The sequence below is a fragment of the Pituophis catenifer genome, unplaced genomic scaffold (genome assembly GCF_029215685.1).
Source record: "Pituophis catenifer annectens isolate HBS135680 unplaced genomic scaffold, rPitCat1.0.hap2 SCAF_5, whole genome shotgun sequence".
Classification (NCBI taxonomy): domain Eukaryota; kingdom Metazoa; phylum Chordata; class Lepidosauria; order Squamata; family Colubridae; genus Pituophis; species Pituophis catenifer.
Window position 1 is genome coordinate 22,013,831 of NW_027256885.1, and position 144,179 is coordinate 22,158,009.

The window sequence follows — 144,179 nt, forward strand, 5'->3', positions numbered from 1 at the left end:
TTGGGATGAAGGCTCTAGCCAGGAGTTACTTGTGGTGGCCAGGCCTGGACAAAGACATAGAAAAGCAAATAAGGAGTTGCCAGGTCTGCCAAGAAACCCAACCAGAGATGCCACAAGCACCAGTGCACCGCTGGGAGACCACACCCGCCCCATTGTCTCCTGTGCACATTGACTTTGTGGGCCCTTTCCAGGGGCAGGTGTTTCTGATAGTAGTGGACAGTTATTCCAAGTGGTTGGAAGTGGTACCGGTCTCATCGATGACAGGGTCATCTGAGAGTTGCACCAGCTGTTTGCTACACATGGTCTGCCAGATGTAATCATGTCCGACAATGGGGCACAATTCATGGCAGCAGAGTTTCAGTCATTCTTCAATGCCAACATGATTTGACACGTAACATCTGCTCCATTCCACCTCATGACCAACAGTCAGGTTGAATGAATGGTCAGGACCACAAAGGAGGTGCTCAAGTGGATGATGAATGGGGACTGGAATCACTGCCGGGCGAACTTCCTCCTGTGTCAACACACAACGCCCAGTACAGCAACAGGTCACAGCCCAGTGGAGCTGAGGTGGGGCTGCTAGCTCACAACGAAGCTTGACCGACTTCACCCAGAATAGCGGTGGAGACAGCTCAGCCAACCCCCCCTAGGAACTTAAAGCCAGGTGAATTGGTCAGGGCCAGGAACTATGGGAGTGGGGCACCTTGGGTGGCAGCCAGGGTAACTAAGGTAATGGGCCCATTGTCATACGAGGTTACCCTGGGGGATGATCATACAATCAGATGCCACTTTGATCAGATACGGCGTCAGCAGGACGGGCCAGTGCTGGTTGAGGATCCCAAGGCTTTATCAGACCCACTAGAGAACTGTTTTCTTCCAAGTTTGCCTACACCACCCGTGGCCGCCTCTGGAGAAACGGCGGTACCAAGGGCCGTAGAGCCGCCACCACTCATGGGCGACCAAAATGGCCATCAAGACTCTGTCCAATTGGAGATGGACAATACTCCACTTAAACAGGACTCGCCATTAACATTACCGAGGTCCACCAGGATCCGTTGGCCCCCAGCCTATCTTAAAGACTATGAATATTGAACAGACTGAGGGTAAGAACTATCATGGGGGGAGGTGTGTTATGTATTGAATACATATAGTTGTGTTAAACCCTGCTAAAGTGAAACTAACCTTTAGATGACCCTAACTGTTAACTTCAACTGTTTTGGAGGGAAACTTAGAACATTCATATTTGGGTGGGCTTTTTCAAGTATTATGATTGGTTGAGGCCCTGTGGGCCCAGAGTATAAATTACAGGAATTTGCCTATTGTTCAGTAGTTCCAGTTGAGCCAATAAATGCTGCTATACCTTATGCTGTCTGTTCTTGTCTACTGCAGCCCACAACATAATAGTTCGTGCCTCAGAGACTGCTTGCCAGAACTTAATTTACAGCCTTGTGGCTGGAAGCCTGGCAATTATCTCAAGGAACTGATAAGGTCTGTTAATTCAGTCAACCCTTTGAAGGATTATTGCCTGGACTTTTTGGTGTGTGAATGCCATTAATTCACAGTAGCTAAATAAAGAGGAGTTTTTTGGGACAAGGTGTTTGTTTATTGGTTCTGCTAAGGCTGGGTCAGAACATCTATGTTCAAACTCAGGGGTGTCAAACTCAAGGCCCGCAGGCCGCATCTGGCCCGTGGGGTGCTTAGATCTGGCCCGCGGGGCTACCCTGGAAACAGCAAATGACCGGCCCGTGGTGCCTCTGTCAGCAAAAATGGAGCTCGGGAGGGTCGCAGGTGACCCTCCTGAGCTTTGTTTTTGCTGGCAGAGGGTTGCAGGAAGCCGTCACAACCGAAAATGGAGCTTGGGTGCCTGTTTTCACTGACAGAGCACTCGGGCTCTCTTGGTAGAACAGAGGAAGCAAGATCCAGTTGTGATTGGGAGAAGGATCCCCTCATACACACACACACACACACACACACACACACACAGGCATACACACATTTCCCATGCTTTTCTGGACTGTAAAATTAAAATTTAGAGGTACTCACCTTCTTTCCAAGCAGCCTTTGAGCTCAACACTCAAAACCCCTTTAAAACCTTTGTTCCAAATGGCCAAGGTCCAGGAAAACTCACCCACACACTCAATGGGTCTGCTGCCGGCAAGGGAGGTTTACCTGGGCCAGGTCCATTGGTCAGGTTAGCTTGGAGTTCCATCTTTGGGTGCCAAATTGTTGGAAGAAATGTCCATCTGGGTTCAGTTCCAAGTGGGGAGAAAGACACTGGAAACATGGAAGCTGTTTGGAAAGATGGTTTAATGGTGGACAGGGCCACATGGTTTGAGGTCATGGGTAGTTGAACACATGGGTGGTGTCATCTGCAAACTTAATGATCACAGTGGATGGGTCAGACGATACACAATCATGTGTGTACAGTGAATTCAGGTAGGGACTGAGCACACAGCCCTGTGGAGAGCCAGTGCTAAGCTTCAGGGAGGTGAATATGACAGACCCAACCCTCACTGTTTGTGGCCGGTCCCTCAGAAAGTCTTTGATCCAGTCACAGATGGAAGAGGGAAAATCCAAGTCAGTCAGCTTTTTGATAAGGATGCTCGGCAGAATGGTGTTGAAGGCCGAGCTATAGTCTATGAAAAGCATCCTGACATAGTTCCCGGTTTCTCCAGATGGCTCGCTACAGAATGTAAAGCAGTAGCTATGACGTTGTCTGTCGAACTATTCCCCCTGTAGGCAAACTGATATTTGTCAAAGATCGGTGGGAGGCATGTCCTAAGGCAGTGATGGCGAACCTTTTCGGCACCGAGTGCCCAAACCGGAACGCTCGTGCATGCACATGCATGTGAGCGCGTCGGAGCTGTCAGGTTCCAAACAAAAAAAATGAAAGAAACACAGCCAAATACAAACCTGGTTTATTGCTGCCTGCTTTACTTCTTTTTTGGCACTCACTGACAAATGCAAAAGGAAATTCTTGTTAGGACTACTCGCCCGTGCTCTCCACCACGTTTTAAATCATAAGCACCACCCACCACCCAATCACGCGTGCAGCTCCCTCCCACGTGACCCGGAAATGTGGATGCCTGCATAGCTGGGAAGAACTCAGCATCCACCAGTCTTTGCAGCAGTTGCCTTGGAGTTCCTAAGGGAGGACTGGTCCTCAATGGATTGGCCAGTCCTCCGTGGAGTCCTTTGACGGCTGGAGATAGCGGTGGCTGTCTCCTGGTGCCCGCGCACCTTCCCCCATGACGTCATCGCCGCGCAACCGCCTCTCAGCTGTTCGGCGGCTGCACAGCTTCTCTGTTGCATGACTGGCTTCCCAGAGGGATTCTGCTGCCGTTCTGCCACCGGAAAAGGTGGGCGTTGGCGAGGCGGTGTGGCAGGCAGCTCCTGGGGTCCAGAGGGTGGCTTGGCTGGTGCTGTGGTGGCTGCTGGGCTGGTGGCGGGCCGGCGATCCCTTGAGGCAGCTTCCCCGCCGAATGGCAGCTCCAGGCCGGTCGGCACGCCGGAGCTGACACGTGGCCCCCTCTACCACGGAGATGGCATCTGTAACAGAAAGAACATGGTGAGTAGAGGGTAGTGGGGACGTAGACCCCCCTGGTTTCCCTGGATGTTTCCTGTGAAACCTAGCTACCAGCCGGGGGGCTTGTATGTCCCTTTCGGGTACCCAGGAGGCCTCGGAGAGGATTTATCCCCTCCACAGAAGAAGATACTGTAATTTTCCCCTGTGCCACCGGGTGTCCAGTACCATTTCCACTTCGTAGTGCCATTCACCTTCCACCTTGAGCAGTGGGGATGGCAGAGGGGTTGGCTCCAAGGGGGGATGAGCGGGCCGGGTGAAGTAGACTGCAGTGGAAAACAAGTGTTTTCCCCAGCAGGCGAGGTAACTGGAGCTGTACTGACACAGGGTTAATCACCCATACTATTGGGAAAGGCCCAATGTACTTAGGACCTAGCTTCTTGCATGGGAGGCATAGGTTCAGGTATTTGGTGGATAGGAATACACGTTGACCTACATGAAATGGGGCCTGGGGCCTCCGGGTTTTATCAGCCTGCTGCTTATACCTCTCAACGGCATGCTGCAACACCTCCATAATGGTCTTCCACACTTGCTGCGCTCATTCCATCCACTCATGTATGTCCGGGTCCTCTGTGGCATTCTGGGGGCACTTGGATATTGGCACGAACTCCCTTCCCGTAGCCACCCAGAACAGGGTGAAGCCTGTACTGCTGTGTACTGCGTTGTTATATGCCACCTCCGCGAAAGGGAGGAGGTCAGCCCAATCCGTTTGTTGATGGGTCACATAACAACGCAGGTACCTCTCCACCATAGAATTGGTCCGTTGGTGGCTGGATGGAAGGTGGAGCTTAGGTCCTGTTTGGTCCCCACCCTCTAATAGCTTCCACCAGAACTTGGCGGTGAACTGTACCCCTTTGTCCAAGATTATCCTTTGGGGAATACCATGGAGTCAATAGACATGTATAATAAACATCTTCACCAATTTCCTAGCAGACAGTAGGCCGGGGCAGGCAACAAAGTGTGCCTGCTTCGAGAACAGGTCTACAACCGTCCAGATGATGGTATTTCCCTGACTCTCCGGCAAATCGACTATGAAGTCCATGGCTATTTGTTGCCATGGTTGGGTCGGTTCTGCCACTGGCTGTAAGAGGCCTGGAGGTTTCCTGGGTCAGGCCTTCGTGATGCTGCACACAGCACAGCTATGCACATACTCCTCAATGTCCTTCCGCATGTGCGGCCACCAGAACTGTCGGTTTGCTAAATGCAAGGTCTTTAAGAATCCAAAATGACCAGCTGGACAGACGTCATGGCAACGCCGTAGTACATTCAACCGCACAGTTCTGGGCACATACATCTTGGACCCCTTCCAGGCAAAGCCCTCCCTCTGTGTTAACCATGTCTGATTTCTTTGGAACCACTGATCGGTGGCGAGGGCTTCCCGGATAGCCTGGGGTATGTCCTCATCCAGGCAGTTTGGTGGAGCTACGATGGGCATGTCTGGGGCTGGTTGAGCCAAACTGGCAGGAATAATTGCCTGAACTATCTCCTCCCGCCCACTGTCATATTGTGGTTTTCTGGACAATGCGTCCACTAAGCGTTTTTTTCCCCCAGGGATGTATTTCAAATGGAAGTTGAACCTCCGGAAATACAGCGCCCACCGTACCTGTTTTGGGGAGAGCCTGCATGGGGACTGGAGAGCCTCTAGGTCCGTGATGGCGAACCTATGGCACGTGTGACACAGGTGGCACACGGAGCCATATTAGTGGGCACGCAGCTCAGCTCTGGGGCGCATGTGCGCGCCAGCCAGCTGATTTTCGGGCCTTCTGGGCCCACCAGAAGTAGGGAAACAGGCTGTTTCCTGCCTCTGGAGGGCCTGGGGGGGGGAGGCCCGTTTTTCTTTCTTACCTGGCTCCAGATCCTCTCTATGCATCTGGGAAGGGCGAAAACAGCCTTTCCCACTCCCTTGGAGGCCCTACGGAGGCTGAAAGGGCCCATTTCCCGACTCCTGGTGGGACAGGAAGTGACATTTTTTCCTGTCCCCAGCCTCCAGAGACCCCTAGAGAGGCTCCTAGAGACTCCTAGAGAGGTTCTGGAGGCTGGGGACAGCAAAAAATGTCACTTCCTGTCCCACCGAGAGTTGGGAAATGGGCCCTTTCAGCCTCCGTAGGGCCTCCAAGGGAGTGGGAAAGGCTGTTTTCGCCCTTCCCAGATGCATAGAGAGGATCTGGAACCAGGTAAGAAAGAAAAACGGGCCTACCAGGCCATCATGTGCCAGGAGCGGGGGTGGGTGGGGTTACGTGCGCATGTGCGTGGGCACGTGCGTGCACACCCCTCCCCCGCCCCCCCCTCCTGGCACGCAATGGCAAAAAGGTTAGCCATCACTGCTCTAGGTTCTTGTGGTCCATCCAGACCTCGAAGGGGATACCACCCCCCTCCAACAGGTGCCTCCACATCAGCAGAGCCTACCAAACCGCAAATGCCTCCTTCTCCCAGATGGGCCAATTGCGTTCGATGTTGTTTAACTTCCTTGACGTGTATGCACATGGTTGGAGGGCCCCCTCCTCATTGACCTGTAGGAGCACCACACCCACTGCCACTTCACTGGCATCCACCTGTACTACGAAGGGTTTTGATGGGTCTGGATGCTTTAGCACTGGCTCCTTCGCAAACAGGGATTTCAACTGCTCGAACACCTTTTGACAATCGATCCTCCATGGGATTAGACACCCCGGCCGGGGTTTCTTAGTTAAGTGTTTAATTTGTAATAGGTTGGTAAGCGGAAGCGTCACTTGGGCAAAGGACGGTATAAACTGGTGGTAAAAAATTGCAAACCTAATTGGCTGAGATAACTTGTGTAGGCCCACCCCCAGGTCGGAGGCGACCGATGCACTCATGAGGCACCGGGTGCACCCGGAATCGAGGAGGGCATTGCATCTCCGATGACGACTGGCCCCCAATACTACTGGTATGACAAAAGGTTTTATGGGCATATGCACCATCAGGTCGGCCTCACCGTCACTCTCGCTGGTGTCGGTGCTATCGATGGGGGCGGTGATCTTATCCACTGGGGTTGACTAGGCCTGGACCCTCTGGTGCGTCCCACGGGACTTCTCTGGTGTAGTTCGTATGGTTTTTTGGGCGAATCCCCGCTTCGTGCTGGTAAGACCAAGGGAAGTCCTGGGAACTTCATCCATGCATTCTGCAGCTCTGTGTCACGGTCAGCCACAACGAAAGCACATCATCACTGGCCTTGCTGGTGGCGTCTTCTCAGCAATTGCCGCGGGCACATGAGCAGGCACCTGAGCAGGGTAAAGCTGGGCTGCCGGGACATGGCTAGCTGGACGGGGTGGTGGTCGTTGGCTTTGGGGATTCCACTCCCTCTTCTGCCATTCGTCCCTGAACTCGACGTCTAACACCGTCACAGCCTGAAACTAGGCCGCTAGTCTGGGGGCCAAGCCTCGACACGCACAGGCTTGTCGCAGCATCCTGTCAAGTCCTTGAAGTGATAAACTACCAGCCATTCAGGCCACACACGTACCTTACCCACCAGCCTCCTGAACTCCCTGATAAATTCCGACATGGGCCTCCCCCTTTGCTTCACCTTCAGCAGGTCCCCCCTCAGCCTGCTGGGCCCTGGTGTTGTCCTCGAATCTTTCCTGGAGGGCAGACAGGAAAAGGCCCATGTCCCCTAGTTCGGTGGCATGGTCCCCATACAAATCGGCCACCCACTCGGCGGCCTCTCTGTCCATTACAGCTGCTACCGCCATGACCATGTCCCATTGGGACGTGTACAACCAGCCATAGCGATCAAAATGATTCAGTACCTGCCCGAGAAACAGGGCCACTTTCTCGGGGCTTCCGTCGAATGACGCCCTCACTGCCGGTGGGTCCCATCATGTCACAGTGGTGGGGCCATGACTAGCTGGCAGGCCAACCGGGTCTCTCGTCACCTCCCCCCCTGCCGCTGCTCGTATGAGAACCTGGCTGTTCTGGTTGCCTCTGGGGATTTCTTCTGGGCCAACCCCCCCCCCCCCCAGGGCTCCCTGGGTTTCATATGGCCGTCCCGTGCCTGGCAGACGAAATCGACAAGGAGGTCCTTCCAACCCCTGGAGCCCAGGGGAGGGGGGTGGTCCCACCCCTGGTCTCTGCCAGACACTGCCATGGCCCTGCTCCCTAAAGGCAGCCGCCCCATACATCTCTTGTAAAACCTCATGTCAGCATTCCAGAAAGTCCCCAACTCCAAGTAAAAACTCCGAGGCAGGCATTTCTCAAAGTTCTATTTAGTAGAGAAGGTAAACTGGCACATCTGGGAAAACCCGAATCTGAGAGTTCCGGTTTTCCCTCAGTAAATCAAAACCCCAAATCCAGCCCCTGCACCCATCCGTCTGTCACATGGCCCAATCACCATCCGTCCCAACTAGAGCCATCCCTGCAACCACTCCTCCTCTAGATGCATAAACACCATGACCTTGACCGAAGGGAAGAATGCTATTATGTCTAACTACAACCACTCCTCTAAATCCCCCCTCCCACTTTCCCAAGCACAAGAAGTTGGCAGCGGGGAAGCATCTGGTGCTAATATGGCTTCCAAAGCTGACACCTCAATGGTTTGGTTTCCCACCATCATGGAATAACTCCAATTGTCGTCCTCAGAGATCCGCCGCTCCCGCCATTGAGTGAAATGCGCCCCTGAAGGGGTGAGCAGTGGACCCTGGGGTGGCAGGGCTCAAAAGTCCACAGTCCTGGCATTGCCCAGCCACCAGTCCCTTGGTTCACATAGCTCAGTCTCTGCTGCCTGCTGCTGTCCCTCCAGAGGCTTCTGCCACCCTGGCCTCTCCTTCAGACTGACATCTGCAGTGGCCTCCTCTGATGGAGTGGCTGAGGCCTCCAGCATGGTAGCTTCCATGGGGGCTACTGACTCCTCAAGGTCAGCTGCCTCCAACCCTGGGACTGTGCCTTCGGCCATGGGTGTTTGTAGGAGCCCTAACAATTCTGTCAGGTTCCAAACAAAAAGAAAACGAAAGAAACACAGCCAAACACAAACCTGGTTTGTTGCTGCTTGCTTTACTTCTTTTTTGGCACTCACTGACAAATGCAAAAGGAATTTATTGTTAGGGCTACTCGCCCGTGCTCCCCACCACCTTTTAAAACATAAGCACCACCCACCACCCAATCACATGAGCAGCTCCCTCCCACGTGACCCAGAAATGTGGATGTCTGCATAGCTGGGAAGGACCCAGCATCTGCCAGTCTTTGCAGCAGTTGCCTTGGAGTTCCTAAGGGAGGACTGGTCCTCAATGGATTGGCCAGTCCTCCGTGGAGTCCTTTGATGGCTGGAGATAGCGGTGGCTGTCTCCTGGTGCCCCTGCACCTTCCCCCATGACGTCATCGCCACGCGACCGCCTCTCAGCTATTCAGCAGCTGCGTGGCTTCTCTGTTGCATGACTGGCTTCCCGGAGGGCTTCCGCTGCCATTCTGCCACTGGACAAGGTGGGCATTGGCAAGGCGGCATGGCAGTCAGCTCCTGGGGTCCGGAGGGTGACTTGGCTGGTGCTGTGGTGGCTGCTGGGCTGGCGGCAGGCCGGCGATCCCTTGCGGCAGCTTCCCCACCGAATGGCAACTCCAGGCCGGTCGGCACGCTGGAGCTGACCTGTGGCCCGTCTACCACGGGGACAGCGTCTGTAACAGAAAGAGCTGACAGGAGCACCGAAAACCTGAAGACCAGCTGGCTGGCGCGCACATGCCTGTTTTTTGGGCCGTTTTCCGGGCCGTTTTCAGGTGCTCCGGCACCCGCGAAGATCAGCTGGCCGGCATGCATGTGCAGAAGAGCAGCTGGTGACGGTGTGCGTGCCCACAGAGAGGACTCTGCATGCCACCTCTGACACGCGTGCCATAGGTTCGCCATCACGGTCCTAAAGTGTTGGAGAACCAATCTCTTGAAGCATTTCATCACTACAGAAATTAATGCGATAGGTCTGTAGTCATTTAGGCAGTTAACTGCTGTTTTCTTCAGGACTGGGACAATAGTGGCTGCTTTCAAGCATGATGGAACACAGGCCATTTGCAGGGAGATGTTAAAGATCCTTGTCAGGACCCCTGCTAATTGATCGGCACAATTCTTTACCACTATCCCCAGCACCCCATCTGGGCCTGCAGCTTTGCAAGGATTCACAGCCTTCAATACAGCTCTCACTTGGTGTTCGTAGAGAGTGAGTGGCTGAGAATCAGAAGGCTGGCAGACAGAGACTATGGGATCTGGTCTTTCTACCTCGTAGCAGGCGAAGGAGGTGTTCAACTCCTCCACCAACAAGGTGTCAGCATTGACCGTGTTCCTCGTGTTGCCCTTATAGTTAGTTAGATGCTGCAGTCCCTGCCACACATGCTTCAGGTTGTTATCTGCCAGATGGTTCTCCACCTTATGTTTGTATTGTTGTTTAGCCATCTTAATGCCTCTTCTAAGGTTTGCCCTGGTCTCTCTGTATATATCACTGTCCCCTGCCTTAAAGGCAGAATCTCGGGCCCTCAGAAGCGTCTGTACCTCGGCAGTCATCCAGGGTTTACAATTCCCATAGACTTTGATGCACTTATCTGTTGTTACGCTGTCAGTGCATGCTTTGATGTAAGAGAGTACGGCTTCAGTGTATTCATGCAGATTGTGATGTTCAAATACACTCCAATCAGTAGTTTCAAAACAGTCCTGCAGCTGACTGAGAGCACCCTCTGGCCAGGTTTTAACCATTTTCATGGCTGTCTGAGTTCTTTTCCTGAGAGGGACATACTTCAGGCATAACAGGAGTGAAATATGGTCGGATGTACCCAGGTGGGGGAGGGGGATTGCTCTGTATGCCTGTTTCAGGTTAGAGTACGCACGGTCTAAAGTGTTCTTCCCTCTGGTGGAGAACTGCACATACTGCACAAATTTAGGGAGAACTGTCTTTAGACATGCTTGATTGAAGTCCCCAGCCATGACAAAAGCGCCCTCTGGTTGAGTTTGCTGCTGCCTGGAGATGATGTCATATAGCTTAGAAAGTGCCATGCTGACATTGGCATCAGGTGGAATATAAACAGCTATAATGATTATCACAGTGATTTCTCTAGGCAGATAAAATAGCCTATACAGTATGTGACAGTCATCAGTTCCACATCTGGGGAGCAATACGTATAAGCTACTCTGCTGTTAACACACCAGTTACTGTGTATATAGATACAGAGTCCTTCTCCCTTGCTCTTACCGGAGTTGCCATTTCTGTCGAAGCGATAAGTGACATGGCTTGTCAACCCCACTGCCGCATCGGGTACAGATGAAAGTAGCCACGTCTCCGTTACAACCATCACACAGCTTTCACGGAGAAGTCTGTTTGCTGCCATCTGCGGCTCTAATTCATCAATTTTGTGTACGAGAGATCTGGCATTTGTCAAAAAGACACTAGGCAGTGCTAGTCTGTGTGGCTGCTTTTGAAGCCGAGCCAGCAGGCAGGCTCTACAGCCACGCTTTTGTTTCCGCTCCTTTTGCTTTCATCTGCGCCACCCCGACCCGACAACAATCCATGGAAATCCTGGAGGCCTCACCATGCAGTCCAGTATGTTGTGGGACTGCTGAAAATCACTGGTAATTTCAGATTTATTTACAAGACCGATGTTTAGCAACTCTACGTGGGTGTAGGCAAATTTTGCCCCTTGCACTACACTGTGCACACACATCCATACACACATTATTCCAAGCACCACACACCAATATCGGGAGCCCAGGGCCGTTGTGTGTGAACGCGCCACCATCTTTGTAGGTTGTCTTGAGTCCCAGGCTTGGTTGAATCTTGCTGGGTGATGCAATCTTCCCAGGTGCCATGTGGTGAGATGGGTAGAGGGCTAATCCTATCATGTCCTGAGGACCATGTTTTAATCCCATCACCTTGGAGCTGAAGTGGGAGGCAGGGAGCTGCTTTGTTTTTAAAAACATGTTTCTCCTTTTCTCATCTAGGGAAATATAATATTCTGCTTTTTTAATATTACCTAGAATATTTAATTCTTGTAGATGGGTGGGTGCTAACTTTCTTACACTGGTATAGGGCTTCCTGCCTGAGCAGGGGGTTGGACTACAAGACCTCCAAGGTCCCTTCCATTATTTATGTTGCATTTCTGAGTATTGATTTTAGAGTTGTATTGATCATTTGCCTGCTTTAATTAGTACTTTTCATTTTAGCAAACAATTTTTAATGTGTTTTATTTGCTATAAACTGCTCAAAGTGTTGGGGTACATTTTTTTTGTAATAAATAATAAATTATGTGTTGGAAGAAATATCCATCTGGTTCAGTTCCAAGCTGGGGGAAAGACACCGGAAACATGGAGGCTGATTGGAAAGATGGTTTTAATATGGAAAACCAAAACCAAATGGAATAATGAAATTAGATATAAAAGTGATATAATACTTGGGTCAGTCTAGAGGATCTCTGGAGGACCCCCTTTCTTTGGTACTAGGTTCAAAAAGTGGAACCACAAAGTTAACGAAACCCTCCTCAGCTGGAAAGTTCAGGAAACACCATCATGAGCAAGATATCACATCTAGCTGAGGTAAATAGCAAATAAAGAATAATGTAGATAAAAGAAATAATGTGAATAAAATAGGAATCATACAGAGTCAGATATATGGGCTCTGGGGGACCCTCTCTATTCACATTATTATAAGAGAGGAAAGTGCTTGTTGGAAATTACATTAACAAACAGTTAATGTAACAGGGCCTTGGTAGTACAGGGGTTTAAGGCACCCTGTTATTAAGCTGGTTATTAAAACCAGCTGCCTGCAATTACTGCAGGGTTCGAATCTCGCCAAGGCTCAAGGTTGACTCAGCCTTCCATCCTTTCTAAGGTAGGTGAAATGAGGACCCAGTTGTGGGGGCAATAAGCTGACTTTGTATAAATATACAAAAGGATGAAGGCTATTGCTGAGCACATTGTAAGCCGCCCTGAGACTTCGGAGAAGGGCGGCATATAAATCAAATTAAAAAAAAAAAAAAACAGTTAAACCCCTTTAAGTGGTAATATATCTTCTGAGACCTAGATGTCACGGAAAGGACTGCTATATGGAAAAACATCTGAGTGACCTGACTGTGAATGACACAAAGACCTATATGTTACAAAGAGTTACTTAATCCAATGAATTTACCCAAGGACAGTAGTAACTCTCCCATTAGCAACTCCGAGCACTTAAGAAAAGTTGTGCGGCTAAGATAATTTTGTAAACTAAGATTAATGCTTTAAGTAATTAGATGAACTTATTATCCAGTGTATGTAACCATAGAAGGAAAATCGGATGTATGATCTCATGATTAACCATATATGGAAAATGTATGATCTCACTGAATCCTTTGTCTTAGAAATGTATAAAAACCATTGTATCAGAGTTCTTTCTTTGTTCAAAGCTTCAGGTACAAATCTGGCTCTGAACCTTGCGCAATAAAGTTGTCTGACTGGCCTGGAAATGTTTTTTAGTCCTTCCATTCCACTACATAGCTAAGCAAAGGTAACCACAGATATAACGGCAGGAAATTTAGATAGGTTTGCAAGAACACCTGTGACCCATTTAAGAGGGGAAACACGTTAGTAAGCTTGTAGGGTATAGCAGCAAAGGGGGGGGATTGTCGCTATGGGCTGTCAGAAATGTAACCAATCCTAAAATGTCAAAAGTATGTATAAATGTAACTGCATTAGAATCTTTTTTCGTTCAGTCTTTGCTTCTTGTGTTGCACTGAACCTTGCGCAATAAACCTCTCTGTCACCCACGGAAATCTTGTGAGTCTTAATTTCTATAACAGTTTAATGATGAACAGATCCACTAGCAGTCCTGGGTCAGTTGACCAACTGGTTTGGTCAGTACATGGATTTTTATACAATTTTTTCTACAGCATTTTGTAATTTAGAGGCTTGTTTTGTGTATTTTATTTGAATTTATTTAGTTTGTCTCGTGAAGGCCAGCAATGAGTTTAAAGTGCTGGGTTCCTTGGATTTTTAATCTTGTTTAACAAATGTAATTCATTTTAGATGCTGTCTTCCTTGGGGTTTTAATCCTGTCTTGAATGGATTACCAAATCTGCATTTTTAAAAGGTGGCCTCCTCAATTTTTGGGGGGGAGGGAGACTGAGTCTGCTTTCTGTCTTTTAAGAGCATGTTTATCTATTTCTCATTTAGGGAAATATAATATTCTGCCTTTTTAATATTGCTCAAAATATTTCATTCTTCTAGGAGGGGGGCTTCCCACATAAAGTAAGACTCCCGTCTCTCCCGTCACTTACATATCAAGGTATCCAGAGAAAATAAGAGGTGGTTACTTTAGTATTGGAAACTTTTTTCCACAAAGGCTCATGGGTACTTTAGTCCCACGCCCTGTATTGCTTAAATATGGGATGTCTTAATTGTTCCTTTGCCTACAAATACTACGGCGCCCTGTAGTTGAGCGTCCAATCACGATTTGGCTTTGGGTACTGCGTAACCGCCGCAGCCGAGGAGGCTTCCCTTTACCAAAATGGCGGACGACAGGGAGACAGCGGTGAAGGGGACGGCAGGCGAGGAGCATGGCCACCAACGTTGCAGCGATTGTGAGAAAGATGACGAGCTCAGTTACAACCAAAGGCAAGTGAGTGCTGGCTCTCACGAAGAAAAAATCCGACGAGTTGACCTCTTGTACTACTATTGTGGAAGGGAGGGAGGAAAAGAAAGCCTTGCCTACTTTCTTTTGTGTAGCACTTGAAGGGCTATGTTGTGTGCTGAATGGGTTGATTGCGTTGCCCTGTTATCAAAGAAGCACCAATGGTTAGCTACCAGAGTTGCTGACAGCAGCATGACTGGAAAAACTCAGTAGTTGTCGGGCCTGACGCTTGTCCTAAGACCGTAATGGGACCTTTCCTTAGAACTGATATTTGGTGATTTGGGCTATAAATGAGCGTATTGAATATGGCCAGGAAGGCTCGTGGTGCTTGTTTGCTTTACGGAGACAAAAAGTTCTATCTTGTCAGCTCAGACTTTACCCATTTAGCTCAGTTTTATCTGCTTTGGCAGTGACTCCTCGGAGTCTCATACAGACATGTTTCTCTTACTGTATGCTTTTAGCTGGTTATGCTAAAAGCTACCAAGAGGTTTGTGTCGAGAGCTGCTTACCGGTAGATCACGAATTTCCTTGCCTTGGCTTAGCTTCAGGACAATCAAGTGTAAAAACAAAAGAAAATCCAAACAATCGTGTCTAAGTATTGGAAAATTAAGCTTCTGTTTTAGTAAGGACAAAAACAGCATTTGAAGTCTGACACAAGGTGATTTTGTTGATGTGATGACACAATAGCCACAGCATGGCTCTGGGAGTGTTTATAGAGGAAGAGAAAGCTATCAATTTTCTTACAGTTAAAATCTCAAACAGATCCTATCAAATTTTTTTTGAAGGAATGAATGTTAAGAAAGGGAGTTCAAGTACATGCTAAGAACATAATATAGACAGTCAAGTTACTGGAAAGAAAGGTGCAGAGTAAATGGATTAGCTGAGGTACACAAAATGCCAAGCTAAAATGTTTTGGGTTAAATATATTTTTGAATCCAGGAATTAATTTGTCACTATTTGTAAAATTTATTAGCCACCCATCTTGTCACAGAATAACTCTGGACAGTTACATGAGTCCATAAACTTTGTGAATTGCACACAATGTAGAAGGTTGTGATAGTTGGTAACCCTGTATAGAACTGCTTGCTTTGCAAGTAACATTCTTCTCACCTAATACATAAACTAGGTCAAACTGCCATACAAGTAGCAAGTTTTCATGACATTGGCAAGATCCACATTCTTTACTATGTAACATCCTCCCTGTGACAAAAGGAAGATTTGAAATGTATGTCAGGATTAAAAATATTTTTTCAGGCTTTCCTGTGTTTAGCAAATAAGAGTTATACTATTCCACAGTAACACAAAGGGGTAATGTGCAAAGGGGTAATGTGCATCTCTGTCTTTGATGTCTTAATGTCTCAATGTTGTGATCTCTTTCCCAGACAAATATGTGCCCCCACTTCCAAAAAGGACACCCTGTTTTCTTGATTGTAAATTATTCAATCAATCTATGCTTCCCAGAAACGCTTTTTATTGTGGAGTTCTATTACTACTGTATAATGTGTAAATAGATTTTCCATTACGTTTTACTGCTTTGCATCATATCTGGAAGGAGCTCCTATATCTTTAACAGTTTCATGAGTAGAAATAAGCTAGGACACTTCCTACCCATAACCTACTCTTGCACAGAAGTGCAGTTATGACAGGAGCTGCATTGTTGAACATTTGCCTAGCATATTGCTGATAGAGTGAACAGAACAGAGTTGGAAGGGACCTTGGAGATCTTCTAGTCCAACCCCCTGCTCAGGTAGGAAGCCCTATACCATTTCAGACAAATGGTTGTCCAATCTCCTGTTTAAAACTTCCAATGTTGGAGCATGTCAATTGTCCCACTAGAGGCAAGAATACTTTAGACCAGCGGTTCTCAACCTGGGGGTCGCGACCCCTTTGGGGGTCGAACGGCCATTTCACAGGGGTCGCCAAAGCCCTCTCTCGCCCCCCCTCACGCCTTCACTCACCCTCTGCCTCTGTTGGATCGCCGTTCGCTTACCCCGCCCACTCCCAATCTATTGCTGCCTCCGGAGTCCCAGCTGATGGCTAGAGGGAAAAAAACTTTAAATTCTTGCCGCGGGGCTTCAAAGGGCCACCCTACAGCTGATCAGTGTTAAAAGAAAACAAATGAATAGACTGATGCCTGCAAAAATAGAAAAAACAGCCCCTTTCAGCTTCAGCATAGGTTAATTACCATAAGTTGATTTGATCGGCCTCCCGACTCTCAGCTGTTTTGGGGAGGGCTCTGTTGCTAGCTAGATGCAAAGAGGTAAATTCCTGGAGCAGATTTTTTTTCCCCTAGCTATGCTGAAAAAGCGAAACTGAAAGTAAAGCAGGGTGTTTGCTGCAACATGACAAAATGAGGCAGAGAGAGATTTCTTTTTCTTTTTTCACACCAAAAAAGGTAGGTGCAAAACTGCAAACAATGGGAAATTTAGGGCCAAAGAGGAGGTTCAAGATTTTAAAACACAAAAGAAAAAAAGCTCTATTTAACTAGGGAATTGTAATAATTGAGATACTATTAATTGTATATTGTGTTGAAAGCAGAAATGGTTAAGTTGTGGTTTGGAGGAATATATGGGGGAAATTATTTGGTTTATTATTATTGGTAAATATAATTAATTGATTTGTAACAAATTGGATTGCATGGAAATAATTGGAATATTCATGTTCATATTGATTAATATACAAAATAGATAGTTATATAACTGATTTATATTAAAATGTTGAATATGTATTAAACAACTGTATTACATAATTACATAATTAACCAATGTGAGGATGGATATAAAAATAGATGACAATGCGAAGGGATATAATATAGAATAGAAGGGAAAAATTGAATTTGATTAAGATTAGACATGAGGATGAAGGATAATATTGGTTTTTTTAAAAAATAGATGAGGAATAAATATGGTAAAAAGGAAATATATAAATTGTAAATTTAATTGAAATGACTAAACACTGTGTTGGAAGAAATATCCTTCTGGGTTCTGCTCCAAGTGGGGAAAAAGACACTGGAAACATGGAGACTGCTTGGAAAGATGGTTTAATGGTGGACAGGATCACGTGGCTTGATGGGGCCCATTGTGTTAGTTTCTGTTGCTATTGTGTTGCAAATGTCCTTTGACAAAGGATTGACTTTCTGCCTCTGGCCCATTAACAAAGGGTGGGGGGCAGGAAGGTGGGAGCTGCTTTGTCTGTAAAATATGCTTCTCCATTTCTCATCCAGGGAAATATAATATTCTGCCTTTTTAATATTTCCCAAAATATTTCATTCTTCTAGGAAAGGGGTGGGTGCTAACCTCCTACAACTGTTTAAATTTGTGAACCAGCCAAATACTCTGTTCAAAGAAAATACGTTATATGTTTGTATGTGTGTTTCTAATTATTGCTATTTATTCATATTTGTTCTCTTTTATTCTTTAAAGTTTAACAATTCATTCTTTATCTTAATATCTTTATATTTGTTTGGGGTTGGCTTTCTTCCCTTTCATCTTTTTTATTGTACAGCAATCTTTCTCCTCAAACCTACCACCTCTCTCTTTTCTTTCCTTCTTACTTTCTCTTTCCCCCCCTCTTCTTCTTCTCCCTACTTCCTCTTCCTTTCTCCTTCTCCTCCTCTCTTCCTCCCTCTCTTACCCTCATTCCTACTCTAATTTCCCTTCCCTTCCTTCATCCCTCTCTATTGCTGTATCCTTTTATGCATATAGACTACTCAGAGGGCTGAAAAAGTTATTTTTGACTGGTCCTCGCACTTTTGACCAGTCCTCGAATTTACGACTGTCCTCACATTTTACGTTTTTTGCCCTATCTTATCACCATGGTGAAGAGAAGCAGTTGTGAAATAAGTGACACGGTTGTTAAGAATGCTGCACGGGCCTAAATGTGAGGATGGTCATAAGTGTGAGGACCAGTCAAAAGTGCGAGGACCTGTCAGAAATGACTTTTTTCAGCCCTCTGAGTAGTCCCTATACACATAGCCATGGCCACCCGGTCACATGACTAGCTAGCCACGCCCACCCAGTCACATGACCTCCAAGACACACCCACAAAACAAGCCACGCCCACAGAACCGGTAGTAAAAAAATTTAGAACCCACCCCTGGTTGGGGGTCACCACAACATGAGGAACTGTATTAAAGGGTCGCGGCATTAGGAAGGTTGAGAACCACTGCTTTAGACCATTGCTACACAACACTAAAAGATGCTTATCAGTCCTTACCACGAGCAGCTGTGGGACACTTTGATCATTGCATAATTCACCTTGTACCTGCCTACAAAGACTTAAAAGCACAAACCAACAATTAAATCAGTGAGGACCTGGACTGAGGAGGCAAAGTTAAAGCTACAGGCCTGCCTTTACTGCACTGATTGCAATGTTTTCGAAAATACCTCTGCAGACTTAGATGAACTCACAGATACTGTAACATCATATGTCAGCTTCTGTGAAGACCTATGTGTACCGACCAGGAACTTGTGAATATACAGTAACAATAAACCTTGGTTCACAGCTAAACTTAAGCAGCTACGTCGTACCAAAGAGGAAGCCTACAGAAAAGGTGATAGAATGCTGTACAATCAGGCCAGAAATGTATTAACAAGGGAGATCAGAGCAGCAAAAAGAAACTACTCTGAAAAGAAATCAGTTCTCAACAAGCGAACTAGCAAACATGTGGAAAACTCTTAAAAATATCACCGGTTACGGCAAACCTCCTTCCCAGGCTGAAGGAAATCATCAACTGGCAGATGACCTGAACGTGTTTTACTGCAGGTTTGAAAGGAAACTACAGCCACCTATCTCCACAACCCCAATCCCAGACACACCAACAACAGCCAAACCTCCTACAACTGACCCCATCCCATTGGGTTCACAACCCCTGGTGATCACAGAAAAGGACGTGCAAGATCTATTTCACAGACAAAAGCCAGGAAAAGCACCAGGCCCAGACAAGATAACTCCTCCTTGCTTAAAAGTCTGTGCTGACCAACTGACCCCCATCTTCACCCGAATCTTCTATAAATCACTAGAGATGTGCTATGTTCCTTCTTGCTTCAAACACTCCACTACCATCCCAGTGCCGAAGAAGCCCTCCATCAAGGAACTGAATGACTACAGACCAGTTGCTCTAACATCTGTAGTTATGAAAACCTTTGAAAGGCTAGTGATGTCCCACCTGAAAACCATCACGGATCTGCTGTTAGACCCCCTGGCAATTTGCATACCGAGCAAATAGATCGACAGATGATGCTGTTAATATGGCTCTGCACTACATCCTACAACATCTTGAGTCTCCAAAGACTTGTAAGTGGATCACAAGCTTCCTAACAGACAGGAAGCAGCAGGTGAAGCTAAGCAAAATCACATCAGATACCTGTACCATTAGCACAGCCCCCCTCCCCCCAGGATGTGTGCTTTCTCCACTTCACTTCTCTATATACCAATGACTGCATCTCAAATGATCCATCTGTTAAACTACTGAAGTTTGCAGATGATACAACATTGATGGGTCTCATTCGAGACAATGATGAATCCACATACAGACAGGAGGTTGAACAACTAGCCTCGTAGTGCGACCGGAACAATCTGGAACTGAACACACTCAAAAACGTAGAAATGGTGGTAGACTTTAGGAGAAACCCTCCCATACTACCACCTCTCACAATACTAGTCAACACAGTATCAACAGTAGAGACCTTCAAATTTCTAGGTTCTACCATATCTCACGACCTAAAATGGACATCTAACATCAAAAACATCATCAAAAAAGCACAACAAAGAATGTTCTTTCTGCGCTAACTCAGGAAGCTCAAACTGCCCAAGGAGCTGCTGATACAGTTCTACAGAGGAACTATTGAGTCTGTCATCTGCACCTCTATAACTGTCTGGTTTGGTTCTGCAACCCAACAACAGACACAGACTTCAGAGGATAATTAGAACTGCAGAAAAAACAATTACTACCAACCTGCCTTCCATTGAGGACCTGTATACTGCACGAGTCAAAAAGAGGGCTGTGAAAATATTTACAGACCCCTCGCATCCTGCACATAAATTGTTTCAACTCCTACCCTCAAAACAACGCTATAGAGTACTGCACACCAGAAGAACTAGACACAAGAACAGGTTTTTCCCGAATGCCATCACTCTGCTAAACAAATAATTCCCTCAACACTGTCAAACTATTCACATTAGGCTGCATTACTATTGCTATTGGTCTTCTCATCGTTCCTGTCGCCCATCTCCTCCCACTTGTGACTGTATAACTGTAACCTTGTTGCTTATATCCTTGCGTTTTATATTGATATTGATTGTTTCCTAGTATGATTTGATTGCTTATTGTACCGTATGACTGTCACTGGGTGTTGTGACTTGTGATTTTTGACAAGTGTATCTTGTCTTTTTATGTACACTGAGAGCATATGCACCAAAGACAAATTCCTTGTGTGTCCAATCACACTTGGCCAATAAAGAATTCTATTCTATTCACAACTTCTGGAGGCAAGTTGTTCCACTGATTAATTGTTCTGTCAGGAAATTTCTCCTTAGTTCTAGGTTGCTTCTCTCCTTGATTAGTTTCCATCCATTGCTTCTTGTCCTGCCCTCAGGTGCTTTGGAGAATAGATTGACTCCCTCTTCTTTGTGGCAACCCCTGAGATACCGGAACACTGCTATCATGTCACCAAATCACTTTGTCAGCTGCCCGGTATCCCGAAGCAGCGAAAAGGAAAGTCTCCTGGAAGCCGCCATTCAGCACTTGCTGGAAATCCAGGCAATCGAGGCGGTTCCGGAGTGCCAGAGGGGTCGGGGGTTTTACTCCACCCTTTTCATGGTTCCAAAGTCTTCGGGGGGATGGAGAGCAATTTAAATCTAAAAAAATTAAATTTGTATCTGGTCTACAAAAGGTTCAAAATGAATTCCCTAACCACCATCCTAGAGGGAATTCGGGAGGGCGACTTCCTGGCATCAGTAGATCTTACGGAGGCATACCTCCATGTGCCAATCCTCCCAGCACACCGTCAGTATCTCCACTTCTGCTTCAAGCAGTCTCACTACCAATACAGGGCCTTGCCCTTCGGACTAGCATCGGTGCCCCAGGCCTTCACCAAGGTTCTGGCGGTGTTGGCGGCTTATCTTCAATCAATTCCTATTCGTCTACAATGTTACTTGGATGACATTATTGTGCAAGCGTCCTTCGAGGAGACCAGGGAGGCATTGCAGACAACAATCACCGTTTTACGACAGCACGTGTTCTCCATGAACTTTCCAAAGAGTCAGCTGGTTCTGGCCACGAGACTCTTACATTTGGGGATGAAAATCGACACCAGGCTGGGACAGGTCTTCCTTTCCCAGGACCGCAAGGACAACCTGACTTCCCTGCTCCGACAGGTAAGAGCAGAGCATCGGGTTCCCATTGCCCTATTAGTACGACTATTGGGTATGTTTGTGTCATGTATCTCGATAGTGCCTTGGGCACGGCTGCGCGCAAGGACCCTTCACTGGTTCCTGCTTCCATGCCAATGGTCAGGCAACAGCAGCTCTCGGGCCAATGTATGTGTTCCCCCAGGGGTGTTGCACTCCCTTGAGTGGTGGATGTCTCCAGCGCTGGACAAGGGCTGTCTCTTCCGGGAGCCCAGTCGCATCATGATAACATCAGATGCTAGCCTCTTCGGCTGGGGGGGCTCACCTTCAGGGGAGTAGGGCTTCCAGTGCAGTCGGGAGAACGGCTGTAAGGAGCTCTCCCAAAAGCAAATTAGGTTTTTCTTTTTAACGTTTTAAAGTATTTTTATATTTTTAACTCACTTTTAATCTATTTTTAATCTATACCGGACTCTTACAAAGCACATATAGTGTGGCTACTGTTTGTTTTAGACATATTTTAACAACACTACAACCTGCATTCCTGGCCTAGGCTACTCCTGTGACTCCTCCTTGCAAGGCCTGAAATTCGGATTACCGGACTTGTTGACAAACCTCACTGGAGGCCCCTAACTTCGGAGGGGATTTTGAGCTGTTTGTTTTTGGAACGAGTACAGTAAGAAACTGGCTGCAGACGCTCCCGGTAGGCCTGCCTTTAATGAAACCTTATCAGCTTTTTAGTCTCCTTCCCCCACATATTTCCCTGTGAAATAATTTAAACAATTTAAACATTTCTGAAAATAGATGATAGCAAAGAAGTAGGAGTAAAAGACAAGCTGTTGTTTGGAAAGGAGATTGGTTTTTACCTCTGTGGTGCCTCGGCTGAGACCATCATTAAGGCCTACCTTAACTACGATTGCCGAGGGAGGATAAATTATTGCGATATTTAATTTCGCTGGGAGATACTGGATCAACTATCTACCAGAATGGGAAAGAAAAGTAAGAGGCAGAGAGCTTGCTCTCTCTCCCCAAAATCTATGACAGAACTTAATTACTCCAAGCCTCTTAAACAGCTTAAATTGGATGACTTTATGGAGAGGTGTAATCCAGAGCCCCAATCTGAACTTCGAACTTTGTCTCTGTCGACTGTATCATTGGGAGAGGGAGATACAGAAGGGGAGTTTTCTTCCCGGATTTCAGATTCAAACTCGCCTGCTAGAATGGGTGATTTTTCAAGCTCTATCCCCTCTCCTACTTCTAGCTGCTTAAAAGAAGTTCTGACATATTCAGACCTCAGAGAGATGGTCTGTACTCAGAGTATGTTAACTGCGCACACAGTAGATTCAATATATGACTTACTGACATCGATCAAAAGAGACATCGAGAGGATCTTCCAATTTTTAAATGGCCCTCACTCCGCAGCTAAGGAGGGTGAGATTCCACACCGTCCTGACGCGCGGAGAGAGTGGGAGGGTGTAAGACCTCAACCCAAACAACAAAGCATTGCAAGTACTGATGCTAACCCTCATCAAGGAAGAAGGTTGTTAAAGAAACAAATCGCTTTAAGGATAAGGAAAATCCCATGCAATAGAGGATGATGGACTTCAAAGGAAAGGATAACCCTCTCACTTGCACAGCAAGTCACCATGGTGAAGAGAAGCAGTTGTGAAATGAGTGACACGGTTGTTAAGAATGGTACAATGGGCATAAATGATGACCAGTCATAACTGCGAAGACCGGTCAAAAGTGCGAGGACCTGTCAGAAATCACATTTTTCAGCCCTCTGGGTAGTCCTTTTGTGCACAGGGACTACTCAGAGGGCTGAAAAAGTTATTTTTGACTGGTCCTCGCACTTTTGACCAGTCCTTGAATTTACGACTGTCCTCACATTTTACATTTTTTGCCCTATCTTATACCATGTTGAAGAGAAGCAGTTGTGAAATGAGTGACATGGTTGTTAAGAATGCTGCACAGGCATAAATGTGAGGATGGTCATAAGTGTGAGGACCAGTCAAAAGTGCGAGGACCTGTCAGAAATGACTTTTTTTCAGCCCTCTGAGTAGTCCCTATACACATAGCCATGGCCACCCGGTCACATGACCAGCTAGCCACGCCCACCCGGTCACATGACCTCCAAGCCACGCCCACAGAACCGGTAGTAAAAGAAATTTAGAACCCACCCCTGGTTGGGGGTCACCACAACATGAGGAACTGTATTAAAGGGTCGCGGCATTAGGAAGGTTGAGAACCACTGATTTAGATGAAAGACACTACTATAGACACTATATGGAATACAAATATAAAGTCACTCGGGTGGTTGTTTTTTTTTTTTTTGAAGATATTTGCCATTGATGGGGGCAGATGGTAATTGAAGATACCGAACATACTGTTGGAATTAGGATGTGATGTTACCCTAACATGGGTGATGGAGTTAACAATCCAGCTGAAAGACATTACAGAAGATATCATATGGATTACAAGCTTAAAGTCATTTTAAGAGGATTTTATTTACATAAGGGAATACTTTTTAGTGGTGTGGGCAGAAGAATAAAGATATTAAGAATTATTAAGTATGGTAGTCCTGTAGGAAAGTGGGTGGAGACAGGTTAGCTTATTGATTGTTTAGTTTAAGAAAAGGGATATTATGTTTAGATATGAATATATGTAAAAGATTTGAGTTAAGAGATATATCTATGGGGGTGGAGGAAATGGGCAGACTATGAGTTGAATCAATGTTAAATTAGGAATTATTATATAGTCTTATAGTGGAAGGTTGCTTTGAAATGTTATATTAATATACATAAAAGATTTGACTTAAGAGATATATGTATGGGGGAGAGAAAAAGGGTAGATTATGAGCAGAAATTGCTAAACTGGGAGATATAATAATAATATGCTAAATTAGGAGTAGTTATATAATGTTATAGTAGAATGTTATTTTGAAATGTATAGTATAAGGGGGATATAATAATATTATTAGAAAGAAAGGGTCAGCGTATGGGGGATGGAGCAAGGGGATGGTAAAGTATTATATAATCTGTTATGAATTTGGGTTTTATTTTGAAGAAGCCACAGGGAGGGGAGGGGGAGGGGGGGTTAGGGAGGAGGGGGGGAAAAAGGGGGAAAAATTTGTATTTGAAAAACTTTTTCAATTAAAAAAAAAAAAAGAAACCTGGCTGACTACTAATGATCCACAGATCAGCTTACCGGGTTTTGCCTCATGGCATAAACCGGCAGGCAAAGTCAATTTAAGAGGGAGGGCAATTGGGGGCTTAACCATGTTGGTCGAAAGGGATACGGGATGGAAGGGTGAAGAAATTTCTTTAGATCCTCAATTCCAATATATTCTGCCTATTAGATGTACGTTCAGGGGGATGGACGTAATCTTAATTAATGTATATATCGCTCCATTTTCATTCCACCTTCTAGGAAGGGATTTGTGGGATGAATTAGATTCAGTATTAGCTACCTTAAAGGGACGCTTTCCCCAAGCAAAAATTATATTAGCTGGAGATACTAATGCAAGACTAGGTCCCTCAATGAAGAGCTATGCTAACCGAGGCCTGGTACCAACTGGTTACTTTTATAATGAGTTCACTTGGTCCTCAGTGGACAAGAGGACCAATAAATATGCCCAGAGGTTAATTTCCCTGCTGTTTATGAATGATATGCAAGTACTTAGTGGCTCGAGTGATGGGTATATATATCCCTATACTTTCTCGTCCAACAAAACCTCAACCTCTATCGATTATATCTGCACTCCCTCTAGTTTAGTACACCATTTTTCAGAAGTAAGAGCTATATTTAGAGAGGAAAGTGACCACTTTCCCATCACGGCTCTGGTTTCACTCTCTTCAGAAGTTAGGCCTCATTCAAGAGAGGAAATTGACACCTTAGCAAACGCCCGGGTTTATAACTATAAAAGGTTATATTGGCACAGACTTGATGTCAAATCTGTCACCACTTATTTGGGCTCAGACGAAGCCAGACACCTAGCAAGGGAAATCTCCCAATCTAAGCCCGGAGACAACACCCCAATGCCAGTTTATACAGAGCTAACTTCTACTCTTAGGAACTTAATGATCCAGAACGATAGAAAAGTAGATGGGATCTCTAGAAAGTGGTTTGATGATGATTGCCATAACTTGAGGTCAAATCTAAGAGCCGCAGTTAAGAAAGTTAACCGATCCAGACAGGATGGTGATTATTCAAATATGGTCCAACTCAGGAGAGCATACAAATCCCTACTGAAAAACAAGAAAAGTAGCTATAACACCAGGATGTGGAAAGAGGTAGAAATGGCAGCGAAATCCCAATTCCCTACGATCTTTTGGCATAAGATAGCCGGTATATTAAAACAACGTTCCCCATTTATGGACACTGATATATCAGCAGTAAAATGGGAGAAGCACTATCTTGCTTTATTTGATGGTAACAATACAACAAATGTCTTGCAATTGGATATCCTCCAGCAAGAATTAAGGAAATGTCCGGAATGGACACCAGTTACCCCTACTGAAGTTAAGCATATAATTTAATCCTTAAAGGCCGGGAAGGCCCCTGGAGAGGACTTGTTGCCTCCTGAACTCTTTAGGTCCAACATTGACTTTTGGGTACCGGTGCTGGTAGCACTGTTTACTTATATCGATAAAGTAGGGATAATCCCTGAAGGGTGGAGGTTAGCTATAGTTTTTCCAATTTTTAAGAAAGGTGACAGAGCTGCCCCATCCAACTACCGACCCATCAGTCTTCTTAATATAATTTCAAAAATGTATACGAAACATCTCCTAAATAAAATAGAGGACTGGTGCTTGGATAAGGAAATTCTGGCAAATGAGCAGGCAGGTTTTAGATCAGGTAGGTCTACCATAGACAAGTGTTTTGTCCTTTCCCACTTAATTAATAAATACAAGACCCAGGGGAAAAAGCTGTATACCGCCTTTATTGACCTTACTGCTGCTTTTGATTCTATAGATAGGAACCACTTGTGGAGGAAACTACAAGTTATGGGGATGGACCCCAGACTTATTTTGTTGATCAGGATTCTCTATACTAATACGGCAATTAGAGTCAGATATGCAGCAAATGGGGCCTCAACAAACAGCATACCGACAACTAGAGGAGTGAGGCAGGGCTGCCTGCTGGGCCCTACTCTTTTTAACCTTTATATAAATGATATCCCAGCGCAGCTGGATGATCTTCTGACGCACAGCCCCCAAATAGGCTCTAGATTTATTAACGTATTAATGTATGCCGATGACTTAGTGTTGTTTTCTAGAACCCAAATAGGAATGAGGAGACTTCTTGACAAGCTCACACATTACTGTACTGCAAACCACTTGACTATAAATGTAGCTAAATCAAAAGTTTTAGTCTTTGGCAATAAGAATCAAAAGCACAATTGGCAGATTAATGACACAAAAATTGAGCAAGTTACCCAATATACTTATCTTGGAATTGTTTTTTCCAGTGCAGGAGGTTGGACTCCGCACCATCAATACCTTTCTCAAAAGGTCAGAGCAGGAGCAAGCCTTGTATCCAAATTAAGTAAACGAATCCAACCAACCTCCATTTTACCTCTTCGTAAAGTCTTTCAGGCTAAACTTGTTCCGATCATGCTCTATGGTGCTGAAATTTGGGGTCTTACAGAGGCCCCCATATTAGAGAGAACTCAAAATAATTTGTTAAGGAGGATGCTTGGGGTAAACAATTCCACTTCAGCTGCATCCGTCAGAGCTGAATTGGGACATTTCTCACTGTACACCTATACAATCACTAGGGCGGTAGCCTACTGGCTAAAAATGACCCAGATGGATGCCAGCAGACTCCCTAAAATATGTCTAGAGGAACAGCAGATTTCAAATCCTCAAAGGTATTCCTGGCTAACCCGGCTGTCAGAAATATTGAACCGATATGGCGTAGGGTTCCCGTTGTGTGGCACACTGAACCAAGTTAAACAACGGATTAAAGATATACATGGGCAAATGGACATGGCAACCCTTTCAACTAATCATTCCCTTAAACTGCTGACAGCAGTTAAAACAACTTTCACTCTGGAAAAGTATTTACATTTAGACATGCCATCAGTGGAGAGACAGTTATTTGTTAAGTTTAGATTCGAACTTCTAGACACCAACGTTAGATTCGGCCGTTATCGGAAAATCCCGTATGACAAAAGAATATGCATATGTGGGGTAAACGTCGTGGAGGACACGGCGCATATAATATTCGAATGTAGTCTCTATCAAGAAGTAAGAAAGCAATATCTGTCCCCAATTATAAATAAATTTCCGCACTGGAATATAAGCCAAAAATTAGCATTTCTGTTGAGGGCTGACTCTCCTCCCCTGGTAAGAGCGATTACTCGATACCTTAAAAGAATGACGGCAATACGAGCCAGTTATATCAAAAAAAATTTATTGATTTTAAGGAAGATGAGCTCAGTTAGAGAGGAGCTATCCTATTTGGGTTATCTAGTCTTGGCAACTTAGCTATTGAAATTTGATATTGTAAAATTTTAATGTCATCTATCATATATTTTTAGATTGCTATTTTTGTAACTGTTTTATCTTTTTCCCTTTTTCTTTTCTGTTTTGTTTGAAAAGGCCTTCGGGCTATTCAATAAACTATACTATACCTTCAGGGCCACATGGCTCAGGGCCACTGGACCCCAGTGGACCTGACCCACAACTTCAATTGGCTGGAGCTTCGGGCGGCACACCTTTTCCTTTGCCACTTCAAGACTTTGGTACAGGGCCAACACATTCTCATCCTTACGGACAACGTCACGGCCAAGGCACACATAAACCGTCAAGGAGGCACTCACTCCAGGAGCTTCATGTCGGAAGTGGAGCTCCTGGGGAGGTGGGCAGAAAATTATTTGCTCTCCCTCAAAGCGGAGCATATCGCGGGGACAGCAAACACTAAGGTGGATTGCTTCAGCCGGTCCACAATAGACAACGCAGAATGGAGATTACACCCCACGCTCTGTTGTGGCCCATCAGCGGCCTGTGCAGTTAGTAGCTGATTCCAACAGCGAGGAGGCTGGTGTGGTGCTGCGCCAGCAGCCTGTGCAGCTGGTGCTTGAGTCAGACAATGAGGAGGCTGGAGAAGATGTGGTGCCAGAGGCGGGGATTCAGCCAGGGCCTTCAGAACCTCCAGAAGCTCCCATAAGTGAAGAGGAAGAAGAGGAGGAGCCTCTTCTTGATGCACGAGCGCGCAGAGCTGTTAAAAGGCAGGAGTGGCTCCTCAGGAGGAGGTCTCCTCGAGAGTAAGGCTTGGGGCTAATTGGCCACTCCCCTAGCTTATTTAAGGAAGGACGATGACTAATGCAATTTGCAGGAAACAACTTCGTTCATATTCCTTTGCGTCTTGATTCCAGAAACGTTTGATTGGGCTCTTGTTTCTCTCTTGTCAGTTTTCCTGCAAATTGCTTCTGGGCATTCTGCCAACCACAGTAAGATTACGGTTATCTGAAATACTGTTCCTCAGAATTGAGTTGTTATTCTTTGGATTCTTGTCGGCTGTTAATGAAGTTAAATTAACAGCCCTTGTTCAGAAAAGACTGATTTAAACCGTACTTGTGTTCGAACAACTACTAAGAAAGCTCATTAGTAGTCCTTAATTAGTAAACTAAGCTTTGTACGGACTTTGTGTGTGCTGCATTCTTTGGGGTCCGTAGCTGGGGCAGAACACGCTCTTCCTGGAACTGACAACCAGATTCAGTGAGCCAGTAGTGGACCTGTTTGCCTCCCAGCAAAATGCTCAGCTTCCCCAGTATTTCACCAGGTTCCCATCACAGAGGGCGGAGGGGACCAATGCCTTACACAGCCCTTGGCCAAGCGGCCTACTTTATGCCTTCCACCTCTTCCGCTAATTCCAGGAGTCATCGGGAAGGTAATTCAGGAGAGGGTGGATCTCCTCTTAGTTGCCCCTCACTGGCCCAGGCACCCATGGTTTGCGGACCTGGTGGGCCTTTCAGTTTCTCGGCCCTGGAGGATTCCTCAGGAGAGGATATCCCTCAGCCAGGGTGCCTTGAAACATCCGGAGCCTCAGTGGCTCAACTTAACCATCTGGCACTTGAGCAGGGGCTCCTGAGGAAGCATGGGTTCTCTTCCAGGGTCATTGGAACCATCCAGGCCTCACACAGATCTTCTACGAATTGTATTTACGATTCAACATGGGCAGCCTTTACCAACTGGTGTGGGGTTAGGGATCTTGACCCCACCTCTTCTACAGTTTCACATGTTTTAGATTTTTTGCAGGACGGGTTGGACAAAGGTCTGTCCCACAACACGCTCCACAGGCAGGTTGCAGCACTGTCCACGGTCTTGCGGTGTGGGAAGAGGACATCATTGGATCATGACCCCATTCTTAGGCAATTTATTAAGGGAGCAGCTAACCTCCGACCTCCGGTTGTCCATAGATACCCCACATGGGATTTATCTCGAGTTCTTCAGGCCCTGACATCGGCCCCTTTCGAACCTTTACGAACTGTGAGCTTGCGTCTCTTAACATTTAAGGTTGCGGTTTTGGTGGCTATCACCTCTGACAGGCGCATTTCCGAACTGGCAGCTCTTTCAGTCCATCAGGATTTGTGTATATTCCATCCTAATAGGGTACTCCTCCGGATGGATCCATCCTTCATACCTAAGGTGAAATCCCAAGTTTCATAGGGCCCAGGAGGTTATCTTGCCTGATTTCTGCCCAGGACCTTCCCATGTCCTGGAGCGAAGATGGCACACCTTAGATGTTTGGAGGGCTCTTAAGATTTATATTAAGAGAACATCCCACTCTCGCCGGACGGAAGCTCTTTTTGTGTCCTTCCATCCCTCATCTATAGGTGCCAAGGTGACCCCATCTTCCATAGACGGTTGGCTGCAGGCTTGCATTGCAATGGCCTATCAGGTTCAAGCATTACCAACCCTTAGGGGTGTTACGGCCCATTCCACCTGCAGTGCTGCCACATCTGCAGCATGGGCTACGCAGGCCTCTATTGAGGACATCTGCAGAGCCGCCACGTGGGCTTCCCCTTCACCCTTTATTTGTCATTACAAGATTGATGTCTATGCCTCGGCTGAGGCATCGTTTGGACGAAGGGTGTTACAACATGTTCATGGGGAGGCTTCAGGCTCTGGCCAAGCGGCTTCCCACCTGTAAATAGGGGGAGGCTTTGGTAAGTCCCATTCTTGGCCACTCCTGGGACCTTGCAGGAGAATGGGCGTTGGTCCTACCGAGATACGCCCTTTCTCTGCGTCATCCCAGGAGTGGCCAAGCCCCACCCTGCTTTCGCTTGGCCTGTGATCCGGGAACTAATGCTTGCATGGTTTGAGTTGTCTTTACAGATACGTTCTCATCGAAACTGGGGCAGGAAGGTGGAGGCAGGAGGCGTGGCTAAAAGAAACAGCTCAGTCTCAACAGGAAACAGACGATTCAACCCATTCTTGGCCACTCCTGGGACGACGCAGAGAAAGGGCATATCACAGTAGGACCAAAGCCCATTTCACACCATGCATGTATACATTTCCACACAATATACGTGTTCCACACAATATACATCACACCTAAGATCCCTTACATTCTGTGTTTATGACAAACATGATTACCCCTGCCTTGTTACAACAGGATCTATCTTATCTTGTCTTTTACCATTTGTCCAGAGCGTGGGCTTACTTCCTTGAACATTCAGATCGGGCTGACACACAGTGATTAGCTCTTTATCATTTGTGGTTTTTATTTGGCCTTGCTACTGAGGCTTGCAGTAAGAGTTATTGACTTAAAGTATTTTATAATTCTTCTGATACATTTTATAAAAGAGTAACTTTCCATCCATTTTCACATGGTGACCAGAACTGGATGCAGTATTCCAAGTGTGGTCTTACCAAGGCATTATAAAGTGGTATCAACACTTCATGTGATCTTGATTCTATCCTCTGTTAATGCAGACTGACTGTTAATTGCATTGTCTTTTTTGGCAGCTGCAACACACCGCTGGCTCATATTTGATTGTCCACTAGGACTCCAAGATCCCTCTCACAGTTACTACTATTGAGCCAGGTACCATCTATACCATACCTGTGCATTTGGTTTTTCTTACCTAAGTGTAAAAGCTTACTTTTTTCACTATTGAATTTCATTTTGTTAGATAGGCCCCAATGTTCAAGTGGGGAGAGGAAGAGGCAAAAATATTAACTCCAGGCCCATTCTCAAAAGATACTTTTGAATATGTGGTCTGTTAAAATTAATCATCTACATCTGTGATTTGAGCATTTTAGAAAATTATATTGATTCGCTCATGACAATGTATCCTCTGCTGTGCTATGCTTGACACCTTTGATTTGGACAAAAGTACAGAATTATTTTCAGTTTGCAATTCAGCTGTCAGAATCAGGTAATAATTTAGTCTTGGTAATGTGTGTAATATATACATTCCCTTGTAGAACCTTGTAGAATGTGGCCTGGTTTTTTAAAAAAATCTGGGACATGTAGAAGCAACACACCTACTTTTTGTTTATGGCCTGTTAAAGACTAAACTGAAAGAAATGGAAGGTGACTTATCATATAGAGTGGCTAAGACTGATTTTAAAAATCTGATTCCATTATGGAATTCAAGGCAGTGTACAGCTACTGTATAATGTGATTTTGGAGCATTCAAAGGAGCCAAATCAGCACAAGTACTATGATTCTACTCTTCTCTGGCTGTGCAATCTTGTATTACATATATTCATAAAAAAAGCTTATTCCAGTTCTACCTGAAAAGTTGCACAAAGCAGCTCAGAAATCAATAAAATATAGGTAATATTTTTTTAAAAAAATCAAAATGCAGGTTTAAGACCAAAGTATATAGCAGTTTTGCTCTCTTTTCCCCAATTTATCTAGCCCAGAGGTCTGCAACCTTAAACACTCAAAGAGCCATTTTGACCCGTTTCCCACAGAAAACAACAACAACAAAAAAACACCAGGAGGAACTTCCGGCGGTGATGTCAGCGTGAGTGGAGCGAGGGAACGGGGCTCTGTTCTTGAAGCTCAAATTTTCCCAGCCAGGAAGCCTAAATAGGCACTATCAATCCCAGAGAGATTGATAGAAAAAAGAGGAATCTTCGAGGACCTCGGGGGAAAAAGCAATTTCCCCGAAGGTTCAGGAGAAACCTCCTAATTCCGGCGGAGAAGAAACCAGCCATTTTGGCTGGCCCGAAGCGCTGACAGCCAAGGAGTAGGAAGCGAAGATCGAAACCAACAGAATTGCATCGATAGGAGAAAAGAACTATATTGTTGAACGGGGGAGCAGAGATACCGAGACTCCAAAACTTGAGGCAGAAATACTGCCTAATAAATGCTGCGACTAAGAGGAAGAGGAGCGGAAGAAACAATCTGACAAGCAGTGACTGCGCAAAAGGCGAGATATCAGGTGATAAGAAGAAAGAAAACTCCGGCTGGATATATCTTGAGGATTGAGCGATGTGGTGATTATAAATTAAATATATTTATTCCATTATTGTGCATGTTATTAGGACTGTGAAATCTATGGAAGGCTTTAAAGAACAAAAAAGTCTTAATTAAAGGTGGAACTGGAGTGGTGGTTCGAGATGGTGGGTTTAATGGAGGTTTAGATGAAATAGAACTGGAAAACAATAAGATCAGGGATTTCTAATTAATGTTGAAATTGGATATTTTGGGCATTTTTGGAGATTGACAATAAACTTTACAATTGAAGAGAATTGAGGTGGAGGATAAAGGACAGAAGGAAAAAAAAGAGGACTGTACAGAGAATGATGCAAGACTGGGAGAAGATTGCACGGAATTAAGGACTAAAAATAAAATAATAATAATAAATATATATAGAGAGAGACATATACAAGAGACTTTCACCCTTTGGAATATAAAAGCATTAAGAACTAAACATAATTGTGAGAAAAGAAATAAATGTTTAATCGAAAGTAATCGAGATTAAGATAAACGGTGGAATATATAAATTAAGATATAAAGTTTTGCATGATTAAGTGATTATTGATAAACACCTGATTATTATTTGAAAATTAATTATTAGTAATTGTTAATTATTGATATATGTTGGATTATTGATATTTGAAAATTGAGTAATTTATATTTATATTTGCTTATCTTTATAATTAGATATATATGTAGCTTTAATATATTACTAATAAGTGTTTAGATTTCTATTTTTTCTTAGAATTTTTTTTTTTTTTTGCTTTAATTTATATGCTGCCCTTCTCCGGAGACTCAGGGCGGCTTTACAATGCGTTAAGCAATAGCCTTCATACTTTTGTATATTTATACAAAGTCATCTTATTGCCCCCACAATCTGGGTCCTCATTTCACCTACCTTTGAAAGGATGGAAGGCTGAGTCAACCTTGAGCCTGGTGAGATTTGAACTTGCAGTAATTGCAAGCAGCAGATGTTAATAACAGTGCTTTAGTCCACTGTACTACAGGCTCTTCCTGTAGTAATTCCATATATACTTATAATTCCATATATAAGTAAAAATTTACATAGTCTTAAGTATATAGAAATATATAGAATATAGAAAATAAGGATTTGAGAAATATAGTAAAATACATATATTTGTAGACCTTAAAACTTTGTAGTTTTAACCTGAGCACAGCCAAGCCCCCACCCTATCAGAACACACCTCCACCCAATCAGAACACAGCCAAGCTCCTACCCAATCAGTTCACACCCCCACTGGCAGTTAAAAGGAGGAAACAGCTGCGATCACACATTGCTCCTGGAGGCACGAAGCCGTAAACACCAGCCTGAAGATGACGAATGAGACTTCGTCGAAACGTCGCCAAGATACTTCCAATTTTACGCGGGAGAAAACCCGAATAACCAAATATGCAAGTCTTGGTGTATTCGGGTCTTCTCCCGTGTAAGATTGAGAGCACTTTGGCAACGTTTTGGCAGAATCTCATCTGCCATCATCAGGCTTATGCAAGGGGTTTTCTGCAGCAACTGCTGTTACTGTTTCAAATCTGGTGCTGGTAGTCTGCTTTGCTGGGATGGCCCCACCTCTTTGTTCTGATTCGTTGGGAGTCCCAGTCTGTGTCTGTTGGCTTGGCTTCGGGTGGCAGGGCTTCATCTTTGTGGCTGGCTGGAATGTGATTCGGCTGGAGGTCTTGGGGTGTGTGTGTCTGGCTTCTGGGGTGTAGATTTTTCTGTCTGTGGGTGCTGGGACTCATTTGTTTTTTTTTTTTTTTAATAAAAAAGTTTTTATTTTCTGATCAAACAAGTATACAATATAAACAATCATTCATACTATCATCAGAAAAAAAGAAAAAAAAATCAATTTGGTAAACTCAATCTTCAACCCCTCCTCACCACCCCCCACCCCCGACTTCCCAGAACAAAAACAGGGCATAGATTTCACCAAACATTCGCTAAAATAAACTAGCTAACTGCAAGATTTAATAACTCCCAAGACCCCTTAACTCCCCTTTTACAATTTCATCAACCTCCCTTTATATAAACACAAAGTAACATGTAATCCAATAACTCTAAGAATTTTAAAACCATTAACAAATCTTAAACATTCAAGCCTAAAAACATTTTTCCCCCTCCTACTTTTCTCAAAGTTCAGATATTTTGAAATCTCATAACAAAAAATAAACCTTAGATATTCACTAATTAAATTTCTACATTTTTATAATTAACCATTAGTACATTAACTAGAAAACCAAAAAAGATTAATCAACCATTAATACATCATATTTAAAAATCAATATTCAACTTTATACTTTTTCCCCCTCAGTAGTTATAACACCTAAAACATAATCAATTTAAACCATGAATAGAACAACTACAAAGCCAAAAAAAAAAAAAAATTAATCTTCCATTCTTGGTTTCTTATTTTGAAATCTCATAACAAAAAATAAACCTTAGATATTCACTGATTAAATTTCTACATTTTTTAAGTTTCTAAATTTCCCCCCTTCATTATTCCTTCCTCCAATTTTTAAAATTTAAAAGATAATCAACAACATAATTAACCATTAATACATAAACTAAAAAACCAAAAAGGATTAATCAACCATTAGTACATCATATTTAAAAATCAATATTTAACTTTATACTTTTTCCCCCCTCAGTAGTTATAATACCTACAACATAATCATTTTTAACCATGAGTAGAACAACTACAAAGCCAAAAGAAAAGGTTAATCTTCCATTCTTGCTTTCTTTTTATATTTTTTCCAATCTTTCTGCATCCCTCCTACTTCTATTTTGAGGAGGTTTTTCATTTTAATTTGAGGTTGATATAACTGCAAAAATTGTCCCCTTTTTAAAAAAGTTTCCTCTGATTTAGAGCCCCCAAATCGCCTCTTCATGCTTATATAAATCAGTTCATTCCTTCGTCTGTAAAACCAAAGTTTGTCAAGAGTTTGTGAAGAAAAGTTCAATTGTTTCTTTTCTATTAAATGTATAGATGCCACTGACAAGTCTCCTTCATCTTCTGAAACTTCGAAAGTCTGGTCATTTACTGCTTTTTTCCAAACCAAGTCATAATTTTGAAGGATTCTATCAATTTTTCCGAAAAGAGCAGAGAGTAAGCTCGAAAATTCTTGAGAAAATTCTTCCACCCTCTCTGCTGCAATATCTCCTGAGTTGTCATCATGCTCCGTAGTTGTTTTGATTTCCTCAGTCATTTCTGTTGTTATCCCTTTAAGAATTGCTATTTGGTTACTTATAGCTGCAGTATGATTATTCATGGCTTCTTTTATAAATTCTGTAAGTTCTGCATCAAAATCCTTACAACTCTGTAAATCAGACAACTGTTTCGTTTCTGACACCTCCAAATAGCATCCAGCACTTTCAAGATCTCCTTTCTTAGAAGCCATTTTATTTTAAAGAAATTTTCTTTCTTCCCACAGCCATAAAATCATAAAGTCAGAGCCATCCTTTTGAGCAGCATTCAGCAATTTCTTTATAAACAATCTTTTCCCAAACAGCTCTTCAAAATCTATTCCAGCAACTTAAAGCCAGTCTCTGAGCACGAGTCTATTAGCAAAAACTTTTTCTAACTTTCCCTTTTAAAATCGCAACAAAGAAACGCCATCTTAACTTCCAGCTCAGAAAATCCAATTAGAAACATTGTATCCCCAGAGTTAAGTGTTATACTTGCAAAAAGCTTGTCCTGCTGCTTCTGTTCCGCCTGCTTTTTTGAAATCATTTAATCTTCTGTTTGACAGCAGAAATTGGACGCAACACCTAGCTCTGTAAAAAAAAACAGAGTCCCCCCAGATCCGGAGCTTCAGTGGGCTGAACGGGGAGCTCTCACCCTCCTAACCCCTGGAATTAATCCAGGGGTTTTCAGGGAGCTCTACCCTCACCCACCTGCTCTCCTCCCCTTCTTTTCCCGAAGGGGAGATTTTCAAGCCGTTTGACAGCTGATTAACACTGTCAGAACGGCTCAACGGAATCACGGGGGCGGCGGTCTAAAAAGACCGTCAATGGTGCTGCGGAGCCAACCCGGAAGTCCCTGGGACTCATTTGTTGACAAGGGCTAGTTTTCAGATGTCTGGTAGGCGGGAGGTATCATCACGCTTATTCATGTTATGGGGGCGTTTTTCTATTTCAATGGCTTCCATAATTATTTCTTGTTGAGGTGTTCAGTTTTGGAGATTAATTTGGTTCCTTCAAAATCAATTTCATGTCCTGTAGCTTTAAGGTGCTGGAAAAGAGAGGAAGTTTTTTCTTCTTTTCTGACTGCATTCTTGTGTTCTGCAATGTGTGCATTTATTCTCCTATTAGTTTGTCGAATGTATGTGGCTGGGCAGATTTTGCATGGTATTTCATAGACTCCTTGGTTTTCTAGCTGGATCTTGTCTTTGGGGTTTCTTAAGATGTTGGCTATTTTTTGGTCAGTGCAGAAGGCTGTCTTGATATTGTGTTTGTGGAGAATTTTGCTGATTTTATCTGCGGTGCCTTTGATGTAAGGGAGGAGGGCGATGTCGTTGTCCTGTTCTGTGTCTTGGTTCTTGGGGGGATGTCTCCCTTTGGATTAGGTTGGTGATAGTGTTTCTTTGGAATCCATTAGAAATTAATACGTTTGTGAGAGTGTGTAATTCAGTTTCCAGGTGGTCTTTGTCGGCTAGGTGTTTGGTTCTGGAGATGAGAGTCTTGGCTACGGAGTTGATCTGTGCAGGGTGGTGATGTGATTGTGCGTTTAAGTAGCGGTTGGTGTGTGTTTTTTTCTTGTAGATGGTGTGTCCTAGGGAGCCGTTGGGTTTTTTGTAGATTAGGAGAGAGAAAAACTGACCATACACCCGAAGCCAAGTCAATAGACACAGACTGGGACTCCCAACCAATCAGAACGAAGAGGTGGGGCCATCCCAGCAAAGCAGACTACCAGCACCAGATTTGAAATAGTAACGGCAGTTGCTGCAGAAGACCCCTTGCATAAGCCTGATGATGGCAGATGAGATTCTGCCGAAACGTTGCCAAAGTGCTCTCAATCTTACACAGAAGACCGGAATACACCAAGACTTGCATACCTGTACCAGTGAAAATCTACAAACACACACACACACACACACACACACACACACACATATATAAAATGTTTTCTTTCCTTTTCGTAGGCTTTATGTGTATTTCTCTTTAGCCAGGTTCTTCCTACGTAAACCAAGATTTTTATGCAGCCCTACTTCAGTGAAATCACAATCCATTAATCTTCTTGGTCTCCCAATGGGCATTTGCTGGGTGCCAGAAAAAAAAGCCTAGAAACTAGTGGATTGTGATTTCACTGAACTAGGGCTGCATAAAAATCTTGGTTTACGTAGGAAGAACCTTGCTAAAGAGAAATACACACACACACACACACACACACACACACACACACACACACATATAAGGAACTATATTGTTTAGAACAAATTTAAAAACTATAAAAGGGAAGAGAACTGACCACTCTCATAATTAATATGTTTAAGATCACTAGAATTAATTTATTGTATGAAAATTTGGAAGAATTTACAATGGATAGGAAAAATGACAAGTACAGGTACAACAACGATGACTAAAATAAGTAAGAAAACGGCTTCAAACCCTACATCCCTTACATCTTCAGCACAGCAGCGATCAATAGAAAGTATGCTTGGAGCAGATAAAACAGGCTCTATGTCCAATATACAAAGTATTCAATCAACGTTGTTAATGATTCAGGAGGCAATGACTAAGACACAAGAAGCCATTGCAAACAATCACAAGGAAACAAAAAGAGACCATTATGATCTCAAATCTGATATGGGAGAAATGAAGGAAAACATTAAAAAAATGGACGATAAAATAGAAAAAATCCAACAGAACATTTCCAGAAACGAACAAAGGATCCAAACAGTGGAATCAAAAATGGAACAAACAGATAAGAAAATAGAGACAATGGAACAAAAACGTGTCAATCAGTAGGGAACTAGAAGAATCGATTGTGTATTTGGAAATGGAGAAAGCATCATTCTACCTTAGATTTCAGAATATCATGGAAAATAAAGACGAAGACTTAGGAGAGATAATGGCGGAAATTTTAGCAGAAGCAACGCAAAGAGATAAAGATGATATACGAAGAGATATTGATGAGGTCTACAGAGTTCACACGAATTATGCCCGCAGGCACAAATTGCCAAAGGAAGTTCATGTTAAATTCACCAAAAAAAAAAAAAAAAACGATAAAGGATGAAATCTATAAAAAAATGAGAGATGAATCAATACTATACAAAGGAAAGAAAATAATAACCCTCAAACAAATCCCAAGATGAGTAAGAGACCAGAGAAGAAATTACAACTTCCTTACATCGCAATTAAATACATGCAAAATCATGTTTCGATGGTTGATACCGGAAGGCATCCTAATCTCCTGGCAGGAAGATTTTGCCCTGGAGGAAGATCAAGAAAGTAGGGAGGAAGCCGAGAGTAAAAGTCAGGAACAATATCTAACAGAGGAAAATGAAGGAGACCAAGAAGAAAAAAGAAGATTGGAAAAGGAACGAACAGAAAGAGAAGGAGCAAGGGAAAAAACACAAAGAGAAACAAGAAATACAAGAAGATTAAGAACAACAAACAAATATGGAGGAAGAAATAAAAATGATCTCAATAAATATAATTGGTCTAAACTCACCAGCTAAAAGAACGCAGACATTCATGAAGCTACAAAGATTAGATATGGACATTATAAATTTGCAGGAAGTACATATTAAGAAAAAGCACAGAAAATTACTAGAATACCCAAGATTAGGCAAACTGTATACATCATTAGCAGAACAAAAAAAAAAAACGAGGAATAGCAAGATACATTAAAAAACAATTAGAAACAAAACAAATATACACAGATGAGGGAAGAATTTTAATAATTGAAATAAAAACAGAACAAAAAACAATATTATTGATCTCAATCTATGCACCAAATAACAACCAAAATGAATTCTATAGAAAGATACACAATAAAGCAAAAGAATTAGAATATGAACATATTTGCCTAATTGGAGACTTTAATGCGATTATAGATGTGAAAAAAGACTATTGAAGCAATAAGAAAAATAAAACTAAGAAAAAGACACTACCTGTCACATTTCATGAGATGACACACAAACTATGTCTACAAGACACATGGAGGGAAATAAAGAAAAAAAATATATATATTCTATTCTAGTCCACATCAATCGTGGTCTAGGATAGATATGGTATGGATGACGACAGAACTTAGAAAGGAAATAGAAATGGAAACAATGACCAATACATGGGCGGATCATAATCCATTAAGAGTAATATGGAAAGGCCAGAAGAAAAGAAAAAGATGGATGTTGAACAAAGAAATATTAAAAGATAAAGTATATATTCAAATGATTGAAAAAGAAATGAACATATTTTTTTAGGATAAACACAAAAGAAGAAACATCCCTCCAAAACCTGTGGGACACCACAAAAGCATATATATAAGGCCTAACAATTGCTTACACAGCGAAGAAAAACAAAAATAAAAAACAAGAATGAGATAATTTGTTAAAAGAACTTAAAAAATGGGAGCTAGATTTACAGAAGGAACCCCAGAACAAAAGAACTAAGGAAAAAATAGATTTGATAAAACATAAGATTAATTATGTTAACATAAATTATGTTAAGTAGTTGGAGGGCCAGTCATGCTGAATCTGACCGGACACTGGTAAGATCTCATATTAAGAATTACCTAGTGGCGATAAAAGCAGCAAAATGTACCCATTTTGCTGCTCTTATTGCATCATCAGATAATCGCCCAGCCGCCCTGTTTAGGGTCACCCGCTCCCTGCTCCACCAGGAAGTGTGGGAGGACCCCTTGGAGGGAAGAGCCGAGGATTTTGTTCAGTATCTGTATGACAAAATCACTCAGATTCGGGAAGATCTGGATTCCGACTGGGTAGATCCAGCGGGGATGACGGAGGCAGGTCCTGAGAATGTCATCTGGGATGAATTTGATCCTGTGACCCCTGAGGACGTGGACAGGGTTCTGGGTAGACTGAACGTGACCACATGTTTGTTGGACCCGTGTCCCTCCTGGTTAGTGCTGGCTTCCCGGAAGGTGACGCGAGGCTGGCTCCAGGGGATTATAAATGCTTCATTGGGCGAGGGTGTCTTTCCCACTGCCTTGAAAGAGGCGGTGGTGAGACCTCTCCTCAAGAAGCCTTCCCTGGACCCGGCAGTATTGGCTAATTATCGTCCAGTCTCCAACCTTCGCTTTGTGGCGAAGGTTGTTGAGAGTGTGGTTGCGCGACAGCTCCCCCAGTACCTGGATGAAACGACATATCTAGATCCGTTCCAGTCGGGCTTCAGACCTGGGTACAGCACGGAAACGGCATTGGTCGCGTTGGTGGATGATCTCTGGAGGGCTCGGGACAGGGGGTACTCCTCTGTCCTGGTCCTGTTAGATCTCTCAGCGGCTTTTGATACCATCAACCATGGTATCATGCTGCACTGGTTGGAAGAGTTGGGGGTGGGAGGCACCGTACTACGGTGGTTCTCCTCCTTTCTCCCCGACCGGTCGCAGTCTGTGTTGACGGGAGGCAGAGGTCGACCCCGAGGCCCCTTATATGTGGGGTGCCACAAGGATCGGTCCTCTCGCCCCTTTTGTTCAACATTTATGTAAAGCCGCTGGGCGAGATCATCCGTGGTTTTGGGGTGAAGTACCACCAGTACGCTGAAGACACCCAGCTGTACATCTCCACCCCAGACCACCCCAACAATGCCCTTTAAGTGATGTCCCGGTGCCTGGAGGCCGTACGGATCTGGATGGGGAGAAACAGGCTCAGGCTCAACCCATCCAAGACCGAGTTGCTGTGGTTTCCGATGTCAGCTGGTGCCATCGCTGACTATTGGGGGCGAATCATTGGCCCCCACGGAAAGGGCTCGCAACTTGGGTGTCCTCCTGGATTCATGGCTGCCTTTAGAAGAGCACTTGACGGCCGTGACCAGGAGGATTTTTCATCAGGTTCGCCTGATCCGCCAGTTGCGTCCCTTTCTAAATCGGGACTCCTTACGCATGGTCACTCATGCCCTCGTCACCTCCCGTCTGGACTATTGTAACGCTCTCTACATGGGGCTCCCCTTGAGGAGCACTCGGAGGCTTCAACTGGCGCAGAGTGCGGCCGCGCGGGTGGTGATGGGAGCGACGTGGCGCTCCCATGTAACACCTCTCCTGCGCGAGCTGCACTGGCTCCTGGTGGTCTTCCGAGTGAGCTTCAAGGTTTTGGTTATCACCTTTAGAGCGCTCCATGGCTTAGGACCTGGTTATCTACGGGACCGCCTGCTACCACCAATAGCTTCCCACCGACCAGTATGCTTCCATAGAGAGGGGCTCCTCTGGGTGCCGTCGGCCAAACAATGTCGACTGGCGGCCCCCAGGGGGAGAGCCTTCTTTGTGGGGTCACCTACTATCTGGAACGAGCTTCCCCCGGAGATACGGAGGATCCCGGATCTGCATACCTTCCATCGCGCGCTCAAGACTTTCTTATTTCATCAAGCTGGCCTGTCCTAAGTCTTTCCCCTTTTTAAATGGAAATTTTAAATTTGTTTTTAAATTATTGGGGTTTTAAATTTGTTCAGCCAAATTATTTAATTCCTTTTATTTTATTTTAAATTTTGTATTTATATGTTTTATTCTATGGCTGTTCACCGCCCTGAGACCTTTGGGAGTAGGGCGGTATATAAATTCAATAAAAACAAAACAAAAAAACCAAATTTGACTACACAAGCAGAGATGGCACAGAAAATTAAATCAGCAAAGCAAAATTACTTTGAACATGCCAATAAAACGGGTCGATGGTTTGCATACAAATTGAAAAAAGATAAAGAGAAAAAAACGATACACCAGTTACAGGATGAGAAAGGGGAGATACACTTCAAAAAAGAGGAATATATATATACATATATAGCAAAAAACTATTTTCAAAACCTATATACACAAGAGAATATATCCGAAGAAGATATTAAACGATATTTAGAAAAGATGAATTTAGTCAAATTGGAGGAGACACAGAGGGAGATATTAAACGGGACAATTAGTATGACAGAATTAATGGAGGCAAGAAAAAAATAGAAGAACAACAAAACACCAGGTCCAGACGAACTTCCGGCAGAATTATATATGATATGTCAACAACCATTAGATGAAATACTGCTAGAAATTTTTAATGAAGCGCTCCTGAAAGCCAGACTACCTAACTCATGGATGGAAGCCACCATAACACTTATCCCAAAAGAAGATACAAACAACAAATTAAAAACTATAGACCCATTTCATTTTTAAATGCAGACTACAAACTATTTACATTGATAATTTCAGAAAGATTAAAAAAAGTAATAAATGAATACATCCACCCTGATCAAAACGGCTTTATGCCAAAAAGGCAAATAAAAAACAATATGAGAATTATAATTGATGTATTAGAATATTATGAAACAAATCCAGATAAACAATTGGCATTAATATTTTTGGACGCACAAAAAGCCTTCGATAACTTAAATTGGAGATTCCTTATTTTACAATTAGAAAATATGAAATTTGGCGATAAATTTGTAAAGATGGTAGAAAATATATATTCAACTCAAATGGCAAGGATAGCAATAAATGGAGACACTACCGAACAATTCACAATAGCAAAAGGAGTGAGACAGGGTTGTCCTCTATCCCCCTTACGATTTATCTTAACACTAGTGATACTGTTAAACAAAATTAGAAGTGAAAACAAAATAAAAGGTTTGAAAATAAAAAAAGAGGAATATAAAGTCCAAGCCTTTGCTGACGACCTGGTCTTCATCTTAGAACAACCAATACTGTCAGGACCCAAATTAATAATGCAAATAGAGGAATATGGAAAAGTAGCAGGACTTAAAATTAATAAACTCAAAACAAAGGCACTAACAAAAAACCTTACCAAGCAGCAGGAGAAAGAATTAGAAGACAAAATGGGTATCCAAACAACAACAAAAAATAATTTAGGAATATGGTTAACAAATAAAGGTTCATGGATCAAAGAAGACAACTATAATAATACTACAGATAAAGAAAGACTTGGAAATTTGGAGCAAATTACAATTATCCTTTTTAGGAAAAATAGCATCGATTAAAATGAACGTGCTACCACGATTACTAGTCTTATTCCAAGTAATTCCCATAAAATTAGGAAAAAACTTTTTTAAAGATCTAAATAAATTAATAGGGAACTATATTTGGCAGGGAAAAAAATCAAGAATCAAAATACAATCACTGCAAGATAGTAGAGAAAGAGGAGGATTTGGACTCCCAGATTGGGAAACCTACTATAAAGCAACATCACTTATATGTATCAAAGACTGGATGGAATTACGAAATATAAAGAATTTTAACATTAGAGGGATATGATTTGCAGAGAGGGTGGCACGCCTTTTTATGGGAAGGAAAAAATAGCATAACTATTTTCAATGACACTTAATTAGAGATGCACTACTACAAACATGGCAAGGGATAAAAAAGAATCATCATGATAAAATTCCAGAATGGTTATCCACAATGGAGGCACAAATCTACCCAGATGCATTAGACATTGACAAAATGAAAAGATATAAAGATTTGTTAAATAGTCAAGGGGAATTGAAAACAAGGCAGGAATTAAAAGAACAGGGTACAGACATTGATTGGTGGCCTTACATGCAAATAAAATCTAGATATAAGACAGATTTGACACAATATGGATTCCAAAGAGAAGTACATGAATTAGACAAAATCCTCCAAGGCACAGAAGATAAATTAATAAAAAAAAATGACATTTATTAAGATACAAATTGGAAGAGGAAGTAGTTAAGGAAAATATAATTTGGGCGAAAAATTTTGGGTATAACATTGAACTGGATAAATGGGAGAAATTATGGAACAAAAATTATAAACTGACAATGTCTGTATCCTATAAAGAATATCTGTATAAAATGTTTTACATTGTTTCCCAATGACTCACCAACGTGTTGGAAATGCAAATAGCAAAAGGGAATGTATTACCACATGTGGTGGTCCTGCCATAAAGCGAAACAATATTGGAGTAGAATCAGATCACAATTAGAAGAAATAACCAAAGAACAGATAGAGATGAAGCCAGAAACTTTTTTACTAGGAATACTCCCAGGGCCGTATGAAAAAGAAAGACAATATTTAATTATCCATATTATCACAGCAGCAAGAATAATCTACGCTCAGAGTTGGAAAAATAATAATATGCCATCAGAAGATAATTTGATCAGAAAAGTTTTGGAATGTGCGGAGATGGACAAATTAACAAAGGAGATACAAGAAAAAGAGGAAACAGAATATTACTTAGTGTGGGAGAAATGGTATGAATGGCTGGAGGAAGAGAGATAAAAGGCAAGGAAAAATTAAATAATGGTCAAAATAGGAGTAGAAGTATAATTGCAAATATGAGGAAAGAAAAACTGTAGAAATGAAAGTGTGTACATGGGTATTTATATGTATATATGTAAACAATATTAGAAGTATATGTACGAAAGATATAGTAGAATAAGGAAGGAAAAAATGTATAAGTATGAAATTCTTGACTGATGTGAAACTGTTGAAATGGAAAAAGTGTTAAAGCTTTCTTTTTGTTTTTAAAAAATGTTTAATAAAAAAAATTAAAAAAACACCGGGAGCCACAAAATCTGGGTGGGTGTGGCCAACTTGACGTCACTCACTCCGTCACATGAACCCCCCCTAGCCATGCCTACCCAGTGTCAGCGTTCCAGAAAAACCCCACTCCAAGTAAAGACGCGAAAGCAAGCATTTTCCAAAGTTCTCTTTACTAGAATAGGCAAACTGGCACATCTGGGAAAACCCGAATCTGAAAAGCCCAGGTTTTCCTTCAGTTAGTCAAAGCTCCCAAAACCACCCCCTTTCTCCCCAATCGATCACATGCTCCAGTCAACGTTCGTTCCATCTCGACCCAGCCCCCTGACCACTCCTTCTCCAGATGCTGGATGCCCTGACCTTGACCGACAGGAAGAATGCTATTATGTCTACTAACCCCCTCTCCTAAATCCCCCCTCCTACTTTCCCAGAGGAGGTAGCAGCATTGAAGCTTCCGGCCTAATATGGCTTCCAAAGCTGACACCCAGCTGGTCATTAAGGCAGAGAACCAGGAAGCACAAAACCCTTTTCTCTCCCCCCTCTCTCTGTATCTGTGTCTCTTTTCCCCTCTTTGTATCTCCCTCTCCCTCTCTTCCCCTCTCTTCCCCTCTCTGTATCTATGTCTCTCTCTCTCCCCCTCTCTCTGTATCTCTCTCCCCCTCTACCTCTTTCTCTGTATCTCTGTGTCTCTCTCTCTCCCCCTCTCTCTCTTCCCCCCTCTCTCCCTCTCTATCTCTGTTTCTCTCTCCCCCCTCCCTGTCTCTCTCTCTCCCCCCCTCTCCCTCTCCCCCTCTCTCTGTATCCCTCTCCCTATCTCCCCTCCCTCTCCCCCTCTATCTCTCTCTCCCATCTCTCTCTCCCCCTCTCTCTGTATCTGTGTGTGTGTGCATGCGCGCGCCTCTGTGTGTGTGTATCTCTCTGTGTCTGTGTCTCTTCTCACTCTCTCGGAAAGCCCAGCGAGCTCTCACTGAGGCTCTTCGCTACTCCTTTTCTTTCTTCTTTTTGGAAATCTGGGCTGGCTGAGGAACGAGCGCAAAGCGCAGCGGAGGCTTCCCTTTGGGTGACCCTCCTCCTCTTGCGACCCCCTGGCCAGCTGTGGCGGGGCCGGGAGTGTGCGCACTAGTGGGGAGACCCTCTTCAAGTGAGCCGGCGGGCTCAGCCAAAGCGCAGCAAATTTTCTCAAATTTCCTGATGAAACTTATGGATCTTTATAGTTAATTACCATTTGACCAAAATGAAATTTTGTGACATTTCAAAAAGCAGTTGGTTAATGTGGTTAACGTAACTTTTCTGGAATCTACAGTGGATATAAAAAGTCTACTCACCCCATTTAAAATGCCAGGTTTTTGAGATGTAAAAAAATCAAGCCAAGATAAAATCAGTTCAGAGTTTTCCCCACCTTTAATATAACGTATACACTGTACAATTCAATTGAAAAACAAAAATCTTTTAGGGGGAAAAATAATTTTAAAAACTAGAATAATGTGGCTACATAAATGTTCACACCCTGTTATAAATAGGGATGTGGCTGTGTTCCGAATTAACCTATCACTTTCAAACTGATGGTAAATATTAGTACACACCTGCCATCAATTAAACTGATCAAGTCCATTTAAATTTCAGCTGTTCTAGCAGGATTTTTCTAACATTTACTCAGTTGCCTCTTACAGCAAAAGCCATGGTCTGCAAAGAGCTTACAAAGCATCAAAAGGATCTCATTGTTGGAAGGCATCAGTCAGAAGGGTACAAAAAAATTTCCAAGGCATTGGATATACCATGGAACACAGTGAAGACAGTCATCAACAAGTGGAGAAAATATGGCACAACAGTGACATTACCAAGAAGTGGATGTCCCTCCAAATTTGATGAAAACTGGTCCAAGAGGTTGCCAACAGGCCTACAGCAACATTAAAGGAGTTGCAGGAAGTACTTGATGTGTACTACATGAGATGACAGTTTTCTGTACTCTTCCTATGTCTGGCCTATGGGATAGGGTGGCAACACAGAAGTCATTTTGTAGAAAGAAAAACATCCAAGCCTTGGCTACATTTTGCAAAACCCTACATCAGGTCTGACAGAAGCATGTGGGAAAATGGTCTGATAAGACCAAGGTTGAACTACATCCCCAAAAGTATGGTGCAAAAACAGCACTGCACATCACCAAAAGTACACCATACGCTCCATAGTGAAGCATGGTGGTGGCAGCATCATTATGCTTTGGGGCTGCTTTTCTTTAGCTGGAACTGGGGCTTTAGTCAAAGTGGAGGAAATTATGAACAGTTCCAAATATCAGTCAATTTTGGCACAAAACCTTCAGGCGTCTGCTAAAATGTTGCAGATGAAGAGGAATTTAACCTTTCAACATGACACAGACCCAAAGCATACCTCCAAATCAAAAGGATGGCTTCACCAGAAGATCAAAATTTTGGAATGGCCCAGCCAGAGCCCACAGCTGAATCCAATTGAAAATCTGTGGGGTCAGCTTCAAGAGGGCTATGCACAGGAGATCCCCTCATAACCTGACAGATTTGGAGCATTTTTACAAGGAAGTGTGGGCAAAGATTCCCAAGGCAAGATGTGCTATGCTGATAGGCTTCTACTCCAAAGGACTGAATGCTGTCATAAAATCAAAAGGTGCTTCAACAAAAGTATTAGTTTAAGGGTGTGCGCCAGAGGTGGGTTGCTACCGGTTCAGACGAACCATTAGTGGAAATTTGACGTTCCCTGAACTGTTAGTGACCTTTGTCTGGCCACGCCCCTGAACTGGTCCCTGCTCGCTCACCCCACTCGCCCGATGCCTGCCCCGCCCTGCCACTACTTGCAGAATCTAGCCCCGTACTTCTGCTCACCACTGCTGGCAAAGGTAAGGCTGAAGGGCACGGGTGGGCGGGGGAGGGAGAGCTGGTGGAGGGGTGATACCAGCAGCGCCCACAACATCTTCACCTGAGGGCATCGCTGGCAGCCACTTCCTGCACCTCCCGTCCCATGCTCTTCCCGCTGCTGCTCGGCCTCCTCGATGCACAAAGGCTGGAGGCAGCGGTTTCTTTCGCTGCCTGCGATCTGCTGGCTGCCTCTAATCTGCAGTTTACTCGTGAGCAAGTTTACTCAGCATGGTGCTCACGAATAAACTGCAGATTACAGGAAGCTGGCAGATCGTTGGTTTTCTCGCTCTGCTGCTCGCCTGGCAGAGCGCAGACTGGCAGCTCCAGGTCGTCTTTCATCCATTGTGTGCAGGGAAAAACCTTGCAAAGTAAAGAAAAACTTCTCCTGAGTGCGAGAAGTTAGTTGCCTCGCACTCCCTGCACGCAACGGCTGAGAGACGACCTGGAGCTGCCACTCTTTGGTAAAATGCACGTCTCGCAGTAGGGCGCAATTTGGGGTGGCAGGGGATAGGGGGGAGCTCGGCAAGCTTTGCAGCTGTGTGGCTACAAAGGTTGCTGTGCCGGCTCCCTTCTCCCTGCTGGCCAGCGCCTCCCGAAGCTGCTGACGTTGCATGCAGCATTGCAGCCACTGCGCAGGGACTGATAGGGGCAGCAGCAGCCCTCTCCTGTCTTTCTCCAGCTGGGCGGGGAAAAAAGGAGGGGGACTTCACAAACAAAAGAGAATTCTCTCTTTTGGCACTGGAGCCAAAGCTAAAAGAAACTGGAGAAAAAGAGGGAGGATAGGAACAGGGGAAGGGCAATTTTTTCCTTGTTTTAACTCTGTAGCAACATCTTTCCCAGCTACTGCTTTCTCTGCTCTCAGCAGCAGAGCTTTTTTTTTTAAAAAAAAAAAGGTTAGTCCCCTTCTTCCCGGGAGAGAGAAGAGCGGGGGCAGGGAGAGAAAAAGAAGGCGGCACGGGATGGTGGGGGGTGGGAGTGGGGGGCATCTTATTCCCAGCCAGTTGCTGCTTCCTTGGGTCCCCTCAACTTTTCAGTCCCAGAAAGCAGCTGAAAAATGCCCTCCTCCATGCACCATTTTCTGTCCTTGCCTCCTTCCCGTTTTTATTTGGTTTTCCCTCCCACCCTGAAAGGAGTTTCAAGCAAAAGGAAGCTGGGGGGGGGGGAGAAGGATCCTGGAGCAGGAAGGGATTGGGAAGAATGAGAATGAGGAGGGCTTCCCAGCTCAAGGAAGGCTCGGAGTCCGGAATCCAGAGTGCGCCTTTCCCCTTTTCTCTTGCTGCACTTTTATTTCCAAAGCGGGCCCCCCCTCCAGTCCACTCTCTTTCCCTAAAAACGGAGCTCTTGGTCCGAAGCGGGCGTTGTGTAACAAAAGCAAGTTTTAAAGGAAACAAAGTTGAGCTACTTTGTAAGGAAAACAAGTACTGTCAAGGTTTCAGTGCAAGCCATACTAGTATTCCAAACTAATGAGTCTTTTTTTTAAAAAAAATAATAATTATTTTTTGAGACAAACAAACTTTTAGTACATCAGTCATCCCTCCCCTGTGACATCTCGATGCTATCTTCCTCAGTTGTTTTTGTTCTTCTTCTTCCAAAAGTTTCTTCTATCTTGATCTTCATCCAAACCATTATAACAATTCATTACTATAACCATATTCTAGTCATCAAGTTTTTATACATAATTATAAAATTAATCATATCTCTTTTCTAACCAACAATAAAAATAATTCCATATCTTAAAATATTCTAACTCTTCCCTATCCTTAATCATCAAAGTTTTATCTATTCATTTCTGCACAATCTAAAACATTTTTTATTACTTCTTCCAAAGGTATTTTCTCTGCTTTCCAATTTTGAGTATAAACAATTCTTGCAGCTGTTATTACATGTATAATCAGGTAGATATTTTCCTTACTAATTTTTTCAGGCAGGATACCCAATAGGAACAACTCTGGTTTAAGTCCAATACGTAGCTGTATCATTTCTTCCAACCAGGTTTTAATTTTATTTCAATAGTTTTTTGCTTCAGGACATGTCCACCACATTCCATTGGCATCCTTCAGTCTTAAGAGACTATGGTATCGTGCTCTGGAAAGAGGTCCTAAAACAGCATCTAGTGTGACTAAAAAGGCCAATTTGAGAGTGGCAATCCCTTCCACACTGAGGGCAGATACATTCTGTCCCCTGCCCAGCCCCCAGATTTCGCTGGTTCCGGGACTGCCTCTTTGCCTCAGCCTGCCGAACAAGTGTCTCTTCGAATTGGAGAAGGCCATGCTGCGTCTTTAGCCTCCAAGCTGAACGATCGGAGGTCAAGGTTTCCCAGTTGTTAATGTCCATTCCCAGGGCCTTTAGGTCCCTCTTGCAGATATCCTTATATCGCAGCTGTGCTCTCCCTCTGAGGCGCTTTCCCTGCACTAATTCCCCATACAGGAGATCTTTCGGAATCCGACCATCAGCCATTCTCACGACATGCCCAAGCCAGCGTAGACGTCGCTGTTTCAATAGTGTATACATGCTAGAAATTCCAGCACGTTCCAAGACTGCGCTATTTGGAACTTTGTCCGGCCAGGTGATGCCAAGAATTTGTCGGAGACAGCGCATATGAAAGGTGTTCAACTTTCTCTCCTGCCGTGCGTAGAGGGTCCAAGACTCACTGCAGTACAAGAGTGTGCTCAGGACGCAGGCTCTATAGACCTGGATCCACCCAGGGCAGGGTGACGAGGAATAGTCTTGAGAATGTTATCTGGGAGGAGTTTGATGCTGTGACTCCCGATGATGTGGACAGGATTTTGGGGAGACTTAGTGCGGCCACATGTTTACTGGACCCGTGTCCCTCCTGGTTGGTACTGGCCTCCCGGGAGGTTACACGAGGCTGGCTCCAGGGTGTTATCAACGCTTCGTTGAGTGAGGGTTACTTCCCCACGGCCTTGAAAGAGGCGGTGGTGAGGCCTCTCCTCAAGAAGCCGTCCCTGGATCCGGCAATATTGGCCAACTACCGTCCTGTCTCCAACCTTCGCTTCCTGGCGAAGGTTGTTGAGAGTGTGGTCGCGCGACAGTTCCCGCAATTCCTGGAGGAAACATCCTATCTGGATCCGTTCCAGTCTGGTTTCAGGCCTGGGCACAGCACGGAAACGGCATTGGTCGCGTTGGTTGATGATCTCTGGAGGGCTCGGGACAGGGGTTGCTCCTCTGTTCTGGTCCTGTTAGACCTCTCAGCGGCTTTTGATACCATCGACCATGGTATCATGCTGCACCGGTTGGAAGAGTTGGGGATGGGGGGCACCGTGTTACGGTGGTTCTCCTCCTTTCTCTCCGACCGGTCGCAGTTCGTGTTGGCAGGGGGGCAGAGGTCGACCTCGAGGCCTCTTATATGTGGAGTGCCTCAGGGGTCGGTCCTCTCGCCCCTCCTGTTCAACATTTATGTGAAGCCGCTGGGCGAGATCATCCGTGGCTTTGGGGTGAGATATCATCAGTACGCTGATGATACTCAGCTGTACATCTCCACCCCAGGCCACCCCAACGATGCCCTTGAAGTGATGTCCCAGTGCCTGGAGGCTGTACGGACCTGGATGGGGAGGAACAGGCTCAAGCTCAACCCTTCCAAGACTGAGTGGCTGTGGTTCCCGGCATCCCGATATGGTCAGTTGACTCCATCACTGACTATTGGGGGCGAGTCTTTGGCCCCCACAGAGAGGGCTTGCAATCTGGGAGTCCTCCTGGATACGCAGCTGTCCTTGGAGGAACATCTGACGGCTGTAACCAGGGGGACCTTTTATCAGGTTCGCCTGATCCGCCAGTTGCGGCCCTTTCTTGATCGGGATTCCTTGTGCACAGTCACTCATGCCCTCGTAACCTCTCGCCTTGATTACTGCAATGCTCTCTACATGGGGCTCCCCTTGAGGAGCACCCGGAGGCTCCAACTGGTCCAGAACGCAGCAGCGCGGGTAGTGACGGGAGCAGCGTGGCGCTCCCATGTAACACCGCTCCTGCGTGAACTGCACTGGCTCCCGGTGGTCTTCCGGGTGCGCTTCAAGGTGTTGGTTATCACCTTTAAAGCGCTCCATGGCATAGGGCCTAGCTATCTTCGAGACCGCCTACTGCCACCGACGACCTCCCACCGACCCGTGCGCTCCCACAGAGAGGGCCTCCTCGGGGTGCCATCAGCCAAACAATGCAGGCTGGTGACCCCCAGGGGGAGGGCCTTCTCTGTGGGGGCACCTACCCTCTGGAATCAGTTGCCCCCTGAGATAAGGAGAATCCATGACCTCAGTGCCTTCCGCTGTGCCCTTAAAACTTTCTTTTTTCAACAAGCCGGGCTGGCTTAATTTTCTTTTTAAGTTTTTTTTAATTGTTCTGTTTTGCTTATCGTTTTAATTAATGGGGCCAAATCTATATATATTTTTAAATGTGTTTTAATATTTGTATCTGATGTTTTTATCTGGCTGTTCACCGCCCTGAGTCCTCAGGGAGAAGGGCGGTATACAAATTCAAAAATAAAATAAAATAAAATAAAATAAAATAAATAAATCTTTGTATGTTCTGTCAGCTTCTTATTAAGCCATACTCTCTTTGTAAGTCTGAAAAATGTGGTGGCCGCTTTACCAATACGTTTATTCAGCTCAGTATCTAAAGAGAGAGTGTCAGATAGTTGAGCTGAGGTACACAAAGTCATGGACGACCTCCAGTTCTTGTGCAGAGATTGTAATACAGGGAGGTGAATCCACGTCCTGACCCATGACTTGTGTTTTTTTCAGGCTGATTGTTAGTCCAAAGTCTTGACAGGCCTTGCTAAAACTGCCCATAAGTTGTTGAAGGTCTTCAGCAGAGTGAGCAGTGATGGCAGCAGCATCAGCGAAGAGGAAATCCCGTAAGCATTTCAGCTGGACTTTAGACTTTGCTCTCAATCTAGAGAGATTAAAGAGTTTTCTGTCTGATCTGGTCCGGAGGTAAATACCCTCTGTTGCAGTTCCAAAAGCATGTTTCAGCATGACAGCAAAAAAGATCCCGAATAAAGTTGGCGCGAGGACACAGCCCTGCTTCACTCCACTTCGAATATCAAAGGAATCTGATGTTAAGCCATCAAAAACTACAGTGCCCTTCATTTCCTCATGAAAGGACCTGATGATGTTGAGGAGCTGAGGTGGACATCCAATCTTGGGGAGAATTTTATAAAGGCCGTCCCTGCTAACCAAGTCAAAAGCCTTTGTAAGATCTATGAAGGTTACGAAAAGTGGCTGTCTTTGTTCCCTGCATTTCTCCTGCAACTGTCTAAGGGAAAATACCATGTCAGTAGTGGACCTGTTGGCTGGAAATCCACACTGATTTTGGATAGACTCTCTCTGCAAGCACCTGTAGCCTCTTCAGTATGACACGGGCAAGCAGCTTCCCTACAACACTAAGAAGAGAGATGCCACGGTAGTTGTTACAGTCACCCCTCTCACCTTTGTTCTTGTACAGTGTGACGATATTTGCATCCTTCATGTCCTGTGGTACTCCACCTTCCTTCCAACAAAGACAGAAGATTTCATGCAGTTCAGTGGAGATGTTCTTTTTGCAGCACTTCAGAACTTCGGCAGGAATGTTATCTTTCCCGGGTGCCTTGCCAGAGGCAAAGGAGTCCAGGGCTGCATTTAGTTCTTCTAAAGTTGGTTCACTGTCAAGCTCCTCCAAGACAGGCAGGCACTCAAAGTTATTTAATGCTTCTTCAGTTACCACATTTTCTCTGGAATACAACTCAGAGTAGTGCTGCATGTTCTGCCCCAGCTACGGATCCCAAAGAATGTAGCACACACAAACTCCGAAGAAAACTCCGTTTACTTCAAAACACAGTCTTTTGCAAATGCAGGCTGTTAATAAAACGTTCTTAACAACCTGCCAGAAATTCCACAGATAAGATAGAGTCTTACTAGAGTTGGCAGAAAGCCCAGAAGCCAGGTTTGCAGAGAAAATTCAAACTCAATGATGAACGAATGAACACACGTTGTTTCCTGCAGCTTTTTACAAGCTGTGTGCAAACTTAAATAGGCTAAGGGAGTGGCCAATTAGCCCCAAGCCTTACTCTCGAGGAGACCTCCTCCTGAGTAACCACTCCTGCCTTTTGGCAGCTCTGCGTGCTCGTGCATTGAGAAGAGGCTCCTCCACTTCATCCTCTTCACTTAAAGGAGCCTCTGGAGGTTCTGAAGGCCCTGGCTGAATTCCTGCCTCTGGCACCACATCATCTTCAGCCTCCTCGCTGTCCAACTCAAACGCCGGCTGCACAGGCTCCTGGCGCGACACCACACCAGCCTCCTCGTTGTCGGGATCAGCAACAATCCGCGCAGGCCGCTGGCGGGCCACAACACTGCACCCAGCGTGCCATCTGCTGTGCTCGGTCCTGGATAACCTCACCTGTAGCAGACTTCAGAGGGGCAGATTTCTTCTGTGTTGGACCTAAGGCCTGCTTGATGCCATCATACATCCCCTTGATGTTGCCTGTGTCAGCTGCTATCTGGATCCGAGAGCAAAGCTGCAGCCAACAATCGTTAGCACATCTGGCGGTCTGTTGGACTTTGCTACGAGCAGCTCGCAGAACCTGTAGGTTGCGCTCACTGGAACAGGCTTTATATGCAATTAGAGCTCTCCTTTTTTCCTCGATGGCTGGCGTCAACTCCTCCGAATGGGCTTCAAACCAATCTGCTCTCTTTCTGATCTCCTTACCAAATACTGACAAGGCGGTGTTATAAACAGCATTCTTGAAATATTCCCATCGTTCAGATGCATTTACTTCAGCCGGGCCTGGGAGAGTTTCCTTGAGTGCTTGTGCAAATTCCTCCACTTTGCCCTGATTGTGGGTCTTGTTGATGTCAATTCATGGTCTTCCTTCTTCGAGTGAACTTCTTGCAGTTTTATTCTGCTGCACACCAAGGAGTGGTCCGTATCGCAATCAGCACCCTGATAGCTGCGTGTGATTGTAATATTGGGGAGGTTGGAGCGCCTGATAAGAATCAAGTCGAGCTGGTGCCAATACTTCGATCTTGGATGTCTCCAAGAGACTCTGTGTTGAGGCTTTGTTTTAAAGTATGTATTGCTAACGCAAAGACCATAGTAGCAACAAAACTCCAGCAGTCGTTGGCCATTTTCATTCATCTTTCCGACGCCAAACTGACCTAAACAAGTGGGCCAAGAACTATAATCAGCTCCAACTCTGGCATTAAAATCACCAAGGATAAACAGTGGTTCTTTTTCAGGTATTTTCTTGATAGTAGCAGCCAGATCGTTGTAGAATTTTTTTTTCTTTTAATTTATATGCCGCCCATCTCCGGAGACTCAGGGTGGCTTACAATGCATTAAGCAATAGCCTTCATACTTTTGTATATTTATACAAATTCAGCTTATTGCCCCCACAATCTGGGTCCTCATTTTACCTACCTTTGAAAGGATGGAAGAATTTGTCTTTGGATTCTATTGAAGATGATAATGTCGGAGCATATGCGCTAATAAGAGTAACCAGCCCTGCTGATGAATGGAGCTGCAAGGACAGAATTATTTCACTTCCTGCAGCAGGTGGAGTAATGGATCCTAGTAGGGTGTTTCTGACCGCGAAGCCAACCCCATATTCCCTAGACTCGTTTGATGGTTTTCCCTGCCAGAAGAACACGAAGTTTTTCTCCTTAATAGATCCCGAGTCTAACAGTCTTGTCTCTTTAAGGGCAATAATGTCCATCTGCAGTCTGCTGAACTCCATGTCAATGGCAGCTGTCTTACGTACGTCATCTATCTCTTGTAAATCGTCAGAAAGGCCGGGGGTCATTGTCCGAACATTCCAGGTGCCCAACTTTAGGGTAAAATTTTCTTATACTTGTTGCATGGTGCAAAGTTATTGATCTGCTTGTTGGCTTTGACCTTAAACCCCACGCACCCTGTGATGTTAACAGACCGTGACGGGGCAGGACCTTACTAGCTGGGGGCTTCCCAGCTTAAGGCGGGTGGTAGCTGTCCAATGAGGTACAATGACCTCTCCCACCGACGAAAGTGGCCCCTGGCGTCACGCTCTACGCCAATCAAGCAAAGACTTATAACTGGTAACTGCCACTTCCCGTGTTGTTTCAATGCTGTATGCAAAGCTGGAGTGTCCTCTCCAGAGCACAAGGCCTGGGTAGATTAATATGGAGGATAGACTGTTACCCAAGCAGCAGATCCCCCCCTCTCCATGTTGCTAAAATAGTCCAATGGAACAGCAAAGCCAATACGATTAGTTCCAGCTGCGTCTCAGGAGTTACCAGAATGTGATTGTACACAGTCACAAACTGCTTCCGGGACTCCTGCTCCGGATTTTGCCTCGAGGTTGACTCCTGAAGACTTTCCCATAGATGGGTATGGCCACAAGGCAGTGGAGGTTTGAGATCGGAGTTTTTCTTCTCCTATATGAGTTGCCTTCCAAGGCTAACGGACGCCATCGAACCGGTTTTTCCCACGCACACAGCTAACAAGACTTCCCACTTACACTCAATCAAACAGCCACTCTCCCCTCCCCCTAGAAACAAGCAGATTCATTCATGAGGTGAACTGGAGCACCTTCCTCCCTGCAGTCACATGATTCAATCACTCAAACAGACACTCCCCTTCCCACCCCCCCCAGTGCGAGCTGCACTGGCTCCCGGTGGTCTTCCGGGTGCACTTCAAGGTGCTAGTTATCACCTTTAAAGCGCTCCATGGCATAGGGCCTAGCTATCTTTGAGACTGCCTGCTGCTACCGACGACCTCCCATCGACCCGTGCGCTCCCACAGAGAGGGCCTCCTCGGGGTGCCATCAGCCAAACAGTGCAGGCTGGTGACCCCCAGGGGGAGGGCCTTCTCTGTGGGGGCACCTACCCTCTGGAATCAGCTGCCCCCAGAGATAAGGAGAATCCAAGACCTCAGTGCCTTCCGTCGTGCCCTTAAAACCTATTTTTTCAAGCAAGCCGGGCTGGCTTAAGAAGAAATTTTTAAATGTTTTAAATGTTTTAATTGGTAGTGAGTTTTAATTGGGCCAAATTTATATATCTTTTAAGTGTTTTTTAATATTTGTACTGCATGTTTTTTAATTCTGGCTGTACACCGCCCTGAGTCCTCAGGGAGAAGGGCGGTATAGAAATTCAATAATAATAAATAAAATAAATAAAACAAGTAGATTTACCCATGAAGAGAGCTGGAGAACTTTCCCCCGTGCAGTCACATGATTCACTCTCAAACAGATACTCCCCTTCCCCCTAAAACAAGCAGCTCTCCTCATGGGTAAAACTGCTTCTTGTTGTCCACCACATATGATAATAAGATCCTGGTAGTTGGTGACATTTCCAACATTTTGGCTGATTTATCTTTAAACATTTTTGCTAATTTCTCCGGTGGCATATGCCATCTATAAAACATTTTGTATTGATTTTCCTTATATGTAGTGGACATCATTAATTTATAGTTCCTTTCCCATAATTGTTGCCATTTTTCAAGGTCAATTGAATATCCAAAATTTCTTCCCCAAGCTATCATGGTTTCTTTTACTTGCTCCTCCTCCAATTCAATATACAGCAAAAAGTTATAAAAAATTTTTATTAGATTTTCCTCCGTTCCTGTGAGTATCCTATCCAACTCAGTCTTTTCCAAATAAAAACCATATAACTTAGCATCTTTTTCATATCTTGTTCTTATCTGCATATACATATACCAATCTGTCTCAATCCCCTGTTCTTCCAGTTCTCGTTTCTCTTTCAATTCCCCCTTATCCGTTAGTAAATCCTTATATCTAACAATATTTCCAAAGTTAAAAACATTTGGGTGTATTAAAGCTTCCATTGTTGATAACCTATATTGGTATTTTCACATAGTATTTATCTCTAACCTTCTCCCATACCAGTAACAATGCATTTCTTATATAATGTCTATGAAAGTATGTATGTATCTTATTTCTACCATACTACAAAAAAGCATGCCAACCCAGTTGTAAATCATGTCCTTCCAATGTTAACAACCTTGTATTTCTTAATTCAATCCATTCCTTCAACCATGTCAATCTTGCTGCTTGATAATATAATTCCCAATTTGGTAGACCAAATCCCCCTCGTAGTCTCGTGTCTTGCAGCATTTTCATACTTATTCTTGCTTTTTTCCCTTGCGATATAAATCTCCTCATTATCTTAAGATACTGAAAATATGTCTTTTCAATTTTTATTGGCACAGTTTGGAATAGAAATAACAATCTTGGTAATAGGTTCATCTTTATCAATGCAATCCATCCTATAAGTGATAGTTGAAGATTCTTCCATTTTTCCAAGTCTTTTTTGATTTGTTGTTTTAATTTGTAATAATTTTCTTCTTTTATTGTTGCACATCTTGGGGTTAAATATACTCCCAGGTATTTAACTTTCTTCACCACTTGTATGTCTAAATTTTCTTTTATCTCTCTATTTTGTTTTTCTGTTGTATTTTTCACCAAAATTTTTGTTTTATCTTTATTTTCAAGCCAGAAACTTTTCCATATCCTTCTATCTGTTCTAGTAATTTAGGGCCTGTTGTTTGTGGTTCCTCTATAATAAATACCAAATCATCTGCAAACGCTTGCAATTTGTACTCCTCTTTTTTAATTTTCATCCCTTTTATCTCATCATTTTGTCTAATATTTCTATTTAAAACTTCTAGAGTCAGGATAAACAGTAGTGGTGATAACAGACAACCTTGTTTAGTACCTTTCATTATATTAATATTTTCCATCATTTCTCCATTCATCATTATCTTGGCAAATTGTCTGTCATATGTTGTTTTTATAGTATTTATAAATCTCTCCCCAAAATCCATTTTCTGTAATTGTTTTATCATAAACTGCCAGTTCACATTATCAAAAGCTTTCTGTGCATCTAAAAACATCAGCACAATTTGTTTTTCTGGGTGAGTCTCATAATATTCCAAAGTGTTCAAAATCATCCTCATATTGTCTCTAATTTGTCTTTTTGGTAAGAATCCATTTTGAACAATATGGATATATTCATTTAGTGGTTTTTTCAACCTATTTGCCATTATCGAGGCAAAAATCTTATAATCTACATTTAATAACGAGATCAGTCTATAGTTTTTAATCAATTGTAAATCTGTATCTTCTTTAGGTATGAGTGTCACATATGCCTCTTTCCATGAATCTGGCATCTTAGCCTTCAATAATAAGTCATTAAATAAGTCCAACATTACATTACTAATTGCTTCTTGTAGTGTTTTGTACAATTCAGCTGGTAAACCATCTGGTCCTGGTGCTTTTCCACTTTTTTGTCTTTTTATAGCTTCTGTTAGTTCCATCATTGTTATTCTTTCTTCTAGCATTTCTTTATATTGTTCTGATATTTTAATTAAGTCTGATTTTTCCAGATAACTTTGTATCTCTTCCTCTGAAATCTTCTCTTGAGAGTAGTTTTTCATAATATTCTTGGATTGTCTTTTTTTCTTCAGTTCTGTATTGTAATTTCCCTTCTCTCCATCTTGTAAATATTTTATAGTTTTTTTCTCCTTCTCTTTTCTTAATTTGTATGCTAGCCATCTCCCTGGTTTATTTGCATTTTCAAAGAAATTCTGCTTCGATGCTCTCAATTGGTTTGCTAGTGATTCTTGTTCATTTAGAGTTATTTCATGCTGCTTTAATTCCATAAATTTCTTAATTTTTTATTTTGAACATCTTTCTGGAACTTTTTCCAGGATTTTATACTCTTCTTCCAATCTTGCTTGTTTCTGCCATTTCTTTTTGTTCCTTTTCCCCAAATATGTTATTGCCAGACCTCTAATATATGCTTTCATTGTGTCCCATACATTTTGAAGTGATGTATCCTCCTTTTTGTTAATTTTAAAGATTTCCAATTCTTTTTTTTTTCCTGGAATCCTTTTTCATTTAATATTGTTGTATTCAAAGTCCATCTTGTCTTTTTCTTTTGCCCTTTCCATATTATTGTCATTGGGCTATGATCTGCCCATATATTTGAGCCAATATTTACTTCTTGCACCACTTCTATAAGTCCAATTGACATCCATATCATATCCGCCTTGAGTCTTCGGAGAAAGGCGGCATACAAGTTGAACAAATAAATATCTATCCTCGACCATGATAAATGTCTATTTGAATAAAAAGTATATTGGCTCTCTTTCAAATGTTTTTGTCTCCAGATGTCTTGAATACTTAGTTCTTCTGTTATTGTAGAGAAGGCTTTTGGCAGTGTTCTTCTAGATATTTTATTTGTCTTCACTGTTTTGTAATCTAGATCTGCATCTGTTACAGCATTGAAATCACCCATTATACATACATTTTCATAGTCCAGTTCTACAATTTTCCTGTGTAATCGCTGATAAAATTCTTCCTGTGTTTCTGTTTCCCTCTGTTTCTGTGTTCCTTTTTTTCATTTGGTGCGTATAACGCTATCAAAAGTATTTGTTTAAAGTTCATTTTTATTTCCACCATCAAGATCCTGCCTTCCTCATCTTCAAAAATTAATTTAGGTTCTAGTTTTTCTTTGATATACAACACCACTCCTCTTTTACTTTGTTGTATCAATGATGTAAATAGAACTCCTAATTTTGGGTATTGTAATAATTTTAAATGTTGTTTTCTAATATGCACTTCCTGTAGACATATAAGGTCCATCTTCAAGCTGTTTAATTTAGTCAGTATTCTATTTCTTTTTATCGCCGCATTCAGTACATTTACATTTAGGAATATTGCTTTTACTTCCTCTTCCATATTTACTTGTTACTAGTTTTTAATTTCATCGCCCTAGTGTCTCTTTGTTCCAATGGATCTCGCCCCTTCTCTGAGGGCCCTTTCCTCTTTAGCTTTATCCTTTTCTTCATCTTTCTCTTTTGCAGCATCTCCAGCTCCCAAGTCTCCATCCAATGGTCCACAAAATTGTTGATAGAATAATTTCACTTTCTCAATCGAATCAAGTCTGTGTCTTTGTTCTTGCCATGTCACCATAATCTCTTTGGGTATTAACCATCTAAAACTCACTCCTTTGGATATTAGAAATCTCGTTAAAAATTGGTATTCTCTCCTCAAATCGCTAACTCTTCTAGGTATTTGTCGTAAAACCACAAGTTCTTTATCCTTATGTTTCAGTGCTGTAATCCTTGCTGCTTGTAATATCTCTGTTTTCATTGCCCTCTTTGTGATCTTACATATACTTCTCTTGGCAGTTTATTCCTTATTGCATATCTAGTATATATTCTGAACGCTTCGTCAATCTCATTTAAAATATTTTCCTTGGGTTGTTCCAGAACTTCAGCCAAAATCTCTGCAATTACCTCTGGTAGATTTTCTCCTTTTTCTTCTTCTATGTTTTGGAATCTTAAATAAAATTCAGAGCATTCCATTTGGAACAGGATAATTGTTCTTTATTGTGATTTGTCTGTTAAAACCAATTTTTCTTCTAATTTCTCAACTTTTTTCTCTGTCCTTTCTGCTTTTTCTTCTACTTTCTGGATTCTCTCCTCGTTCTTCCCCATCATTTCTTTCATTTCTTTTAATTCCTGTTTTATATCTTCATGAAGTGATTGCATCAGATTTCGTAATTCCATTATCTCTGAAGTTTTCTGCGTTTCTGCTGCTGAGGGACTTGGTGCTGGCTGTGTGAATTTCTTCATTTTCACTTTTCCAAATAATTATAATCCACTTGTGGTTTGATTATGATTCAAATATCTAATTCAACCGATGATTGAATTAGTGATAATAAAGTAAAATAGCATATAATAAAATAAGAGTCTCAGACCCTCCCTACCCTTCAAAAATATAAAAAGTAAAAAGTAATTAAAAAAAAGTAGCAAGCTAGAAGGGGGGAGAAAAAAATTTATAATCCAACTGTCTCAAAAAAAAAAAAAAGTAAAGTTTTAAAATCAAAATCAAAAAAATCCATGAAAAAATCAGTTTAACAAAAGAAGAAAGGGATGAAAAGGTTAAAAAAAGGAAAAAGAAAAAAAGAAATTCTTCTGACTCTTCAAGTCTTAATCCATGGGAAGACAATACTTTTGCTCCTATATTCTGTTGTTTAGGTATAAATTTTGTTAATGTAGAAATTTTACTTACAGCCTATTAAACAATGAAGCTAGCTGTCTGCCTGCAATCATGTGTTATCTATTAGGAGTAAATCCCACTGAAAGAGAGTAGCCTTACTGCCAAGTAAACATGCATAGATAGGGTATCGATTAGTATCAGGTGTATTATAGAGAGAAATGAGAACTTCTGTAACAACAGATACTTTGTGCCCAGACCAGGTGTGTGTGTGTGTGTGAGAGAGAGAGAGACAGAACGAGAGAAAGAAAGAAAGAAAGGGAAGGAGAGAGAGATAGAAGAGAAAGAAAGAGGAAGGAAGGGAGAGAGAGAGAACTGTGCTATTATTTTTAATTGTTCCATTATTTATCATGTGTAAATATTTTACACTGTCCCTACACCTAGAGTGATTTTACTGCCTTTCTTTTGCCCAGGGCTACCACATATTTTTCAGGGATTTACATGCATTCAATGTCTATAGTCCAGAGCATAAATATGTGTGTGTTTATTTTGTACATCAGGTTGTATAAATCCATCTTAATATGCTATTCCTGGTATCTGATGTTTTGTATACATCACATACATACATACATACATACATACATACATACATACATTTCATGGTCCATGAAAGTACAGCTATAGTATGTAGATAATAAAGTTGAAAAAAGGTGAACAACATTTTTACAGAACTATAGATACGTTGAGGCTGGGTGTGACAAGGAATGGCTGGGAAGGTAGGGGCCAGGCGAGGCACCTCTTGATGTGAGTGACATTGAGTTGGCCACGCCCACCCAGTCACATGACCATCAAGCCATACCCACAAAATAAGTCACGCCCACAGAACCGGTAGTAAAAAAATTTAGAACCTACCCCTGGTGTGCGCACTTATGCAACCATGGTATTGTACCTTTTTAATTGTTATTTTTCTGCCTAAAAGATTCCATTTTTAAAATTGAATTGTACAACTTATATGTTAAAGGTAGAAAGAATTCTGAAGTGATTTATCTTGGTCTGGTCTTTTTACATTGCAAAAACCTGGTGTTTTAACAGGGGTGGGTAGACTTTATATCCAATGTAAATAAATGTCAACTTGCAAAGTTTTCAAGTTGCCATGAGCAGGAGGGAGGGAGAACTGATAGAGCTAATTGATTTCCCTAACGGAAGCTACATTCCATACATGCTTTCTTCCGCAATCAAAAGAAGGGTGTTGGATTTCACAGCTAGAAAAAGTGGGTAATTGGAGAATGTGATTTATGACATGGCCAGGGAGGAGGGGAGAGACAGGGTCATAGGGGAATGTAAATCTAAGTGGGATTAGTTCTAACTGCATCCGAATATTGCCGAAATGGTGCTCCTAATAAATGACTGTATTTCTTTTGAAGTTTGGCTCATGAATTAATTAGGGCATCTTTCGGAAACTTCACAATAAGTTCACCCTGCCAGAAGTTGACTAAATGGCTTCTCGGTCAGACTGGCTATATAGGATTTGGTTATACAAATATATCAGTTTTTACGACATTTTGAAATTGGGGAATTTCCATTCAGGCTTTGCTTTTTGCATTCAGCAAGAATTTTTGCATTCAGTGTGAGTATTCACAGCTTTTATCTATGTACATTATGTATGACTTTAACATGGGGCAGATACAGATTAGCATTTCTTGAAATATGTATTGTACAGGTAGTCCTCATTTTACCGACCTCAGAAGGATGGAAGGCTGACTCAACCTTGAGCCAGTGAGATTCGATCTGCTGAACTGCAGATAGCAGTCAGCTGAAGTAGCTTGCAGTACTGCACTTTAACCACTGTGCGACCTCGGCTGTTTTTAGAGTTGGTTTTCCTTTGAAGCTGTGCAGATATGATGTACTCAATAAAGAGCTTTGAGGAGGATCCTTGTCTCAGAGTTCTGATTTGCTTGGGTTCATTAGTCGGAACCTTGACAGTTGGATTGGAAAATGTACTGTAGTACTTCTCTACCATGATTGCTGTTCTACAGTGTTGCAGAAGCACATGTACCTTTGGAAAACAATTCCTAATAGTTCATAATTTAAAGGTATAGGTCAAAGGGTAGACAAAAGCTTGTGTTAGATATGATGCCTTCAAACTCTTCATATCTCTCCCCCTTGTTATGCCACTGAATACATGTCATATCACCAAAACATCCTGTGTTGCCTTAGCAACCAAATTATTTAATAAGTCTCCAGCACAAAAAGTTTGTGCACTCTATGCAAGATTATTTTATTGCTTTTATAAATTATTATATGCTATGTTGTTAAAGTAATATTTAAGATTATCACTATCCAAATAGTTGAATCTTTTAATGCTAAGCAGAATAATGCTAAATTCAGCAATAGGACTAGTGTGTGCTGTGGTTGATTTTATAGAACTGTATTATAAATTGCTATATTTTGAAGTATTTTACATTATTGTCATGGCTTTTGACTCAAAAAAATGTATCATTAAGAAAGGAAAATGTGCTGAGGCAGGGTAACAGTCAAGCAAGTAGCTCTACATTACCCATGCAAACAAGCCATAACATCTGCCATGATCAACCTGTTTTCATTTTGTAAGGTTTGGCGATGCGTTTAAATCAACGATAGGCCAAAAGAAGAGCTTAAGCGGAGGCTTGAAAAAGAAACAGCTTTTATTTTGATCAAAGCAAAGAGCTGGGTAGACCATTCCATGAACATACAGACAAGATGCACGTAAGGAAGGCCACACCTTGGGGAAAGTATGGCGACCTTTTATACCTTCAGAAACATCAGCTTGGTCCCCACTTCCAGTCTCCTGGTTTAGGCTTTCGCATTCCTTATAGCCCTGCATAAGATGGATGCCTCCCCATCAATCTTATCTCGTCCTTGAGTATCCCTTTGTTCTCTTCTCCCCATTTGCTACTGGCCCCCTGGTGCTTCAGGGAACGGAGTTGGGTGCCTAGCAACACAGGTCAAAAGTGTAAGCCAGAGCTGAGGTTAAAAGTGTAACAGGGTAGCCCCATATGTGCCCGCTGCATGAACACTGACGATGATGTATGCGGCTTCCATCCTGAGATAGATACAAGGCCTTGGATGGCACAGAAAAACAAGATTCAGATTGATGGGGTCCAGATTGATGGCAGGAGCATATGTTTGGCAGATACCAAATATTTTACAGAGGCCAACTACAGGTTAACATGTGTTACAGGAGGCAAATGTATAGCTGAAGCAAATGTTTACAGAAGCCAAATGCAGCTTCGATTAATTTGTACAGCTACAAGCAATTGTAACAAAAACATAAGTTTCTACTGATTCTACTATTATATCCCACTAATTCTACTTATTATGAGTGGTGGCTCAGTGGGTAAGACGCTGAGCTTGTCGATCGAAAGGTCAGCAGTTCAGCAGTTTGAATCCCTAGTGCCATGTAACAGGGTGATCTCCCGTTACTTGTCCCAGCTTCTGCCAACCTAGCAGTTCGAAAGCACATAAAAAATGCAAGTAGAAAAATAGGGACCACCTTTGGTGGGAAGGTAACAGCGTTCCGTGCACCTTTGGCGTTTAGTCATGCTGGCCACATGACCACAGAGATGTCTTCGGCTTTGAAACAGAGATGAGCACCGCCCCCTAGAGTCGGGAAAACTAGCACATATGTGTGAGGGGAACCTTTACCTTTATTATTATTCCCCTTCATTTCTCCCTTTACTTTAAGGACAGGATGATTCCTGTCAATGGTGTACTATTGTACACCATTGTGTACCAAGGGTACCGTCGGCCAAACAATGTCGACTGGCGACACCCAGGGGGAGAGCCTTCTCTGTGGGGGCACCAGCTCTCTGGAATGAGCTCCCCCTAGAGCTTCGTCTTAGCCCCGATCTGCATACCTTTCGCCGCGCCCTGAAGACCCTTCTGTTCCAGCAAGCCGGACTGGCCTAATAGGAATTTTATAAGGGGTGTAGGTGTGTTTTAATTTTTGAGCCAAATTTTATATATTTGATTTTAATTGGTTTTAAATTTTGTAAATCTATGTGTTTTAATATGGCTGTACACCGCCCTGAGTCCTTCGGGAGAAGGGCGGTATAGAAGTCTTAATTATAAATTAAATAAATAAATAAATAAATACTAGGGGTGCATATTTTGTGGGGATAGTCTTGAGGACCATGATATTTGCCAGTTTAGCAGAACGAGTAGCAGACACAGATGATGCTATAACTGTCATCCCAGAGATAGTTGATGTAACTACTCGTTGGATCAAAGGGATGAAACGGGAGGAGAAGGGGACCTCCTGCTCCGACACTAGTTCTTCAATCCATTTTGTCACAGGCGTTTGCCAGTATTTTTCAAGCTGGGTTGCACCAACAGGCCCACTTGGGCACCTATCCGAGCACATCTGGCTCTATTCCAGTGGCGCCCAAGGTTCAGCCCTCCACTAGTTATTCTTATAACCAATCTGAGGTTTCTGTTCAGGACGAGGATTACCTCGAGGACTTTGAACTGTCCGAGGATGAGGAGGAGTTCCAGGACAAACCTACAATTCCTGGTCTCTTCAGACCTGCACTCTTTAAATTGCTCTTGGATAAGGCAAAGGCGGCAACCAAGATGGGCAAAGTGCTTGACTCTGCCACCTCCTCCCAGGATCAGGACAATCCTAATGAGTCCTTATTCAAGTTACCTCACCCTGACATTGACTTTGTACCATGCCCTGATTTGTTCTCTCAAGTAATTCAGTGGCCATGGGAACGCCCTGGCTCTCTTTCTGGACCATCTGGTCATGACAAAAAGATGTATTGCACTGCCCCAGAACTGGATGCCTTATTGAACTTACCTGTGGTGGATGAGCCTGTTTCCAGTCTTATATCTCCCTCAGTTCTGGCAGGGGATGTAGGGGATGGTCTTAAGATGGAGGATAAAAGAGCAGAGGTGTCATTTAGGAAGACTCACCAGGCAGCCGCTTGGGCCATCCGGGCTGCCACATCTGCCTCGTTTTTTAATAGGGCGTCTCTTATTTGGCTTCGCCAGCTTCGAGACAGGCTGCCTCCAGAAGAGGCCTGTATACATCAGGATGTGACTAAGTTAATTGCTGCGGCCGAGTATTCTGCCGATGCCTCCTTAGACGCGGCTAAGTTCGCATCCAGGGCCCTGGCCTCCACGGTGGTTTCTCGCCGCCTTTTATGGCTTCGTCATTGGAGGGCTGACTTAAAGTCGAAATGGAGGCTTACCACTGCCCCTTATAAGGGATCAGCTCTCTTTGGACAGGCTTTGGAGCCCGTTTTGGTCGAAGGGCGTGATAAAAGAAAAGTTCTCTCTATTTCATACAGGTGTCCGGACCGTCGCTTTACTCCTTATACAAGGCCGCCCTTTCATGCAGACCCAGGACCCAGTGGGTACTATTTTCAAAGACCTTCCGCCCAAGGGCAGTATTCCTCATCTGATCGCTCTTCCTTTTGGGACAGGGGCAGGCGCCAGCCAACTTTCAAGAGGCGTTTCCGGGGCTCTAGATTTCGCTCTTTCAGGCGCGGCAGGTGACTCACTGGCCCCTCTCCCCATAGGCAGCCGGCTCCAATCATTTTACCATCAATGGGACACTGCTTCTACGGACGCCTGGCTCCTTCGCACTATCACAACAGGTCTTACCCTAGAATTCACCTCCACCCCTCTGAATCAATTCCTTCAGTGCCCTCTGTCGGCCTCTCCTCAGATGAGGCATCTCGTGGCTCTAGAGATCCAACACCTGTTGGACATAGAGGCCATTGAGCCAGTTCCGGAGGATCAGGTACGGACCGGATTTTATTCAATATTGTTTCTGGTTCCAAAGAGCTCGGGGGGCTGGAGGGGAATTCTCAACCTCAAACAACTCAACCTGTTTGTGTTGTATCGGCGCTTCAAGATGCATTCGCTCCGGTCCATCCTCGGATGCATCCGGCATGGGGATCTCATGTAATCGGTCGACATCAAGGAGGCCTATCTCCACGTGCCGATACACCCAAGTCACAGACGCTTCCTCCGATTCGCTTACGGCGAGCGCCATTTTCAATACAAGGCCATGCCATTTGGACTGTCGTCGGCACCGAGGACTTTCACAAAGATTCTGGCGCCCTTGGCAGCGTCGTTGAGGGAGCGCTCCATCCGCATAGTTTGTTACCTGGACGACATTCTGCTTCTATCGACCTCTCTACCCCAGGCTCATCGGGACAGACGGACAGTTATTCATGCTCTGCAGAGTCACGGGTTTGTCCTCAATTTGGACAAGAGCCAACGACTACCATTCTGCACCTGGGGGCGATAATAGATTCATTGCAAGGCCGTGTATTTCTCTCCCCAGACTGCCAGTCCAGTATCAGGGACATTGTACACCAAGTGCTATCGCTGACCTCTGTGCCACTCCTATTGTTGTCCCAGCTGTTGGGAAAGTTGATTTCTTGTATTCACATCGTGCCGTGGTTTCTACTTCCTTTTCAACAGACAGGTCAGTCAGAGTCATCAACCAAGGTTCGTGTTCCCCGTCGGGTGCGGGACTCTCTTCGCTGGTGGGTCTCTCCGGCTCTTCTATCCGGGACTCTGTTTTTCGAGCTGCAACGGATTACGATTACCACGGACGCCAGCCTATATGGCTGGGGCGCACACCTGGACTCGACACTTGCGCAAGGGACTTGGTCCCCTCTGGAATGACAAGACAGTATCAACTGGTTAGAGCTCCAGGCGGTACGGTTGGCACTGGTCCAGTTTTTGTCTCAGATAAGGAACACACATGTTCTCATATTAACAGACAATATGACTACAAAGGCCCATCTCAATCGCCAGGGGGGCACGAGGTCCAAGGAATTGATGAAGGAGATGGAGAGATTGATGTCGTGGGCAGAACAACATCTCCTTTCGCTGAAGGCGGAGCACATTTCCGGCAAGTCCAATCTCCAGGCAGACTACCTGAGCAGGGGTCGCCTGGATCCATCGGAGCGGCACCTGAGTCCCCAATTGTTCCAAGAAATTGCGACCAGATTTGGCACACCAACCGTCGATCTATTTGCAACGTCTCAAAACGCGCATCTTCCTCGATACTTCACCCGTTTTCCGTCGCCAGGCGCAGAAGGACATGACGCCCTCAGGTCCGAGTGGCCCAAAGGTCTATATGCATTTCCCCCGATTCCAGTCATTCCAGGAGTGATCTGGAAGCTGCTCCTGGAACATGCGGACCTTCTTCTGGTGGCGCCCCATTGGCCTCGGAGAGCGTGGTTCGCCGATCTGCGGGATCCTTCTGTGGAGACACCATGGCGCATTCCTCTCGACCGATTGTCTCTGAGTCAGGGCACCATTCAGCACCCGAATCCAGGTTGGCTCCAGTTGACCATCTGGCGCTTGAAAGGATAATGTTAAGTAAGGACAACATCCCTTCTGACGTCATATCTACCATTCAAGCTGCCAGGCGGGCATCCACCGTACACATTTACAACGCGTCCTGGAGAATATTTGCGCAGTGGTCTGCCTCCAACCTTGTGGACCCTACTTCAGCTTCCATTTCGGACGTTCTCCGTTTTCTACAGTCGGGATTTGACAAGGGATTGGCTCCGTCTACTTTGCGACGACAGGTGGCAGCATTAGCCACAGTCTTGCCGGGTGAGGGTCACCAGCTGCTGTCTCACGATCGGAGAATTCGATCCTTTCTTCAAGGGGCGGCGAATTTACGCCCAGCTGTAATACACCGCTATCCTACCTGGGATCTTCACCTGGTATTACAAGCTCTCACATCAGCACCGTTTGAGCCTCTTGGTTCAACTTCCTTACGTTACCTGTCGTTGAAGGTGGCTTTTCTTCTGGCAGTGACTTCAGCTCGTAGACTATCTGAACTAGCGGCCCTCTCCATTCGTCCGGACCTTTGTGTCTTCTTTCCAGACCGTGTGGTCCTTAGACTGGACCCTGCCTTTATCCCTAAAATCAATTCTACCTTTCATTGGTCGCAAGAGATTGTCCTCCCAAATCTTTGTCCAGACCCGCGCCATCCACTTGAAAAGATGTGGCATACCTTAGACGTTCGCAGGGCTCTGCGACGGTACATCCGACGTACGTCATCATTTAGAAAAACGGAAGCCTTACTAGTGTCCTTTTTGCCTTCTTCGATGAGACAGAAGGTCTCTTCTGCCACTGTGGGTAGATGGCTTAAGGCCTGTATATCTAAAGCTTATGAATTACAAGGGGGCTCTATTCCTGGGGGCATTTTACCTCATTCGACTAGAAGCGCAGCCACTTCAGCGGCTTGGGCTACACAGGCTTCAATAGATGAAATTTGCCGGGCTGCCACCTGGTCCTCCCTTTCCTCCTTTGTTCGTCATTATTGTTTAGATACATTTGCTTCTGTAGACGCCTCTTTCGGCAGACGTGTATTACAATCAATAATTTCCCCTCCGATCCAGGGGATGGCTGCTGCTCCCTCCCAGAATTTGTAAGCTTGGGCATGTCAGAGACTTGGGCGAATCACTGGCCCCCACGGAAAGGGCCCGCAACTTGGGCGTCCTCCTGGACGCACGGCTGTCTTTAGAAGGGCATATGACGGCCGTGGCCAGGGGGGCTTTTTATCAGGTTCGCCTGATACGCCAGTTGCGCCCCTTTCTGGATCGGGACTCCCTATGCACAGTCACTCAAGCACTCGTCACCTCTCGTCTGGACTATTGTAACACTCTCTACATGGGGCTCCCCTTGGGGTACACCCGGAGGCTCCAACTGGTGCAGAATGTGGCCGCGCAGGGAATTATGGGAGCGACGGGGCGCTCCCATGTGACTCCTCTCCTACGCGAGCTGCATTGGCTTCCGGTGGACTTCCGGGTGCGCTTCAAGGTGTTGGTGATCACCTTTAAAGCGCTCCATGGCTTAGGGCCAGGGTACTTACGGGACCGCCTTCTGCCACCAATAGCCTCCCACCGGCCAGTTCTCTCCCACAGAGAGGGCCTCCTTAGGGTGCCGTCGACCAGACAATGTCGGCTGGCGACCCCCAGGAGGAGAGCCTTCTCTGTGGTGGCACCTACCCTTTGGAACAATCTACCCCCAGAGATATGAGTGATCTCCGACCTCCGGACTTTTCGTCGGGCCCTAAAAACTTATTTTTTTCAGTTAGCCGGTCTGTCTTGATTTTATGGTTGGTTTTAAAATTTGATACGGATTTTAAATTGATAAATTTTTAAACTATGGGACAAATTTATCTAATTATTTTAAATCTATTTTTAATTGTACTTTATGTATAAATGTTTTTTATTTTGGCTGTTCACTGCCCTGAGTCCGAAAGGAGAAGGGCAGTATAGAAGTTCGAAAAATAAATAAATAAATAAATAAAATGTCCCATCTGTAGGATTGTCGGAGCAGCGAGACAGGAAAATGGACGTTGTCCTACCTGAACGTCCCTTTTATGCTCGCTGCAACGACAATCCGGCCCGCCCGTTAGCTAGCCATCCCCTGCCATAGGGGTTTTTTTTTTCCCTTTTTATTCCTCTGCAGGAGATGTGGGTCCCGTTTCCAGTCTGCTTCGATTGCCACATGGTTCGTGAAAAAGACTGACAGGAGCAAGCAAGGGGCGGGACAAGGACTGCAGAGGAAATTATTATGAGCACTCAGTACATCCAATCACAACCGAAGAACCCCTCTGTAGGATTGTTGTCGCAGCGAGCATAAAAGGGACGTTCAGGTAGGACAACGTCCATTCTCCGAACTATTCAAAATTTCCGCTACCAGTTCTCCGAACTGCTCAAAATTTCTGCTACTGGTTCTCCAGAACCTGCTGGATTTCACCCCTGGGTGTGCTTGTAGTGTTGGTAACGATCTCAACAACAGCTTGAAGATGAATCAAGCGATTGAGGAGATAAATCGGGGTTTGATAGCCCCACATCCCAACCTCTGCCCATGTTGCCGGGCCATATACCTGGATTATTCTTTCTGTAGGCCACTCTTCATCGTGCCATGGTTTTTGATCCATGATCTTCAGATCCCTGATCATGAGGGATCTTTTTTCCATGTGACCTACCTCATCATAAACTGGGACACCCAAGTTTCTCACCCTGAACAAGACGTAAAAGGAAGAAACTAGGTTTAACGGTGCCCAAACCACAAGTACCACTCCATCTGCGTGGAAGGGACACATAGGCCTTTTTCCCACAAATCCAGAAGAGTCCATCTGGGGCTGACCAGGACAAGGAGGCATCGTGGAGGCAGTCCCAGATGGAGGATAGCTGCTTATAATCAGAGAAAGGGTTATCAGGTTGGGTTGCATTAGACCCGGACCACCAGGTGGTACTTGCATTAGTGGCTATGATAAGATTTTGACAGACTTAAGTCCCCTAAGGAGATTCTGAAAAGTCGGGAGGTAGGCCTTTGGAAACATGTATTACCGATGATGGAAGTTTTAAAAATCCATTCTCTGGGTTGGTCCATGGACCTTTGGGGAAGGGTGGGCAGGTTTCCCTGGACTCCCATGGCCATTGTTTCCCCCATATTAGTTCCCCCAAAGACGTAGCAGTTAGTTACATTGAGGGAAGATGCAATCCTCTCAGCTAAATCTATGAAGAGATTTTTTTATTATTGAAGGGATTTCCACCTTCTTTTCTATTTCCTCATAAAATGAATGGAAAACCGTGAAACGCTGAGGCTGGTATACTGTTCTAATTTCAATCTGTCCATAGGGGTCAGTCCCATGTCCGTTTATTCCAAGACCCACATTCAGTGTGCCTGGAGGGGGAGCGTTGAAAAGGAGGGTTACATCTGAAAGGCCGACAGTCTGATGTGGCTTCCCCTCGAGAAATGTTAAAAAAACTGGAACCATGACATCCGCTTAGGGGTGGTCCTGGCTGTGGTTGAGACTTCTGAGTGTACCAGTATGTATACCCTTGATAAGGAGTACCATAGGAGAGTGCTGGGGGGTTGTAACAAAAGTCAAAGAAATATTTTTTCAAGGTGCGATATGACTGTTGCCAATCTATAGAACCACACAAAACACCATTCCCACCTTGTCCCTGTGTGATGGCATAACAAGCATCGAAACAAATCTGGACCTTGGGAGCATGAGAAACACTCTGGTTTTTCCCAAGATAGATACCAATTTTTTTTTTTTATTGAAAAAGTTTTCAAATACAAATTTTTCCCCCTTTTTTCTCCCCCCTCCTCCCTAACCCCCCCTCACCACCCATCCCCCCCTGTGACTTCTTCACGACAAAAACCTAATTCATAACAGATTACATAATATTTTACCATCCCCTTACTCCCTCCTCTAAATACTGACCCTTACTTACTAAAAATATTATTAATATTGTTACTTCCCCCTTTTACCATACATTTCAAAAAAAAGCATTCTACTATAACATTGTATGATAACTTCTAATTTAGCATAATATTATTATAACTCCCAATTTAGCAATAATCTGCCCTTTTTCTCCTCCCCCAAACTTATATCTATATATTATTACAACATTTCAAAACAACCTTCCACTTTAAAACTATATAATAAATCCTACTTTAACATTTATTCTTTTGTGTATATTAATATAACATTTCAAAGCAGCCTTCCCCATAAATCCTAATTTAACATTTATTCAACTCTATCCATTTCCTCCACTCCCCTAAATATATCACTTAAACATCCCTTTTCTTAAACTAATCAATCAGTAAACTAACATATTTCCACCCACTTTCTTACAAAATTGCCATGCACAACAATTCTTAATATCTTTAATCCACTGCCCACTCTGCTAAATATATATATATGTATGTATGTATGTATGTATGTATGTATGTATGTATGTATGTATGTATATATTCCGTTATAAAAAAAAAAAAGACAATAACTTTAAATTTATAATCCATATAATATCTTCTTTGATGTCTTTCCACTGGATTGTTGAGTCCATCATCCATAATTGGGTAACATAGCATCCTGGTGCAACAGTTTGTTCAAAATCTTCAGTCATCATCTGCCCCCATCAGTAATGAATATCCTCATATATATATAAAAGTAAAAACAACCATCCGAGTGACATTATGATTATATTCCATATAGTTGTAATTGTGGCTTTCATCAGGATTATTAATTCCCATCATCCTAATGGGTAACAACCAGATCTTCTGCATGCCCCAGCGTAGCTCTCTTGCCTTATAGCTCAGAATAGTTATAATATATTTATCGATACAAGAAAGAAATCCAAAGTAGATAATTCAAATCCAACAATTTAAGGCTCTTTTCACATCCCAAAATTACGGCATTGCAGAGGTCTGTCACTGTCCTCAGGATAATATTGACCAATACTTCGCCTCCACTATCTTTTCACATATTCATTCATTTTTTTTTTTAAATCACTGGCTTCACTGTTGCTTAATTTAGAAATTTCTATTTTTATGAGACCTATTTCTTTTTTTCTTTTCTTTTTGTGGGTTTAATTTCCATCCTGTTTTCCTTTCTACTAGTTGTATATCAACTGATCGGTTTTCATTCTGCTTTATAAGTTGATCTTGTTGGTTTTGTTTTTGTATCTCATATTTCTTTTTTGCCAATTGTATGTCAGCTAATTGGTTTCCATACTTGTCTTTGACTTGATGAATCATCACATTGAAGTCAGATGCCACTTCTCTCATATTTGTAGATAATCCAGCTGGGGTATCTAAAGAATCCATAGGCAATTTGTCTACTGCAACCTCTGTAATTCGATGTTTTCCCTTTATTTCCAACTCCTTCTGCTTATCCTGTATTGTGCCTAAAGATGTTAAGTTCATTTTCAACATTTTTTGATAAAATTCTTCCGCTTTTTCAACAGTGTTTAGTTGGTATCTTTCTCCTTGATATCTCAATATTATACCAACTGGGGCATCCCACCTAAATGGAATATTTCTTTTTTTTAACTCAGTCACCAGAAAACCAAATTTCTTCCTTTCCGTTAACATCTTGGGGGGGAGCTCTTTGTAGATCCATATCTTTCTTCCATACAATTGCAAAGTAGAATTGAAGGAATTTTGCACAATATTATTCCTAATTTCTTTATCTGTAAAATAAATCACCACATCTCTAGGCAATTGCCTTTGCTTTGCAATCCAGGAGTTTATTCTATATACTCTGTCAATCCTACAAAACACTTCCTCAGGTTGAACCTTTAAAATCCCAGCCAGAATTTCAGAAGATATTTTCCTTAAATCATCTCTGTTATTTTCCTGCAAACCTCTCAGTCTAATCGCATATTCAGTAAAATTATATTGCATCTTTAAAACCTCTCTTTCAATCCGTTGTTGTATATTTTCTGCATTACAGGTCTTTTGTTCAGCCTCCATTTTAGGTTTTTCTTCTGAGCTATTGTCTTGAATGTTTGTCAAATCATTTTCAATTTTTTGTATTCTATTGTCCAAATTGTCCTCAATTTCTTCCACTTTAGACTCTAATAAGTTAGTATTTTCATCCAGCTTGATCATAAATTCTGCAAAGCCATTAGCCATTTTTATAATCTTTCGATCCAGAGTATCAAACTTTAATTGCACTAATTCTTTAATTTCCTGCTTAAATTTTTCAAAGTTCTGATTCACAATCTCATCCCTTCTTACAATCTCCTCCAAAAGAAATTCAATTATATTAAAATCAGTTTTCTGAGACTGGAGCTTTAAAACTTGTTCACGTAATTTATTAATGGGGGAATCCCCCCCCACTGCTTGTTTGTCCGGCTTTGCAAGCTTTAATGCCATATTTCCACACAGACAAACTATTTTAAAAAAAAGAAAAGAGAGGCAAAAGAGAAAAAAAAAAACTTCTTTCCAACCAAGATCAATATCAGATCTCCAGGAAGAGAAAAACACAAAAGTAGAGCTTTATTTTCAAGTGTAGCCAAAAGTATTTATTCCGCTACTTTGTATCTCAATAGGAAACGGAAGGACTCTCCCTTTCAGCCCCTTTTCAAGCCTCGGCAGTCGCCATTTTTAAAGATTCTTTTTTTTCCTTTTCCTTTTCCTTCTTCATTAACTATTGTAAAATAAGTAAAATACTTGCGCTTCAGGGTCACAGGTCCAGCTCATATCCTTTTTGATTGTTCTGTTAATTTTTGTAGGCTTGATCTTGTCGCCTAGCTCTGCATAAGCAGAGGTCTCCCAAAGCCCGGAGCAGCGGCAAGGAAAAAAGGGAACGTCATCTGCTTCGTCCCCAAAAGTAAAAGAAAAACTTTTGGGGCTATGCAGAGAGCTCTACCTGCCCCCGCCGGCTCTGTCTCCATTTCCACATGGAAATGGAGTTTTTTCGAGCCGCCTTTCAGATGTAAAGGCGGCTCTTTACAGACAATGGGGCGGCGATCCCAAGGGATCGTCTAGCGGCGGCAAGAAGCCAGATACCAATTTTTTTGTTACCTTGATATCCAGTGACCTCAATGTCCAGAATGAACTGGGACCCCTGGGTGTTAAAATATACGGGGCTTCTGTTATTGGGACAGATCTCATTAGGTAGTGGTGTTGTGGACACAGTGTGGTGTTTTTCTTACAATCATAATGGGAGTGATAGACCAGGGTATTTGTAACCTTGTTGCCATGGCGGGTGGTGACCAAACACTGCTCACACTGGGACTGGGAGAGTTTGGCTGTGGGTGTAAAAGTCCCTAGGATCAAAAACGTTAAGACAAGAGGTAGAGCCAAAATAGAGGTCAGAGCCATCTCTACCTTTTCCGAAGAATGTGCGGGGGAACCAGCAGCAGCAAAGCAGAAAAATAGCAAATATGACGAAAACAGCAAACCAAGTGTATTCAACGGGTGTCCAGTCTATCCAGTTCATTTAGGAGAGCAGGTTGACAGGGGAAGCTGGGGACCGGCAAAGTTTTAGCTTGGGTCCATCCAACTGTTAGAATTGCCAACTCTCAGCGGGCTTGTTGACATGCTTGACGCCAGATGTGTGAACCCATGCTTTGACACCTTCCACCTTTATGGCCGTTGGTGTGCTTAGAAGAACCTGACGGGGCGTGGACCACTTGGGTTCGGTGCAGGCAGGAGATAGTTCTTTAATTCTTACCCACTGCCCTGGTTCAGCCAGTGGTGGCACATCAGCAGCTGGAGGCAAAGTGGACTGGACCCGTTTATTGATAGAGGACAACACCTGTGCCAGATTATGTAAATATAGGGAGATATTTCTTTCCGCTGGAGTCTGGCAAGGCAGTGGCAACAAAGGATCTCCTGTACATCATTTCAAAAGGTGACAAACCCAATTTCCCTGAAGGCAAAGCCCTAATTCTGGCTGAGGCTAATAGTAGAACCTTAGGCCATGGGAGTTGGGTTTCCTGGCAGAGTTTGGACAACTGTGTTTTTAGAGTTCTATTCATTCTCCACTTTGGCTGAGGCCTGCGGCCTGTAACTCGAGTGAAGGTGCCAAGGGATGCCCAAGAACTTACTGACATTCTGGGTAACCTGTGAGGTGAAGTGCCTACCATTGTCAGACTCAAGGCCTCTTGGGACTTCAAATCTCAGAATGATTTCATCAACTAAGGCACCAGTGATGGCTAACCTTTTTGCCATAGTGTGCCAAAAGTGGGGGGGGGGGGTTTGCGCATGCCCATACCCATAATTCAATGCTCCCTGCCCCCCCACGCATGCACATGCGACCCCCCCCCACGACCCCCGCTTTTGGCACATGATGGCACGGTGGGACCAGAAGGCCTGTTTTTCGCCCTTCCCAGGCTCCAGAGGTTTTCTAGGAGCCTGGGGAGGGTGAAAACGGCCTCCCCCCCCCCGGAGGCCCTCCAGAAGCCGGAAACAGCCTGTTTCCTGACTTCCTGTGGGCCCCGAAGACCCAAAAATCAGTTGGCCAAGGCGCGCATGCACGCATACGCTAAGCTAGAGCAAAGCGTGCCATAGATTCGCCATCACGGAACTAAGGCATTCACCACCACTCCGGCTTTTTGGGTGGAAGTAGGGATGGCCTCTGGCCATCCAGTAAATAAATCCACAAATACAAGAAGGTTAGATTTGGCTCCCCATTTGGGGAGTTCAGTGAAATCTAATTGCCAGGCCTCCCCCGGGTATTGGGCAGTTCAGAGACAGCCAAGCGGAACCGGACTGCCCCCTCGGGGGTTATTCCTCTGGCAGAGTTCACATTGAGAAACAACAGTTTTACAAAGGCTACACAAGTTTGGATTGCAATAACGGGATGTTAGCCACTTCTGGAGAGGACGAAGACCACTGTGAGAGATACAATGAGGTCGGGCAAGTTTCCACGCCATTTGTTGAGGGAGTTGAATCCTGTTTTGGATGACCAACCACCCATCACACCACTTGCCTTCAGGGTCTAACTTATCCTTATCATCATATAGGGCGGGCAGGTGCTGTGTAAGGTCACAGGGAAGAAGAGCTAAGAGATTGAACTTTTCCAAACGGGTAGCTGGGCCCCACTCAGCAGCTTGGCGGGCCCAATGGTCAGCAGCCTGGTTTCCGCGAAAGATCTCACTGTGGTCTGTCTGGTGTCCTCGGCAGTGAGTGATAGCTAACTGAGATGGTTTTCTGACAGCCTTGACGAGTTCTTCTAGCAAAGGCTTCATTTTTAAACTTTTCCCATCAGCCCCTGTAAATCCTTCGGCCTTCCACAAAGCCCCATGGGCGTGCATGGCCAGAAAGGCATAGCAACTATCGGTGTAAATGTTAGTAGTCCAGTTGACAGGTGGCATGCTTCAATCAAGGCTAAAAGCTCAGCCGCTTGAGCGGACCAATGGGAGGGGAGTTGTCACAGAAGGAGGGGTCTGTCCTTAGAAACCACGGCCAGTCCTGTGTATCTTCCCATCTGTAACGAAAGAAGAGCCATCAGTCCAGAGTTGGGACTCAGGATTCTCAAAAGACTCAGTCCTAAGGTCCACACGGATGCCCACCACGGATTCTAAGACAGTTAAACAATCTGTCAAGCTTCAATGCTGTCTCAAAATAAATGACTTTCCAAACTGCCAATCTTTAAGGAAATTTTCTCTTTATTCGAGTACGGCAACCGGATCATGACTCTGCGCGGTCAGTACTGACCTTTGCCCCCCAATCCCTCCCTTTCCGATCCCCAATTCTCTGCTTCTCATTGGCTATCTTCCAAGTCACTCTCCTGATTTCTTTTCCTGTCAGTTCACAGGAATGTTCCCCCTCCCCTCTTCATCTCCAAGGAGATCGAAACTTCAAAGGGATTTAGCAGGCAAAAGTTCAAACTTCATCCTCCCTTTTCTATGTCAGCGCTGAGACGCTGACATCCGGCCCCTCTCCCTTCACTCTCCCGGTGAGGCCTGCGTGAGACAAACAACAAGTTTAGTACCTTACCCCGTCCGAGGGTGTGTCCCACCCCCTCCCGGCTTGTCCGGGTGATCTGCATGGAATTTAGCTATGAGGCGGTCAGCTTGAATGTTTGTGCTCTTCACCCAGGAAGCTTCTGACAAGGGGTAACCCTTCCACTTAATTAAGTATTGGAGGCGTCCTCTGTGCCACCTCGAATCAAGAATTTGCTGTACTTCATAGTGGGTTTGGCCTCCAACAATCAAGGGCCCTGAGGGATCACGTGGCACCGGCCTTAAAGTTGACCCTACCATAGGCTTCAGGAGGCTACTGTGAAAAACGGGGTGTATCCTCCCTAGTAACCGGGGCAACTGCAATTGTACTGTAACCGGGTTGATTATTTTTACTATTGGAAATGGTCCTATGAATTTCGGGCCCAGCTTTCTAGTCGGGAGTCTGAGTCTTAAATACTTGGTGGAGAGGTAGACCTTCTCCCCTACTTGGAACGGCCTCTGGGGGGCTCGGTGCTTATCTGCTTGTTTCTTATAAGACCGTGCCGCCTTGTCTAATGCCTTCTTGACGTTCTCCCAGGTTTCTTTCAGCATTGCCATCCATTCGGTCAAGCTAACTGAGGAAGGAGGCTCCCTTGGGTACTCTGGCATGGGGACGAAATCCATGCCGCTCACTATCTTAAATGGGGTTAGTCCTGTACTACTGTGGACAGCATTGTTATATGCGACCTCCGCAAACGATAAGAGGTCCACCCAGTTCGATTGTTGGTAGTCAACGTAGCACCTCAAGTACTGCTCTATCATGGCATTCAATCTCTCCGCCCCCCCATTGGTGCTTGGGTGAAACGCTGAGCTGAGGCCTTGGGATGATCCTATGGATCGAAGGAATTCCCTCCAGAACTTCGCGGTAAACTGGACACCTCGATCGGAGATAATTTTTCTGGGTACTCCGTGCAGGCGGTAGATGTGTTTTACGAACAGTTTGGCCAATTGGCAGGCTGAGGGTAGTCTGCTGCAGGGTATGAAATGTGCCTGTTTGGAGAATAAGTCTATTACAGTCCAGATCACTGTGTTTCTGCTGCTCCTCGGCAGTTCGACTATGAAGTCCATAGCAATCTCCTCCCATGGCCTTGACGGTTCAGCTACTGGCTGTAGCAGCCCCGGGGGCCTTCCTGGTCGGGTTTTCATCGTGGCACAGATGGTACAACTTTTTACATAGCTGTCTACGTCTTTTCTCATGTGGGGCCACCAGAACTGTCTCCGTGCTAAATGCAGAGTCTTTAGGAAACCAAAATGTCCCACTGGTTTGACGTCCTGGCTCCTCTTGAGGACCAAGGTGCGTAAGGTCTCTGGGACATAAAGTTTCGTCCCTCTCCATGCTAGGCCATCTCTCTTGGTCAGGAGATGTTGATTGTCTCAGAACCAGGGGTCCGCCAACGTTTCTGCCTTGAGCCTTGTCGTTAGGTCACTTGCTGGTTGCCCCTGCTGGTCTCGATGCTGCCATCTGGTGGTTACTGTTCTGATTCTGTGTTTGAAAAGGTGCTAGGATAATATATGAAAAAATAATATATGAAAACCAGCATGGTTTGGATTCTAGCAATGGTTTGTCTGAGGAGCTTGAGTCTACCCAAAGATATGCAGCGATCAACCTAAGGGAAGGAGCTCTTGAATCTTCTCTCCTCCTGCAATATCAAAATCCTGTTCTTAGCAGTGAAAATCTTATGTTTGTTCCTTTGTTCTTCAGTGGCTTAAGCCCAACAGATGGCAATGTGTGTAAAAAGAAGAAGAAACAGAAATGGAAGAAAGAAAAGGGGGAGCAATTTGATGTGGTCCAAGATCAATCCGCAAAGGTAAAAACACTTTTTCAGTAGGTTAGTATATTGAGCGCCCCTAAACTGCCATACACACATATGTGCATAGTGGAGCTTAATGCCTGTTGTATTTTATTTTGGGATGCATAACTAGGAGTGCTGAGAATCCAAGTTGAAGCTGCTTCTTTCAATTGGAGTGATCTTTTATCTGACTTGTCATGGCCTACCAACAGTGATATAAGTTCTTGGGAGAGAGTGTGATTCAATATGCTACATTTTTTGCTCTTGCTCAGCACAGGTAGATGTGGAAAGGGAGATCATACACATTTTATGTAATCTTTAAAGGAGAAAAGAAACAGGATATATCCCCCCCCCCAAAAAAAAGTTTAAAGTTCCTTAAAGGAGGAAAGGACAAATAATCAAGGTTGATGAGTCTATTAATTTTTCTGCTTTTGGTTCATATGGAGGTGAATTCATTGCCAGCAGAAAGGATGCAGGAAATTCAAAAAGCCATTGAGCTCTTCTCTGTCGGACAAGGGCCTGCCAAGACCATGGAAGAAGCCACCAAACGCAGTTATCAGTTCTGGGATACACAGCCAGTGCCCAAGTTAGGTATGTATGAAAAGAGAGTCTTTTCCCCTTTTTTCTGTTTTAAAGAAAAATGAAGCACATGTAAACTTGTGCAGGTAGTCCTCAACTTACAACTGGTTGGTTAATGACCATTCAAAATTACAATGGGCCCAAAACGGCCCATAAAGCACTTCTGGCCATCGTAAAATGTGCCATGCACATACCCCCTCCCTGGTCACATGACTGCATTTCAGGTCTTTGGCAACCGGCTTGCCTTAATGATCAGTTGCAGTGTCCTGCAGTCACATGACCACAATTTGCAACATTTTTTGCCAGTTTCCTGCATTTTTTGCTGGTTTTTGTCAAAAAATGCCCATTCAGAAGAATGGGTTTGCACTAAGGACCACAGCGTTTGCTTAACAACTGCAGTGATTCATTTAATGACCACCACAAAAATGGGTAAAACATGGGTGCCTTGACTTACAACCTTTAACAACTTGCAGTCATAAGTTGAGGACTTCCAGTACATCTCATGCCTTTTATTGCTGCCAGAGCACTGTCTATATTGAGAGGCAGGAGAGAAATCAAATTAGATGACAAGGGATACTGATCCAAGACCAGGAACTGATTAGAAGTAGACTGAAAACAAGAACAAAATGTGGGGACAAGGCTGTTTTAGCAATTTTTAGATCGGAGTTGCCCAAACAAAATGTAACAAAGAAAATTGTGAGCTTGGACAGAAGGACTATCTAGGCAAGTGTTGTGGCCCACCAGCAGCCAGCAGAGCTGGCAGCAGATTCAGACAGTGAGGAGGTTGGGGAGGAATGTGGGCCAGTCCTGGACTCTGGGGAAGGCTCAGATGAGGGCTCTGCATCAGAGGCAGAGAGGGGGCCAGGACCATCTGGTAGTTATGTGCTGCCTCCGGAGCCTCCGGAATCTGACATTAGCGAGGCAGAAGAACAGTGTGAGCCTGTTCCCAGTGCGCACATGTGCAGAGCTGCCAGAAGGCAAGAACAATTAAGAAAAAAAGGGCAACTCAGGAGTAAGGCTTGGAGATGATTGGCCCCTCCCATAAGACATAAAAGAGGAGCAAATGGACATGAGCCTTTGCAGGAAGCAATTAGTTCATATAGTCAATTCAAGCTCTGAGAAGTCTGTTTGACTCTGTGCTCCGTTTGGCCTTGCAAAACTAATTGACAATTAGGTCTCTGGCAGTGTTTCAAGGGAGATAAAGGTGGGTGCTTATCAACTTTACCCTGAAAGACTGTGTCAACTCAAGCAGACATCTGTCGGAATCTTCACAGACTGTTTGTGAATCATTACGGGCTGTGAATGACCATAATTTACAGCCGTCTCAATAAAAGAGGTTTTTTGGGACTAAGATTGTGATTTATGCTTTCTCAGGAAGCCTAGGTCAGAACAGCAAGGCTAGGAATGTTTCTGGGCAGTGAATTCTCACGTATGGAGGTAGCTTGCTCTCACATTTCTTTCCCTTCTCTCAGGTGAGGTAGTAAATGTTCATGGACCTGTTGAACCAGACAAGGACAACATCCGTCAGGAGCCCTACACCTTGCCTCTGGGCTTTATGTGGGATGCCCTGGACTTGGGGGATCGAGGTGCGGTGAGTATGGATGAGGCAGAACTAACCATCCTGAAAGTTGAACTTTCAAGCACTTTATTGATGATCCTATACAGGTAATCCTCGATTTACGACCACAACTAAGCCCAAAGTTTCTGTTGGTAAGCGAGACAGTTAAGTGAGCTTTGCCTCATTTTACAACCTTTTTTTGCCACAGTTGTTAAGTGAATCACTGCAGTTATGTTGGTAACACAGTTGTTAAGTGAATCTGGCTTCCCCATTGACTGCTTGTCAGATCACAAAAGGTGATCACATGACCCCGGGACACTGCAACTGTCATAAATATGAGTCAGTTGCCAAGCATCTGAACTTTGATCACGTGACCATGAGCATGCTGCAACCATAAGTGTGGAAAGCAGACAGACTTCTGGTTGACGTCGCAGCGAGAACGGCTGGAAAATAGCGGAGCTCCGCCGGGCTCTGTGAAATGCAGCCGTCAACTGCTTGCTGGGAGACCCTACGGGGTTAAGCCTCCCTGGAGGGGAGGTGAAGAAAGGAGAGGCGCTTCGTTGATCGCGAGGAAACCGCAATTTCCTCGCTGATCCGAAGAAAGATCTCCTGAACGGCAACAGGGACGATGGCCAATTTTGGTCAGTCACAAGCTGGGACACTAAGATCTTGTGCTGGAGCTGTGTGTGGACAGAGCAGTGAAACTGGGTGAGAAAATTTCCAACTGTTACCATAGAAAGTTACAATACCCTAAGAGCTTATAACAGAATAGAGAAGGAAAAAAAAGGAACATCTTTGAAAAATAATGAAAGGGTCATGGATGGATATTGAAAAGATGCAGCAGAAGGAGATAAAGGGTAAGACAGAGGGAACAATTAGTCTGTGCAAAAATGCTAGAAAGATATATAGGATTCCAAGAGAGAAACATAAAAGAATCACTAAAAAAATCAATAAATGATGAAATTCTAAAAAGGCTGATGTCAGGTTCCAGAACAACGCGAGACAAAACACTTCAAACAGGTTTGCTGTGAGAGTTCTTTATTCTGTGATCCGGCACGCTCTTGACAATCACCCGTGAAAGTGAAACATTGTCAGCGCTATTTGCGCTGTGCTCCCCACCACCTTTTGAAATCTCCCGCCTCCATTCCCAGCTCCACCCCGTGGCTCCGCCTTTAGTCCAACTTCCGCCTACCACCCCCCCTCCAGCTGACAATCAGTCTTGGTTTGTCAGTCCCGACAGCCTGTGATGTCGGTGACTCTGCTCTAAATGAGCACCCAGCCCTGAACATCAGCTGTCTGCTTCTCAGCTGTGAGGCAGCATCGAAAATGATGGCACCTGCAGCAGCAGCTCTGGTGCCAGTCCCTGGAATTCGCCGTGGAGAAAGTGGCAGGCAGCAGCCCAGAGAAATGGTTTCGGGCCCCAGGGAAGCACGCCGGTCTCACTGGTGGCCAGGATAGCAGCCATGTCGACGGCGGGTTCTGGGTGGCTAGGTGGGCGGGCTGGCAGTTTCCCCCTCCGGAATGGCAGCCCGGCGGATCGGAGCTGACATGCAGCCCCCCTACTACTATGCTGGCATCTGGAATGACAGAATGTGAGATTAAGTCGGTTATGGTGCTAATGTTCCAACCCCCGCTGGTTTGGCTGGGTGTTTCCTATGGAACCAGGCGATGAGCCATTCAGCGTTTACGTCCTGGCACGGTACCCAGGACGCTTCTGCAAGTGGGTATCCCTCCCATAGGACAAGGTATTGCAGACGGCCCCTATGCCAATGGGAATCCAATATCTCTGCTACCAGGAAATGACGTTGGTTCCCCACTATGATAGGAGGAGGGGGTTTAGGTGGTTTGACCCTTAATGGGGATGTCTTGACTGGACAGAGAAGGCTGCTGTGGAAAACGGGATGCGTCTTCCCCAATAAAGGCGGGAGCTGCAACCGTATCGCAACAGGATTTATGACCTTCACTACCGTAAACGGCCTTATATATTTGGGTGCAAATTTTTTGCAGGGCACCTTCAGGTTGAGATATTTAGTTGATAGGTATACCTTTTGGCCCACATGGAAAGGGGTCTGTGGCTGTCTCTTTTTGTCGGCTTGGGCTTTGTATTTTTGTTCTGTTTTCTTTAATGCCTCCCTGATTGTCTCCCAAACCCGCTTCAATTGAGATATCCATCCTTGCAATCCCAGGTCCTGCGCCTCAGGCTGGGGACACTCGGGTGTGGGAACAAACTCACGTCCTATAGCTACCTGGAAGGGAGTAAACCCGGTGCTGCTGTGGAGGGCGTTGTTATAGTCCACCTCAGCTAAGGGGAGCAAATCCGCCCAGTCGGTCTGCTGGTATTTAACATAGCACCGGAGGTATTGCTCCACCATCGCGTTAGTCCTCTCAGCCACTCCATTGGTAGCCGGGTGAAATGCTGAGCTGAGTCCCTGTGTTCAGCCTATCATGGTCAGGAATTTGCGCCAGACTCTGGTGGTGAATTTGACTCCTCTGTCCGATACAATTCTTTGCGGCACCCCGTGTAACCTGTACATATACGTGATAAGCATCTTAGCCAATTTGCGAGCGGACGGTAACCCCTCACAGGCCACAAAGTGGGCTTGTTTGGAGAATAGGTCGATGACAGTCCAAATCACCGTCCTTCTCTGGCTGGCTGGCAGATCCACAATGAAATCCATGGCTATCTCCTCCCATGGCCTGAGAGGAGATGCCACGGACTGGAGCAAGCCGGGGTTTTTTCCTGGTTGCTTCTTCATTCTGGTATATGTTACGCAACTGCGTACGTATTCCTCTACATCCTTTTTTCGTCGAGGCCACCAGAACTGATGATTGGTTAGATGTAATGTTTTTAGAAAACCAAAGTGGCCAGCAGACTGGATGTCATGACATCGTCGCAGTACCTCCACCCGGAGGCCGCTGGGTACATATACCTTTGAACCTTTCCAGGCCAACCCAGCCCTCTGACTAAGGGTGTTCCAATTGGCCTGGAACCACTCATCAGTCCGAAGAGCTCTTTGTATGTCTCGGGTTATCTCGGTCGTTTGACTTCTCACCCAGGTGGTGCCCGCCACCTGTTCGGCTGGACGACCTGCGACTGCTGATGCCAGGATGATGGCCTGTACAACCTCCTCACGGTCGCTGTCGTACTAGGGCATATGGGATAGGGCATCTGCCAGGAAGTTCCTTCCACCAGGTATATATTTCATCCGAAAATTAAATTGTCTGAAATATAACACCCACCTAACCTGCTTAGGCGACAGTTTACGGGGGTTTGGAGGGCCTCCATATTTTTATGATCCGTCCATACCTCGAAGGGCAAACCCCCCCCCCCCCCAAGCAGGTGTCTCCACGTCAGCAAAGCCCACCGAACCGCAAATGCCTTCTTCTCCCAGATGGCCCATTTGTGTATGGTTTTGTTCAACATGCGGGAGGTGTAGGCACATGGTTGCAAGTTTCCTTTTTCATTTGTTTGCAAGTGAACCGCCACCACAGATACGTTGCTGGCTCCGGTGCCAGTCCCTGGGATTCGCCACAGAGAAAGTGGCAGGCAGCAGCCCAGAGAAACGGTATCAGGCCCCAGGGAAGCATGCCGGTCTCACTGGTGGCCAGGATAGCAGCGGCCATGTTGGCGGCGGGTTCTGGGTGGCTAGGCTGGTGGGCTGGTGGTCTCCCCCTCCAGAATGGTAGCCTGGCGGATTGGAGCTGACAGCTGAGAGATGATGGATAGAGATATAATATTTTGTAATATAATAACAATAGAAATAAGTGGAAAGTTTAAACTGGGAAAATCGTAGTACCATGTTTCCCCGAAAATAAGACATCCCCTGATAATAAGCCTAATTGGGCTTTTCAGCACATGCGCTAAAATAACCCCGCCCGAAAATAAGCCCCCCCCCCAAACTACTTAAACGCATGCACAGCTGGTCCCCGCCATTTCCTCTGGTTGCTTGCCACGCAAAAAACACGAGGTGAGGCGAGGCTGGAGGGGGAGGAAAGGGAGGGGGGAACATGCCCCACGCACCCCACACGCCCTTACCGTACCTACCACTAACGCTGATGGCCACCACAAAAAGAGCGGTAGGCCCAGCGACATGCCTCGCGCCCCACTCCTTACCTACCGCCGCCTCCAGCAAAAATGAGAGAGAGAATGAGGAGAGAGAAAGGAAAGAAGAGAGGGAGAGGAAAAAGAGAGAAACATAAATGAGAGGTAGGGAGGGAGAGAGAAAGGAAAGAAAAAGAGAGAAAGGAAAAGAGAGACAGAGAGAGGAAAAAGAGAATCAAATGAGAGAGAGAATGGGGAGAGAGGAAACGAAAGAAAAGAAAAAGAAAAGAGGGAGAGGAAAAAGAGAAACAAATGAGAGGGAGGGAGGGAGAGAGGAAAGAAAGAAGGAAAAGGAAGAGAAAGAAAGGAAGAAAAAGAGGGAGAGGAAAAAGAAGTTCAATCAAACTTCTCGAACTCGCACGGTTTTTTTTACAGTACAACATGTTTCCCTGCACACAATGGCAAGACACATGACGGAGCTGGAAGGCAGGTAAGACGCACGTCTCGTGTCTCCCCGGCCCCACCCTTCCCCACCTGCCACCCCCAAATTGCATCTAATTTGGGCAGGGGCAGGAAGCCCTACCATGCCCGGCGAAGGGGGGAGAAGAGATGGCAAGAGGACCCCCGTCTCACTCCATGCATCTCGCTTCTCCCCCGCCCACCTGCCACCTCCCTCAATAAAGAGCCAGGCGCTGTGAAAAAGGGAGCTGGGTGCGCGTGGGATTTGGGTGTCTGGGGCTGCCGGGGGCTGCCTGGTGGAGAAGCGGGAGCGGGGCAGGAGTTTGCAGGCGAGGGGGATGGATGGATGGACAGATGGGAGGTGGGCGAGCACCAAGAACACCGGGGAGATTCCCACCTTTGGTTGCCCTGGTGAACATCTGACAAGTGGCTGTGTTGCTCTGCCGCAGTAGCCATGAGGTGACCACGCTCGCTGCCTCCTGCACCTTCCAAATAATAAGATCCCCTCCAAAATAATAAGATAATAAGGCCAAGCCCTTATTTCGGGGTTCAAAAAAATATAAGACAGGGTCTTTTTTGGGGGGAAACACGGTATATATATATAGACATATAATGGAATTTATTATAAATACAGATATGTTAAGATTAGGAGGTGGAAGACTAGGATTAGGTATATCTTAAAGGTATTATTATGATCAACCAGATGTAAAAAATATATTGGAAAATATAGTTTTTAAGGACTATAAATTCAGGGGACTTAGAGAGATAATCTTGGGACTGATTAAATTTTGACAACTGGTTTTATTGGTATTTATAAAAAGATGAGATATTGAAAATGTGGTGGAACACTGAATGATAAATTGGGAAAATATTAGTGTAATATCGATCGATACATAAAAATATATTATAATGACATTAAGGCTAGAAGTTGGAAGATAAAAATTCTGTATATGTAATTGTATTATTACTGTGAGCACTGTGAAAAATATGTCAACCCAGTCATTACACTGTCCACAAATGTTGGTTGTTAAAAAAAACTGTAAATAAAACATACAAAAAAAAAGTGTGAAAAACAGTGATGTCACTTTTTTCAGTGTAACTTCAAATTGTCACTAAATGAACTGTTGTAAATTGAGGACTACCTGTGCTGTGCTGCGGCCTAGCTAGCTGCCACCACCACCACCGTCCCCATCTTCCAGCTTGCCTGGCTTGCTTCACCGCCATGACTCCATCCCACGCGGTGCTGCGGCCTAGCTAGCTTCCCCCCCATCCTCGTCCCTGGAGCTTGCCTGGCTTGTTTCGCCGTTCACCTCGGCCGGTCAGGGAACGCACCATTCCCTGGCTCTGGCCTTGCCCTGTAGCCTCCGCCCACTCGCTGTTCCCCTTGGCCGGGTTGGGGAATGCACCAGTTCCCTGCTCTGGCCTTGCCCCGGGCCTCCGCCTGCATGCTGCCGCCCCCCCCCCCGGCCTCAAACTACGCCCCCCTGGGCCGAAGCAATTTATTCAGCCTGCGGCCTGCCGCGCTAAGCCGAAGGGCCGCGGGGAGGTGGCGTGGGTGCAGGAGGGCCGAAGCGGTTTGGGAATGGACCAGATGGTTCTTCTTACCTGTAAGAAGTCCCATCCAGAAAGCGCTGCAGCAGAGATCTTGCAGCCGCTTCTTCTGTCCCTTGCCGAGCCTCGGTCACTCACGGAGTCGCTCCATGTGCTCTCCAGGTTGGCAGCTGCTTCTCTCCACTGCTGCTCTTGGTGGGAGAGCGTCTTGTGCAATTTAGCAGCTGTGAGTTGCCACTTTCCTCTAAGTCCCATCCGGAAAGCGCTGTGGCACAGTGAAGCAGCAGCCATGTTGAATGCTGTTTCTCTCAGCCGCAGTGCTTTCCGAATGGGACTTAGAGGAAAGCGGCGGCTCACAGCTGCTAAATTGCACAAGACGCTCTCCCAGCAGTGCGGAGAAAATCAGCTGCTGCCCCGGAGAGCAGAGATGGAGGGGAGCAGGCCCCGAAAGACTGCTTGGCCAAGCCTCGCCGCGTGTTGGAAGCCGTGTGTGTGTGTGCATGTGCACGCACACATTTTTGCTGAACGGGTGGTGAAATTATTTGAAACCCACCACTGTATTGCTTCACTATTAGGAAACAAATCAGAAAAGAATGATTTGCTAAAAACCCATTGACAGAAGCAAAATTATACTTTCCCATAACCATATTTAACCCCACCTTACTGTGTGGGCTGTTTTCCCCACAGTGAAGCTCTAATAATCAGCAGGTGCCCTGTTGGAAGTTGCTATTCTCTTAATAGAGAAAGCTTTGCTTCCTTAAGCAGATCATGCTTCTCCTTTTTGCTTTCTTTAGCTGAAGGAACTGTATACTCTCCTGAATGAAAACTATGTGGAAGATGATGACAACATGTTTAGGTTTGATTATTCTCCTGAATTTCTCCTGTGGTGAGTTACAGTTTTTCCTGAATATCTCAGAGGTGTCTGTCTATTTTTCTTTCTTCTTGTCCAGAAGCCCAATAAAGATAATCTACTTCCTTTCAACAAATGCAACACAGAGGTTTTCTTCAAGTGCTGAGGAATGGATTTATTGTGTCCATCTTGGCAGGTTTAAATTGCTGCTACCTACTCCTTAAAACCCTTTTTGTCAAAAGACTGCCCCTTTTGTAGGAGATAGGATGATCTTTCTTACCTGCATTAGGCAAGCCTCTTTTTACCTTCCTGAATAGTTGGCATATAAGAGGGAATTCTGATTCACAGGTTGCAATGCTACTTCTAGCCAAGTATTTTAGTTCAATGTGCTACACATGCATAATTTGAAAGGAAAACATTGGAAAAATAAGGAACAGACAATTCATAGTATTTCAAATAAAGATCTGAAAACCATGATGGGATCCTGCTTTGGGGTTCCTTGTATGCAGTGAATGGGGGGCTAAGTTTCTTCCAGGTAAACATTTGACAACTCAGCCATTTCCTTCTTTGGCATGAAAATACATTTCAAGGTTTAAGTGATAGTATCAGATCCTGCCAATAAGGTGGCCCTACTTTAGACAGGGACATCCTAAGCTTGTTATTAGTACAGGTGAAACTCGAAAAATTAGAATATCATGCAAAAGTTCATTTATTTCAGTAATGCAACTTAAAAGGTAAAACTAATATATGAGATAGACTCATTACATGCAAAGCGAGATAGTTCAAGCCTTGATTTGTCATAATTTTGATGATTATGGCTTACAGCTCATGAAAACCCCAAATTCACAATCTCAGAAAATTAGAATATTGTGAAAAGGTTTAATATTCTAGGCTCAAAGTGTCCCACTCTAATCAGCTAATTAAGCCATAACACCTGCAAAGGGTTCATGAGCCTTTAAATGGTCTCTCAGTCTGGTTCAGTAGGAATCACAATCATGGGAAAGACTGCTGACCTGACAGTTGTGCAGAAAACCATCATTGACACCCTCCATAAGGAGGGAAAGCCTCAAAAGGTAATTACAAAAGAAGTTGGATGTTCCCAAAGTGCTGTATCAAAGCACATTAATAGAAAGTTATGTGGAAGGGAAAAGTGTGGAAGAAAAGGGTGCACAAGCAGCAGGGATGACCGCAGCCTGGAGAGGATTGTCAGGAAAAGGCCATTCAAAAGTGTTGGGGACTTTCACAAGGAGTGGACTGAGGCTGGAGTCAGTGCATCAAGAGCCACCACACACAGACGGATCCTGGACATGGGCTTCAAATGTCGTATTCCTCTTGTCAAGCCGCTCCTGAACAACAAACAACGTCAGAAGCGTCTTACTTGGTCTAAAGACAAAAAGAACTGGTCTGTTGCTCAGTGGTCCAAAGTCCTCTTTTCTGATGAGAGCAACTTTTGCATCTCATTTGGAAACCAAGGACCCAGAGTCTGGAGGAAGAATGGAGAGGCACACACTACAAGATGCTTGAAGTCCAGTGTGAAGTTTCCACAGTCTGTGTTGATTTGGGGAGCCATGTCATCTGCTGGTGTTGGTCCACTGTGCTTGACAATGCAGCCGTCTACAGGAGATTTTGGAGCACTTCATGCTTCCTTCCACAGAGGAGCTTTATGGGGATGCTGACTTCATTTTCCAGCAGGACTTGGCACCTGCCCACACTGCCAAAAGTACCAAAACCTGGTTCAATGACCATGGGATTACTGTGCTTGATTGGCCAGCAAACTCGCCTGACCTGAACCCCATAGAGAATCTATGGGGCATTGCCAAGAGAAAGATGAGAGACATGAGACCGAACAATGCAGAAGAGCTGAAGGCCGCTATTGAAGCATCCTGGTCTTCCATAACACCTCAGCAGTGCCACAGGCTGATAGCATCCATGCCACGCCGCATTGAGGCAGTAATTGATGCAAAAGGGGCCCAAACCAAGTACTGAGTACATATGCATGCTTATACTTTTCAGAGGTCCGATATTGTTCTATGTACAATCCTTGTTTTATTGATTTCATGTAATATTCTAATTTTCTGAGATTGTGAATTTGGGGTTTTCATGAGCTGTAAGCCATAATCATCAAAATTATGACAAATCAAGGCTTGAACTATCTCGCTTTGCATGTAATGAGTCTATCTCATATATTAGTTTATGAAAAACTAAGTTGCATTACTGAAATAAATGAACTTTTGCACGATATTCTAATTTTTCGAGTTTCACCTGTATATGTAAATCAGAGCTGGTCAGAAGTAAAACAAAAGTAAATGTAAGCTTTCTTTATTGTTCAAACACAGACTTCTTTCAGACAAGGTAATCCATATTGGCAGCTGTCTTAGGGCCAAGTGGCTTGTTTGTTAGCATACCTGTATGGATATATGACTTAGGGTGGGTCTCATTGAACTGGAAAGACATTGACTCAAAATAGCTATTGGAATAAGACCTTGTGTTAGCAGTGCATTTGATCTCTCATCTGAGTACCCTTGGCATTCAATAGTTTGGGACTTTCTCCAGCCAAGTGAATGGATTGGTGAAGGAGGAGTAAAACAGCTTGTCCTTCTTACTCCAGTTCACTCAACTTTATTTTTGGCTGTGGAGGAAGAAAAGTTCTTTTCTCTGCTGTAGAAAAGCATCTTTCTTTCACCAGCCTCTTTGGCTTTCATGTTATTATTATTATTATTATTAGTTCAATTTATATGCCGCCTTTCTCTGGAGACTCAGGGCGGCTTACAATGCATTTAAAAAAAACCATTATAAACACATTTAAAAATTAAAACATTAAAACCCATTCACACCATTCATGGCCGGATCTCACAAGATCGCAACAGCGAGCTCAACGGCCCCAGGCCTGCCAGAAAAGCCAGGTCTTCACCGCTTTTCGGAAGGCCAATAGGGTGTGGGTGGTCCGGACCTCAGGAGGTAACTGGTTCCAGAGAGCTGGGGCAGCCACAGAGAAGGCCCTCCCCCGCGGGCCCGCCAGCCGGCATTGTTTAGCTGACAGGACCCGGAGGAGACCAACTCTGTGGGATCTTACCGGTCACTGGGAGCTATGTTGAGCCCTTGAGCAAGAGGCTGCCCCGTCTCTGAAACTGAATTGATTTATCCTGAAGAAAAAGCAGTTTTCTGTTTATCTCTTGCAAGTGCCATGCAATTTTAGCCTACAGTTCATTTTATACACTTGCTTTTAACTCATTTAAGAAATCCTTATGAATGAAAAGCAGGCAAGTGAAACACTTTATTGACAGGGAAGTTTGTAATGTCATTCTTTAAATACCTAAAGTTTCTCTTTCCTATGAGATTCACACATTAAATTTTCTTTGTCTCCCTTATGCTGGCATAGCTCCATCCTCTGGCCATTGCAAATGCCTTGTGTTAAATGGTGACATGCTGTAGGTCCTTGAATCAAAAACATTTTATTTTACAACATTGTGGATTTTCTCCAGGGCTTTGCGTCCTCCGGGCTGGCTTCCCCAATGGCACTGTGGTGTCAGGGTCATCTCAAGCAAGAAGTTGGTTGGCTTCATTAGTGCTATTCCAGCTGCTATCCACATATATGAAACGTAAGTCAAGTCACACTTTTCTGTTTATACCCTTTCCTTTCCTTTCCTTTCCTTTCCTTTTCCTTTCCTTTCCTTTCCTTTCCTTTCCTTTCCTTTCCTTTCCTTTCCTTTCCTTTCCTTTCCTTTCCTTTCCTTTCCTTTCCTCCTTCCCTTTCCCCTTCCCCTTCCCCTTTCCTCTTGGAACTAAACAAAAAAGTAGACTCACATTGTATTCTTTCAAATCAGGAACTCTGCACTTTTGTACGGTGCTTTTTAATTTCTTGTTGCATGTAGCTATGTGGAATAAATAAGCAAGACTTTGTGGAAGGCTTGAATCCCAAGTCCTCTCATTTTAAAAGTCATGTAAACGTTTGGTGACATAAACATCCTGATAGACAGCATCACCACCAGATGGATTCTTAACTGGCTGACCAACAGCACTCAACTTGTAGTCCTTAATGGAACTACATCTACATGGAGGGAAGTAAGCAGTGGGGTACCCCAAGGCTCTGTCTTAGGTCCAGTACCCTTCAATATCTTCATAAACAATTTAGATGAGGGAATAGAATGGGAACTCATCAAATTTGCAGAGGACACCAACCTGGTGGGAATAACCAATACTTTAGAAGATAGGCTCAAGATCCAGAAGGATCTCAAGAGATTTGAACACTGGGCCCTATCTAACAAAATGAAATTCAGTGGTGAGAAAAGTAAGGTTTTACACTTAGGCAACAAAAACCAAATGCACAGGCATAGAATAGGTGGAACCTGGCTCAATAGCAGTAACTGTGAGAGGGATCTAGGAATCCTAGTGGACAACCACTTAAATGTGAGCCAGTAGTGTTACTTAGTAAGTAGTCTTAGGCTGCATTAACAGAGGGATTGAATCAAGATCATGTGTAGTGTTAGTACCAGTTTATAATGCCTTGGTAAGACCACACTTGGAATATTTATTTATTTATTGGTTCGATTTATATGCCGCCCTTCTCCGGAGACTCAGGGCGGCTTACAATGCGTTAAGCAATAGCCTTCATACTTTTGTATATACCTGCTTAGTAGGGCTTTCGCCCCTCCCCCCCAAAGCGGTGTTCTTTTTTATACAAAGTCAGCTTATTGCCCCCACAAACCAGGTCCTCATTTTACCTACCTTAGAAAGGATGGAAGGCTGAGTCAACCTTGAGCCTGGTGAGATTTGAACTTGCAGTAATTGCAGGCAGCTGGTGTTACTTAACAGCACTTTAGTCTGCTGTGCCACCAAGGCTCTTAATATTGCATCCAGTTTTGGTTGCCACAATAAAAGAAAGGTGTTGAGACTCTGGAAAGAGTGCAGAGAAAAGCAACAAACATGATTAGGGGACTGGAGGCTAAAACATATGAAGAACGGTTGCAGGAATTGGATATGTCTAGTCTAGTGAAGAGAAGGATGAGGGGTGACATGACAGCAGTGTTCCAATATTTGAGGGGCTGCCACAAAGAAGAGGGGGTCAACCTATTCTCCAAAGCACCTGAGGGCAGGGCAAGAAGCAATGGATGGAAAGTTATCAAAGAGCGATCCAACATAGAAATGAGAAATTTCCTGACAGAACAATTAATCAATGGAACAGCATGCCTCCAGAAGTTGTGGGTACTCCATCACTAGAGGTTTTGAAGAAGAGATTGGACAGCTATTTGTCTGAAATGGTATAGGGTCTCCTGCTTGGACAGGGTTGGACTAGAAGACCTCCAAGGTCCCTTCCAACTCTGTTATTCTGTTATTGTAGAGAGAGAAAGCATGTTTTAGGTTCTTAGCTAGAGAGAAGAAAAAGATGTGGCCTTGGCAATTACAGAAATTAGACTTAAAGCCTAGGCAGGCAAGCATCTTTTTTTGTAGTTTTCCAGATTTCTTTCCAAATTGTGACAGACAGCAGTGAGCAATGAGTAATGGTTTCCCGTCTTCCTTTAAAGGAAAAAGAAGATGGTAGAAATAAACTTCCTTTGTGTGCACAAGAAACTGCGTTCCAAGAGGGTGGCACCTGTTCTGATACGGGAGATCACCCGACGGGTCCACTTGGAAGGGGTTTTCCAGGCAGTATACACAGCTGGTGTAGTTCTACCAAAGCCTGTTGGGACATGCAGGTAGGTATCAATTACTAGGGTTTCTTTCCTTTTCTACTTTACTTCCCTGTGTGTTATACTTTTGTTTACCTAAAGTAAAATCCCCATCTTTTAGATGCACCCTTTACTTTAAAAATGAATGGAAAACTAGTCCTCAAGCCTGAAAAGGGAATTGTTGATCAAGAGAGGACACTATTGAGCTGATGAATCCTTAAATATTGCAAGCAAACTGGAGTCACACTACATTTTTAGGCATAGGTTTTCAGAACTGAAGTAGAAAGTGGAGGTTTTTGGCCTGGCTGGTTAACTAATTATTTTAGCTGTGAGAACAAACCAGAGTGTATTTGGAAGCTATACAGAACAAATAAAACTGCAGTTGTTTAAGCCAGTGATTCTCAGTGGCACACCAGTTAATGGGGGTCAGGGTTAAAGTTTGCTTTGAAAGCTTAAAACTCCAATTTTGTTTCTGCCTCAGTGAGTTAGGCATAGAGGTTCAATCTTAATTCTCTCATCTCTCTGCCAGTATGGACAGACAGATTCATTGTATGGAAGAGAGGGAGGGGGTACCAGGTTTTCTGATGCTGTATGTTTTGCAGTGGATGGATACAGATAAATGCTAGATATATTACTATTGCTAAGAAAGTAGGTTTTACTTGTAAAGTCCTGAGTGATTGGACAAAGGAATATGAGATGCTGGAAGGAAACATGCTTTAGACTGACAGTTGCTCATTGTTCTTGGAGATTGAGAAAATATATACTTTCCCTTCTGAATATAAGAGTAAAATATAGTTCAGATAATGAGTTAAGCCTTGTTGATAGATTTCAAATTACCCCCCTTGAGGAAGAATAGCATATGAATGGGATGAGTAACCTGGGATGTTGTTTTTTTAAAACAGGTATTGGCATCGGTCACTGAATCCACGCAAGCTGATTGAAGTCAAATTTTCCCACCTCAGTAGGAACATGACTATGCAACGCACCGTGAAGCTTTATCGGCTTCCTGAGGTGTGTGATTATGGACAGGGACGCTACCTCAAAGGGTCCTTTTAATAACAGATGCTCAGGCAGAGATGAAAAAGTGTTCCATCTTTCTGCCCATCTTTATCTCTGGTAGTTTTAGGTTTCGCTTATCCTCCAAACTTAGTTTCTAAGGGTCTCACTCAGGATTAAAAAAACAACAATCAAAACTAATTGGGGGAATATTTCATGAGCTCTATTTATGCTACACTTTCAGTGTTGAAAAGATTTTGGCCTGTGTATTTCATGCCAGGACGGTCTTGTGTTTGTGTTCTCCTGGCTTGCTACATGTTCTGCTCTCCACTTTAGAAGTTCCAGAAATTATCTAAAAAGACATTCACAAAGCATGGCAGAGCAAACTATTGTGTGCGTCAAAATAGCTATATCCCACAAGAAATAACCGAAATAAATAGTTCCTATGGAGCCAGTGTCAGTCTGAAGGAAAGATTAACTGATGCACAGTATCTCTACATAAGGCTTTATTTTGACTTTCCCATTCTATTCATCCTCTTCTAGGAGGAGGGAGTTTACCATATCTCTATCAGATGTGACTAGATAATTTTAGTTATTCCTAGTGTAGAATCTTCTCAGATATTACTGTTTAATTCGTGTCTGGATAAAATATTCTGTTTGCAATACTGGCAAATATCTGTAGCTCAGATGTAGGATGAGAGTGAAGGTTCATTCTCCCTGGAGCTGGATCGAGAAAATCCAGGATGGGTGTTGCTCTGTTCTTCTTCTGCCTGGAGACTGAGCACATGATCATAATTTGCATGTGTAGTCCCTCCTTCCTCGCCTGCTGCTTCCCCAGTTAGGCTCAGTCTTCAGCACAGAGAGACGTGTTTGAACGAGTGGCTTCGCCTTTCATTCTGTGATCATCTAAGTGTGAGCTTTGGAAGAGATTTATTATTGTAATTGTGAGGATCGCTTTTGCGATCAGGCTGCTAGCTGGTCTGCTGGCTAGCGACCTTGTGCTGGCTTTTCTACAGCCGAGGTCCCCGCCAGCCGCAGTTAGCGGTAGGGCATTTGTAGGCCAGCTTCTGTTTAAGCTGGGGCCCAGGCATTCCCGCTGGAGGGCGGAAGGGGAACCAGTCCCTGCCCAGTTCATCTGGGCACGCTGTAAAGCGGCTAGAGTGCACGGGAGCGCGATTTAGAGCCGCGGCAGCTTCAGCACTTTGTGGGCCGGCTTGCCTTTGTTGGGGTGGAAAATGGCGTCTCACACACCTTCCACCAGCCAACAGGCCCAGAAAGGGGACAAGAGGGCTTGCCCTACAACCTCCCTGGGTCAGAGGCATGGGGCCTCTAGCCAGAGGGCTGCAGCAAAGGGGGCAACAACCAGGAGCCAGGCAGCCACTTCAAGTGGCAAGAGGGGCTCCAAATCGGCCGAAAAAGATGCAGAACGTCATCAAAAGGCCTTGGAAAAGGAGTTGGCCAAGCTCCAGAAGGCTGTTGTGACTCTGACCCCTGAGCCCGTCTTATCGGAGGGAGAAGGCTCTGAAAGTGAAGGAGAGGAGTTGGCCAGGCCTCCCTCTCCAGGACCCTCCTCTCTGGCAATGCCTCAGGTGTCTCCCAAAGGAGAAGAGATTGGCCAGGAGCCAGGTATCGCCGAGCAGTCGCAGTCGGACAGTGACGGAGGTAAGTCTTGGCTGGATCCACGCCAGCATCGGAGAGACAAGCGCACACAGCAGAAAAGGAGGCGTGCCAGTGATTAAGCTGAGTCACTGGACCACACCCCACAGGGGATAAAAGGGGGTGTGGTGGCCATTCAGGCTCTGTGACAGACAAAACTAAACAACTAGCAAGTCACATTGTATCTCTGAAACTACGTTATCTGCCTGCCTTGGATTTAATACGGACTGGACTTGACAATTCTGTGGCTTTGTGTATTTGTTTTGGTTCTCTGTGAGTAAAGTTCTTGGCAAGCAGCTACTGGGTTGCTGCCAATCCTGTTATCGAAGGAATTTATTGTCTGCAAGTTTTATTTAACTCCTGGCTGACTGTTTGTGTGCGTGTGTGAGATGGGGACAGAACAAAGGCTAAAAAGAGCCAGGAGCGAAGTGACACCCCCCCCCCCAGAGGAGGAGCGGAACTTTCCTGCCCTCAAGGAGATGAGTCATTGGAGCCTATTAATGATCCGGCTCCTTTGCAAACAGCCTCTTACAGTTCCTGGTCACCAGATGGCGCCAGGGAGCCGTCTTCTCCAACCTTAGGAGAGGTTCTGGATAGAGCGGAAGCTTTTGCATTTGTAAACCCCAGTTTGCCTGCAGCAAGTTTTGCAGAGCCACGCCCGCATACCACTTCAGGGCCTGCAGCTTCCTTTACTCCGATGGCAGCGGGGATCCGCCCACAGGAGGAAACTGGGTCAGCAGTTCCTGATAATTTGCAGCAACTGATTTCTCAGTTTCTATACCCAAGGTATAGCCATAGGCTTGCAGCAAAGGAATCAATCTTCTCCAGGGGTTCTTTCCCATTAGCATCCATTATTGCAGCCTGTACATCAGGAGACTTGGATGGGTCCTCAGAGTCTCCCATCTGTGGCCCACTCTATCAGAAGTGGTGACTCCTCAGCTGAGGAGGAGGATTTTATGGCCTTTTCTGAAGATGAGGGGATAGATACAGAACCTTCCCCCTTTACAGGCCTTTTCAAACCAGACCTGTTCAAACCATTGCTTCGTAAGGCCAAGTCCATTACGAATTTGAAATCTGAGGCTGTTCCTGCCCCTGCCCCTAGCCCAGGGGGTTCTGGTCATGGGCTCTTTACAGAGCCTGCAGTTGAGGCTGAGGTGGTGCCATCACCCAAATTATTATTGGACGTTGTCCATCGTCAATGGAGCAACCCTGGAGCAGGGCTTCCTCCATCTAGAGCAGAAAAGAAGCTCTATAATGTGGCTCCAGATCTGTCTGAAATTCTACAGGTACCCACAGTGGATAAGCCGGTGGCAGCGTTGACATCGGTTGCCCTTATTCCAACTGATGCAATAGATTGCTTGAGACCTGATGACAAGAAAGCTGAATTGTCGTTATGCAAGGCCCATCAGGCGGTTGCCTGGGCAGTGAAGGCTGCCACCTCGGCTTCATATTTCAATCGTGCTTCACTGCTCTGGCTTCGCCAAATGCAGGACCGCATTCCACCGGAAGATGTGAGGGTACACCAAGATATTAATAAATTAATAGCTGCTGCTGAGTTTTCAGCGGATGCGACATTGAATGCGGCCAAATTCGCCTCACGGGCCATAGCATCTTCAATTACTACCTGTCGCCTGTTTTGGCTTAAGCACTGGCAGGCTGACAACAAAAACAAATGGAAATTGGCTTCAGCTCCCTTTACGGGCAACAAATTATTTGGAGAAGTTCTGGACCCTATCCTGGTTGAGACCAGAGGCAAAGGTAAGGCCTTGCCTTCATTCTACAGGAGGGGGGACCGCCGGCCATCTCCATATTATAGGAGGCAGTCCTTTCGGACCCCTGACCAGGGTTCCGACTGTCAGCAGTTTCAACGGCCATACCCTAGTCGCCAGGACAGACAGCCTGATAGGTCAGACTTCAGGAGTCGCCAAATATCTCAGGGCAAACGGCACTTTCGAGGAGCAGGAAGTCGCCCTTATTGACGTTCAAAGTGACTGCAGGGCTGCGCCACCTATTGGTGGAAGGCTCAGCCTCCACGCCCATCAGTGGGAGGCCACAACTTCAGACAAATGGGTACTCACCACGGTGAGTTCAGGTTTGGCTCTGGAGTTCCTCTCCGCCCCCGAAATTCTTTATAAGATGTCCCAGGTCCAGGGACGCATCCAAAAGAAGCCTGATGGAGACAGCCATCCAGCATTTGCTGGATATCCAGGCCATCGAACCAGTTCCCCTGGATCAACGGGGGCAAGGGTTCTATTCGATCCTATTTGTGATCCAAAAGTCTTCAGGGGGTGCAGGGCAATTCTGGATTTGAAATGTCTCAACCGGTGCCTAGAGTTCAAGAAGTTCAAGATGCAGTCACTCAAATCAGTATTGGACAGTACACACGAGGGTGACTTCCTCACCTCAATAGACTTAACAGAAGCTTACCTTCATGTTTCAATCAGGGCTGCGCAGAGGCAGTTCCTTCGCTTTGCCTATTCAGACAATCATTACCAATACAGAGCCATGCCATTCGGCCTCTCATCAGCACCGAGAGCCTTCACCAAGATTTTGGCGGTTCTGGCAGCCCACCTGAGATCAATCCCAATCAGAGTCCAGTGCTATCTGGACGACATTTTGATCCAGTCCTCATCAGCTCTTCAGGCAGAGGAGGATCTTTTTTTTTTTGAATCAAGTTTTATTGATTTTTTTTTCCTCCACACACACCCACATATTTTATGAACAGAGTATTGACCATATCATATCTTATACAACTTGTCATATCCAAATACATTTTACATAGTTACAAATTCTGCCAAAATATTCTTTTTCCATATTTTTTGGATAAAGAACCGGAAGCGTTGCGGCAATACTGGCTGGAAAATAGCGAAATACTAACGAGCTTCGTGAAAATCCAGCCAGACAAACTGCTGTCGGGGGGTCTTCGGACCAGAACCGTCTTGGAGGGATGGGGAAGAAAGAGAGGCACCTCGGAAGACCAAGAGGAACAGGCAAGTTCCTTGAAGGGTCGGAGGCAGCTCTTTGATCTGGCAGCAGGGGCGGCGGCCATTGAAACGACCACTACAAGCTGGGCCAACCGGACTAAGATTTGTGCAGGAGCGGTGATTGAATAGAGTATTGTTACCGGGTGAGTGATTGGCCAACTCACAGGTAAGAAGAAAAACTCTCTAAAGCTTAAAAGGGGTCCCAACCTGAAATAAGCTGTTAATTGGCACTTGGAAACTCAAAGTGAAGAAAACAAAAACAAAAACAAAGAGGAACTTTAAAACTAAAGCCCTAAAAGGAAAAGTTTCTACCTGGACTTAAAATTGGATTTGGAGGGAATTGAAAACAATATAAGAAAAAGAAAACTGAGGGAAAGTATTCTTTAACAATAAAAGGAATCAAAAGAAAAAGAGAAAGTATTGTCTTTGTGGATTTACAATTGATATTTTGTTGCCTGGGGATTTGTGGATTGGAGAGAGACATCTGGTAGAAAAGAAATATTGCAATAAGTGTTTTAAAGACTGAAAGAACAAAGGGAATTATCGTGAGAAGTTCTTTAAGGAGTATTTGTTTAAACAGCTGGAGCAAGACTTCAAAAAGAACTGGAAAGAATAAAGTTTTAAACTGGAATGGTCTAAATGAATATCTGAATTGGACACTACTTGGAAAGAAAAAAGAAAAAAAGAGACATTATATGGACTTGAATTTGAATCATACATAAGCTAAAATAACAATAAACTAAAAAATATTTTCTCCTTGAAGTGACAACATGGAAAATTGGGAATATGAGTATGAGGAACTAAGGGAGATGTTTCAAAAGGTGCGAGAAGCGTTTAAGGGAAATAAAGAAGTGGAGGACTGGTTAGAATACAAAAAAAATACAAGTGAGAAGCAAGAACACAATGTTGTAAAGAAAATAATTGAAGATAAAAGAACAGATTACACTGGGATTTTTTCCAACTACCAATTTGCTCCATTTGGGAGCCATAATAGATACAGTAACCTGCCAAGTCTTTCTCTCTCCGGAGAGACAGGTCAGCCTTCAACAACTAGCCAAGCACATCATGGCTATGAGGGAGGTTCCTTTATCACTCCTGTCGCAGCTTCTGGGGAAGATGATGTCGTGCATCTCCATAGTGCCATGGGCGTGACTACATGCCAGGATGCTGCAATGGTTCCTCCTGCCCCACCAAAGATCAGGCAGGAGCAACTCGAAGGACAGGGTAAGACTCCCCTTACAGATGCAACACTCCTTTCGTTGGTGGACATCGCCAGCTCTCCGCAAGGGCTGCCTGTTCAAAGAACCAGCCTGTACCACCATTACAAGAGACGCCAGCCTCTATGGTTGGGGAGCTCATAGTCAGTCTTTGATAGCCCAGGGCAAGTGGACCCTGGGAGACAGATCCCACAAGATCAACTGGCTGGAGCTCTGAGCGGTCCATCTGGCTCTCCGAAGCTTCAAGAGCTCCATCTCTGGGCATCACGTTCTGATCTTAAATCGACAACATGACGGCCAAAGCACACATCAGCCGACAGGGAGGGACACATTCCAGGTCCTTCATGAAGGAGGCAGGCCATTTGGGTCGCTGGGCAGAGCAACACCTTCTATCGTTATGGGCAGAACACATATCAGGGGCCCTAAATGTGCAGGCAGACAGTCTCAGCAGGGTGACAGTGGACCATGCAGAATGGCGCCTGCATCCCTCACTGTTTCAACAGCTGACTCACAGATATGGGACCCCAGTCCTGGATCTTTTCACATCCCCAGAAAACTCCCAGTTACCACGGTTTTTCAGCAGGTACCAGGCTCACAGCACAGAGGGGACAGATGCCCTTCGCACACCGTGGCCTCTGGGCCTTCTCTACGCCTTTCCTCCGCTTCTTCTAATTCCAGCAGTCATCAGGAAGATACTGGAGGAAAAGGTGGAGGTGATATTGATAGTGCCTCAATGGCCCACAAGGCCATGGTTTGCGGACCTGGTGACCCTGTCTGTGGCTAACCCTTGGCGAATACCACACTACAAGATCTCACTCAGTCAGGGAGTATTGATACACCCGGAGCTTCAGTGGCTCCAACTGACTGCCTGGCAATTGAGTGGCAGGCCCTGAGGCAAAGACAATTCTCACCCAAAGTGATCCAAACTATTCAGGCATCCAGATGGCAGTCTACTACAATGCTACTTGGCGGGTCTTCTGTACCTGGTGTTTTAGGTTGCAGGCTGACCCAGCTACGGCCTCGGTGGCCCAGGTCCTGGATTTCCTACAGGACGGATTGGACAGGGGTTTGACCCCTAGTACCATCAAACGACAGGTAGCAGCACTGTCTTATGTTTTATAAGTTGGGAAGTTAAGAGTCCCTTTCCAAGCATCCCATGGTGCATAGATTCCTCAGGGGCGCCACCAAATTGTGCCCACCGGTTGTCCACAGGTACCCTACCTGGGACCTGTTGTAGGTTTTACAAGCTCTCATGGTGGGTCCTTTTGAACCCTTGCGATTGGCCACACTTCGTTTTTTGATGCTTAAGGTGGCTTTCCTCATAGCAATTACATTGGCTAGGAGGATTTCAGAACTAGCAGCCTTGTCAGTCAGACAGGACTTGTGCATATTTCACCAGGACAGGGTGGTCCCTGAGACTGGACCCTTCTTTCATACCTAAGGTTAATACATGGTTTAATAGGGCCCAGGAGTTGGTTCTCCCCAACTTCTGTCCGGGACCGAGACATGCTCTTGAACACAGGTGGCATACTTTGGATGTCAGATGGGCCCTCTGTATTTACATCAAACGGATGTCTTCCTTTAGGAAGACTGAATCCTTGTTTGTCTCATTTCAACCGTCAACATTTATTTATTCATTTATTTATTTATTTATTTATTTATTTATTTATTTATTTATTTATTATTTAAATTTTTATAACGCCCTTCTCCCGAGGGACTCAGGGTGGTACACAGCCACAATAAAACACATATATCCATAAAGTTTAAAAATAGTTTATTGGGCAATAGAGTCTCTCCTTCAACAGTGGGAAAATGGATTAGGGCCTGCATAGCTAAAGCATAAGAGGTTCAGGCCCTCCCAGTACCTGGTCGTATAACAGCTCATTCTACCACAAGCGCGGCCACCACAGCGGCGTGGGCGACACAGGCTTCCATTGAGGAGGTGTGTCGGGCAGCCACCTGGTCCTCCCCTTCCCCATTCATCCGTCATTATAAATTAGACACATTCGCTTCGGCGGAAGCGGCATTTGGGAGGCGAGTCCTCCAGCGGGTCCATACTGCAGAGGAGACTTAGGACCAGACGGCAACCCACCTGTTGGAGGGACAGGCAAGCTTTGGTATTGTTGTGGTCCACCAGCAGCCTGTGGAGCTGACAGCGGAGTCAGACAGTGAGGAGGCTGAGGAAGAACATGGGCCAGTCCTGGAGGCTGGGGAAGGCCCAGATGAGGGCTCTGTGTCAGAGGCAGAGATGGGGCCAGGGCTATCTGGGAGTGATGTGCGGACTCCAGAGGCTGACAGCAGAGAGACAGAGAAGAGCTGCCAGAAGGCAAGAGCAGCTAAAGCAAAAAGGATGACTCGGGAGTAAGGCCAAGAGATGATTGGCCCCTCCCATAAGGCTTAAAAGACCAACAACGACTCTTGGGCTCTTTGTCGGAAAACAACGTTGATAGATTTGTTTCTTGTCTTGCTGCATTTATTTCTTGTTGGCGTCTTCTGCTTGTGAACCTTTGTCAAGAAAAGCCTTTGGCAGGTTGCCTAATTAGACCAAGGTTGGTGATAAGGCTGAAGAATTGTGTTATGAAGAATTTGTTTTGAATTAGTTTGGACTATGCTGAGAATGAGTTAATTCTCAGCTGTTCTAATAAAGTCTGTTTTCGAACTGATTGCGTCTGATAATACCTACTTGGACCTGGGTCACAACAGGTATGTCCCATCCTGGATTCTTGATCCAGCTCCAGGGAGAATGGGTGTTGGTCCTACCTGAACACCTCTTCTACTGGAGGCTGGGAGAGAGAATCCAGCCCCACCCTAGTTAACGTCTGGTCCACAGTCCGGGAGGGGCCCCTATATTTTCAGGTCACACTTACTTCTTTGCTACGCCTTTGCCGAACTGGGGAAGCACCAGGCGAGGAAGGAGGGACTACACATGCAAATTATGATCACGTGCTCAGTCTCCAGGCAGAAGAAGAACAGAGCAACACCCATCCTGGATTCTCTCTCCCAGCCTCCAGTAGAAGAGGTGTTCAGGTAGGACCAACACCCATTCTCCGAGCTTGTGGGTTGGTTTCTGAATGTTTCGTTACCAGGCTAGGTAACATCTTCAGCAGAGTTTAGGGGATATTCTATGCTTGAAAGTCTGATTTTCACAGAAACATGGGCATTGCACTTCCTGGAACACAAGGAGCTCTCTTCCATTCTAGAAAATGTGCTTCTGCTTCTAATTCATGAAGAAAATGGCTGTCAGATATTTTGGGAATGCAGCTCAAGAAACAATATAGCGAACAATGTGGAAATTATTCCCCCTCATACTAAGACTGGTGGTCATTTTTAGAATTTCCCCCCCATGTTACATTGGCCAATACTGGATGGAAGGGAAAATGTTTTTTGTCTTCTTTTGCACTATCTGGAAGACAACAGTCTCTTTGCTAATGGTTGCACCATGGTGTGAATTGTGCAACTTGTTAGTTCCCACCTTAGACAGGTAATTAGATTTAAATGTTCTTTGACCTCCTCCTCCTTTGCTTCTAAAGTCAAGGCATTGTAGGGGAGTGGCTTAGCTGTAGCTCACTTTTGAAAGATGTTAAGCAGAACAGCAAAGAGTTTTAGAATAGCTTACCTGTGTACTATTGAAGTTCAATGGCATCTGTGAATTGAGTTCTGCTAATTCAGTGTTGTTGACAAGTAGCATACTTTAACAGTTTTTTGTAGAGTTGTCAGGGACTGACTAAATATAGGATTGTTTGCATGCAAAGCTGATGTAACATTAAGGAATAGTTTTTATTGAGGGTCTTCCAAATATAGTTTGAAAACTGGCTGGAACACATCATCCTCAACCAAGTTAATTAATACAAAAAATATTTCTAAATGAATTAATTATCTCTTTCTAGACTACTAAGACACCAGGACTACGGCAAATGGAGCACAAAGATATCCCTGCTGTGCACAAACTTCTGGCAGAATATTTGAAACAATTCCATTTGGCCCCTATCATGAATCAGGAAGAAGTGGAGCATTGGTTTTTGCCCCAGCTAAACATCATTGACACATTTGTTGTTGAGGTGAGGGCCCCTTTTTCACTCCAGTCAGTCCATTTCATAGCACAAGGCAGTTAGAAGCGGCTGTTTTCTGCTGACCATCCTTTTGAGATAAACCAGTAGTGTGTGTGTGTGTGTGTGTGTGTGAGAGAGAGAGAGAGAGAGATTTCACAGTTGTATGTTCACATTCTTGTTCAAGTGTGGTATTATGCATGGAAAGAGAATTCAATCCTCTTACTGTCCAAATACAGAAACAGCCCTGAAAATGAAAAACAGTCTTCCCTAACCTAACACCCTTCATATGTCTGTTGGACAGCAACTTCCATAATGCCCAGGCAATATGGCCAACAGACTGAGAATTATGGGATCTGAAGACCAACCAATTTGGAGGACATACATTTGGGGCAGGCTGCTCCAACAATTCAGAGAGCAAATGGTGCTCTTGTGTACTGTTATTCTTAGACAGTTTGGATTTAGAATACAGAATACCAGAGTTGGAAGGGACCTTCGAGGTCTTCTAGTCCAACCCCCTATACCAGGAGACCCTGTACCAGGGGTGTCAAACTCGCGTCGTCACAGCGGTGTCACGTGATGTATCGTGACTTTTTTCCCCTTCGCTAAACCGGGTGTGGGCGTGGCCAGCGTGTGACGTATCCGGCCCACGGGCCGTGAGTTTGACAGCCCTGTTCTAGAGTCTCAATTTAAAGCAACTTAAGCAGAAACCAGCAGATACAAGTGAAAGAAATGGTGGAATTCTGAGGCCATCAATTATATTTTACCATTTCAGAATCTGAATGCCATTTTTAAGACACTGATCTTAGAGAAACCTATTCTATTTATTAAAAATCCTAGAACTTGAGAGAAAAATTTTAATCCAGTCCTTTTCTTACTGTACTAGCTTTTTACTTGGGGGGTTTGGGGGAGAGAAAAAGAACAGAAAATTCAAATATTGCATTTTCACCACCTGCAGTCTGAAGTGGTACATAGAGCTCTTCTGTCTAATTTCCTTTTCCTTTTTATTTATATCTAAGCCAGAATTATGTACAGAAAGGGCAGAAATACCGTACAAATTTCCTCACTCTGCTAAAATGTAGGGAACAGGCATAATATCTGGTGTCTCAGGGTTCCAAGTAACAGCCCATAGGAAATCATGACTCCAAGGCAGGGTTCCTCAAAGTATAGATTTATTAGGAATGTCATATTGGCACAGCTGGTGAAAACCTGCATCTGAAGACCCCCGGGTTTTCCCCACCCAGTTCAAATCCAAAGTTCTTCCCCACATTACACACAACCATCACATGCCCCAATCAGGTCTCTCTCCCCATACCAGATGCCTCCCATTCACGCCCCTCCAGGTGCTGGTGAGAGTGTCCTTGGTTCCCAGGACAAAGAATGTTATTTTGGCTACATATCCCCCTCAGCTATCTCTACTCCTCCCTCCCTTTCCCACAGCTTCAGCAAGCCTCGCTGTGGCAACCCTGAAGGCGTTCAGAGATGGCTCCATGGTTGACAGGGTGATGGTGGTAACATTACAATTGCTTTCTTCAGACTGAAGGCTGGAAAAATCTGAAGGATCTAATTGTTTTCACTAGAATACTCATGGGAAGGTGACAGATTTCCTGAGTTTCTACACGCTGCCCTCCACCATTATGAACCATCCTACACATAAGAGTTTGAAGGCAGCGTATTCTTTCTACAATGTCCACACCAAGACACCCCTTCATGACCTCATGAATGATGCCCTCATACTGGCCAAATTGGTAAGTTTCTCTCTTGGTTTGCTTCTAAATGCTGTATCATTTAAGGGAAAAATGTTAATAAAAGCAATCTCTCTGCCCTAGAGAGATGAAGAAAAATGTAGAATGCTTACTAATTGATTTTTTTTATTAAAGAAATGAAGTTGCTACAATTGAGCAAAACGTATTTGTTGTTAACGCAGTGGGGCTACACAGTATTTCTATATACACACATATATACCCACCAAGTTTTCTTTAACTGCCTCTTTTTGCAGAAGGGCTTTGATGTTTTCAATGCACTGGATCTTATGGAAAACAAGACCTTCCTGGAGAAGCTGAAATTTGGGATCGGTGATGGAAACTTGCAGTATTACTTCTATAATTGGAAATGCCCCAGCATGGGACCAGAAAAGGTAGGTCAAATCATGCCTTTTGGAAGAGTCTGCAATATGGGTAGACAAATGACATTTGAAGCCGTCCATAAGCCTTCCAAATTGTTATGCTGATTGAGACACAGCAAGCACTGATATGTCAGCTGCTGGAGAGAAAGGGCAGCAACAACTGCAATGTAATCCCAAGGAACATAGTTTGTTTACTTACTGTAATTACTCCAAAGAAAACAAAGAGCTAGGAAGTTATATTTGCTGGAAATACAGTAATAAAGGAAGATTATGTTGAAAGCCAGGTGCGAGAGATGCAAATACCATATTTTTCGGTCTATAAAACACACTTTTTTTCCCACCCAAAAGTGGGTGGAAATGTCTGTGCGACTTATGGAGTGATTGTTTCCGAAGTCCTGCCTACCCGCCGGCCCCCACCTTCGGCCTCTGCCTCCCAGCAATTTGCCTCCTTGCAGCAAACAGCCTGGTCAGCTTCAGCACAGCCTGATTTAGCACGAGCAGCTGATTGGTGGTTGGATCAGCCTCCCAGAATACTGCCGATCAGCTGTTCCAGACTGCGGGGATCGCCACCGGCCATCGCCGCTGTCGCTAGCCATCACCGCCACCACCTGTTGCTGCCTCTGTTCACCCCATTTTTGGCCTCCGCGCATGCCATTTTTGGCCTGTTCCAGGTGACGGGAATCAGTGGCGCCTATCGCCGCCAAACAGCGCCAATGCCAATAGGCGCTGGGCCCGATCTGTTCCACCTGAAACGGGCCGAAAACGGGATGCGCGGAGGCAAAAAAGAGGATGCGCAGAGACCAAAAATGGGATGTGCAGTGGTTCCAATAGGCGGCGCCGATCCCCACCACCTGGAACAGCCCAAAAATGGGACACGCAGAGGCGGTGATAGGCAGCAGCAGCGATGGCAGCAATGGGCGGCGGCGATCCCTGCAGCCTGGAACAACTGATCAGCGGTATTCCAGGAGGCCGATTCAACCGTCAATCAGCTGCTCTTGCTAAATCAGACTGTGCTGAAGCTGAGCAGGCTGTTTGCTGTTTGCTGCAAGGAGGCAAATTGCTGGGAGACAGAGGCAGATTTATTTTTTCTTGTTTACCTCCCAAAAAGCTAGGTGTGTCTTATGGTCCAGAGCGTCTTGTAGTGCGAAAAATATGGTAATTAAAAGTGAGTGACTAAAGCAGCGGTAGGAGAGGCCGCTATCCCAGCTGTTCTCTGGTTGCCGAGAATATGGTAGTAGGGGGAATTCCTGTTGAAAGCAGTTGAATGAATGTGAGCAAAAGGTGCAAATAAGGAAAGTAAAGGTGGAAAAGGAGAAGGCAGGAAACAGGAAACCTGGCTATATCTCTTTCATGGCAGGTGTGGAAGTGAGCATACAGTATTAGCCCTCATTTTTTTTAATGCCTTGTCCATATAGAGGGTTACCTCTTATTGGAACAAGGCCTGCCAGTAAGACACATGGATCTCGGAAATCAGTTAATTTAGTACAGAGTAAGTCTGTTTAAGTTTATGCTTGCTGACCCCAGTCCCACAAACAATTTGTCTTTCCCTGTGTGAATGTGTATGAGTAAGAGAGAGAATGTTGTGTGGTAAAAATGGTTTATGTGTATATGCAGACTGGGGAATTAGTGGGAAGCCTTAGTTTACAGGTATTAAATAATTCAGTATGAAGAGGGGTGGTGTTGTCCTGTCCCATTGGTACAGTGTCTAGCCAGTTCATACATAACATTCATGTATGCATTAGGGTTTGGCATTGATTGGGATTCAAAGAGGAAATGGTGATTTGGAAAGTGTGTGAGCACTCGCATTTCACTGCTTACCCACTGCTTAAAGGACCCACTTTTCTCACTTTTCCTCAGTTTCTAGCTGTTATGCTTAAATGAAATCTTAAAAAATATTAAAGACTAGCACTGGAACCCCTGTTCAACACTGAAGAGACAGCCTGCTTTGAATATAGAGCAGGGAGGGGGATCATCAATCAGGTGAATAGTGCATAGACCTGCTGAGTCAAAAATCTGAAAATACTTCCTAACCCTTCTCTTCATCTTGAATGTTTTCCATAGGTTGGCTTGGTGTTGCAATAGCTATTTTTCTCTGAAGAAGGGCAGCCAAAGAGTGAAGGCTGGAGCCAATTACCGGCATGGATCTGCCATCTTCATGGTTCAGAGTTCCATGGAATTGACATAGTCCTGGGGAGAAGCCTGTGCCCACTACACTGGCCACATGACATGGCATTTCTGATGATTGTATTGTATGCGACTGAGCACACCAGTGTATTTCTTCCATTTCTTGGCATTTCCCCTGCCCCTCATACAACATGATCAAGGGAATGTAACTGCTGAGAACTAGCTCACAATTCACATATATTGGAGCTAATGGGTGAATAATAATAAAAATTATATATTCTCTATCTATGATTGCTGTTCTTCTGAAGTGGAAAATGGGGTGGAACCATCAGGCAGCATAGCTTTATAATCTTAGATTTATTGTTCAAACAAAAGTTGCCTGTTTTATTATGATTTTTGTAAAAAGATTAAAACTTTGGCTTTTTGGATTTTCATCAGAAGAGTACAATACAGATTCTGAGCTGCAGTACATGATAGGCCTAGTTAAGGAAAGTTTTAAGGCCAGTTTTCAGTTTTTACATAGCAATAGAATTATTTAACTCTAATCCCATTAAGCCATTTTTTTAAAAAAACAAAAAACAAAGGGCTATTTAATGGTGGATGGTCTTTACTTCATTTTGGAGTAGGGTATGAATCCCAGCTATTGTTCCCTGGATGTACACTAATAAAACTGTAGTACAGTGTCTGAATTACCAGATGTATAGCTTGTGGTTTTGACTTAAGGAATCCATGCCTGGTTCTGTGGGAGCAATTCTCGAGTTTCCTCCAAGAAAATGTTACTGGAGGGGATACAATATCATGAATTGTAGGTACTCTTTATTAGTTATGATCTTCTGTTTTCTAGCAATTTTATCTAACACATCAACTAGTCTAAACATTAGTTCTCTGTCTAGCTTTGAAAAGAACTGTTCATGCCTTTTTTCTCCAATGAAAATCAGCTGATAAAATGAGAAGCTCTGCTTGCAATTTTGCTAGTGCTTACAGAAAACCCAGAACAAAAAATACCAGGTAAACTAGTATGAAAACAACAATATATAATCAAAACATATTCAATGTATTTTATAGGATGTAAAAACTTTGTTGCTGGGGTAAAAGACTGTAATCTTGGTGGAATGAAACTCATAACTGGAACGTAATTCTAGAAGGATATAAATTGTTCAAAAGAAACAGACCTACCAAAAGAGTTGCATTATATGTAAGAAATCACTACATCTCTACAGAAATGTATAATACCAAGGAGGAAATCCTTCTTGAATGCATTTGGGTTAATATAAAAGGGGGAAAAATGACAATGCCATAGGTGTATACTACAGACCACCCACCCAACCAAGCAGAAGAAATACAGTGCATTCAGAAAGTATTCAGACCCCCTTCACTTTTGTCAATTTTGTTATGCTGCAGCCTGATTTTACAGTTGTTGAAATTCATTTTTTCTCATTAATCTACACTCAGTACCCCATAATGACAAAGTGAAAATAGAATTTTAGAAATGTCTGTAAATTTATTAAAAAGAAAAAACTGAAATATCATATTGGCATAAGTATTCAGACCCTTCATTCAGTACTTTCTTGAAGTACCTTTGACAGCAATTACAGCCTTGAGTCTTTTTGGGTATGACACAACAAGCTTTGCATACCTGGATTGGGGGATTTTCTGCCATTCGTCCTTGCAAATCCTCTCAAATTCAGTCAGGTTGGATGGCGACCATCGGAGGACAGCCATTGTCAGGTCCCTCCAGAGATGTTCAATAGGGTTCAAGTCAGGGCTCTGGCTGGGCCACTCTAGAACATTCACAGAGTTGTCCCTAAGCCACTCCTTTTTTTTTTTTTTTTGAATCAAGTTTTATTGATTTCCCCCCCCCCCCCCACATTCACCCGCATCTTTTTTTGAACAGAGTATTGGCCATTTCTTATCTTATACAATTTTTCAAGTTCAAATACATTTTACTCAATTACAATTTTTGCCAAAATCTTCCTTTTTTCCCTATTTTTTCTTTAATTCATATCTCAATATTTCTATATTTATTTATATAAACAACATCTTCATTCGCTCTCAAATTCTAATTTTCCTGTTTGTTCACAATTATTCTCTTTTATTTTTTAACAATTTCTTCTTTATCTTCATATATTCATATGTGTGTTCAGGGTTGCCTTTCTTCCATTTCCTCTTTTTTGTTATACAGCAATCTTTCTTCTCAGTCTCTTCCCTCTCCCTCTCTTCCTTCCTTCTTATTTTCTTTCCCTCTTCTCCTGCTCCTTACTACTTCCCCTTCCTTTCTCCTTCTCCTCCTTTCTTCCTCCCTGACTAACCCTCTCTCCTACTCTGATTTCCCCTCCCTTCCTTCCTCCCCTCTCTTCTATCCCTCTCTCTCCTTCCCTTCTCTCCCATCTCTCTACTTGTTCTTCCATCTCTCTCTATTGCCGTATAGATTTTCATTTTAATATTTTCACTATGGTGTCCAGGCAACCCTGACCTTTCTTTCATTTATTAAATATCTTTCTCAAAATTCTTCTTATCTTTCTAATTGTTAATATATATTTATAATTCACATCTTAATCATTTCTAATTGCCCCCAATCTAATTAGTTCTTATTTTAATCTTAATTCGCCTTTTTGATTACATTTCAAATATATAGTTTAAAATATTCCAATTTATTACAATTCCCCCAATTAAATTTATTCATATTATTACAACTTATCATTTTATAAACCTCCAACACTGCACTTAAAAATATGACAATTCTTTCAATTTCTCAAATTTTCAATAGAGCATATTTAAAACATAAAACATCAAACATAAATCTTACTTCATTTACTTCATACATCTCTATAATTTCCCATCATTTTAAGTCACTTAATTGGTATCACTATTTTAGCTTTTTTCTAACATTCATCTTATCTGTTAAATCTTACAATTCTAAATTTATTCCCCCTTTCATTTCTTTCTCCCTTTCTTCCTTTCTCTTCTATTTTTTTCTTTTTCCTTCCTCTTCCTTTCGTTTGTGTTTTAAGATTCTAAGCTCTCCTATTCTGCCCTATATTTCCCATTATTTCTCCTCTCTCCTTTTTCTTATATTTCCATTGTTAATCCCAGTATACTTGTTTTGTATTTTAAAATCATAAAATCTTTTGTTTTGCCCTTTATTTCTCATTATTTTCCATCTCTTTTCCCTCTTTCTTGTACTTCCACTGTAAATCCCAGTGTAATCATTTAATCTTTTTATATTTTTTCTATTCGACCCTCTTTTCCTTCCTTGTTTTTTCCCTTTTTTCTATATTCCCCATTATTAGTCCCACTGTAATCTTCAAGGTTCCCCCTTTTATTATTACAACCTATTTCATTGTTTAATTTTCCATAGTCAGTCTCTTTGTCTTTGTCTTCTTCTTCGTTGTCGATCTCTCTTTCCTGTTTTTCATTGGTTATTTCCTTTTCAGCTTCCATGTATTCTAGCTCAGTCTTAGATTCATCAAGTTTCGATTTTCCATGCAAGATTGTAATCATTTCCTTTATTTCTAAGCACATCATCTTCATCATTTCCTTAAGTTCCTGCACCATTTTATTCTTTCTGGGTTGATATTGTTCCAATTTAAATCCACATTATAATCCTCCTTTTTTAATCATCAAAGTCTAACTGCTTATAGACACACAAATCCTCCTTTGTTCTCACAGCTTATCATTTTAAAAGTTCAAGGTTTTATTTTTATTTTTCTCACTGCTTCAAAGTTTTCCCTCAAAAAAAAGTTTAATGTCATACTCTCATTTCTCCTGGAGATGTCTCTCTACAATCCACAATTCCACTCAGCCAGTTAAAAAATATCAATTTTGTTTGTAATTCAAAAAGGAGAAAAGGAAAGTTTTCCCACTTCTTCTTTAACTTTTATATCCAACCAATCTGTTTATAATCCAATCCAAATCTGAAAAGTCCAAATTCCAACTTAACATTTTTATTCATATTCAACTTTAAATCTTTAGTCGGGCTCTCCTATAGAGCGCTTGTCACTTCCGTATTTTTTCTCTATCAGTTGTCTCCCCCTGTCGCTATTTAGCTGCTATTTCCACGCCGGGGTAATTCTAAAATTTTCCAATTTTTCTTTTATTACCTGTTAATTGGCCAATCACTCACCCGGTACCAGTACTCTGTCCAAATCTTCACTCCTGCACAACGCTTATTCCGGATGCTCCGGCTTCATGGCGATTCACACTGATCGCCGCCCCCCATCGCCGGATTGAAGAGTTTTCTCGGGCTTTCCAAGGAACTTGCCTGTTCTTCTGTAGCTACCAAGCTGCCTCTCCTTCACTGTCCCTACAGGACAGATCCGGTCTGAAGACCCCCCGGCGACGGTTCGTCTGGCTGGGTTTCGCCAGGCTCATCGGAGCCTGGTATTTTCCCAACCAGTCACGCCGCTCACTTCCGGAAACCGTCCCTAAGCCACTCCTGTGTTGTCTTGGCTGTGTGCTTAGAATCATGTTGGAAAGTAAACCTTCAGCCCAGTCTGAGGTCCTGAGCACACTGGAACAGGTTTTCATTGAGGATATCCCTGTGCTTTGCTCCATTCAGCTTTCCCTCACGCTTGACCAGCCTACCAGTCCCTGCCACTGAAAAACACCCCCACAGCATGATGCTGCCACCACCATGCTTCACTGTTGGGATGGTATTGAGCAGGTGATGAGCGGTGCCTGGTTTCCTCCAGACACAATGTTTAGAATTGAGGCCAAACAGTGCAATCTTGGTTTTATCAGACCAGAGAATCTTGTTCCGTCAGGTGCTTTTTTGCAAACTCCAAGTGGGCTTTCATGTGTTTTGCATTGAGGAGAGGCTTCCATCTAGCCCAGGGGTCTGCAACCTTCAACACTCAGCCATTCGGACCCGTTTCCTACAGAAAACGCCAGGAGCCAATAATTTAACAACTGGTGTGACTGGGTGGGCGTGGCCACCTCGACATCACTCACTCCCACCCAGTCACATGACATCCCCCAGCCAGTCATTAGGGCAGAGAACCATTGTTAAATTATTTACCATCTGTCTCGTCTCTCCCTCTCCCACTCCCACTCCATCCCTCTCCCTCTCTCCATCCCTCCCGCCCTCTCTGTCTCGTCCCTCCCTCTCTCCTGCCCCTCCCTCTCTCCCTCCATCTCCCTCTCTCCGTCCCACTGTCCCTCTTCCCCTCTCTCTCCCTCTCCCTCTGTCTCTCGATCTCTCCCCCCCTCTGTCTCATCTCTTTCTTTCCCTCTCTCTCTCCCTCTGTCTCGTGTCTCTCTCTGTTCTGACCTAGGCTTCCTGATGTAGTAAAAAGCACACAATTAGTCCCAACCCCCCTTTTTTTTATTTTAACGGCTGTGAATTCCTTTCATTCACAGCACGTGCTGAATCACCAAGAGTTTATAAATAGTCCAACAGAGGTCTGCCACAGTCCTTCAGATAAGGCTGGTAAACAGCCACCTTTATCTTCTTTGACATGCTGCCAAAGACCGAATTGGCAATTATCTTGGCAAGGCCACAGGGAAACACAGAGTCAAAAACGGAGCTTTTTGTACAAACCGACACCATCCACAACATTGCTTCCTGCAAAGGCCCACGTGTTTTTGCTCTTTATGTCTTATGGGAGGGGCCAATCATCACCAAGCCTTACTCCCGAGTCATCCCTTTTGTTCTCCTGAAAGCTCGTAGGAGTGGCCAAGAATGGTTTGATTCATCTGTTTGCTGTTGAGACCGAGCTGCCAATTTCTTTTGGGCCATGCCCCCGTCCTCCTCCTCTCTGCCCCAGTTTTGGCTCGGTCTTAACCTGACGAGACGTGTCAACATTCCTGGACATTGCTGGGACTTTCAGATTGAGTTGTGAGTGAACAGCGTTATTTCAAAGCAGCGGCTCATATTGCAGCTGCAATTTGCCACCTCGTGTTCTTGTGATCGAGATCGCCATTTGTAATCTGGGCAACTGCGGGCTCGCAGTTGCCTGAGGCAGATCACAGTGCCCGGGTACTGGCAGGATCGTTGGGCCTTTCCCATTTGGCGCTTGGAACTCAAATTGCAGGGCCGCAGAGCCAGCAAAATCGTCGGCTCCTTATTGAGATCAGGTCGCTGCACGCCTGGGAACGGCGGGATTGTCGGACCTTCCTTTGGCGCTTTGAGGCCCCAATTGGCGGCAACGTGTAGGCGCGACTGCCGCGGAGCTGGCGGGATTGTCGGCTCCTTAATCTCAATCAGCTGGGGCGCATGAGCGGTTTTACAGCTGCACTGTTCTCTAATCGCCCAGAGCGGCAACAGAGTCCCTGCCTAGTTTGGCTAGGCATACCCAATAGCCCATGGCCTGAGTGGAGGCTCAGAACTTAAATGGAGTCCCTGCCTAGTCTTGGCTAGGCAGACCTGTATTTGGCCCTGCCAGCCTTGGAAGGCTCAAAGTCCCTGCCTAGTCTCAGCTAGGCATACTATTATTGCAGGCAGGCGATGGACAGCAGTATCAGTAATGGTCACAAGGATTTGAAAATCAAAATGGTGGGAAGAGCTGCTGGGCATAGATCAAAGAAGCAGCTCTCTAGCAGCTCTCCCCTTACAGGGGAAGCTGCTCCCAGTAAGAAGGCCACTTCCAAGTCTCGGGGCCAAGGTGATCAGAGGCATTCTAAGGCAGTGATGGCAAACCTTTTTTTCCTTGGGAGCCGATAGCATGCATGTGTGTGCCGACACCCATAATGCTAAGCCCCCCCTGCAGGCACCACCCCTGTGCATACATGCTCCCCCCGTGCTCCCCCCGCCCCTTGTGCATGTGTGCATGACCCCTGTTTTGGTGCTAGCAGGCCACCCTGAAGCCGCCTGGAACCAAAAATGGGGCGTGGGGGGGCGCTGCACCCCCCCCACCCCCGCACACGTGCACGCATCTCCCAGCAGAGACCCAAAAATCAGCGGCCCGGCAGGAGGCGTGCGGGCATACACGGTGAAGTTGACCTGGGCATCGGCTTGCGTGCCCGCAGAGATGGCTCCGCGTGCCACTTGTGGCACGCGTGCCATAGGTTCGCCATCACAGTTCTAAGGCTTCTGAGAAAGATGCCAACAGAAGGCACAAAGCCCTGGAGAAACAAATTAGTAGGGCTGAGAAGGAACAGTCAGAGCAAGCCTTTAATCAGGCTGCAGGAGAAAGTTCCCACCCTTTTCTATCTGAGACGTTGCTAACTCCAGAGCCTGTAATTTCACAAGCCTGGTCACCAGAGGGAGCAAGTGAGCATTCCTTGACTTTGTCTCCTCATGCTGAGATGGTAATTGAAACAACTTCTCCCTTTTGCCCAGCAACAATGCAGCACAGCATTCCACAGGCAGAAAGGAAATTTCTGCAACATTTACACCCACAGCAGCAGGCTTGCGGCAGGGTGACACCTGTACCTCTGATTTACCTGCTGATTTTAAATCGCTTATAGCACAGGCTATATCTCAAGGCATTGCTGTGGGATTGCAGAACATCCCTATTCCAGCTGCCCCACCAGTGGAACCTTCTACCAGTTTTCCACAAGGCATGCAATCAGCAAGGGACCAGCCCTATTGGCAGGAGTCCCAATCACCCGGTGACTCCTCTGATGGCGAGGACTCACTAATGCAGGAGGGGAGCCAAGAGGAAGCAGAAGTGTTGGAGGATGAGGGTTTAACCCCCGATGTGCCAGCCTTTGGGCGGAGGGTGTTACAAAGGGTACATATGGCAGCCAAAGTTTCAGGCCAAGCAGTTTCCCACCCATAGTAGGGTAGGCTTTGGTAAGTCCCATTCTTGGCCACTCCTGGGAGCTTTCAGGAGAACAGGCGTTGGTCCTACCTGACACGCCCTTTCTCTGAGTAGTCCCAGGAGTGGCCAAGCCCCACCCTAGTACCTGCTTGGTCGGTGGTCCCAGAACTAATGCTTGCCTTGTTGAGCTTGTCTTCACAGCTACATCCTTGCCGAAACTGGGGCAGAGAGGAGGAGGACGGGGGCGTGGACCAAAAGAAATTGACAGCTTGGTCTCTACAGAAAACAGACAAATCAACCCATTCTTGGCCACTCCTGGGACTACTCAGAGAAAGGGTGTGTGAGGTAGGACCAACGCCCATTTTAACTGTTCTTGCCTTCTGGCAGTTCTGCACATGCGTGCACTAGGAACAGGCTCCCCCTGTTCCTCTGCCTCTCTGATGTCCGACTCTGGAGGCTCCGGAGTCCGCACATAACTCCCAGATGGCCCTGGCCCCATTGCTGCCTCCGACGCAGAGCCCTCGTCCAAGCCTTCCCCAGAGTCCAGGACTGGCCTATGTTCCTCCCCAGCCTCCTCACTGTCTGACTCTGCTGCCAGCTCCGCAGGCTGCTGGCGGACCACAGCACTCTCTCCCTCTCCCCCACTCCCCACCCCCACTTCCCAACCCACACACCTAGAGAATAACTGTAAGGAAATTCGGCCACGTTCTCTCTGTCTCTGGAAAGACACAAAAATAAACCTTGTGTTGCAAAACAAGTGACTGTCAGGCTGTTACATCACAGCCCCACGAGGTTGCCATCTTAGATCGCCGCACACACTTCAGAGAAGCATCCCAAGCAGCAGCACACTCACACAGGCACACATACGCACCCTGCAACTCGGTCCAAAGTGGCCGGAAAATATAGTCCCCGGGCGCCCCCAAAGACACTTGGCAAGGAAAGTACGGAATGAACCCCCCCACACACACACACACACATTACCAAGGCAGCTTCCGCTGAATCCTTGCAAAACTGGGCAAAGGCAGAGAGGGGAGCAGACGGAGCCAAACTGAGCCAAATTTGCCTGTCTCTCTCTGTCTCTCGCTGCCCGACAGACTGCAGCAGGAACCGACAGGTGGCTACTTCTGGCCTTTGTTGGTGCTGGACACGTGACCTGCTCTCCGCCCCAAAACACTGGCCCCAGTGGTGGGATTCAACTGGTTTGCACCACTTCGGCCGAACTGGTTGTTAAATTGCTGACTGGCCCCGCCCCACCCACCGGGGGTTGCCATTCAGGGTGGAGAAGCTGCAGGGGCATGACTGGGAGCCGCACTGATCAGCTGGGAGGCTGCAAATGGGCCGGCTGAGCCAATCAGCTGGGAGGCTGCGAATGAACCAGCCGATCAGCTGGGAGGCTGCTCCCCCCCCCAGCCGCAGTCCGTTTTTAGCCTGGAGCGCTTCCTGCAAACTCCTGCAGCAACCACCATTCCCTCACTAACCTGCTTTCCAGCTCAGTTCTCTGGCATGCAGGGCAACAAAAGAAGACCATGTGACTACCAGTTTAAAAAAAAAATCAGTCAGACCTTCCAACTTCGCGATATCTTTTTTTCCCCGAGAAGTTGGAAGGTCTGACTGAAGTTTTTTTAAAAAACTGGTAGTCACATGGTCTTCTTTTGTTGCCCTGCAAGTAGGAGACTGGAGCTGGAAAGCAGGCTAGTGAGGAAATGGTGGTTGCTCTGGACTGGTGTGGAAGTGGGGATTTTGCATTATGATTGCTCATAAGTAAGTAGGAACCAGTAAAAAGGAATGGAGAAATCCTTATCTGTGGATCAGCGTTTTTCAGTCTTGGCAAGTTTAAGATGGGTGAACTTCATGCTGCCTGGGGAATTCTGGGAATTGAAGTCCATGCACCTTAAAGTTGCAAAAGTTGAGAAGCATGGGTCTACACTAGAGTTTAGGATTTTCCATTCCTGTTTTATTTAGAGTTTGGTGCAATTAAATATATCAGTTATGGTTTCCTTAACAAATCGTAATTAGAGCAATATGAACCATTACTGGACTTTTTGTGAGAAACTGAAATTAAAAGTTGATCTGTGCGTTGATGATTAGACATGGGATTATGGAAATAATGTAGACAAATGTTAGTCTTAGAGTAAGAGTTTGATATATTTTGTACTTATATCTGTACCAAAGAAACTTGGAAGTCATTCTTTTTCGGTTTTCCTTCTTTTCCTCTTTCTTATACTTACACTCTTTTTCTTTCCTGAACCTTTTCTTTTTTTCAAATCTGTTTTTTATTTGTTTATCCCTTAGCTTTGTATTTTTTTGATGTATGGAGGATCAAATACTCAGCCATTATAATTCTACATTCCTTATTTACAGAAATCATATCAAAATTTAGAATGAAATCCACTGGGAGCCATCTCATATAAGGCAGGCTCTGAGTCTCTCTAACCAAAAAGTGTTTCTCAATAGAAGAGAATATTTGTAGCTCAGGGCTGAACTGGGGGGTCCTTGGTGCTCTCTGAACTTGATGGTTTTCTTGTAGATGTTTCATTACCAAACTAGGTAACATCATCAGTACTAGAAGGGAGTGGAGTTTGCTCTTATTTTCATATACTAGTGGCTTCCCCTGTCAGTGTTAATCAGTTTCTTCACAGTGTTTTGATTGGTGCCAGGTCTCTACAGCCTCAGGCAGAGAAGGGCTATTCTGCACCCCTCCCTCAAATGTTCTTTAAAATACAGTTTCCCAGCATTCCTTTAGGAACCTCCAACATGCAAGCTGTGGTTACTCATCCTAAAATGAATCCTCTTTATCTGGAGCTTCAAAATTTGCTGTTTGCTAGGAAGATGTGTAGTTAAAAGTCAGTCTACATTTAGTGTACATCTGACTTTGGGGATATTTCTTCATAACCAAACAAAAGTGTATTTTCTGTGCAGTTCACACCCCTTGCTTGCTGGATCTGGATGTCACAAAGCCAAAGCCCACATTTTGTAATTAACCCCCGCACCCCATTTTGACTGGCAGAGTGCTGCAGGAGGCTGAGTGCTGTCACGCCCCCTGGCCACACCCACCCAGCCACGCCCACCCAGCCAGTCATTAGGGCACAGAACCGGTTGTTAAAAAATTTGCAGCCCACCACTGACTGGCCCGCCCCGTGCTGTGGCCAATGCCGCTGCTGTTGCCAGGGGCAAGTGGGGCAGGGTTGCATTGTGGCACCACATCATAATGGGCTCCAGGAGGAGGAGGGGACCCCATCTCCCCCATTGTGAAGCACGCTAAATTTCACTGTGCTGTGCAAGGTGCTGCGAGAGCAGCAGGCAGGCCATGGAGGTGGCAACAGCAACAGCATCAGCCGCTTCTCTCTGCAGCAGAGGGATGAAAAGAGGGAGCCGCAGTGGACTTCTGGTTGTATTTCCAGCGCCTTCGGAAGCCTGGACCGCAAGCTCCGCAGCCTGATCCGACCTCTCCTTATTGGAGGGTCCAAATTGGGACCATAGCCACCCTGGAGGGGTGGCGAAGTAAAGGGGGACCACCTAGCAGGTAGAGGGGAGCCATATCTCCCTTCCCTGACTAGGAAAGCCCCCTCCGCTGACAACAAGGAGCAGTGGCAGCAAACATGGCTGCCATGAAGCCAAAGTCAGCCTGAATACATAAGACTGTGCAGGAGTGAAGAAAGTGAGTGGCATGTGATCTGGGTAAGAGAATATTTGCTATTGAAAATTGACCCCAAGAAGGGGCATGGACAGCGTCACGGTGAGACAACGTGTGCTTCGGGTGCTCCCGGGGGACCATTGACATCTCAGCTGTTTGGGGGTCTTCACTGACCTAAGCTGTCTCGTAGGAACGGCAAACAAGAGAGGCACGGACTGACTAACATGGAAACTGCAAATTCCCTGGTTAGTCGGAAGAAGCCTCTCACACCAGACGACTGAGAAAGCGGCCATATTGTGCCGCTAAGAAGCTGGGCGGTCACAACTGAAGTGAGAAAGCAAAGACAGAGTGGATCATCTGTGTGAGAACCTGGCTTTTTATATATAAGTTTCTTTTCATACTCGCTTGGAATTAATATAGAGTGGAAGAGTGGGGCAAAGAAGGGAGGGAGAGCAGGTCTATGTCAGCTCTCCACTTCCAGTATTAGAGTGGCGAGGAAAACGAAGAAGTCCAAGGAAAAGATATTGAATGAGTTGAAAGAATTGATTTGAAAATAAGAGAAGATAGAAAGCCTGATTGAGTTTTTTTTAATGATTAAATGAACTTAAATGAATTTGAATTGAATAGAAACATTTTAAAAGTCTTAAACTTTTTCTATTTTTGCTGACTGAAAATAAAACTGTAGCGCCATCTGGTGGCATAAGAGAAAAGACTCCGAGTTGAATACAAGAAATAAGGCTGACCTTGACAACGTTGGCTGGACTGATAAGAAACATATGTTAAAGAAAGAGAGGAACAATGGGAGTGATGTTTTTAAGTCAAGCTGAATAGTGAGCTCTTTGAAAGGTTGAAATAATGGATTTGTCTGCTGATTTTGTTTTTATTTTTTGAATTTCTATCTTTTTTTTTTCCCTTGCTACTTTTGAAGTACTTTTTGGAACTTTTGTTTTCAGGTTTTTTTTTATCATTTGCTGGTGGGAACAAATGGTTAAATAAGACTTTTGGATTTGGTCTTTTTTTTTCTTCTCTTTTTCTCTTTGTTCTTTGGCACTTTTGGTTTGGCTTAATTATAAAGAAAATTTGGATTAAGGCAAGAAGAACCTGAAGAAGGATATTTGGTTTTCTTTTTTCTTTGTTTTTTTTATCTTTTATCTCGCTTTTTAAAGTTTTTTATTGTGCTATGTTATTTTTGCTTTTTCTTTTTGCTTTTTGGGGTGGTTGCTTGGATTTTACTTTTGTTCCTATTTTTTTCTAATCCACCCAACAGGGTGGACTAGATATTTGGATTATAAATTGAAACCACATTTGGATTACAAATTGGGTGATTACCAAAATCAAGAGATGAAGAAATTAATGGTACATTTGCATCCAGCAGCAAACCCCTCTACTGCAGAGCCACAGAAAACATCAGAGACTATGGAACTAAAAATTTGATACAGATGTTTCATGAAGATGTGAAAGAAAGAATAGTGAAATTGGATGAGAAAATGGAAAAAGTAGATGGAGATCTAAAAGAGGTCAAGGAAATGATCGGGAAAAATGAAGAGAGAATTCAAAAAGTAGAGGAGAAAGCAGATTTGACAGGAAAAAACATGGGAGAACTTGAGGAAAGATTGCCATCAGTTGACAAAAATCAGGAAAGAATAATTATTGCCTTAGAGATGGACCGTTCTGATTATTATCTAAGATTTCAAAATATAGAGGAAGAGAAGAGGGAAAACCTGGCAGAAGTCATGGCAGAGATGCTGGCAGTAGTGATGGAGGAACCTAAAGAGAAGATATTAAATGGGATCGATGAAATATTTAGGGTGCATACAAGATACGCAATGAGAAATAAACTACCAAGAGAAGTACACGTAAGATTTACAAAGAAAGCGATAAAAACAGAGATACTACAAATAACAAGGAACACCTCAATGAAATATAAGGATAAAGAGATAGTAGTGCTGACACAAATACCTAGAAGAGTGAGAGACCTGAGGAAAGAATATCAATTTCTGACAAAGTGCTTAATTTAAAAAGGAGTAAGTTTCAGGTGGTTAATGCCAGAAGGAATATTGGTGACTTGGCAAGAACAAAGACACAGATTAGATTCCATAGAAAAATTGGAATTATTTTATGAGCAATTTTGGGGACCACTAGAAGATGGAAAACTGGGAGAAGCAAGAGAGACCAGACATCAGGAAGAAGCTGTAAAAGAGAAAGAAGAGAAAACAAGAGAAAAGACAAAAGAAGAAGAAGAAAGAGCAATAAGAGAAGGAGCAAGAGCGAAAGATGTGAAAGAACAAAGAGAGATAAGAATGACAAGATCGACAAAAAACAGCAATAAGTAAATTATGGAAGAAGAAATAAAAGCAATATCAATAAATATAAATGGATTAAATTCACGACAAAAAGGAACAGAACTTTAAATAAATTAAATAGATTAAAGATGGACATTATATGTTTACAAGAAGTACACATTAAACAACATAAAAAACTATTAGATTATTCAAAATTGGGAGTATTATTCACTTCGTTGATAAATCAAAGCAAGAGAGGTGTAGTGTTATATACTGTATCAAAGAAAAACTAGAACCTAAGCAAATATTTTTTGATGAAGAAGGGTGGATCTTTATGGTGGAAGTCACAATGAACTTTAAACAAATACTTCTGGTAGCATTATATGCCCCAAATGATAATCAAGAAGAATTTTATGGGAAATTACACAGAAAAATACTAGAATTTGAATATGAAAATATCTGTATAATGGGTGACTTTAATGCGGTAATAGATATAGATTTGGACTATAAAACGACAAAAAGAAATAAGAAACCTAGGAAAATACTTCCAAAGACTTTTTTTACAATGGTAGAGGAATTAAGTATACAAGATGCATGGAGAAAAGGACACTCGAATGAAAAAGAATATACTTTTTATTCAAATAGACACATGTCATGTTTGTTTTATTGTTTGTTTTATTAAATTTGTATACCGCCCTACTCCCGAAGGACTCAGGGCAGTGAACAGGCACAGGATAAAATACAGAAATACAAAAGTTAGAAACAATTTAAAACCAAATTAAATAATTTAGCCCACAACAATTTAAAATCCCAATAATTTAAAAACAAATTAAAATTTCAGTTTAAAAATTTAAAAGAAAGCGGAGAAAAATTAGGCCAGGCCGGCTTGCTGAAATAAGAGGGTCTTAAGAGCACGGCGGAAAGTGCGCAGATCCGGGATCCTCTGTATCTCCGGGGGGAGCTCGTTCCAGATAGTGGGTGCCCCCACAGAGAAGATCCTCCCCCTGGGGGCCGCCAGTCAACACTGCTTGGCTGACGGCACCCGGAGGAGCCCCTCTATGAGAGCGTACCGGCTGGTGGGAGGCTGTTTGTGGTAGTAGGCGGTCCCGTAAGTAACCAGGTCCTAAGCCATGGAGCGCTCTAAAGGTGGTAACCAAAACCTTGAAGCGCACCCGGAAGACCACTGGGAGCCAGTGCAGCTTGCGCAGGAGAGGTGTCACACGGGAGCGCCATGTTGCTCCCATAACCACCTGTGTGGCCGCACTCTGTGCCAGTTGGAGCCTCCGGGTGCCCCTCAAGGGGAGCCCCATGTAGAGAGCATTACAATAGTCCAGGCGGGAGGTGACGAGGGCATGAGTGACTGTGTGTAGGGAGTCCCGATCCAGAAAGGGACGCAACTGGCGAATCAGGCGAACCTGATGAAAAATCCTCCCGGTCACGGCCATCAAGTGCTCTTCTAAAGACAGCCGTGAATCCAGGAGGACACCCAAGTTGCGAGCCCTCTCCATGGGGGCCAGCGATTCACCCCCAATAGCCAGCGATGGCGTCAACTGACTATATTGGGACGTCGGAAACCACAGCCACTTGATCTTGGATGGGTTGAGCCTGAGCCTGTTCCTCCCCATCCAGATCCGCACGGCCTCCAGACACCGGGACATCACTTCAAGGGCATTGTTGGGGTGGTCCGGGGTGGAGATGTACAACTGAGTATCATCAGCGTCCTGATGGTACTTCACCCCGAAACCAGAATAGAATAGACATGATGTGGATGTCAATAGACTTATTAGTTAATGTACAAGAAGTAAATATTGAAAATAATATATGGGCACATCACAATCTGATTGCAATAATATAGAAAGGGCAAAGAAAAAGGTTGAGATGGACTTTGAATCAAACAATTTTAAATGAAAAAGAATTTCAACAATTCATGGAGAAGGAGTTGATCTTTTTCTTTAAAGTAAACAAAAAAGAGGATACGTCACTTCAAAACGTATGGAATACAGCAAAAGCATATATTAGAGGCAGGGGTGAAATGCTCCCGGCTCGGACCGGTCGGCCAGTCAGGTAGCGATGATGGCCGGTAGTTTGGAGAACTGGCAGTGATGGCAACTTGAGGCTCCACCCAGCCGCCCAGAAGTCATTACTTCCTGGTTTTAACCAGGAAGTAACCTGGTTTTTTGAGCCTCTGTGCATGCGCTGGGGCCAAGAGAGGCGGTGGTGGCAGCACTGCATGTGCAGCCCTGGGAAATCTCTCCTGGAGTGCTGCTGCCGCCCCAGAGCTTGCCTTCGCCTCTGCAGCCCGCTGGCCCCTCTTGCCCTTCTCTTTCTGGGTGCAGCGCTTCTGCTTCTTGGGCCACTTCCCCGCAGCGCTTCTGCTGGTGCCACCATGCAAGCCTCCCATGAGGAAAACAAGGGAAAAAGCAAAGTGGCTGGCTGCGGAGCTACCAGCTTCAGGAAGTGGCCCAACAGGCAGAAGCGACACGCCTAGAAAGAGACTCCGGCCTCGCCCCGGAGCCACCGCCCCCTCTCCCTTCGCCATGCGGCATGTCCTTACCTTTCTCCCATGGCTGGCTGCCAGGGAAGGCAAGCGCCCAAAAGTTACCGGAGCCGCTCTCCTTGAATGTGCCGCCACCATTGCTGCCCTGGTCCATGCGCCAGCTGCACAAGCGCACACCATTTATTTCATTCATTCATCAGCGGCAGGTTGGGTGTGCGCTTGCGCAGCCGGCACAGGGAAGAGCGGGCAGTGGCTCCGGGGCAAGGCCGGAGTCGGGGAATGGTGCATTCCCCAACCCGGTCGAAGCGGGCAGCAGCTCCAAGGCCCTGGGGAATGGCACATCCCTGGGCCCCAGCCTCTGACCCAAAGTGAAGGGAGAGCGGGTGGCGAGTGGGCGGCGGCTCCAGGGCAAGGCCACGTTCAAGAAGGGGAGCTGCTCCGGTAACTTTTGTTTGCAAGAAGCCTGCAGCCGCTGCATCTTTCAGCACAAGAAGTGCCTCCAGGTGCACCGAAAAAAGAGAGGCTGCAGCTGTAGGCATCTCGCAAAAAGGGAAAAGGCAGAATAGAAATTTAAAAAGTTTTCCTACTGGGTTCTGTGAGTGTGGCTTGGTGGGGGGGAGGGTCTTGTGACTGAGTGGGCATGGCTGTGAGTGACATTGAGTTGGCCATGCCCACTCAGTCACAGGACACCCACCACCACCAAGCCACACCCACAGAACCGGTAGGGAAAATTTTTAGATTTCATCCCTGATTAGAGGGCTGGCAATGACATATTTGGGAAAAAAGAATAAAAAGAAAAGACAAACGCAAAAAAAAGTTGGAAGAGGAACATAAGAGGCTAGAGAAGGAATTACAAAAAGATACACAAAATAAAAGAATTAAAAAACAAATGGAACTGAAAAAACATGAAATAAACTTAATTGAACAAGAGGTCCTGGCATGTAAATTAAGGGCTGCTAAACAGAACTTTTTTGAAAATGCAAACAAGCCAGGCAGATGGTTGGCATACAAAATGAAAAAAGAGAAGGAGAAAAAATTAATTACTCAATTAATAGACAAGAAAGGAATTATATGCTATAGAAATGAAGAAAAGTAAAAAGTAATTCAAAATTCCTATGAGAGATTATATCAACAAGAGACAATATCTGCAGAGAAGATAAAACAAAACTTAGAAAAATCCAATCTACCTAGAATACCTGAAAAATATAAGGAGGCATTGGAAGAAAGAATAACGATGATGGAATTAACAGAAGCAATTAAAAAACAAAAGAATGGGAAAACACCGGGCCCAGATGGATTACCAGCAGAACTATATAAGACATTTCAAAACGTATTAATGTAATGTTGGAAGTATTTATTTATTTATTGTAAAACGTTTTTCTTTATTTTTCACACACACACACACACACACACACACACACACACACACACACACACACAAACATACAATGTATTTTTGCTGATCAGAGTATTTGGCCGGTTAACAAATTTAAACAATTTTTAATTTTTACAACTAAGATTACCATTTCTATACCTCCTTTTTGCCATAGTGTTCACTTTCATCTATTTTTTGCCAATTTTACCCTTCATTTTCATCTCTAATTTTAACCAAATTCCAATTTCCCTTCTATTCTATATTAAACCCCAATCCATCATCAGAATAATTAATTTATGATGTTACAATTGTTCAATTCTTACAGGAATAGTGAGCCCACTTATTTTATGGCTTACATTTTCTTAAGTAATACAGTCCAACATTTTAATATAATCGGTTACTTCCATAAGTATCTTTTCTATTTATATATTCAAACACTTAATGAAAAAGAAAGAAAAAAAATATAAACATAGCTGTTCCAATTAGTTCCATTTTCATACATCAAATAATTTCCCCATGTTCCTCCGAACCACATCTTAATCATTTCTACTTTCATCACAATATATCATTAACACTATTTCATCTATTACAATTCCCTTAATTAAATTTAAAAAATATTCTGACTGTTATCCTCTACTTGCTTCCCCTATGTATTGTTTCAAATCCTCACTTAATCATTTTTATACACACCACCATAAACCATTAACAATATTTCAATTATTACATTTTAAACTTATTCATATTTCTCAAAAAAAAGAAAATTCATCATTATCTAGATTTCAAAAATATAAATGATAATATTCCCATTATTGTACAGTTCATTTTCACCATCATATACTTTACCATTATTACTTGCTACAATTCACATTTCAGTTCTAAGTGTATACCTCAAATTCCTCTTTCATTTCCTTCTCCTTTTCTCCCTTTTCAATTTTATTTTCACCTTTTTCTTTTCCCTTCTTTCCTGCACCTTAAAATCCTGATCTCTTCTATTTTGCCTTATGTTGCCCATTGTTCCCTCTCTCTTTTCTCTTTTTTTTTATTTCACCACAGTTTAGCCCGCTGTTTAACCCAATATTGTCATTCTGTATATAAAAGTTCTGGATTCTTCTCTTCTGCCCTATATTTCCTCTTTCTCTCTTCTGTGTTTTTTCACTGTAAATCCCAGTGTAATCATTTAAATTCTTTATATCCTTTCTGTTCCACTCTTTTTTCCATGTTTGTCTCTTTCTATCCTCCCTATTACTTTCATTGTTAATCTCAATGTAATCTTTAAAAACCTCTTTTTTATTATTACTATCCACATATTCAAATACATTTTCACATTTGGTCTCATTTTCTTTATCTTCTTTATCTCCAGCCTCTGTGTCTTGCTTCTCCCTCTTTGTTTCCTTGTCAGCTTGCAAATGTTCTTTCTCGTTTTTTATGTCCTCAAATTTTGATTCCCCATGTATCATTGTAGTTATTTCTCTTATTTCCCTTTTCCATAAAAAGTACATCGCTTTAATCATTTCTCTAATTTCCTGTGCCATTTTATTCTTTTTAAGTTAATATTGTTCCAATTTTAAAAGTTCAGTAGTATTCTTTTTTTTTCCTCCCAAAGTCAAGCCGCTTGCAAACAAAGGGATCCTCCCCAAAAGTTCTCACAACTATTATCTGTAAAGTTCACGATTTTCCAAAACACAGACCAAGTTACAATGTTCCTTTTTGCTCCTGATGGTGTCTCTCTGCAATCCACAATTTCCGGTTATCTAACAAGTATCCATTTTGTTTCGGTATGTTAACGATCTTAACTAGTTTCTCTTTTTCTTTTTGGCTTTAAGAATACCAAGTCAATTTTGTAGTTCAGTCCAAATTTAAACAGCTCTTTTCATTTCTTTTTCCCTTTTTGCTTTTGTTTATACAGCACTTCTGTTACAAGGCTTATTATCCATTCTCTTTTTATTTCTCTTAAAGTTCACGAGAAAGGAGAGAAAAAGGATCTAATTATTCCTTTCCGATCCTTTAATCAATCTTGGGGTAGTTTCTTTCATTTTTAAGAATTTCCACGTTATTTTCCAAATTGTTTTATTCAAAAATCAATTTTCTGTTCGGGTTCTTTTTAGGTATAAGCGTAAGATATGCCTCCATCCATGAGTTTGGAATCTTTGCTTTTACTAGAAGTTCATTAAATACTTCCAACAACAACAACAAAAAAATGTTGGAAGTATTTAATGAACTTCTAGTAAAAGCAAAGATTCCAAACTCATGGATGGAGGCATATCTTACGCTTATACCTAAAGAAGATACAGATTTGCAACAAGTTAAAAATTACAGACCAATTTCATTGCTGAACGCAGACTATAAGATATTTGCCTCAATAATGGCGAATAGATTAAAAAGGTTGTTAAATGAATTTATACATATGGATCAAAATGTTTTTTTACCCAAAAAACAGATTAGAGACAATATGAGGACAATTTTGAATACCTTGGAATACTATGAAGTGCATTCAGAAAAACAAATGGCAATGATATTCTTGGATGCACAGAAGGCGTTTGATAATGTGAATTGGCAATTTATGATAAAGAAACTACAGGTTATGGACTTTGGGGGGAGATTCATAAATATGATAAAACAATTTATAATCAATCAGCAAAGATAATGATAAATGGAGATATGACAGAAAAGGTCAATATAATGAAAGGAACAAGGCAAGGATGCCCTTTATCGCCATTACTATTTGTGTTGACACTAGAGGTATTGAATAGAAACATAAGACAAAATGAAGAAATAAAGGGAATGAAAATTTAAAAAGAAGAATATAAATTGCAAGCTTTTGCAGATGACTTAGTGTTTATTTTGGAGGATCCTTAACTAACAGGACCCATAGAACAAATAGAAAAATATGGAAAGGTGGCAGGATTGAAAATAAACAAAGAAAAGAGGCTTCCAGCGGTGATGTCATGCTGTAGCGGGACAAGCGAGCGCAGCTCCGCTTGTTGAAACCTGATTTTTCGTGGCTTTGAGGCTTTTACGGGCAGGTCGGATCTTGGAGAGATTGGCGAGGTGGAGGGGTTTCCTTGGAGTTCGATCAGGGAGTAGTGCAAGCTCCCGTTTGGCAAGAGGAGCCCTCTGGATAGGCACGGAAGAAATCTGCATGAGAAATGGCAGATCCAGAGGTGTGACGACCCAATGATTTGAGCAGGGAGAGAACAGTGAAAAGCAGCTTGAAGAACCGGTGAGAGGAGAAATAACAGAAACAACCCGAGACAGAAGCGGCAAAGTGAATCTCCAAGAGGTGAAGTGAGCAGCGAGTCGGCGGTGGGAGCAGAGACTGTGAGCTGTCAAAAGGGAAAAGAAGCTACTGTGTAAGCGGGAGCAAACGAGTGGATTGGATCTTTATTCCTGTGTTACTGCTACCAGAAAGAAGCAAAGACTTTTGCTATTGTTGTTTCTGGAAAAGGAAAACAAAAGAAAGTGTTGGGTGTGCTGGATGTGTTGGAGGTGATTGAACAGAATCGGCGACATAGAAAGCGGAGGTGACTTTGCAGTTTTTGAATAGAGAAGACATCTTGGAGGAAGCAGGGAGATCTAGATACTGTACTTAGAGAGAAAGAAGTAAAATAGAAGGTACCACAGACTCAAACAGGGACACATAATATTTGCCTACAAGAACTTTTAGGAAACCATGGTTTTAGTAAAGAATCAACTGAGGAAAAGACTAAAAAAGTAACAATTCAGATTTATCAATACTTATATATTTACTGAAATATTTATAACCATATATTTATATTTATTGGAATATTTACAAACCTATACCTATACATTTATTGAAACATTTATATTCTATACTAACTTTTGTCTACCTTTATATTGGTATATATATTTAGATAGGTATATTTGGATATTTTTAGTCAATGGTACAATAAATAGATAATATTGGAGAATATTGGGACTTTAAGTCAGAAGTATAACTATTGAATGTAACTGTAAGTTTACTTTCTATAATATCTATATAACATTGTAGTAGATATACAGAAACACAGAAATATATTTAATTTATACTTGCAATTGAATCTTAAGAAAGAAAGAGCGTATTTAAGAATTATGTTTTATTAACTATTTATTACTTAATTAATTGTTAGAAATTGTTAATAAATTAACCAAGGTCTATATTAAGAAATTAACAGGAGGTATTACAACAATTATAAGGAATTGTATGGAAAGAACTTAGAGGAATTAAGGAAGGATAGAGATTGAAAGAGGGGGATAGAAGTACACGGTTGAGTATATGGTACTGTGGAATTTTTTTTTCAAAAATATCAAAATGACAAGCACAACTACTACAGTCACTAAAATGGGGGGGAGGAATAACTTCAATAACAGCTTCCCCCTCAGGATCAAGATCTGTGGAAGCTGCGTTGGGAGGCAAAAAATCTGGCTCTAACATCAATTTACAGAGCATGCAGTCAACCCTACTGGCAATACAGGAAACAATGCTTAAAATGCAGGAGGTTATGACAACTAATCACGAAGACATTAAGAACAATATGGGAGAAGTTAAAGGGGAGATACATAAGCTAGATGATAAGATTGGTACAATGCAGGAGATGATAACTAAAAACGAACAAAAGATAAAGTTGGTAGAGGTTAAAACAGAGCAGATGGAGAAAAATTAGTTATAGCAACAAATAGAATGGTGGCAGAACATAGGGAATTGGAAGAAGCTATAGTACATCTGGAGATGGAAAAATCAATGTTTTATCTCCGCTTTCAAAATATCTTGGAAAGCAAAGAACTCCCTAAACTGATGGCTGAACTTCTGGTGGAACCACTGCAAAAAAGTAAACTGGAGTTGGAAAACAAAATTGATGAAGCATACAGGATCCACACGAATTATGCTCATAGGCATAAACTCCCGAGAGAAGTACACGTTAAATTTGTGAGAAAGAAAATTAGAGATGAAGCATACAGTAAAACGAGAGAAGACCCCCTGACGTATAGAGGAAAAGAGATTATAGTGTTGAAACAGATCCCGAAAAGAATAAGAGAGCAAAGATGAAGCTATCACTTCCTCTCCACGCAGCTATTAAAATATAGAGTTATGTTCCGGTGGCTAATCCCGGAGGGGATGTTAATAACATGGCAGGAGAAGAAATTCCAGATTGACACCCTGGAAAAAGCTCAGGAATTCTACGATAATTATGTAAGTGGGGAGGATGAACAAGACAGTAGAGAGGAAGGAGAAAGTAAAAGTCAGGAAGACCAGATATCCGAGGAAAAAATTACGGAACAAAACACAAGAGAGCAGAAGGAAATAGAACATCAGGTGAGAGAAGGAACTAGAACCAGAGCACAGACCGAGAACAGAGCAAGGAGAGGACTAAGACCAATAGACAAATAAATAGGATGGAGGATGAAATAAAGATGCTATCAATAAATATCAATAGCATCAATTCACCTATCAAACGAAAACAGATACTATCAAGACTTCAAAAAGAAAAGACAGATATCATTTACCTCCAGGAGGTACACATTAAAGAAAAACACAGTGATCTTTTAAAATGTTCAAAATTAGGGAAATTACATTCGGCGCTGGCACAGAACAAAAAAAGAGGGATTGCTGTATGTATAAAAGATTGATTAAAGTCTAGGAAAATATTTAGTGATAAAGATGGTAGAATCTTAATAACGGAAATAACAACAAACGATAAGAAAATCCTTCTAGTGATAATTTGTGCACCAAACACAAAACAAGAAAAATTTTACAAGAAACTACATAGGAAAGTAATGGAATTAGATGGTGAAAATATTTGCATAATTGGGGACTTAAATGCTGTGGCAGATAATAAAATTGATTATAGGACTACAAGGGAAAATAAATACAGAAGACGAAAATTACCAAATACTTTTTTCGATATGGTGCAAGAGCTAAATTTAAGAGATGCATGGAGACAATTGAACCCAGAGAAAAAACAATATACCTTCTTCTCCCACCCACATAACTCATGGTCTCGCATAGATATGGCTTGGATGAACCCAGATTTGATCAATAATTTAATTTTTATTTTTTTAATTGAAAAGTTTTATAAGAGATACAAACAATTTTCTCCCCCCCCACCCTTTCCCCCTCCCCACATAATAGAAAATGTACATTTTCTTATACATAGTAAATCCTATATATACATGTTTCCCTTAAAGAAAGCATTAAAATAAGGCATTTTTCTTATTTTCCTCCCCAAAAACTAAGGTGCGTCTTATACTCTGAAAAATACAGTAGTTTGGAAGAATAAGGCATTTTAATTACATTCGGAGTTGCTCTTCTTCTCTTTCTTCCCTCATTCCACAACAAACCTTCTTCTTCTCCTCCTTTCTTTCCCTTCCCTCCCTCCTCTTCTCCTACTTTCTCCTTCCTCTCCTCCTACCTCATCCTACTTCCTTTTCCTTTCCCCCACTTCTCTCTTCTTTTCCCCCTTCTCACCTTCTCTCCTACTCCTATCCCCTTCCCTTCCTCCTCTCCTTTCTTCCATTCCTCTCCCTCCCTTTCCTCTTCCTACCCTCTCCTCCTCTCTCCTTACTTCTTTGCTGTGGAATATTCTCCTCCTTTAGTATCTGAGCAACTCGTGTATTCTAATCATAGATACTTTCTTTCAGTTTCTTTCAGATTTATTCTATCTATCTGCATTATCTTCCTAATTGTACATTTATTCTTATAATCTTCTAACTATCGCAACTTAATATTATCATTTCATTTATTATTACATTTCCCCCACATTTGCTTTTCTATTAAAACATTACATCTTACTCCTCCAATAACTATCATTCTTAATATTCTTAATCTTGTCATTTCATTATTTATACATTTCCCCCACATTTAATTTTCTGTTAGAACATTTCTCTATTCAACACTTTTATCCCACCCCACCCCTTATCCCAGCCTCCCCACCCACCCACCCCCGACTTCCCAGAGCAAAAACAGGGTATGGCATCTAACAAACATATGCTATAATAAGCTAACTATCTATAAAATTCAAAACTCACACGCGTTCTTTAACTCCCCTTACTCCAATTCATCAACCTCCCTTTTATAAATTCTCAAGACCAATTAAGTTAAATTCCTTCTTCCTAGTTATAAAAAACTTTTTCTTAATGTATAATCCAATACTTTAACAATGTTGCAAACAGTGAAAATCATGGCTAAGTTTCATCTCCACACCCCCGAACGTCATTCTTTTTAAGCATTACTCCCTAATAGAGTTCTAAATTTAACATTAATCCTCTTTCCTTCGAAAAAATTGGGCATCTTAAAATCTTAGACATTTTATCACATATATCTTTTAAAATAACATAATCTTATGTTAAACATTTTAAAATCTCTTAATACCATTAAGACACATATTTACCAACTACAAATTTCAGAATCTACAGGAAAATATCTTTCAAATTTTCAATTAGCCTTTAACAATACCAATGTAATTAAACTTTTCAGTTTATTACTAGAGTCTTCCTTCCCCAAAAAGAAAAAAAGAGCAAATACTTAATCTTCTGTTCTTCTCTTCTTTCTATATTTTTTCCAATCCTTTTTTTTTATAAACTCTTTCAACATTCCCCCCAATTTTATTTTTGAGAATTTTAAAATGTTGATTTGAGGTTGATGTTTCTGAAATACTCGCTCTCTTCTTGAGGTCACATTTTCTAATTTGAAATCCCCATTTCGACTCTTCTTGCTTGTATAATCATTCAGTCCATTCCTTTGTCCATATAGCCAAAATTTGTTGCCATAAAGATTGTCAGCTTGCAATAGTCTATTTGTTGCTTTTCTATCAGTTGAATGGAAACATCTGCCAAAACCTTTGTTTCAACTGTGCCAGCCTGCCTTTCAATCCTGACAGCCTCTTGATCTTTCAAAAGCACACTCCTCTGAGTAATTTCCTGCTGCCCCTCCAACAACTGCTTATGATTTTCCAAGCTGTTTTTTTGAAAAAGCTCTTTCAATTGTATCCAAAAGAGCAGAATTAAAAGAGTCTAGAAGTTCTTGAAAAACCTGAACAGTCACAGCTTGAGAATTTGCTGATTCACCAGCCCTGATGTCAGCCATATTTCAGCCACTTTATATTCATCCAGCTGTCAGGACGACAGTTCCAACTATTTTCCACACACGTGTGGATTTGATCAATAATTTAGAAGAGATGGAGATATTGCCAAATACTTGGGCGGACCATAGTCCCTTAACAATAAAATGGAAAGGTAGGGAGAAAAAGAAGAGATGGACCTTAAACCAAAGAATTATAAAAGAAAAATCTTACACACAAACAATGGAAAGGGAATTAAATTTTTTTTAAAGGAGAATAGGAAAGAATATACAACAGCACAGAACTTATGGGACACCACCAAAGCATATATGAGGGGAATAACGATAGTGTATGTGGCGAAGAGAAACAAAGAGAAAAGGGAACAACAAGCGTCAATATTGGAGAAACTCAAAAAATTAGAAATAGCCCTACAGAAAGAACCCCAGAATGAGAAAATTATAGACGAAAGAGATCTAATGAAACATAAAATTAATATATTACAACAGGAGGAAATGACATGGAATATAAAACTGGCAAAACAAAATTACTTTATTTTATTTATTTATTTTATTTTATAATTAGACTTCTATACTGCCCTTCTCCCGAAGGACTCAGGGCGGTGTACAGCCATATTAAAACACATAGAATTACAAAATTTAAAACCAATTTAAAATCAAATATATAAAATGGCTCAAAAATTTAAAACATTTAAAACATACACACACCCCTTAAAAATTCATATTAGGCCAGTCCGGCTTGCTGGAACAGAAGAGTCTTCAGGGCGCGGTGAAAGGTGCGCAGGTCGGGACTAAGATGAAGCTCTAGGGGGAGCTCATTCCAGAGAGCCGGTGCCCCCACAGAGAAGGCTCTCCCCCTGGGTGTCGCCAGTCAACATTGTTTGGCCGATGGCACCCTGAGGAGCCCCTCTCTGTGGGAGCATATTGGCCGGTGGGAGGCTGTTGGTGGCAGAAGGCGGTCTCGTATATACTTTGAAACAGCAAATAAACCCGGAAGATGGTTAGCCCATAAATTGAAAAAAGAAAAAGCCAAAAAGTTGATACAACAATTACAAGATGAACAAGGGAATTTGCATCACAAGATCGACCGGAAAAAAAAATTATTCAAAATTATTTTCAAATGTTATACTGTCAAGAAAATATTGTTGAAGAGAATATTACAAAATATTTACAAGAGAGGAAATTGCCAAATATAATAGAGGAAGACAGGGAAATGTTGAATAACAAAATCACCTTAACAGAGTTGAAAGAGGCAATTAAAAAACAAAAAAATAATAAAACACCAGGGCCAGATGGAATTCCGGCGGAAGTATATAAAAAATTTCAGGAACCGTTAGAGGAAATAATGTTAGAAATTTACAATGAGGTATTAGAGAGAGCTAAAATGCCAAATTCGTGGACGGAGGTTTACATAACATTAATTTATTTATTTTTATTTTATTTTATTATATTTCTATACCGCCTTTCTCCTGCGGGACTCAGGGCGGTGTACAGCCAAGATAAAACATAGCATATAAAATTTAAAAACATTTTAAAAAAACAATTAAATAATTTTGGCCCGAATTTAAAACAACCCAATTAAAACCGAAATTCGATTAAAAAACTGAGAGGATGGGATCAAGCCAGCCCAGCTAGATGGAACAAGTGTGTCTTCAGGGCCCGACGAAAAGTCCGGAGGTCTGATATCGTGCGTATCTCAGGGGGCAGGTCATTCCAGAGGGCAGGTGCTGCCACAGAGAAGGCTCTCCCCCTGGGGGTCCGGTGGACCGGTGCCCTTAATCCCAAAAGAAACCAACATATCCAAAACTATAGGCCAATCTCGCTGCTAAATGCCGATTATAAAATCTTAGTGACAATAATGACAGAAAGACTTAAAATAATATTAAACAAAATTATTCATTCGGACCAAAATGGGTTTTTACCCAAATAACAAATAAAATATAATACAAGGATTATAATGAATATATTAAGAGTATTATGAGGCCCACCCTGAAAAACAACTAGCATTAATATTGGTGGATGCACAGAAGGCGTTCAATAATCTAAATTGGCAGTTCCTAATCACTCAATTGACTATGATGAAATTCAGTGAGAAATTTATAGAAATGATTAAGGCAATATATTTAAATCAAACAGCAAGAATTATGGTAAATGGAGACCTAACAGAAAAAGTAAATATAAATAAAGGAGTCAGGCAAGGATGTCCACTATCTCCCCTCCTATTTATTTTTTTCATTAGAAGTCTTATTGATTCAGGTAAGGGAGAATAAGGAAATAAAAGGGTTAAAAATTAGAAAAGAGAAGTATAAAACACAGGCCTTCACTTGTTGTGGTCCACCAGCAGCCTGCGGAGCTGGCAGCGGAGTCGGACAGCGATGAGGCTGAGGAAGAACATGGGCCAGTCCTGGAGGCTGGGGAAGGCCCGGATGAGGGCTCTGCGTTGGAGGCAGAGATGGGGCCAGGGCCATCGGGGAGTGATGTGCGGACTTCGGAGCCTCCAGAGGCTGACAGTAGAGAGGCAGAGGAACAGGAGGAGCCTGTTCCTAGTGCACGTATGAGAAGAGCTGCCAGAAGGCAGGAGCAGATAAAGCAGAGAGGACGACTCGGGAGTAGAGCCAAGAGATGATTGGCCCCTCCCATAAGGCTTAAAAGACCAGCAACGGCTCTTGGCCTCTTTTCCGGAAAACAACGTTGAGAGAATTGCTTCTTGTTTCACTGTATTCATTTCTTTTTTTTATTATTATTATTAAAAAGTTTTTATTTTATAAACAAGCATACATACAATATATAATCAATCAATCAATCAATCAATCAATCAGTGTATCATCTGAATATATCTTTTTTCCTCTTACTCCTCCAATATTTATCATATCTTGATATTATCATTTCATTTGTTATAACATTTTCCCCACATTTACTTTTATATTTGTACCTTTATCTATTCAACAATTTTATCCCCCCCTCCCCACCACCACCCCGACTTCCCAGAGCAAAAACAGGGTATAACATTTAACAAGCAAAAGCTAAAATATACTAACCTACTACAAAGTTTAAAACTCCCTCACACTCTTTAACTCCTCTTTTACAAATTCATCAACCTCCCTTTTGTAAATTCTCAAAATCAATTGGATTAAATTCTTTCTTCCTGGATATAAAAGCCTTTTTCTTGGTATGTAATCCAATAACTTTAACAATATACAAGCGTTAACAAACACTGATAAGTTTCATTTTCATCCCTCAAACACCTTTCTTTTTCAACATTGCTTCCTAATAAGATTCTAAATTAAACATTTATCCTCTTTATTCCTTCATAAACCAATTGTCAATTTCTAACTATTCAGCATTAAAAATTCTAAATTAAACATTTTAAAACTTTAAACATTTTATCACCTATACCTTTTAAAATAGTATAATCTTATATTAAACATTTTAAAAACCTCTTAATGCATCAATAAGACCTTCTTAATTCATTTCTCAAAATATAAATTTCAAAACCTTCAGGAAACTATCCCTTAATTTTTTAATTAACCATTTCCATATTTTTTCCGGTCCTTCTTCCTCAATCAACATTGCTCCCTAATAAAGTTCTAAATTAGACATTTATCCTCTTTAATCCTTCATAAAATTAAACATTTTAAAACTTTAAACATTTTATCTCATATACCTTTGTAATAACACACTTCCTTTATATTATTATCTTAGAATAAACTTTAAAAATACAAATTTGATTAAGCTTCTCAACCTATTGCCAAAATCCTCCCCAAAAAAGATTAATCTTCAGTTCTTCCCTTCTTTCTGTATTTTTTCCAGTCCTTTTTCTTCGATAATTCTTTCTTCTTCAGCATTGCTCCTCCTCCTGCTTTTATTTTCGAGAATTTTAAAATTTGGATTTGAGGTTGATGTCTCTTTAAAAGTTTTTGTCTTCTTAAAGTTATTTCATTTAATTTGAAACCCCCATAAATCCTTCTCAAGTCCTCCTGATTAAACTCTTCCAGATTCCTTTGCTTTCCCCTCTTGGTCTGGAAAACATCCTTTTTATCCAAAGTCACATTAAACTGGATTTCTGCCCCATCTTCTTCCAACAGCTCACTACTGTCTAACAAGCCTTGAAATAATACTATATTCTCCTTTGTCTCCATGTTTTGAGTCAAAACAGTTTCCTCTTCCTGAGAACTTTCATCAAAAAAACCTTTAAGACTTTCCAGTAAAGCAGTGGTTTGTGACTCAAAAATTTCATGTATTATAACTCTTATTGGTGTATTTGCTGGTGTATGTAATAATAGTCCTTCAGCACTTTCAAAAGTACCAGCCATTTTTTTTTCAAAGTCCAATTATTCACACAATCTAAAAATGTAAATTAGTTAAAATCAATTCCATAGTCTTTTGCTTTCTGCTTCCACTTTAAATTCACACAATTTAGAAGTATAAAGTAGTTGGAATCAATACCATAGTCTTTTTCATTTCACTAGCACTTTAAATCCTTTTTCTTGCCGGGTAATCCAGTAGCTTTTACAATGTTACAGCTTTAACGATCACTTTCACTTATAAGTTTCGTTTTGCCGCCCTTAAGCGCCATCTTTTTTTCTTTGTTTTAAACGGAGTTAAAGTTTAATACTTGCATTTTCTGTTCTCCTGATTTTGCTCTGCCAGCATCCAGATTCAAATTTTCTCATAATCCTTAAAATTGCACTGCTGGTGTGGTCGCGACCCCTTGTTCTGCATAAAGCAGAATCGTCCCGGATCTGGAGCACTAAAGGGCTTTCAGGGAGCTCTCACTCTGCAAGCCCAAAGCTTAAAAAAAAAGCCTGGGGATCTAGGGGAGCTCTACCCCGACCCTTCTGCTCTTCTCTCCCCCTTTTTCCCTGGGGGAGAGTTTCAAGCCGCTAGAACAGCTGATTTTCGCTGTTCTAGCAGCAAACGGAATCACGGGGCTGGAGCTTCTGAAGGAGCATCCGTTCGGGGAACGCGGAGCCACCAGAAGCTCCCTGTATTCATTTCTTGTCGGCGTCTTCTCCTTCTGAACTTTTGCCAAGAAAAGCCTTTGGCAGTTTGCCTAATTATACCAAGGTCGGTGATAAACTGAGGAATGGTGTTTTGAAGAATTTGCTTTAATTTAGTTTGGACTATGCTGAGAATGAGTTAATTCTCAGGTGTTCTAATAAAGTCTGTTTGTTTTCGAACTGTTTGCATTTAATACTAACTACTTGGGCCTGGGTCACAACATCGCTGACGATATGGCTTTTATAATAGAGCATCCTCTGGAAACAGGATAATTGCTGTTATGCATATTTCTCCAAGACGATGTCCAGCGCGGAACGCAACTACAGTCAGCTGGACAAGGAAGCCTTGGCCATCGTCGCTGGCGTCAAGCGCTTCCACGAATACGTCTATGGCAGAAACTTCTCCATCATCACAGACCACAAGCCGCTGCTGGGACTGCTGGCAGGGGACAAGCCGACACCAGCGTATATGTCCCCAGAATGACAAGATGGGCAATTTTCCTAGCCGGGTATTCGTATACACTAATCCACAGACCCGGCAAAAACATAGGAAATACAGATGGACTAAGCAGATGCCCATCCAAAGAGCCGGTGGAAGACCCCGCCCCCACACTCGGGCTCTTCCACATCGACGATGACAAAGCGTGCCCAGTTACCTCCGCAGACGTGGCAGCCCATACCCAACGGGACAAGATCCTAAGGCAAGTAAGATCATGGGTCCTGCGGGGCTGGCCAATGGGGAAGATGGCACAGGAGTTTAGCCCTTTCACCAGGAAGCAACAAGAGCTATCCACCATGAAGGGCTGCCTCCTTTGGGGTGATAGAGTGATAATTCCCCAAGCCCTACAGCAGAAGACCCTAGAAACCCTGCACAGCGGGCACCCAGGCATAGTAAGAATGAAAGGGTTGGCACAAAGTTACGTCTGGTGGCCAACCCTAGACAGGGACATTGAAGAGTGGGTCAGCAAATGCGATCCGTGCCAAGAAGTGAGGCCAGCTCCCCCACAAGCCCAGCCGACAGTGGGAAAAGCCCAGCAGCCCATGGTCAAGGGTCCACATTGACTTTGCGGGTCCAATGAATGGGAAACACCTCCTAATCGTAGTGGACACTTTTTTTTGAAGTGGCTGGAGGTAGTTCCCATGGCATCCACCACAACGGAAGCAACAACCAGGGCGCTCCGGAGGCTTTTCGCAACCCATGGGCTACCGGATGTGCTAGTTTCCAACAATGGGCCCCAACTTACATCCAAGCCTATGGAAGCATTCCTAGCAGGCCTGGGCATCCGCCATGCCCTGTTGGCACCCTACAGACCGGCTGGTAACGGGCAGGTGGAAAGAATGGTGAGGCTCACCAAGGAAGCGCTCACCAAGATGGGCACGGGTGACTGGCAAGAAAGAATAGACCAGTTCCTCCTCACCCAGCACATCACGCCACACGCCACCACCCACAAGAGCCCAGCAGAACTGTTGATGGGCAAAAGGCTGAGGTCACCCCTGGACTGGCTGCACCCCCAGTACAACCCAACGCCAGCCGCCCTCTTCGCGCCTTCACCATAGGAGATCCGGTATTTGCGCTAAATCTCCACGGGTCTCCGAAATGGCTGAAGGGGAAGATAGAGAGCATAACCGGCCTGAAGTCCTACAGAGTGGAGCTGGAAGATGGACAGGTCTGGAGACGTCACATCGACCAGCTCCGGAAAAGGTGGAGGGAAGTAGGAGGAAACCAACCCGACAAGGTAGACCTGCAACACCCCGACGAGGTAGGCCTACAACACCCCGTCGAAGTAGGCCTACAACACCCCATCGAGGTAGGCCTGCACCACTCCAACGAGGTAGGCCTGCACCCCCCCGATGGGGTAGGCCTGCACCACCCCGACGGGGTAGGCCTGCACCACCCCGATGAGGTAGGCCTGCACCAGCCCAGCAAGGTGAGCCTTTGGTGTTACGTGGGGGTAGACCGGTACCCTGGGGGAGAGGGGAGCCAGCGCCGCCCCGGCAAGGAAGACCTGCGCCACCCCGGCGAGGGAGACCTCCACCTCTACCAGCAGGTAGACCAGCAATGTCCAGGAAGGGAAGACCCGCAAAACCTCAGTGAGGCCGGCCCATGCCACCCTGGCGAGGGAGATCGGCACCTCCACAGCGAAGTAGACCAGGGACAACCCAAGGAGGGAGGGCCACAACACAC

General features: G+C 43.7%; 1 protein-coding gene across 4 annotated transcripts; it reads left to right on the forward strand.

The window, feature by feature from the left end:
• The first annotated feature begins 14,012 nt into the window (after positions 1 to 14,012).
• On the forward strand, positions 14,013 to 111,719 carry NMT1 (N-myristoyltransferase 1). 4 transcript variants are annotated; one of them, XM_070944492.1, is made up of 13 exons: positions 31,503 to 31,566; positions 32,389 to 32,972; positions 81,492 to 81,597; positions 82,026 to 82,170; positions 83,631 to 83,749; positions 90,563 to 90,654; positions 94,101 to 94,217; positions 96,141 to 96,311; positions 97,187 to 97,295; positions 107,025 to 107,195; positions 108,764 to 108,931; positions 109,183 to 109,320; positions 111,370 to 111,718. In XM_070944492.1, exons 2-13 carry the CDS (start codon positions 32,968 to 32,970, stop codon positions 111,388 to 111,390), a joined length of 1,362 nt encoding a protein of 453 aa, XP_070800593.1. In that variant the 5' UTR covers positions 31,503 to 31,566; positions 32,389 to 32,967; the 3' UTR covers positions 111,391 to 111,718. The 4 variants fall into 4 exon arrangements, with proteins under 4 accessions (XP_070800591.1, XP_070800592.1, XP_070800593.1 ...); XM_070944490.1 differs by lacking the exons at positions 31,503 to 31,566; positions 32,389 to 32,972 and adding an exon at positions 14,013 to 14,147 and having other exon boundaries at positions 111,370 to 111,719; XM_070944491.1 differs by lacking the exons at positions 31,503 to 31,566; positions 32,389 to 32,972 and adding an exon at positions 14,024 to 14,151 and having other exon boundaries at positions 111,370 to 111,719.
• Positions 111,720 to 144,179: the final 32,460 nt, after the last annotated feature.

Bases quoted from the DNA above. Each gene is read 5' to 3' on its own strand.
- NMT1 (XM_070944490.1), top strand. From the start codon at position 14,041: ATGGCGGACGACAGGGAGACAGCGGTGAAGGGGACGGCAGGCGAGGAG. The intron at 94,218-96,140 runs GTAAGTCAAGTC...CTTCCTTTAAAG, and splicing joins GCTATCCACATATATGAAAC to GAAAAAGAAGATGGTAGAAA. The intron at 108,932-109,182 runs GTAAGTTTCTCT...CTCTTTTTGCAG, and splicing joins CCCTCATACTGGCCAAATTG to AAGGGCTTTGATGTTTTCAA.